This window comes from Lissotriton vulgaris, chromosome 11 (assembly GCF_964263255.1).
Source record: "Lissotriton vulgaris chromosome 11, aLisVul1.2, whole genome shotgun sequence".
Taxonomy (NCBI): domain Eukaryota; kingdom Metazoa; phylum Chordata; class Amphibia; order Caudata; family Salamandridae; genus Lissotriton; species Lissotriton vulgaris.
The window spans coordinates 717,258,348-717,402,526 of record NC_141699.1 but is presented as its reverse complement, the minus strand read 5'-3'; positions in this window follow the sequence as shown (position 1 = coordinate 717,402,526).

Genomic DNA, 144,179 nt, shown 5'->3' with positions numbered 1-144,179 from the left:
CTCGACCCCGTCTTCTCCTCAAGCCTGCACGTCTCCGTCAGCCACACCACTGAACTCCTCTGGACCGACCACCGATGCATGCACTTCACCTTCCAGAAACCCACCACACACCACCGCACCCAACAGATCCCCCACCACTGCTGGAGCAAAATCACCGAAGACCAACTACAACCAAACCTCGCTCTCAGCACACCCACCGAACCCTCCAACACCGATAACGCTGCCCACAGCCTCAGACGCTGGATTGAGGACTGCGCCAACACCCTCGCCCTGTTGAAGAAACCCCCCCACAGAGATACCAGCAAGAGAGCGACCTGGTTCACCCCAGAACTCCTAGCCTCCAAGCAAGCCTGCCGGAAACTAGAGAAGAAAAGGCACAGTGAACAAACTCCGGACAGCCACGCAGCACACAAGGACGCCATCCGCAACCACCACCACCTCATCAGGGCGGCCAAGAGGACCCCCTTCAAAGACCACTTCAACAACAACGCACATAATAGCAAGGAGCTCTTCAACATTGTGACGGAACTCTCCAACCCCAGCTCCAACACCAACTACATCCCACCGTCGCAAGTCCTGTGCGCCTCCCTCGCCACCTTCCTCCCACCGCAAGATAGCAGACATCCATGACAGCTTCAACACCCAGACAGCCCCAACAGACAGCAACACAACAGACCCTCCGTACACCATCGACCACAACCCCCTGCTAGCCTGGGCCAGCGTGAACATCGAAGACACCATCAAGACCATGCGCACAATCCACTGCGGTTCTCCGTCAGACTTATTCCCGCACCACGTCTTCAACAGAGCAAGCAGCTCCATCGCACCCCACCTGTGCAACATCATCAATCTCTCCCTCGAGACTGCAACCTTCCCAGAGATCTGGAAACATGCCGAGATCAACGCCCTACTCAAAAAACCTAAGGCAGACCCAAGAGACCTCAAGACCTTCCGGCCCATCTCTCTGCTCCCCTTCCCGGCCAAGGTCATCGAGAAAACCGTCAACAGACAGCTAACCTGATACCTCGAAGAAAACAGAATTCTAGACCCTTCCCAGTCAGGGTTCCACAGTAACCACAGCACCGAGACTGCCCTCATCGCCGCCACCGATGACATCTGGACCCTGCTGGACAACGGCGAGACCGCAACACTCATCCTCCTAGACCTCTCTGCTGCCTTCGACACCGTCTACCACCGCACACTACCTGCACGACTCCACGCGGCAGGGATCCGAGACAAGGCTCTGGATTGGACCACCTCCTTCCTCTCTGGCAGAACCTAGAGCGTCCGCCTCCCCCCATTCCGTTCCAAAGCCTCCAAGATCATCTGCGGCGTACCCCAGGGATCCTCCTTCAGCCCGACTCTGTTTAACATTTACATGGCCCCGCTCGCACACTCAACCCGACAGCACGACCTCAACATAATCTCCTACGCCGATGACATTCAGCTGATCCTCTCCCTCACCAAGGACCCCATTACCGCAAAAGCCAATCTCTACAAGGCCGTCGCTGACTGGATGAAGACCAGCTGTCTGCAGCTGAACTCGGACAAGACGGAGGTCCTCATCCCCGGCTCCAACCCTTCAGCCTGGGATGACTCCTGGTGGCCGACGGCACTGGGGACAGCCCGAAACCCACTGACCACGCACGCAACCTGGGAATCATCCTCGACTCAACGCTCTCCATGACCAAGCAAGTCAATGCTGTCTCCTCCTCCTGCTTCAACACCCTAAGCATGCTCTACAGATGGATCCCGACAGATACAAGAAAGACAGTCACCCAGGCCCTCATCAGCAGCAGACTCGACTACGGAAATGCCCTCTATGCGGGAGCCCCCACCAAGCTCATCAATCCCCTATAACGCAACCAAAACCCCTCGGCACGACTGATCCTCGACCTACCACGCCACGGTCACATCATCCCCCACCTGAGAAATCTGCACTGGCTCCCCGTCAACAAGAGGATATCCTTCAAGCTCCTCACCCACGCACACAAGGCACTCCACAAGGCCAGCCCAGCCTACCTCAACAGACGACTCTCCTTCTACATCCCCAACCACCTGCTACGCTCCGCTGACCTCTCACTCACCACCGTCCAGCGCATCCGAAGAACAACCCCTAGTGGGAGATCCTTCTCCCACCTCGCCGCCAAGACATGGAACACCCTCCCACTGAGCCTACAACAGACCCATGACCTGCTGACCTTCAGGAGGATACTCAAGACCTGGCTGTTCGATCACTAGCGCCCCCCCAGCGCTTTGAGACCCTCGCGGGTATGTAGTGCGCTTTACAAATGATTGATTGATGGACATGTCCTAGTAGTGAAAAATTGATGAGTTCGTTTTTCACTACTATGAGGCCTTCCCCTCCCATAGGATAGTCTTGGGGATTCCCTATTAAATTTAATAAGCTGCAATTCCTAATTAAGAAGAGAGAGATATGTTATGCTTAGTACCTATACAATTATAATGATAAACTCTCTTTAATGCCAAAAATAATATTTTACATTACAATTTTGAAAATGGCACTTTTAGAAAGCCAACATTTTCCTGCCCTTATCCCTTTTGTGCCCGTAGCCTGGCCTGGGTTATATGACTGGGTGTAACTGACAGACTTTGTGAATTCCTCCCAAACAGTCACACAATAGAGGGATTAGATGTGTCTACATGTGCCATCTACTGACATGATCGGGGCAGGAGCTGAGCACTATCTCACTTGCACCTCTATTGTCACTGCAGCTAGCTTGGAGTCAGGGCAGGGGATCCAGGAAATGATAAGCACCTCAAATAACCTTTCCAAAAGCTTCTCCTACCTTCAAGAAGAAGGCTCCAGGGTATAAAGATGGGACCTTCATACCCACTCGGCTGTTCAATATTGGTCCTGTGGAATGGACTCTCAGAGGACTGACTGCTGCTGTGATCTGCTCTGCCCTCTGCCAGACTGCTGATGTTCCTGGACTGACTGCTTAGCTTCCTTGTGCCTACCTTGAACTCCCAGAGACCAATCCTGCTGCTGAATCCTGCATCTACACCAGCAGCCTGGATTACCAGAAGTCACTCCAAGAGCTACTTTGCTGGTCCCCTATTCAGAGCCACAGGGACATAACAGGCTCCCACCATCATGAACCCAGAACATGACACAACCTGAGGGAGTCCTGAGCACCCCCAGGGGTGTACCATCAGTCCTGGATTCTTGATTGTGGTGCTAAAGGTGCCCAGATGGCCATTTTCCAAAGCTGAGGAGTAAGGAGACATTTTTGCAAAATGTTCTCTGAGAACCAGGAGGAGACCGGTACTAACATGCTTGTCTATCAGCTCAAGGTGCATCGCCGGTTGGGTTAACTTTTTGGCTTCTCCCACTACATTCTTCTCCACAGCAGCAAATCCGTTCAGTCATCCTTCTCCAAAGGGGTATCAGACTTCTTGGAATTGTCCTCGTCTACAAGAGCTTTTCTTTTTTTTTTTTTTAATAAATTATTTTTATTGCCAACATGAGGTCAAAAAAATAGCAAAATACATTCATGAGATCCAATAAGGAAGAAAAGGACAGAAAAAAGACAAAAAAAAGAATAAATACAAGATTTTTTTTTTACATACAGTTGATTGATTCAAGCATAATAAAGTTAAATTAATTCATTACAGAATACGTAAATCAGGAAACTAATCCTCTATATAGTCCTTAAGTACACCCCATGTCGATATACCAATCCTTTTTTTCCTTATACCTTTTAAAGCATATAAGTTCCATTCTAATTCATATATATTCAGTAATTTTCTTCTCCAAAATTCAAAAGCGGGTGCTTCAGGTTGTAGCCATTCAGTAGCTATACATAATCGAGCGATAATCATTGCTACAAATAAAAAGTGTTTAAATTTGGCCAGATCTGTATTTTCATTAGTAAATTGGGTCCCCCCCCAATTAACATAAGTGCTGGGGATATTTTTATAGGAAAATGGATGATTTCAGAAATGAAACTTTCAATATTTAAAATAAAAGAACTCAATTTAGAGCATTTATAGAAGATATGAAGTAGATCTGCCTCTTCTCCTCCACACCTAAAGCATTTTCCATCATATTGTGGGCCCCATGAAGACATTCGTTTAGGTGTATAATATAGTCTAAATAGAGTTTTATATACTTGTGCCTTCATGTTGGCTGATATGCATATTTCTTTAGCCATGAGGATGGTGTCTACAATGTTCAGGTCAGTTTCTTCCAACTGATTTTGCCAATATATATTATACTTATTCAAATCATCCTGTTTATACTCCAATAATAATCGATATATCAGTCCAATCTTTTTCTTTGTTTTTATTGCCTCTATTAGAGTATTAGATGTCGGTTTAGTTAATTTCTTTAGACAAAAATCCCTGATTTGTAGATAATTAAAAAAACTGGAGTGTAGTATATGATATTTATTAATCATTTTACAAGAGCTTTTCAACTACCATTTCAGCGACTAAGTTTGAATCACCATGGCTTCCGACGAAGACCCTCTTCCTCTGACACCTCCTGAAGCCTTTCCCCACTGAATTAGACATTTTCAGACAACTTTCTTCAGAAGTTTTTTAAGTCGAAGGTAAGTGCTGAATGAACCCAATCCACCTATTCAATCCAACCATCGCTCCATTGCGATCAGCCTTAACTTTCAACTTTGACCCGGGCTCTCGCGACTAGATATCCACGGTTGGCGCTTTGAACTTTTAGGTGCTATTTTGAACCTTAAACTTTACAAATTCACAACTCCAGTTCCACTGATTGGATTTTTGTCATTTCAGTGTCAACTATTTTATTAAATTGTACTCTATTTATTTTTTTTAATTATTTTTTTATTGTGTTGTGTTTCACTTTATTACTATCTTTGTGTGGCATAAAGACTTCACCCATTGCCTCTTTTACTTTTTGTGCCAAGCTACCCAGGGTTAAGCATATGTTAATTTAGTGACTTCTTGTGGTTCGCCCTGCAAGAGATTGTGGCTATTGCTTGACCAGGGTTCATACCCCAGTTAACCAGCAACCCAATTTCTCACAAAGGTAATAGAAGTAAGAATAATGGGATCTTTTGAGGACTGGTTAGTGGAGAATGTAAATACATTTTCAGTACCAAAATCGAAAACATAATGGAAGGAGACTTCCATGTGATACTGCATTTATCTTGGCTGGGAGTTTTGGTAAAGAATTCATATTAGAAGAATTAAGTGCAGTACACCATACAAGTGTGACACAGTTGCTTTAAAAGGATATCAGAATTGGGAACAAAGACATGGTTATAAAGACAGCTTTTAAATTGCAAACACTACATTCAGAAGCGTGTCAGAGGTTGTGAGTGCAGTTTGAGGACCTGATTATATTGACCAAGCAGTGCCAATGTGTTAAGACCATATCTTGTTTATTGTGAGAAAAGTTTAGTACTTTTTTGCAGTGGGTGCTCAGGTTTGTGAAGTCATATAGATGCACAACCATTTTGTTTAAAAGCAAATGGAAAGGAAGTTTATGGGGAGGAACTGATTTTGAGAAGCTGATGGGTGAGTTGCGGCACCAGCAGAACAGGAATAAACAGAAGGGCCTATGACAGTGGTAAAGATACTTGGGATAAAAATGGACACAGTAGCAATTGAAGTGATATTGCCACAGGACAAAACTGGCATAGTATTTTCTTCAATTCTGGAAATGTTAATAGCATGCACATTGGAGGCAAATTGAAATTTAAGTACCACTGGGACATAAAATTGTTGGCTGTACATTGGTGAGAATTGAATGTATATTTTGTAGAAGTTTGAAGTTGGCATTATGAGGCCAATTTTTGCCACATTACAGAGTTTTGTGCCCCTTTGAGTGTTTGGTGTGCATTTTTCTGGAATTTTAATGGTCTTTCTTAGTGAAACTTGAAGATGAAGTGGAATGGTGAATTCAATCTTTTCAGAAGCACCCGAAGCAGCGTAATTTGCATTGTTTTTGGCAGAAAAGTGGTTGATAGAAGAAAGAAGCATTAAGTTCCTGGAAACTTTCCAGTGGTAGGTGCACATGTTTTGTGCAGCAGATATTTGTTGAACAGACAAGTGACTTTTAAAGTGAAAAATCAATAAGGATTAGAGGTGGTGAACAGGAAATCTGCAATGGAGAAGAGAGTAGTGAAATTCCAGAGAATTTTTATTTCAGTTTCCTGGTGTATACCATACAGTTTATGAAATGCCATCTTCTGACATTGATATTGTACATACTCTGTCTTAGTCGCAGGAGAGGAGACAGTGTTGGCTGGCACCGGGAGCAGATTAAAGCACAACGGGATGCCAAAACAGTAGTGGGATCTAGGCATATAAGAGTGTGTCGAAGGCCTCTTGGGAAGCAGTGGGGGTTGGATGTTTCAGATATACAGATTCAGTGGTGGGTGACGTTGGAATACACTGGGATCAAATACTGCTTATATTGACACAGCATTTCAATGAAAGATGATGTCTACAGTTATTAGCGGTTCCGTTTTAAGAGAATTATCTTGTTCAGTTGCATAGGGTTGCATTGCTGGAACTGATGAAAAGAAACATGAAGGAGCTGAAAAGGTTATGGCCAGCACAATGGTGGTCCGGACCAAGTTAATTCTATAGAAAGTTTAGGAGAGGCTTTAAAGCTGTGGGCAATTGATGAAACCAAAAGCAAATTAAATAAAAAAATGAAGACTTCTTGATAAAACGGAAGGTTTTTTGAGATGTTGTGAAATGGGAATATTAAGTCTGAAGATTAACATTCATTCCGCGCAGGCAGATTACATTTGTCTTTAATGGTTTAGAATTGTATTTAATGGAGAATAGAATAGAGACACGTTGGTTCTGTTGTTGGGTGTGAAGGCTTGGTAGTAAAAGTAAGGAAGTTTGGGTGGCAGAAAAACTCCTCAGAGGAAGGCTTTTTGGAAATACTGAGTTCTGTTCGAAGATTGTGTCACTACTAGTCAGGCTAACTAGCTTGAGAGGGTATTGGGGTGGGGGGGGTCACACAATTGAGAATAACAGGTTTGTGTTAAAAATTGAGTTTCTGTTTGACAGAGGTATGCACCATGTCCAAGCAAGAACCACAATCCTAATCAGGGTAAGTCACAACACAGCTTAAATTAAATCTTTGCTCACCCTCTGGTAGCTTGGCACAGAGCAGTCAGGCTTAACTTAAGAGGCAATGTTTTAAGTATTTGTGCAACACTTCAAACAGTAACACAATGTAAACCCCACAAGAAGACTCCACTGCAGGATAGAAAAACAGAGCTTACATGTATTAATAAAACAGGACCAAAACAACAAAAATTCAATAAGTAACACCGGAGTTACAAATGTTTGAAGAATAAATTGCAAAATAGAGCTGAGAGGCAAAAAGCACCTATTTGAGATATCTGGTCCACCGGACCAGGACAAATCCAAAAGTTCAAGCCGATCCCGACGGAGTGTGGGACGGATACAGTTCCAGGTAAGTCCTGATGAAGTTTTACCTTCTCAAGAATTGTGCCAGGAGTCCTGTTTGGGAGGAAGCAGGTCACCAGGAGCAGGGAGAGCGTCACTGCCAGTGGTCCGGAGGGCACGAAGAGCCAACAGGCGTCGAGGACGGATGGGCTGGAGTCTTATGGTCATGAGCGGCGATGCTTGCTGTGCAAAGAGATGAGCTTGCGGTGAGTCGCAGTGATCCTTTGTACGAGCGGTGCGGTTCCTGAGCAATGGGCCCATTCATGTTCGCAAAGAGCCCAAAATCTTGATTTCAGGGGCTGAAAAATCATGTCCAAGGGCCCAGGACCTGAGAAGTGCCTCTTGGGGGTCAGGAGCTTGTTGAAGATGGGTCCAGGAGCTGTGGAGATTATGTCCCTAAAGCTCAGATCCAGAGGCCAGCAAAACCCTTCGAGTCACTCAGGGGGTTCTGGGTTCAAGAGGGGTTCCAGGTCTGGTGTTTTCTCCCCAAAGAATGAGTGCAGCAGGTCAACACTGCAAGGCAGCAGTTCATCCAGAGCAGCAGTCCAGCAGAGTGACAGTTGTTCAGCAGCACAGCAGTCCTACTGCTTTGCAGAGTATTCACAGGTCCAGAAGTGTACTGAATTGGTAGTGTCTGTTGTCCAGTTCTTATACCCAGGGGAACCTTTGAAGTGAGGTAGACTTCAAAAAGGGCTTTGGAGTGCACAGAGATCCACCCTTCCTTCCTTGTCTCCAGACTCACTACAGGGGGTATGCAACACTTTGCGGGTGAGCCAATTCAGATGTGTGAGGTTTTGCCCAGCTCCTCCCTTGTATCCTCCTCAGAAGACCCATAAAGTCACATCTATGTGCCCTTTGTGTGTGGCTGTCTAGAGAGAATGCACAGAGTGTGCAGCATACAAAGAAGGAGGAAAAAACTAGGAGAAATAAAGATCTCTCCTCATTACGCCTCACCTGGGTGGTGTATATTTTTGGCACATTCCCTGGATTACCAGGTTTGGTAAATTTGAGAATCCATAAAAAACCATGGGGTTTGTGTGGGAACACCCACTGCAATGCCCATGGAACTTGTGCTGCGTTGCCTTATTCCAGATTTAAGAAGCCATTCAAAGCCACACAATGTGGCTTTGTGTGGCTTCATGAATCTGACTTAGAGGCTTGCGTCCTGCATGTACCACTTTGCCTGGTACAAACGTGGCTCAAGCCTCACGTAAATATGCCCACTAATTACTGCATTGGACTGCAAAAACACAAGTCCTATCCTTACCGCTGATCACCAATGTTAGAAATTGGGTTTCTGGTTGGTAAAGGCATGTGTCCTGTCAAAGCAGGAAGCACAAGCCTAGTCAGGTAAGTTGCACACACCCGAAATTAACCTGTGCTCACCCTCCGATAGCTTCGCACACAGCAGTGAGGCTTAACTTAAGAGGCAATGTGTAAAGTATTTGTGCTTCAAACAGTAAGACAGTGAAAACACTACAAAACAACTCCACACCAGTTTAGAAAAAAAGAAAACAGGACCAAAATGACAAAAATCCAATAAAAAGAACCGGAGTAAGCATTTCTAAATAATAAACTGAAAAATAGTGCTTAGAAGCAATGAGAACCTATTTGGGATATCTGGTCATGCTGGGCTGGGATAAATCCAACAATTAAGCTGCCCTGATGGAGCACAGGTTGGGTGCAAATCCAGGTAAGTCCTGCTGAAATTTTACCTTCTCAAGACTTGTGTCATGAGTCCCGTAGTGGGGAAACAGGTTGCCAGTGAACCAGGACCTGAGAGGTGCCTCTTGGGGTTCAGAAGCTAATTGAAGATGGGTCCAGGAGCTGTGGGGAGCCTGGTATGTCCTTGAGGCTCAGGTCAGGAGGCCAGCAGATTAGTCTTTGGAGTAACTCAGGGATCCTGGGGTCAAGATGGGTTCCAGGTCTAGTTCTTCCTCTACAGGCAAGTGGGCAGCAGGCAGCAGGTCAGTACTGCAAGCAAGGGGTTCTTCCAGGGCAGCAGTCCAGAGTAGTGACAACCCTTCAGTAGCACATCAGTCCTTCTTTCTGGCAGAGTATCAACAGATCCAGAGGTGTACTGAGTTGGGCGGGTCTGAAGTCCTGTTCTTATACCCAGTTGTGCCTTTGATGTGGGGGACACTTCAAAGAAGGGCTGTGAGGTGCACAAAGGTCCTTCCTACCTGCCTGGGTCCAGACTCACTGCTGGGAGGTATGCAGTCCTTTGTGTGTGGATAGTACACAGCATATTTAGGTATAAGTGTGAGGCTGTGCCCAGCTCCTCCCTCCCAACCATGTAGGAAGACTCATCAAGTCACACTGAGGTTCCCTTTGTGTGTGGCTGTCTAAAGCAAAACACACAAAGGCCATCTGTCACCCACCCTAGACTGATCAGAGACAGGCTGCAGGCACACATGGCTAAGACCAGGAAAATTCCAACTTTCTAAAAGTGCCATTTTCAAAATTGTAATGATAAATTCGACTTTACCATTAAAGAGAATTTATCATTACAATTCTGTGGGTATTCAACATGACAGATCTACTCTCTCTCAATTAGGAACTATAGCTTATTAAATGTAATAACGTATCCCCGTTTGTAGTGTTGAGTGAGTTAGCAATGATGGAGTCCTTTTGACTCCTGATGGACTGCGTAGAACTGAGACTTAAGTGTTAAAGCGTAGTGAAGTGAATGTAGGTTTAGAATGATGAATTTGCGGTCAAATGCAGATAAATAAAGACGTGTAGTGCCAAGCTCTGTGTGTAGCATGGTCATTGTCGGGTACCCAGGCTGGGAAGGATGCTACAACTTGCGACGAGATTGGGGTTAAGTAACGCGAAGCTCAATAGTGCACTCCTAGAGAGTTTGCTGTGGTCCAGAGAAATGCGTGTGCATGACTTGTGTGACTTAGTTGAAGTGTGGAATCCTCATTTGGATATGTGGAGTTATTAAAGTGCAACTCCAGCCAGTGTGAAGTATTTGAAAATAATAAATACTTCAGTGAAAATATTACACCTCATTGGTCAAGAACCTACTGGTAAGGCTGTAAAGAGAGGTACTGTGCTACTAAGCAACCTAATGCTATGTATCATACAGAGTGATAACGTTAAAGGTGGATGTAACCAGGTGTTGAAAGAGCAGAAAAAAGCGACAGCAATTATCAAGCTAACGCTGTGAACAGAAGCGCTGCAGTCGACCAGGTGTCAGGCAATCTAAATAGACACCTAAAAGTAAAGTTCTCCAGATACAAGAAATGGACATCTGCTTACCAAAACAGATTAAAGAAAGTCATCATACCACAGCACTGGGTGAGTTGTGCTTAAGTAGCCATCCATACCTGAAGTGGCACACCACCAAAGGTGCCAGGGTGTTGGCTCAGAAAAACTCCAAAGGTATCCAGAAAAGTGAAGTGCTCCAATGGAGACCAAGAGGGAGGTCACGGTTCCACAGACTGTCCAAGATGACCCAGTGGCTATCACAGCACAGGGCCTTATAGATGGCGTGGGTGAAGAGGGTCCCACCAGACAATAGACTTCGTAGAGAACTCCACTCTCTGTGTAACCAATTCCGTAAATATTTACAATGCTGCTGCCTTCGATACCACCAAAAAGCAGAATATTGGTGACAGATGGACTGCTTGGATAGAGATTTGATGATTGAATTGATGTGATAGAAGGAACAGATAACAAGAAGATTATCAAGTACCTTAAGAATCTTGCTGGTGATGGTGTAAAAGAAGTCATAAAGAAAATGCAGTGAACTGACAAAGTTACATAACGTCAAGTTGGTGAAACTATCAACAAATATGTTGAGAGACTGGATACACTCTTAAACACTATCAGTTCAAGTGTATTTACTGGAACTGCAGTCCGTGCTGGACAGCGTGGTGAGTCAGGTGTGGGGAGAGGGCCTTGAAGACAACAGACGATGGAATAGGGACAATTAAATAAATAAGTCATATTTCATTGTCTGTCGACATCCCCCTTGCCCTGCACCCGGCCTGCCCCACTACGCTTACACTGCTGATTTAATGATGAGGAAGCTGCACGTCTCAGAGCTATTGAGGGATGCTTGTTAGATTCATTCAGATGACGAATGCTGTGAGAAATTCTTTGGGGCTGATTACAACTTCAACCCGTCCGCCATCGTTTCGTTTTACCCCTACAAGTCAGCAGTCCCATATACCATATTACGATGCGATTAGCAGCCCCCGTTGCAATACAAAAAATAGTGTGTTGACATATTCCTGCACTACATGGCAGGCACTGTGAGGTGCCTGCCACATGGTGCAAGGATATGTAGGTGGGGGCACCATAGGTGCCCCCCAGTGTGAAATCTGACGAAATTGATGTACATAGACAGCATTCATTTCCCTTCTTCTCCCACTCCTCTCCCTGTGGGCACCATGGATACTGTAAATTATTGACCGTATCACCCTGCCAGTAAGAACCCGTACCCCTATGCATATGTACAGCCATTCTAGGCACCATGGCCTTTTTACCCATTGGAATCCCCAGCTTCCCTCCTGCGCGTATCTTGCACCCCCTCTCTCATGTATAGACCGTGAAACCCTTTCCCTTTGCGCGATCCTGATGTGAAAGGTAACCCTCCTGCTTGACCCAGGCATTCCCCATTTCCCTCTCGAAGAAGCATCCTTCGCCTCAGCTGACATAGCCCCCCAGTTGTATCTGACTGCCCCTGTTCTCTCATGTACAGGTCATAAGATCTCTCTCTCTCTCTGCGCGACTCTGGCCCTGCACGCACCCTGACCCCCTCCTTCTCCTCATATGAGCAAGTCATAAACCCTCTTCTTCCTCAAAGCCCTGTCCTTGAGAGTCACGGCCGCGCCTGACCAGCACCTCCTTCCCTTCCATGAATGCCCCTCTATTGACAAGCCCTCCCTCCACGCTCGATTGTCCACGCAGGCATGAATACCACTCCTTTGATGACCCCTTCCCCCGAGTCCGGCTGACCACACATGTCCGAGGCCATCGCCTAAGCCAGGAGATACCATTTACTGCCCTTATTGTATGCCTAGCCACCCCACCCCCTGGGCCATGATCAGGCGTACACATCCTACGAAACACTCAGCTGCGTGATTGCCCTCCCCTCTTATCAGCAGGTCAAGGGTCCCCATTGTGAACGTATGTGGAGTAGGATCACCACGAGGATTATAGGGATGTCTTTCTTTTGCGTCATACTGTCCTGATTGTACCATCAAATGTTTTGCAAGGTATAAAAGCAAGAGTCTCAAGCTCACTTGTTAGAGCACCTCCCGAAAGACACTGTGTTTCGTGTCCGAAATGACTGGCTCTCCTCATGAGAAATAAACTCTGTTCTTGATTCCTGCCTCCAGCGCCCGTCTCTTTATTTGGTAATTATTCAGAATGGGAACTAAGAGGCGGTTTGCGCCAGCAGCCTGGGCATCGATAGAATTATGGGCTCACTTTCCACAATTGGCGTCCCAACGCGGGGTCCATCAGTGACATAGGGTTCGGTAAGAGAGATCCAGACGAAGAAGTGAACGTCTAAAATGATCGGAGTATACCTGCCTTGAGAGGGCCCTAGCCCGGCTGCCGATCGACAGAACTTCACCAATTCTAAAAGGACCTCTCTTGAGTGACCTATTGTCCTGACTGGAATCCCACAGGAATGCTGCATGGAGTAAGAGAACAATCAGGCGCTGGAGGAGGAAGACGAAGAACTGTCCGTATGGTCCGGTCCGGGTAAGATTAAGTAGGGTGTTTTTACGCCTGATTGGTAGGGTGGCTCTATCCACCCGATTGATTGATTGTTTGTATTGAAAGTCGGTATTTGTATACTGATATTGTTGGTATTGGTTCATTTAGCTTTAAAGGCTACTTGACATATTGGTTCTCTTTTGAGAACGAGACATTCTCTGTTTGCAAACAGCGGCGAATAGGAACGTCGTCCCTCTTTGCAGATAGAGAAGGGTAGGTAATGCAGACTTTTTGTCCCCCGTTGTAATTCGTCATGCCTACTTTTCTCCCCACTGAATTGTTTGAAGTCGATTAATAATCGATTGTTGTTCTTTGAGATCTTCCCTGTCCACAAACAGAGACGAATAGGAATATTCTGTTCCCTTTATGGATAGCGAAGGGCAGGTAATGCAGACATTTGTCCCCGTTGTAATCCGTCATGCCTGTTTTTCTCCCCATTGATTGGTTGGTTGCCTGGACATTGTTGTCCCAGGAATTGTTTCGTTTGAGGTATTTTCTATTTGCAAACAACGTGAAATAGAAATATTCTGTCTAGTCTTTGCAAGTAGAAAAGGGTAGGTTATGCCCCTTTGTGAATTCGTCAGTCCTACCCACTCCCCACTGGTTGGTTATTGTGGGGTAGCTCGCATGGTCCGCCCAGGAGACTACCCTTATGGAGGACATATGCTCTCTACTCATGGGCCATTTAGTAGAAATAGACCGACTGGTCCGTCCAGGAGGCTACCCTAGTAAGTGGAAGTACATCGCTCGGTCTGTCCAGGATGATACCCTAATGAAGGAATATATGTTCCCCTTTTGATCGATAATCTCGTTCCACCCCGGACCATTTATTGGAGGGGACTCGTCTGGTCCGTCCAGATGTACCCCCCTAGTGAAAAGGACACATAAAAATATGAAGTGATCACCGTTCCCTACTAACAGAAAGCTTTAGCTCGAAACACGCTAAGGAAGAGAAAGAAAAATAAAAAGAAATCAGGCTAAGTCAGTAACCCCCTGATGAGCTTTTGACTTCACCAAAAATAAGAAACATTAGAAATAGTTCGTAATAAGAAATGTAAAATGGCGAAAAGGTTTGATAGCAGAACATAGCCGCGAGGTAGCTAGGCTTCACTGCCTGTTCCTGCTCCCAACATGTCTGCCTCATTGCCCGCCCCGCCCAAATAACGGTCACATGAAATAGAAACAACTCAATAGGTACCTACCCCCATTCCGGAAGCTCCCGAAGTGCAACAGGTCCGCGGTTACGCCCATCCGGAAGGCGAGGCCTCGAGGCACGAGGGACTCGCCTGGCCACGGTCAGGAGGAGATGATGTTGGGCAGGCGGTCCAAAGGATGACAAGGACCTCTCCATCTTTTCTCTTCTGCCGCCCTGCAGGCCGCGGGGAGAGAGGGGGCTGTCTTGCCTCGGCCACCGACCACCCCTCTATCTCACCCGATCCGGCTTTTGTCGAAGGCCGAAGCCAAGGCGAGAACGGCGGCAAATCAAGTAGTCCCGCCACATGCCAAATTCGCCGCATGCCATCGCCTGCATAGGTACAGGCAGTCCCGCCACATTTCAAGCTCCCTGGAGAGTTGGAGGTAGTCCCGCCACATGTCAAAAAGGGAGGGGGGGGCTGTCTTGCCTCAGCCACCGACCACCCCCCCCCCCATCATCAATGGCTGGCACGGCCAATATCGAAACGACGGAGCCGAGGAACGGCGCGGGGTCGCTGGAAGGGGGAGGCGGCGCGAACGACCCTCCCCCACCTCCCTCCAGGTGGAGGCTTCCAGCGACACCCCAACACTCTTTGCTTAAAGAGGGTCAACATCAAAAAGCTGTCTTCTGCCCAGGACGGGCACTCGCTCCATATCGCCTCTCCTCGACCTTGAAGATTCTATAAGAGCCGGGGGGCCCCCGACCCCCTGCATGGGTGCCCCCGCCCCCTTCGCTGGGAACCACGACATCGGTGCTACTCCTGCCGGCACCAGACTCGGATCGGAAATGGCTAAAATGCCGCCACGGCACAGGCTTGTTCAGTTCCGGAGGAACACCAGAATGACCCGGTAGGAAAATTGTTGCCGCCCTTCCCATTCTTTGACTCGTGGTCCATATTGTTAGACTGTTAACCACATTGCACGAGACTTTCTGAACTGCCAATGGAAAGTTCTGGGCCAACCATGCGAGACTAGAGACACTCTGACTGTGCTGGAACTTGCCTGACCCCACCCAAAATGGCGCCGACACAAAATGAGACGTTTTTAATGAACTTTGTTGCACCCTGATTGCGCAAGCTTTTTACCCCGAGATATATATAACGTTTTGGATAATGAAAGTAGATATGAAGGATATTGAGTATGTGCTTGGACAATGAATTGGCTTAGGGTGGGTACCGATTATGAGTTGGAAAATGAATTGGTGTAATTTAGGTAATGAATGAACATTGGATAATGTATTTATGAATTTATTAAAGATGAATTACTGACATGCATCATGTTTGCTCTGTAGGGGAGTTTAATACGATTTTATTGCACTGCCGCACTTTATACAATGAACTGCCACCAGCTTTGTTCTTCCTATGTACAGTTCCAATCTGCTCCGTGGCTAGTCCACTGGGTTGTAGGCCTGTATTTATACGTCAACACTTTTTATTAAAAGTATTTTGAAAACAAAAGCATAGTTGTAGCGGTTGCATTAATGAGTTTTGAATGTATTACTACTGTGAGCAACGAGAAAGTATGATGAAGGTTAAAGGTTAAAAAGGACCCGATATTTAGCAGCCACACTATGTGTCACAGGCAGCCGGAAAAGTGCTTTAGAAGACCTAAAAACGACACCACAGAAATGCCACCTGACCGCCACCCTTGTACCCGATCAAAAGGGGTTACGACCAAGTAACTCATGTAGATACGCAGATCGTCAATGATTATCTGTCTGACCTTTCTGGTTTATCTGGGCTTAAACGCCGTGATGGTAGGGAAATGCACTACGTGGAGATAGGTCGAGTATGTGGTAGGTAAAACATTTCCGGATTACTGCATGTTGATGAGGTTTGAATATTGCCCCCCCCACCCCTTCTTTCTCCTCCCTTCTGCAGGTCACGTCGGAACCCTGGCTGATGTATGGATGGACGATGACCGAACCGCCAATGAGAAGGGGAAGAAAGGAATATGAGCATGGTCCTTATGACAAATAAAAGTTTTAAAAAGACGTAGACTTAAACATGACTGTTCCTCCTTAGAACATAGCAACGGGAGGATGGACTGACATAGAGACTGGACAAGTACTGAATGAAAAAAAAAAAAAAAAAAAAAATTTGACTAGAAACGACGCGTTAAACAATGTAACTGGACGTTTTGACTAGGTAGGGAAAGGACAAAGAAAATTATACGGGTAAGGGTTGCCACGGCACCACCCGCCTAGGAAGTTAGAAATGTTGCCGATGTTCAAAATGCACTGCCCTCTTTCTCACACTCTTACAGATATAGCCAAGCTGTCCGACTGTTTTCCCGATCAATGCTTGCCGTTGCCTCAGCCTGGAGAACTTCCCACCACAGGAGGGAACAGAAAAATGGTTTAAGATCCAACCATGGGTAACTAGCGCGACCAGGTTAATTTCTGATCAACCAACCGAGGTGTGAGTATTGGTAATTGGGAACGCTCGCAGGCGTGACAAGCAAGAAGGGAAAGGGGGGAAGAGCAGAAAGAGCTAAGCACGTAGATAAATAGGATAGTAAAGATACGTAGGATATATATAAAAACAGATCTTGTAGACTAACAATTGTTTCCTGTCTTGTTGTGAATGTCTTGTATATGTGTAATACATGTGCCGTCTTCCCTGTCTGAGTTTGTGTGTGTGTAACGTACGAATTTATGTCTCCCCTCTGTCTGTATCTGCATGTTACCTGACCTTTGCCATTCTGTGTTGTGAGCGCACTAAATGATCTATTTTCGTACACGACTCTCTCTCCCTCTCTCTCTCTCTCTCTCTCTCTCTCTCTCCACTCCTTTTTATCTCTCTCTCTCTCTCTCTCTCTCTCCTTACATGTCATACGTGTACCGAATGGCTCGTTTAGATTGCGGACGACTCTCACTCTCTATGAGAGTCTCCCTATTTTCCCTCCCTCTTTTTGGTAAAATTGTGCCCCACCGGCACCAGTCTGATTTGATACATATTGAACGCAAAGGTGTTCAGCGAAATTGACCGAAACTAAAATGACTGTATCTCGCCATGTTACTGCCTCTCCTTTCTGCAAAATGAATGAACTTGAATTGGCTGAGAAGGAAAGGACAGGTAAGACGACTAAAGTCCCCCAAATCTGGCCATTTATAGGGGAACTGTATGTCAATGGCATCCTATGTCTGTTCTTCAGAGACGAACGCCAACGTCTAGATTGACACCCAATACCCAGATTGCCCCACCCCTTTGCACCCAAGCGCAAGCGCCCGAAGCATCCCCGCCCCATTTTTGATAGAACCACTTCTGCTGTCCCGGGTATAAACATAATGACCATGAGTAGCTGTTGACCCTTGAGGAAATCTTGTTTTGCCCGACTCTCGACGATAGCACCCCCGCCCTGTCTGAAAATGTTAGCCAGTCCTGAAGGGAAATGCTCTGTAATATTGAATATGATGTAACGCACAGTTGATGGAAATGTCATTTATCCTCACGTGAGTTATAAATAAGACAATGAATAAACCTGCCATAAACTCAGTAGGAATGCTGACACATGCACTGCTTGGTAGTAGACCTCTGACTGTGACCGATGAGCATAAAATCTCAAATGCGTAAAATTGAGGGAGGAATTCATATGCGTAGATGTCTTCTTCTGCCATTTCTCTAAAACGTTGTCTTGTACCTATTCAAAGATTCACGATCACCGGAGGAGATGGGTCAGATGTGACGTTCAGCCTGACTGCAGATCTTGGGACACGTATGACATCGACCAGAGGTGGAGCTGCAGAGCAACAAGACACGGGACGAGACCGCAATTTCAACGTGGAAAATGAAAAATGACGGGCCGCCTTGAAGCCCTCCGACTGCTAACCCACGTGTGCCTGGAGTCTCCGTCTGCCTTCTTTGGGCCCGATTGATGGGCCTGCCTGCTTGTTATCCTTTGCTCCCTTGGTCCCTTTTGTGTGTCCCAGGAACTCTGACCCAACTCCGCTCACTCTCTCTCCTATCGACTATTTGAACAACATTCACCCACCTTCCCACGTGACTTTTTGCCAAAGGAAAGAGCTGCAATTATATGGGAAGAGGGTGTTGCCACAGAACTATAGGTGCCGAGCATAAGGCGCCGCCAAACGGACTGTTTAGGGAACAGGACTGTGGTCTAACAGCGGAGGACTGACCGCACCCTGCAACGCGCAAGGATAGAACCGAGCTGGACCTATAGCTCCACCGCCGGTGCTCAACAGCGCCAACGAAAGTACCCGGATTAGAGCCTACCAGTGATGGCTCGCTGATAAAAAGACACTGTGACGAAGAGATCTTATGTATTGAACTGAATTCCGCTCTCAACTACCTGGTCAAAACTGTTCATTGGTCATATTTTTTTTTTAAGTCAGAAAGATTTATGCTATGTAGTGCGTTTAATTGCCAGGAACACAACGAAAAAGTAATTTCCTATGTACTGCATTCTTCCCATCACCTTAACTGTCTATGATTGTACGCCACATGTTAGTATCGACAAAGTGCTAATTCGTCAACGATGCTTGTCTACCTGTCATCCCATCAGCTGCAAAAATGATTGCTGTTATGTAAAAAGGGGCGACTGTGAAATCTGACGAAATTGATGTACATAGACAGCATTCATTTCCCTTCTTCTCCCACTCCTCTCCCTGTGGGCACCATGGATACTGTAAATTATTGACCGTATCACCCTGCCAGTAAGAACCCGTACCCCTATGCATATGTACAGCCATTCTAGGCACCATGGCCTTTTTACCCATTGGAATCCCCAGCTTCCCTCCTGCGCGTATCTTGCACCCCCTCTCTCATGTATAGACCGTGAAACCCTTTCCCTTTGCGCGATCCTGATGTGAAAGGTAACCCTCCTGCTTGACCCAGGCATTCCCCATTTCCCTCTCGAAGAAGCATCCTTCGCCTCAGCTGACATAGCCCCCCAGTTGTATCTGACTGCCCCTGTTCTCTCATGTACAGGTCATAAGATCTCTCTCTCTCTCTGCGCGACTCTGGCCCTGCACGCACCCTGACCCCCTCCTTCTCCTCATATGAGCAAGTCATAAACCCTCTTCTTCCTCAAAGCCCTGTCCTTGAGAGTCACGGCTGCGCCTGACCAGCACCTCCTTCCCTTCCATGAATGCCCCTCTATTGACAAGCCCTCCCTCCACGCTCGATTGTCCACGCAGGCATGAATACCACTCCTTTGATGACCCCTTCCCCCGAGTCCGGCTGACCACACATGTCCGAGGCCATCGCCTAAGCCAGGAGATACCATTTACTGCCCTTATTGTATGCCTAGCCACCCCACCCCCTGGGCCATGATCAGGCGTACACATCCTACGAAACACTCAGCTGCGTGATTGCCCTCCCCTCTTATCAGCAGGTCAAGGGTCCCCATTGTGAACGTATGTGGAGTAGGATCACCACGAGGATTATAGGGATGTCTTTCTTTTGCGTCATACTGTCCTGATTGTACCATCAAATGTTTTGCAAGGTATAAAAGCAAGAGTCTCAAGCTCACTTGTTAGAGCACCTCCCGAAAGACACTGTGTTTCGTGTCCGAAATGACTGGCTCTCCTCATGAGAAATAAACTCTGTTCTTGATTCCTGCCTCCAGCGCCCGTCTCTTTATTTGGTAATTATTCAGAATGGGAACTAAGAGGCGGTTTGCGCCAGAAGCCTGGGCATCAATAGAATTATGGGCTCACTTTCCACACCAGGGCCCATGTCCCAGGCCCAGGGGGAAAGGGGACCTGCTTTGGGACCCCAATCTGTTTCCACCAGCCGTTCGCGATGGGTTGATCGCCACAGAACGACCGGAGGAAAAAGATATTGTAATCCCTATGGCACTGGCACCGCCATCATTTAGGGACTACAGGGAGATCCGATGGGCGGTCAGATCACATACGCACATCAGAACCATGGCGGTTGGTCTTTCCGACTGCCACACATCCACCCGCCATTGTAATCTGGTGGCTGTACATCCTTGTTATGATGGTGGAGGGACTGCCACGGACATCCTGTCAGTTGTGTTCCCTCCACCATGGTAATGAGGCCCTTAGTGTGGAGTAAGTTCTCATGGCTCCCACAGTGAAAGAGTATGCCGATAGACAAGCAGCTGACATGGAGGTCAGAGGTGCCCAGAGTGAGTCAGTCTGAACATCAAAAGCAAGTAAAAGTGAAAGGCAGGACACAGAGAGATGTCTTCAACAAAAAAGAAGCTGTGCTTCAAGTTTGGATTTTTGTTTCCACACATAGGTAAATGTCCAGCCATTGGACAGATTTTCATAGGCTGTTGGAAGGAGAACCATTTTGCCACAGTGTGAAAGGTGAAGTAAAAAGTAAGTGAGTCACGGCGCAAAGACAAAATGGCCATGTAGCATTCCAGAAGGGACGTTTGATGCACGTCCATAATGCAGCGTAAAAGCTGATATTGCTTTGCACAACACCTAAAAGAGGAATTTTTCAACAGGGCTTGTAAATCACTTAGGGAAGTACTGGTGTATTTGTTCCAATGGGGAAATTCACCCAAATCAGGAAACAATGGAGCATTTAATTTTTTAGAAGTAGCCAATCCAAAGCAGGTGGTTTGTGAAATAGTAGCATTCAGAAACAATATATGGTTTGGGATGAGGCATGCATGATGCAAAGCCTCAATACCTTGCACTTGCCAACTTTTAGAACCCCAAACTGATTTAAGATCAATGGTATCTTTCCACATTTCATAGCCCCCAACAGCCAACTGGTCAATAAAGGACTTTGAATGCAGTAATTTAGTGTGGGTAAGTCTAACCTTGGAAGAAGACCTCTCCGTCAACTTAAAATAAAATGCATCAGAGTTGGATTGACTAAAATCAGTAAAATAAAAACACTTTTTCAAAAGCGTTTTTGAGCTGCCTTCTATTTGCGTGGGACAATGTTCCCAATGTGTGTAGTCAACCACATTTCTGAATGAATTTGTTTTATGCAGAAAGTGATTGCCAAAATGCTGGTAACAGTACAAATCACCATAGTTTGAAGACTCTAAATATAAATCTTCAGCATCGAAAGCAGCATAATATTTCAAATTGGAAATTAAAGCCTCTACGGCCTGGACGTCCCAATCATCAGAGCAAATATTTTGTTTAACCACATCCCCCATAGAAACACGGAGTAAATTGGGAAAATTAATAACCTCTGTGGGACCATGAATTTGGAACTTTACAGCATCCCATACAATCCTATCTAAAATGGGCCAAGCAGTTATATTCACAAATGTCTGGTCCCTCTTCTTCTTGTGTGAAGAGGAGGGGGGGCAAAGTTCCATCAATCAGTTTAATTGTAGTTCTTTCTTGAACGAAGTGTCCATTAATAAAACGAAAAAAATACACCACTCCCTTCTAGGGAGATTATTTAGTGCACATTGAATGCTATTGAACTGGGTTAGCCAGTCTCTGCCAGCACCTAATACCTTTGTTGTCAAGGATTGCTTTAAGTCATGGTTCATTCGCTCCACAACACTATTACCCTCAGGCCGGTAGGAAGATGAAAATTTGACTTGGACCCCCGATGAAGCCATGGCATTCTTGTACGCCTTAGAGGCAAACGCTGGATCCTGGTCCGAGTGGAAGGTACAATACGCAAAAATTCCCACAAAGACATGCAAATCCCTTACGACAGTTCTAGTATCAGTGCTCCTTTGAGGCCACACCCAGACAAAGTGCGTGCAATAGTCAACTGCTACTAAGATGTACTTATACGCAGTATCTGAGGAGAAAGGACCGCAGTGATCTAAATAAACGCACACAAGTGGCTTATTAGAGATGTACAACTGAGTTTGGGGCGGGCGTGCAGCAGAAGAAGGTTGAATTTGTTGACAAATGCCACATTGAAGGACAAATTCACTTGTCTGTTTGTACAAACCCCGCCACCAATATCGTCACTGGAGAAGAAATATGGTAGCTGACACGCCGGCGTGCACCGAAGCCATCCCGGCGTGGGCTGCTGTAATCAAAGCCTGCCTGGGGTCCGTGTTGGGAGTCAACCTGTCACCAACGTCGTTATTTTTCACATAAGGAACTTTATCAGGACTTAAATGATAAGAGTACTTAGAAGGGAAACCCTTAGGGTAATCACCTCCCTTCTCTGTTGCAGCAATAGCTGCCAAGATGTCATCATCAATCTTACTTTTGGAACGTGTAACCGCTGCCACTGCATATGTTGCAACTGCTGTCTTCGCAGCCTCGTCCGCGAGACAGTTGCTAACAGAGTGAACTCCAACATGCTGATGACCCAAAGTATGAATTACAAAGATGAGTGGGAGTCGTTCTTTGAGCTCAGCCACTCGAACCCAGATCATTTTGTGTTTTATTATGCGACCCTTGGCGTCACGATAATCATTTTGAGTCCAACAGGGTAGATTGTCATTGTAGGATTGAACATAGTAGTAATAGTCACTTACAATTAGAGTGGTAACACCGGGGTCCGTGTACTCCAATGCAAGCATCAGAGCACGGAGCTCTGCTAATTGGGCGGTACAGTCCCCTAATGGATGAGTATGGACGACATCAGACTTGAATTCGCAATCCACCATAGTACCAACCACGATACTGTAGGCCGAAGAATACACGTGTTTTGAACCCGTAGCCACTTGCACACTGCCATCAGTGTAAATGATACAAAGGAAATTCTCAAGTGGGCGCATAATCAGAGGAGCAGGATGAACTAATTCATATTGCAAGTACTCTTGAGTCTGCAGTGAGGAATCAAAAATGAACGTGACATCCGGAGATGTCAAGGACGTTGCCCATTGTATCCACCGAGGATGCAAAGCTTTAGAATTCGGTACACTTGCTTTCGTCACTGCCTCCAAGGCAGGATACGGAGTAACAACCAAAATGCATTTTCCCTGCGACTGTGCACGTTCCTTAAGAAAGCCATTTGCACTGCTGTCAAAACTTATTCCACAGTGTAAAACCGCAACTCAGCCGAAGTGTACAAGTGTGACTTGTAAGCGATAGGGACTGTGTCATCCTCATTAAAAGTGAGGTACGTGAATCTCACCACCGCAGGTACGAATCTAATTACCAGGTTGGTGTGGTTATCACGGGTCAGCAAGAATTTAGATTTAAGCAGATCAGTCTGCAAGGATTGCAAGATGGCTGAATGCTCAGGCAGCCAGCACGATTTGGAAAACGTAGGTTGTATCAAGGCGTAAAGTGGCTTGATACGCTGGGCATATTCGGGAATGTAGGTAAGCCCGAAAATCAAAAAGCCCAGTAAGGATTGTAGTTTCTTCAGTGTTGTGGGAGCTCTCAAAAGTGTGCATTTCTCCAGGAAGTGAGGAGCTAAACCTCTTCCTTCATTGTTAAGCTCGTAACCCAGGAACAACACTGTGTACTCTGCAATATGAGATTTTACAAAGTTAAATTTGTAGCCAAAATCTGCAAAATTGCAATTTATGCGGTCCACTCGGCACAGATGCGGCAATAATTTGTCGTCTGTGAGATAAATGTCATCCACATACGAACATGCATCCGTATCGATCCCCTCAAAGAGAGAGACAATGTGTGCAGCAAATACGCCCGGACTGGTCTTATAGCCCATAGCCAAACGGCGAAAGTGGCGCTGTTTGCCACCACTTGTAAATGCTGTCCATTGATTACTAAGTGGGGACAGATTGTGGGCATAAAAACCATTGGATATGTCAAGTGTGGTTTTGAACCTTTTACGCACAAGACTATCCACAAGATCAGAACTGTGAGTATTCTGCACTGCGCACGTACAACAATGTGAGTTTAAGTGGCGGTAATCCAATACCAAATGGTACGAACCATCTTGCTTGGTCACAGTAAAAAGGGGTTTATTCAACAGGGACACAGAAGTTTCAATTACACCTTGATATTCCAATTGTTCAAAGATTTCTGCAACGGAAGCTTTAGGTTCTCGCCGCATGGGGTATTGAGGTTGAGGCTGTGGCACTGACCGCAAAGGAATCTCATGTCGAGGGGAAAATTTGTCCCACCAACAGTGAGTACGGTACAAAGCCGGCGCAAACGCCTTAGCCCAATCTTCTACAAAATGCAGCACCTTTTCTTTCTGCACTGTGTGCGCGAAACTAGGGAGGATTACTTCCTCCCCTTGGGGAGCAGCTAAGACAAAGGGTGGGGCCAGTCGACCTCCGCCAACAAAATATCATAGGTAGTAGTAAGATTTTCCCAAAAGACCCCTTTTATGGTACGTTCTATGTCACCTTCAATTACAAGGACAATTTCATAAAACCTGTCAGGGGGAGCCACTCTAGTGTCAGCTCTCTCAACTACAACAAAGGTGTAAGTCCCTGTCATCTTCAGTAGTGGACGCAACACCTCTCGAATGATGATAATCTCCGCTGCACTGTCCAGCAGCATCAGTGCCCACGTCAGATTCCAAAGCTGCGTTATCACTATCTATGGCATATCTCGCTGTTACTGCAACAACTTTCTTCTTCTGAAACTGGGGCCTTTGACGCGGTGTCTCATCCTGCTTGCCTTTTCCGTCAGCCTTGCGTGGCTGTTCACGGCTCTGTTGGGCACCTTGACCTCTGCCGCCGCCTCCTCCATTGGTGGCTGTTACCGATGTTTCCTGCAAAGAGCGAGGAGAACGTTGTTCAGGAACCTGAAACCTATCATGTGACTTAATAGTACTGCGGTGGCGCAACTCATATGTACTCTCAGCAGGGGCAGGTGTAGGTGAAGCAGGACGGGACCCCTGTTTCTGTTGCTATTTGCCATATTTTTTGCTCTTACTCCAACTTTGTTTCTGAACTTTTGGGCGGTCTTCTTTATCAGATGACGCTTGTTGAGTTTGCTGCTGTTTTTCTTTCTTAGTGAAAGGCTTAACAACCAAACTATTACAGCCAACGGTCTTATAAGCCTCTGTAATAATTTTCGGTAATTGACGGGGTTTGTCTGCGTCGGGGACATCGCGTAAAGCATTAGAGACCTGGAAACTTACCGCATCCCCCTTGACATTAGCAAGGACGAGATCGCGTACCATGTCAAACGCTTCCATGAGTCGCATCCCCAACTCCACAGCTGCCTCTGGTCTGTATTCATCCTGAACACGCTTGATCACACAGGGCAGGACAGCCATTGACGGGGTGCCAAAGCACTTAGTATAGACTGTAGCAAAAATCACTCCCCAAGTTGTACACTCATTTACGTCTGATACCAAGTCTTTCTGCAAACTAATTGTGAGGATACTGTGTTTCTACACAGGACTAGTATTCGGGAATACTGCTTCCAGTTGGTTGAATTTCTCGGCAAGCCAAAAAGGCACCCCATCCTTATCCTGGGGACGCTTGCCCATGACCGCATTAACCATGACAGGACTAAGCTTCAGCCCGCCCCCGCCAACTGGATGCGCTGCACCACCCAGGGCCCCACCCGAGAGGTTGCGGGTAATGTAATGAACCAGTCCCCTAATAACTGACACTGCAGAGGCATACAGGGGTCTTCGTTGTGGAGCTGTTAACACACCCGCCTGAGGATACGGGTGTAAGCAGCCAAAACAGGCCAAGTAGCGCCTGGGATCGACAACAGCCCTTGTCTGACCGTCGTTATAACATGTGGGAGGACACCATTAAACCAAACGGCATGCTGCCAAGCAGAAATTGGAATCACCACTGTCCGATATGGAGCGTACGCTGCAGGAGCATCAGAAGGGGTGTAAGATTGAAATACACCAGTACCAGCATCTACCGCAGGAAATGTAACCCATGAGTAGAACAACTCAAATGGGTACCTGTGTCAGCTGAGACTACAAAAACCACTGCCTGTCCCTTTAAAGAAATGAGGTACTCCTGCAAATGATTCCGCACAGCCACACAACTGTGTGCGGGGATATCTACTGCAGCCATACCAATACAGTAATAGAGAGGTACAATGCAATATAAAAAAGGCACAACTGGGTAGTAATTCAAATAGAAAACTGTTTTAAAATATCAAGCTTGAAAAACCTATGTAACTATAGGTAGTTTTTATCCGTCACTTCTGTCAACAGGAAACAATAGTGAGGGGGTCGTAGACTGATATAAGCACTACTCAAGTGTCTCATAATAAGACCACACTTGTTGGGGGCGCCATTTTGCAAGGATTTCTGCTCATAGACAGAAGACAACCAAGAACATGCGACTTAGGATCCTCTCAGCAATGGTGGGAAGTGAGAACACTCTTTTGTTACACTCTCATACCAGTCCACTACAGGAGTAAAATAAGAGACACAGTAAGGTTAAAATATTTATTTTAACTACGTGATCTCATGCGCAGTATTTTAGTCAACATAAGCAGACATATGATTAAGAATAATATGGTCAGAATGGTTACAATTCCATAAAATACAAAAGGAGTAATCATATTACAATGATAGTGCAAACAGGTTATATGCGCCTGGTTTTAACACCCTCCCTATGTAGGAACTATGTATTATAAACTAAAGAAGGTCTCAGGCTTATTTTGGGGGACCCCATTACCTTTACGCTCCCTGCATCTCTGCAATCTTCCAAGTGTGTGAAATCATGGCAAGTGTGCTATGATAATGGCTCCAGAATCTTACTTGGCTTGCAGCTGCCAAAATGTTGTGTCTAGAATGTGTTACACAGACATGCCGATAAACAGGCTCACATGTTATGATAACCTTTGAATGCTCAGCACTCACTGTACAGACTAGGGGCACGATGTATGTCTAGAGATGTCGAAAAACAAACCTTTTCTCATGTGTAGACCTTCGTGAAGACTAACGTACAAAAACAGCTGTGCAGTGTCGTGCGCAAAAGCAGCAAAAGGTAAAATGGCGTTTAAACTTCTAATAAGCCAAGCTAACATAACATGCATGCAAAAGTAGGCTCTAAACCATACTACACAAGTAAAAAAAAGAAAAAAAATGAAGTCATACTATTTCAAAATGTGCTGCATTATGCTGCGTAATTTGCATTTTCTCGCCACACAATTTACTCCGCCTGCCACATAATTTAACCCTCTACTGCTGCAAAATCCCAGTGGCCTTGATGTTAGGGTAATCCTTGAAAGTGACTTAGTTTGTGATTATTTTACCCATGCTTAACTTAATCTTGCATTCCGAAGATAGCGAGCTGTTTCCAGGATATGTGTTTGTGTATTTCATTTCACAGCATATTACTCTTGGATGATGCGCACTTTGTACCTAGTCACCTCCAAGTGTTTATAACAGGTTGCTGTTGAGCACTATGGAGATGAGGCTGCAGGCAGTACAACTTTCACATTGTGCCTGTCTGTGGGTCAAAAAGGTGTTCAGAATACATGATCATTCAATACATGGCCCCCCTGCAGAACACAAACAGCAATGGTCTCATATACCAGTTGTGATTCTGTGAAAATGTGTGTGATGTGTGAAGGAGCTACTCATTGGTCAAAACAGTGACAAGGTGAACGTAAAATAATGTATTTTTCTTACTCATTTAGCTTAAACAACTAACAACCATTGACAAAACCAATACTCCTGGCTGTTTTTAGGTGTATGTCAGTTGTTGTGTTATATTTCTTGATTCAATCACAGAAACCACAGAGATAAACCAAAGTACCAGTTAGATGGAACACTATGGGAGTCACAGAAATGTAGATGATGTGTTTATACTACGCCCATAATTTCATAGTCTACAACCCCTTCAGAGACACACCCATTATTTTCAGCCCACTGGCGGAAAGTGAGACTGGGGAAGAGAAGAGATAGATGTAATGGGCAGAATGGGCAGAATCAATGCAGTCAAGCTGGTAGAGAGATGAGGTGAAGGACATTGCATGCAAAAGACAAGGAGGTAAGAGGGGTTAACTCCATGCAAAAAGGTAAGAGACAGGGAGACTGGTGAACTTTAAAATGCAGAAGTCCTTAATACAACATACAATCATTTATGCAGTGCCGGGCAAGCCACACCCTTCCCAGTGGTTTTGGCGTTTCACCCTCCCCAAGAATACTTTGAAAAGTGGCAGAAGATAGTATTTGTTTGTCAGTTTACATAAAAAGTGGTCAAGAAGCCACACCTCTGATCCATTCTATCCGGTTTGCACCACTTTCCTGTGCCTCATTCTTATATAAGAACTGCACTCCTGTCTTTTCCCTTCTTCCTTCTGTAATCCCCACTTTCCCATGTGCTCCATTTTGCCCTTTCAATCAATACACTGTCCTGTCTGCAACATTCTCCCCCAGTAATGTAAATTGCGTACTGTTTTCTAATCTGCTCTCTAAGCTCCTGTTACACCATTATACCTCTATGTGTATTGTACCTGCATTGTCTCCTCTCATCCTAGAGGACAAAACAGGAGAAAATGCCATTTGCATGTGGGTCCTAATGTAAACATTACTGATAAATCGGGTGAAAATTCTTTGAACAACTATTTTTGCCACACCTGGGTCAAAATTACCCTGACCAAAGAGGATGCTAAAAGTTATCTCCATCTAAACTCAAAGTATATTGTCTACATTAGACAGGGGAACCATCCAGGAATTGCACAGTTCAACTTACTTCTGATTGCAGGTTTATTTAGGGGATGAAATATATTTAGGTCACAAATTTTAGTTGGCTATCAAAAAAACATATTTACCGAGCTTAGAACTGGTAAATGTGTGATATTAGGAGCTATGGTTATTGTTCCATTTACTTTTCTTTGCACTTTAAGTATTCCTACCTCTTGAAATATGTTCCTACTCAAGGGTAGACATTACCATTTTAAAATAGTTAAATCAAATTATTATATGTCTGATTTACACCCCGGGCTCTTACTGTTTTGCGCAAAATATACATTTATGTTCAAACTCGGAAAAAGTAAATACTACAGCACAAAAGGTAAATGGGAGAATAGTGCCAACACACCACACTGATCCATTGTCCCAGCTTTTAAAATAAACTCAATGTACAATCATGGTTGCTACTTAGAGAATTCATCTTTATTTACACGTGCAGTAAGGCTATGTTATTCGACACTAAAAAAACAAACATGCTGTTAAAGTCCTCTCAGGAATGTGACACCTATGATCATAGGTGAATTCAGGCTGTAAGATTTTTGACACAGTGTGATCGTAGGCTTAGGAAGCTGATACAATGTGTGACCACCTGCACAGCATGCCAAGGCGTTAGTGTGGAAACAAAAACCTGGCCAGTGGGGAGCAAAAGGGACAGGAGAAACCTCGAATTGTGGACAATCCAACTTACCAACTGGTATTGAGATAGGTTTCTAGGTACCAGCTCTTCCCTTCTGGTACACTCAGTCCTCGAGTCTGTGTCTCTCCACCTGAGTTTTCTGACAGCCCTATCTGAAGATAGTATTTGATCAGGGGCTGACCCTTCTACAGCCCAACTTTATGATGGCTTCTGATAGGGCTTGGGGTGACATGGCTACGAATGCATCACCACCCAAGCACGCTCCTATATTTCTCTTGCCTGCATTTCAGGAAGCATGCACTGTTTCTCTTTGGCTTGTGAATGTGTGAAGGGTGTAGAAGGAGCGTAGCACTGATGAAATTGAACATGCAAACAGACTGTTAGTTTGGGTGTTTACCCCTTTTGCCTTTCAAAGCTGTTGAAAGTAGCTTCTTTTTATGCCTGTTGATACTTTGCAGGTGTGCTCTACCGCCCTTAGGCACCAGCCACCACTGGTAAAAGGATTGGGGAGAGTGGCACTATGGGACAGTGGAAGGGTAGAGGTGGCCACATAGGAGAATAAGCTAAGCCTGGGGAGAAAAGTGACAAAGATCAGCACATGGAGAGGAGAGGTAAATGTTATAGGAGCAGAACCAGCAAGAGGAGGGTAGAGGCAGGAGAGAGATGAAACAAGGTGAGTAGAACATGGAGGGAATAGGTGGATATAAAACGGGCAGAATCAGCAAAAAAAAGAGTTGAGGCTGGAGGGAAAGGTAAAAAGTGCAAGACTGTTCACGTATGGGTACAGCAGATATAAAAGAAGCAGAATCATCAGAAGAACTTAAGTGGCAGGTAGCTGGAAGGGTCAGAGGTAGATGTAAGAGAGCAGGATCCCCAAGAGTAAGTAAGAAGCTAGGTAGGGATAGAGGGGAGATGTAGCAGTTACAGGGGCAGAACAAGTGAAAAAAGATTAGAGGCTGGGAGAGATGAGAGAGGAAGTGTGCAACAGGAGGAGAGAGAAGGATGACAGAGGAGTAGAATCAGTGAGAAAAATCCGAGTTGGGGACGGATGAGGTGAAGAGTAAAGCATGGAAGAGGGGAATGGATGGAAGAGATTGAGAAACAGCGAGACAAGGTAAGAGGCCGGAGGTGAAAGGGGAGAAGTGGATCTAAATGGGACAGGTGGATTTAAAGGGGACAGATGAGTAGAAAAAGTTACAAGACAATAGTGAGAGATGAGAGGTGAAGGGTAGCCCATGGATGGGAGCTGGTCAGAGAGGCAGAACCAGCAGAAAATGTAATCAAAGGTGCAGAGAGAGGGACTGATGAGAGGTGCATTTAAGAGGTCGAAGAATCAGTGGGTACTTCAAGAGTCAGGCAAAGAGATGAAGTGAGTGTAAAGCATTGTGGAGAGAGAATACTTTATTGTTTAAAGTTGACATAAAGCTATAATCAATAATTATGTTACATAAAAGACGTCACTAAATATTGATTAAAAAGCACAATTAAAAATCAATGCATTTAAAACCAGAAATAAACACTAAGTTAAGTATTTTTCTCCCAGAGCTAACCGCCTGCCTCACGTACTTTACAAGGTTACCCACCACTTTTACAGAACCACCTTTAAAGCACAATAATACAACCACAGGTATGGTTCTTGTGCCCTTAGCATAAAAATGGCTTTAAATAATGTTGCTGCATGTCTAGTAGGGCTGAGCACAGGCACATTATATTTTCAATAGGCTCTTCGGCTACCTTACATTTCCTACATGACCTGCCAGTGCAGCCTTCTGGTTTCCATGAACCATCATAAAAGGGAGATTAAAAAAAGGAATCTCAAAAACGGGGTCTTGTTCTGAGGCCACAAATTAAAATCAAGGTAAGGCTGCAATAAGCTAGAAAAAGGTGTCTGTAAAATGGATGTTACGCTTCTATCTGGATGCTGCATCAATGTCCCTACTCAAGGTTAGCCTTTCCTCTCCCTTTTTACTACTAATTTGTGTGCTGATCTATGTATGGATGCCAGTGTAGCTATTGAGGGGAGCTTATATTCTTCCAGTAGCTCTTCTCTGGATATAAGAGACAAAATCAGTTGGAAACAGGACACTCCTGGGGGCATAGGAGAGATGGGTATAAGAGTGACAGAATACACAAGGTAAGGTAAGAGTGTGAGAGAACAATAAGAAAAAGAGTGTAGCATTGAGGGTGAGGTGGATTTAAGAGGGCCAGATTCAACAAGGAAAGATATGATGCTCCAGGAGAATGGGAGGGGAGAGATCGATGTAAATGAAGCAGAGCAAGGGAAGAAGGTATGAGGCTGGGGGAGAGATGAGAGTTAAAGGGGAGCAAATGAATAAGATGTGTGGATATAACAGAGATAGCACCAGGAAGGGAATATAAGCAGAGTGGAGAAAGAAGTAATGGTGAGAGGAGGATAGAAGAAATCAGAAGAACCACCCAAAGATGGTAAGTGGTTGGGCGGAGAGACACAGGAAAGGAGAGGTGGAAGTTAGATAGGCAGCACCATTAAGAGAAACTTTGAAGCAAAAAAGTAAGAGTCTGAGGGGAGGTAAAAATGCTCTAAAATCTTCAGCTGGCTCAAACCGTATCTGTTCAGAAAAGTGTGCCTCCCAGACCATAAATTATAATTAATTTACAAAGATAGGAACCTATACCTTGTTCCTATTAGTGTCCATAATTGAGTTCTCTTTTAGAAAGCATTTTAAGTAAGATTTACTATACCGCACCTTATTTATTCTAAAGTAAATGTATTATCACATTTACGATCAATTGCATTTTTTTTTACTGTTTAGGATTATATAAATTTTTACACACACACGGACAAATTGACTTACAAATTACACCACAAAAACATGATTAATTTACAAGTTGTACCATATTGACATAAATTACTGTTTTTTACGCTGTGTTTGGCTTTGACATATGCGCAACAAATGAATTAAACAAATAATACATTGCAGGGAACACAAATACCTGACAATAGAATAAATCAATGGTTATCTACAGAACATATTTACAAACGCCTCACACCTCATTGTTTTTGAGGATAAATTCATAATATTGCAACTGTATGTTGCTGTGAGTGACCTGACTGGTGTCCTTGGGTTGATTCAACTTGGGATCTCTGGCTGGGTCCGCTTTGGAATTTGATTAGCCGTATTCATAGTCATAGTCAAAAAACTTTATTCGATCAAATACAAAATTATCATAAAAGTACAAGGTAAAATTACGTGATAAAATAAAGCCTATTTACAGTATCCATTTTCCTTTTTAGGCTATATTATAGTTAATTTCATCTATAATTAAAATTTCAAAAATTAAAACAATCAGGCTTTTCATATTATAAAACCCATTTTTGCACTGTCATACCCAAAAAAGCTTCAAGCAATTTTTCACTTTGCAAACCCATCGATTGTTAACATCTCCCTCTTCATTCTTTTTCTCATGCAGGCCCATAAAAACAAGGCTAATGAAAAACATGTCAAAGGTTCAAACAAGCGTTTTAAGAAATATAATGCCACCCGACATTGATTGAAATTTATTTTTGTTAGTAGCGGCTTTAGATAGTCATTCCTTTCCTTCTTATAAAGGCTGCAGAATACAACTAAGTGCAAATCAGTTTGTCTAGACAATTTGTCACAAGGGCACAAAATTAAATCTGCATGATTAAAAGTTTTTCAGGGTAACCTAACATGAGCGGGATCATGTTCAATCGAAACCTCAGCAATATAAACCTATGTTGTGGGTTGCTGACTTCTGCCAAATAAAATAATCTTCTCTCAGTCGCTGGAGGGTTTAAACCAAAGGTTATGACTGCCTGAATTTTTCTATGGTACTCCATTCCCTCATGCTCCATCATTTTCTGAAACTAGCTTTTTATCTTTTGTTTTGAAACTTTCTTGCAAGAAGATGAATCCTTAAACAGTTGGGAAAGGCCTGTTTTGTTCAAAAGTGTTTCAACATAAACCAGCCATCTCGACATCCTAGAGTTATCCATGTTTAAACAATTCTTTATTATAGTTTGTGTCAGCGGCACTGTATCCCTCCTCCACACTGAGTGCCACAAAAGAATGGGGGGTCAGTTGTAATGTTTCTGAAATGTGAGGGACGCCCAATTCTATGTGTAAAATATAGTTAGAAGTAGAAACAGGAAGGCCTACTAAAGATTTAAAAAACATATTTTCAATAGTTTGGAGTGGACTCGTGTTTACAGTACCCCACAACCCAGCCCCATATGTTACTGCTGCCTTAACTTTAGACTGATAAATGTTCTTTATCTGAAAAAGTGGTTTAGCCCTTAGTTTTTTAGCAAACGATTTTATAGCAGAAATGCTTCTTTCCATTACCCCCTTTCTTTGTTCCACTAACCTTGACCACGATAAGTCTTTATCAAAGAGTACCCCCAGATAGGGGAAGGAGTCAACCACCTCTATTCGTTCCTTCTCCACATGTAAATAGGGAGTTCTATCTCTTTTTCTTGCTCCCACTATTACTGCAAACAATTTAGTGTGATTTCTCTTAGGTCTATTGAGTCCATAAAGGATACATATGAAGATATCAGATGTTGTAGACCTCCTCTAGCAATTTTAAATAAGCGTGTGCAGTCCCAATTTTTGAATAACGGACCGAGGCCATCGCATTGGAGTACAATTGTCTAATAAAACTTAAAATGGCTGGTTCAACCCCCATTTCCCCCATTATAGCGAATAGCTTTTCATGGACCACACAGTTGAACGCTGCTGACAGGTCCATGAAAGCCATATATTTTCCCCTCCTTCATCCTAGTTTATTTTTCTATTATAAGTGCCAGATTTAAGCACTGGTCTATGGTGCCCCTTCCCTGCTGGAAACCATATTGGGCCTGGATTCAGATGTTTTTATTCCTTGGCCCAACCCTCTACCTTCGAGAAGAGGAGTCGGCCCATGAGTTTTGCTGTTGTGTTTTGGATCAGCCCTGTCTCCTTTTTTATATATTGGGACGATGACACCTACTGACCAGGACTGTGAGGACCTACTCGGGCTATACTATTCATAACATTAGTTAATAGGGGTGCCCATAGCTCTGGTACTCCTTGAAAGAAGTCTATTGGGATACCATTCGGTCCTGGGGATTTACCAACACTACATGACATTAAGCTTTGTTTTACTTCCATGAGTCAAAATGAAGGGGGGCTTGATTGCTTGTTTCCGTATTAACAGATGGTATTTGAGGATATGTGGTTACAGCGAAGATATTTTCAAAAATGGGCAACCCATGCTTCCTCACCTACGTTGTTATCAAATGTGGGGTCTTCACAATTTTTTAAGTTCGGTGCACTTACAATCCTCCAGAAATCACGGCTATTGCCCATTTTTGCTGCTTTGGTGAGATCCTCCACATTTCTTCTTTTATAGCCTTTTCTTTCTCTCTTTTTCCTACTAAGTTTATATGTAAACCGCAATTCCCTGATTTCGTCCAGGACCCTGGGTTTTCTTTCCATGGCGTTCAGCAAGGATCTCTTTGCTATTGTACAGGGGGAGTCAAACCAGCCCCGATCAGGTTTCTTATTCATTATTTTTGTTCATGTAAGAGCCCTTTTTACTTTCTCTAGGAGAATCTTCAGGAGATCACTAAAGTCCTTCACAGTTTCCACTGTTTTCCGCCTCTGAGTCTAGGCAAATTGCTCAGTGTGGTTGAGATCATTTCTGCAATTAGTTTCGGTTGGTTAACACAAGCCCAATTTAATTGTATGCCATTCCTCCTTGCCACTACTGGGGTATCAACATTTACAGTTTGTGCAGACTGCCCTATGGATACTTTTATCCGTAATGATAAAATAGCATAATCGCTAAAAATTGTAAATTGATTTGGTACTCTACTGGCTCTAGAGCTTATAGGGGTAGTAACCAGCATATAATCAATGATTGACTCTAGGCCATTTCTTTGGAAGATTCCTGCCTTATTACCTGATGCTAACTCTACATCACCCGACATTACCATATTTCGCGCTGCTAGCATCTTATTTAGGCAGTTACCATGTTCACTGTGTACAAAGTGATTTATGTTGTTACCCCCCAATCCTCTAAGCCACATATAGGGGCTCCATTGTGTTTACACGGATATACATTGAAGTCTCCCAACCAAACAACATTAAAATCATAATTCCTCTTATTACCTACAGAGTGATCTAAAGCCTTGTCAACTTCACCAACAATATCATGTCTATTTGGAACAAACTCGTTATTATAGGTGTTAATTAGAAGCCATCTGCCTTCTTCGTGTATTTCCAACGTAAGAATGTGGAAGTTTGCATTTGGAGATTCAAATTGTATTACCTTCCCTGGAAAGTTATTCGAAATCACGTTCAAGATGCCTCGCTTAGCCCTTCTTGAAGGTGAGGGTTTAGCTGGATTTTGGTAAGTGCAGTATCCATTTACAAAAATTGGGTCAATCCCTATTAGTTTGTGGCCCTACAGAGGTCAGAGTTCTACTAATCTTTTGGGGAAAAAATCCTAACTTGCTTTTCCCAATGTGCATTTTTACTGTGCCCTGTATATTGCAATAGATGGAAATTCTTGGCCTCAAAAAGACTTGCGACGATGCATTTCGACCTTCTGTGGTGGGCCTGTGCTGTTGGTTAGAAGAAGGTCTTTTTCAGGGCGGGCATATTCTTAGGACATGTTTTCCTGTTTCTTGGGTATACATCTTTCGGTTAGTGTTGAGCTGGCTATCTCATTGGGTCCTGTCTTATTGTATATTCCTCGCCGTGGTATTGGGGCTGTGGACATTTCTAGTGACACCAACTGAAGCTTTTCTGATGTATTTTGTCAGTCCACCTGGCTTGCTTGGTCCGCGCTATAGCCTCCCGTGGCTGTGGGACTGTGAGTCCTCTCAACATCTCTGTAGTCGCGTTTGTGGCCAATCAAAACTTATCAGCATATTCAGGCATACGTTGTTGCACCTTTCTGGAAAATCATAGGAAAAAATAAGTCAACTTCCAAATTTCTTTCATTAAAAAGTAATTTACTAATTGGCATTGTGCCAGTTGGCTTCTGACAACTCTAGGAGTTTGAAGTAGCATTTTGTGCCATGTCAGATGATTTGTGGCTGACTCTTGATGAAGGAGTTAGAGCAGCCTTAATAATAGTAAACCTTAGTGCCAAATTTGACACTGGTTCCCAGCCAATGCTTATAAATCAACGAGTTCAACCTGGAATTTAAGATATTCCCCAGGTGTGGCCTACCTATAGGCTATCTGGGAAACCTGAAAAAATCCACTCGCAACCTATTTCTGTTACGTAGTAAACCTCTGACTTATGGATTTTTTGGGGTCTCAGCTGTTTAATCTTTATCATCCACAGTTAGCCTCACTCATACAATCCTTTGGTTTCTTGCTGATATCTTGCCATGATCTCCCTCAGTGGCAATCAGGTCTCTGTTGAAGAATATATTTGTGCGTGCATGCTAGCTGTTGATTTCTGAATTAATCAAAAACTCAGAGGTAGTGTGGCACACTTGAATTAGTTCAATGATACTTAAGTAGATGGAATCCTTAACCAAAATTGTTCAATTTGGATGCATGTGGGTATCACCCTCTAACCTGGTGGGGACTCTGTGTAAGGTTTACACAGCGCTTTTCAGGACTGATTTCTGAATGAAGACACATTGATTCAAACCTTATAGTGACAAATCAAGGTTTCTCATTTTTTAAGGATCTCATACCATATGATGTTGTTTTTGGTGACTGGTGGAGCTGGGTCAATCGCCCACATTGGTAGAGTCAGCAAAAAATCTTGGATTCATTTTCCAGAATCTTCTCGTTTTCAGAATAGAATAGCCATGTTTCATCCTCTTGCCTTTACTACCCTATAAGCAACGGAAAAGCATTCCTTTGCTGCCCTCTCACTACAGTGAGGCTGTGTACAGTCAAGTATGTTCTCACTAGAATAAGCAAATGCTCTTTTTCTTGGGCTTCCAGCCTTTTTGTATTCAGTACCATTCAAATTGTTCAGAACCGTGCTAGGCTCCTCATCTGAGATGGCTGCAACACAATGCCATTTCTTCTCACATTTCTGCTGGGTTTTTGGTCTGATACCCTCTACCTGCAAGGCACTATCAATGTGTCATTGTACACCGCATAAAAAAGGTTCTCTCTTTCTACAGCACTCTTTACGTTCATTCCAGAACCCCATACTCTGTGCTAAACAAACACCTGTGCCATCCTAAACTTTAGACTGGCCTGATTGGAGGCAGATCCTTCTTCTTTCTAGTTATGAAGGACTTGAACTATCTCCCTCTTGAGCTATGGTGTAACTCCAGTCTTTTGGAAAAACACTCAAAACTGTCTTTTCTCCACATTAGTAAAGTCTGCACCTCTCTTTTGGGCATTTCTTAGTGCCAGAATGCCCAGTTAGCATATCAGTTTCATTCATCCCATTCAATAGAACAATCCCTGAGTTTAATTCATTTAATGTAGTTCTACTTAATAGAGATTTAATATCTATGTAAATATGTTGTTAGGATTACTAATGCTATTTTAACCATTTTACTGATATCCAAACTAGGTAAGTTGCTTCTTGCAAAGCAGCTTCATCAATGCAATATAAATAATGGCCAATGGATATTACTTCCTATGATGTCTAATCCTGTGAGGTTAAATCAAATGCAAATTATAGCGGCCTTGCACAATTCTATTCTGCCCTGGGCCCCACATATCCTTGGACCGGCCCCAGCAACAAAGCTGGCAAAATGGCAGGCAAGGAACCATTCGAATGCACACCTGTGCTGCGGTAAGCCCAGTGTGCTTAAGAATGCTGCTGGGAGTCTCTGGGCCCGCATCTGGCCTGTTTCAGTAACAATTCTGGTGAAATGGCGGGTAATGAACCACTATACTTCACACCCTCAATATATATTTTAGAAAAAATACTTTTAATATTCATGCATTCTTTGCAACCTCTAAATATACATGGATTTTGCATTTGTGGTCAGGGGACCAGATTTTTGGTGCCTGAAAAGGAAGGTCACATTCCTGCTAGACAGGGTGCATCACTCCACCTCTTTCACTACACAACAACCTACTTCTCTCCCTCTACATAAACGGATACTGAATGCTGCACGGCGCCCTCCTCTGCTTCCCCAGTCCTCCTCTTCTCCTCCGGTTGGTTGAACATCAACTGTAGCCGTGTAATTGAAGATAATTACGATTAAAAAAAAAAATCGCCGGAATTGTCAAACCCTTTAATTTTGAGAAACTTTGAGATAGTTCTATTTCAAGAAGCCACTGCTTTTCAGCTAATTATACCAAACTCGTGACAATTCACAGTGCTGCCACAAAACGAGGAACAGATCAAATGGTAATGTGTAAGCTGGGGTAAAGGCGGCGACCATTACTTTCCCGTCAGGATAGACAGGCAAGCAATTGTGAGAGACAGGGCAACACCAGACTTGAGCACAAATGCTTAAAGCTATAGGCTGGTTGTGAGGAGAAGAAAGAAAATGAGTGGAGCAGATTAAATTGAGTCATTGTTTTCGTTATCATTATGATTCTGGCAGGGCTTTAAGTGGGATGAAAAAACTGGGGGGTCTCTCAAAAGGCCATGGCCAATGTAATTATGGGTGTGGGTTAAAACACTTAAGCTAAAAATCTGTGCTTAGCATAATGTGCCATCCAACTTGTATTTTGCTGTTTTTGTCATTGCATCCAGATATAAAATACAACAAGTAACATCACACCTACAAGTCAGGACTATTGGCTTTGTCAATGGTTGTTAGTTGGATAGGATAAATAAGCAGCAACTATGGCTTGTATATAATGTTGAAAAATGTTCCACTTAAAGCCCTGGTGACACCACAGCAATGTTCCTGCTCCTGCGTTACAAAAAGAGAAGGGAAATCCAGAGAGAAAATTACTCTCTTTAAAGGATTTCCCTTCCCCCTACAACGCTCACCTGGCATGACGTCATGCTGTAACTTCTGCACTAGTGTTAGGTGAGCAGCGCACATCGATGTGCCTGCTGTTACTGCAGGACCGCCTGTGAACGTCGCAAAACAGAGCCAGATAGGGACCCGTTTTAAGACCCCTTTAAAAAACTGCAGGTGCTCTGCACCATTGAGACCTGGCCCACTTAAAGCCCAGGAAACTGGTATCCAGGGCTCTAAGTGGGATGAAAAAAACGTGGGGTTCTGTCAAAGGGGCGTGGCCAATGTAATTAAGGGCGTGGCTTAATAAAACCTAAGCCAAAAATCTGTGCTTAGCATAGTGTGCCGCCCGACTTGCATTTTGCTGTTTCTGTCATTGCATCCAGATATATGATGCAAGTAGCATCATATCTATAAGTGAGGACTACTTGCTTTGTCAATGGTTGTTAGTTGCATAAGATAAATAAGCTGCAACTATGGCTTGTATATCCACTTAAAGCCCTGGTGACACATTGACAATGTTGATGCTCCTGAGTTTCAAAAAAAGAAGGGAAATCCAGAGAGAAAATAACTATCTTTAAAGGATTTTGCTTCCCCTACAATGCTCACCTGGCACGACGTCATGCCGTAACTTCTCCACTAGTGAGAAGTGAGCAGTGTGAGTACTCGCACATTGAGGTACCTGCTGTCACTGTAGTCCGGGAAAAAACGGACCGCCTGTGCCAGTGCACAAAACAAAGCCAGATAGAGATCCGTTTCGAGGCCTCCTTTAAAAAACTGCTGTTGCTCAGCACCGGTGGGATCTGGCCCACTTAAAGCCCTGCTGGTATCTAATTCTAAGTTGCTGAGAGTCTTTTCACCATTACAGTCAAGGTACCTTAAATGCAGAGCTGGTGTTATTTTGTATCACCCACCCTTCTCTCAATTTCATGCCTTGGCACAGTCCTTTTAACACCCACTTCCCAAAGTGGCCCTCCCTGTCTACTAATTTCTGCCTGTCCTTATCCACCATGCTCCCTTTAAATTGTCTCCCTCATCCAATTTGGCCTCTATCAGACTGTTTTTTCTCCTTCCTTCCTTTCCCACTCCATGTCCTTCTTTATCTAAGATTCACTTCCTGGCACTGTGACAGTTGCTACTAGCTCTCCATTTCTGTGCCTTGTCTCTGGCCCTCTGCTGGTCCATGTCTCCCCCTTCACATTCTCTAGACTGTATCTCACCTGCTTCCCCCACCATCAACTGACCTTCTATGTGTCTTCCCCATCATTCCACAGCAAACTGACCATGCATCCCTACCTTATTTGCTCCGAACACTCACTTAAAGAGACATTCAAGCAGACTGATGCATTAATAGTGGAGCCTCAATAGTGCAAGTCAATAGTAGTGGTGCGTAAAAATCACGTATTTTGCATGAGTATAATTCCGCAAAATATTTGGAAAATGACGAGCAATTGTGCAAAATTGGCATTCTGCACTTTATTTTAGCGTAAAGGCATCCCTGCACTCATTATGGACGCAAGGATGCATTTTGTACTAAAACAATACAAAAAACTGGTTGCGGCTAGCAGCACTGGAGAGTGGTGAGGCAGGCAAATGTGGGGACAAGCTAATAAATTAAAACTAACCTCACTTACCTGCACGAGCATCCTCCATGCTCCAGTCCGGTTTCCGTCTTCTCATCCAGCGCCGGACCCTCAGCAATGCCCCTAATCAACACTGGCACTGCTCTTATGCTGCAAGAGAGCAGAACTAGGATAGGAAGGAGCGGCCTCTCTCTCTCATTCCAAGGACACTGGAGCCCTGTTCTTGCTCTAACGTAGCTGTTTAAAGACAGCTGGGCTAGAGCTTTCAAAGTGCGCATTTTTGGGCGGTCGTCGCAAGACAGCTGGCCAAAGGGACATGAACACTTTGAAAAGTTCACAGGCAGACAACCCACCCTCTTATCTGTTGCTACCATGCAACAAGTCCCGTCCTGACACTCAGTTTGGGGTGGGGAGGATGACAAATAAAATAGTACAAAATTAACTTTATTATCATTTTATGCTTGAGTAAATGATCAAAGTTAATGTGAATAAAGGACTTTGCCATGGCTTATCCACAAACTGTTTTGTTAAGTCAAGTCAAATGACTTTATTCGATTCAGAGGAATCATAAAAGTTTACAGAGAATTCATACATTCATTTAAAAAATAGAAAAACAAATTACAATTCAAAAGGTTTTTGAAAGCAATACACAAAAGTTGGTGCCAAATTGCATAAAGTAGTAAAAACTATTCATGATTCATATCGTTTCCTAATTAAAAGAGAAATTCTAATAAAACTAAGCATGGAACTACAAATAGTGGTGGTTGGTAATGAACTCAGATATTCAAAACCTTCTTTAAAAGTACAGGGATAAATATCCCTTAGAATAGGTTTAATAAAACGGGATCTTGGAACTTTATAGAGTGAACAAAAAAATATAAAGTGCATTGTGCTCTTCTGGGCTACATTGTTACATGGACAAGGGGGAAGTCTCTCACACCATCCCCCTTGTTTTGGAAAAGCCACAAGAAAGTGCAGTGCATTTAAACAGAATCTCGTCATTAAGAAACACCAATTGGTCTGAGTGGTAAAAGACAAGTAGAATTGTTGTTGTTTTAAAGCTACATATTCGGCTGTATTACTCTCTTATCTAGACAAGCATAAAACAGTTTAATATGCATTCTTAATAACTATCTTCATGTTGGGTTGAATAGAAACAGGGTTTTCATAAAAATTTCCAAGGCCTATCTTATAAAATGTTTCCTTGACATAGCGTAACCATGGACCCGCCATTGCATTGTCAAGGTTCATACAATCTCTTAAAATACCTCTTGAAAATAACAAGTCTTCTGAGGTCAAGATTTTCCCCCATAAGAGGAAAGGAGAAATATGGATTCTGTCACTCACATATTTTAAGACCACCTCAGAATGACAAAATACAGTTGGGGAACTACTGGGGATAGATAAGAGGCATTTTAAAAATGTACTCTCCAATACTTGAATCTGGGCACTTTTATGGTATCCCCATACCCCTGCCCCATAAGTGGCTACTGACACACATTTGGACTTATACAATGTTTTCAACTCAGCTATCAGCTTATGACCGAGTTTGCTAGCAAAGCGAAAGAGCCCTTCTATGGTTCGACTAGTTTGTTGTAACCGTGTAGTAATCAGGTGATCCCTGCTGAGTTTTTTGTTAAAAAGATTTCCCAAATAGGTAAAATTTGCCACTTTGTCAATAACAATGTCGTTAACAGTATATTTGCGAATTTTGATTTTGTTTGTACCGCAGACCATGATAAAAGATTTGCTAAAATTGACCTTAAGATCCAACCCTGACATAAAATCATTAAATGCATTCAAACATGTTTGTAAGCTGTTTGCTGTTGGGTCATCAGCACTGTATCATCCGCATAGGACAATAAAGGTACCTGTTTGCTATCAATTCTTGGAAAGTCCAATCTTTGTTGTATTAAAAAGTGTTCTAAACCATTTGTGTATATGAAGAATAGAAAAGGAACCAATATACAACCCTGGTGTACGCCCTCAGTTGAAGCAATTGGCTTGCTCCTTTCACCACCTGGGCCATACCGAATGGCTACAGAGATAGCTGCGTGGAGTCTGCTCAACAAGGTAACAAGCGGTTCCTCAAATCCAACAGTGTCCATCAGTGACCACAGTTTTCCCCGACACACTGTGTCGAAGGCGCTGGTCAAGTCCATGAAGGCCAGATGGATCGAAACACCCCTGGCCTTCATGTACTTGCCCATGATCAAAGACAGGTTGAAACACTGCTCAGTTGTACCCTTTCCCTCCCTGAAGCCATATTGGGTGTTCACAATGATGCCAGAAGCATTGGCCCATGACTCCAGACGTGCAAGGATTACTCTCCCCAGCAACCTACAAGAAGCATCTATTAGGGAGATGGCCTATAACATCTGGGATCATTTTTGTTTCCCTTTTTAAAGATTGGCACCACCACTGCTTTATTCCATGAAGATGGAATACGACCCAAATTACAGCTTTAAAAACATTAAGAAACAAAGGGGCCCAGATTTGTGGATTGTTTTTGAATAAATCCAAGGGCACACCTTTTGGCCTGGTGCTTTAAGGGGAATGCCTTTTCTCAATGCCTCCTCTACTCACTCTTGGAAAATGATGAACTGTTGCACAGTTTGCATATTAAAAATGAGGTCATCCCCACACTCACTTAATAAAATACCCTTTGGGTTGAATATCTCAAAAAAATGTGCCTCCCATTCCACCCCCGTTATATTGGTGTCCATGGTCCTTCTTTCATTGCTGAAAAGCGGGTGTTTTTACACCTCCCAAAAACTCCTGGAATCCTTCAAAGCACTTGCTCTTTAAGATCGTCCCAAGCCTGCTTTCTCAGTTTGTCTTTTCTCTGTTCGATAATCTTTTCATAAGTTTACCTGGCTATTTTTATCATGGCCTTATCACAGGGAACTACATGTAGCGCTTTCTTCAATCTGGTTTGAGCAGCTGAACACTCCGCATTAAACCACTATATTTCAGGATGACTACCGTTTCTCACTGGTTTAAACAGATTCTTGGCCACGTCCTCACAAATTGTTTCAAAACTCTGTATTATCACGTTTGGTTGCGATGTATTGGTTAAACAAGTCATCACTTGCGTTAAGTTAGTTTTAATATTAGACTACTCAAGAGCCTTGGGATTAATCTTTTCCCATTTTAACCTTATCCCTTGGTTATAGTTATATTTCGTTAGATAATTAGAGGTCTTGCCCTTTCGCGCCACAGTGCGTAGGGATGTATTAAGAGGGTTATGGTCACTAGCTGGGTTTGGTTCAACCACGAAATCATCAACAAGGTGTATGTACCTGCTATAGATCAACATAAAATCGATTATACTTACACAACCACCCCTGGTATGTCAGGAAATGCACCATTGGGGTACTCGCCGGGGTATCGATCATACGTAGGTCATTAGCTACAACAAAGGAGTTTAACGCGTCATCCTGTGTAGTATGCTTAAAATGTGCCCGCGATTGAACGTTAGTATCAGCTAGCCCACAAACCTTACACCCACTATACTTGCATAAGGTACAGTTAAAGTATCATACCCACATGATACACAAAGGGAAGACCTTCCCTGCCACCATAACAATCTCCATTTTAAGAGAATCAATAACATCGGATTTATGCATGCCAAAGATGTTATAGTACCAGTTGATTAATAATAGGGGTACATCAATCAAATTGAAGCATAAAGTCAGCTGGTACCATGGAGAGTCAATTACTTTAACTATTCTTAATGACTGATACGGTACTGAGAGTAGGGTCGCTAGGCCTCCCTTTGCCCTCCCAGCCAATGAAGGCTCAGCCTGGACAGTCAATGAATTATATACGTACAGAAAGAAATCATTTCGGCTCCACGTTTCTTGTATACAGATAATATCAAAAGTTTGGATATACTGGACCCATGCCTCATCCGATAACCTTTGTGAGATGCCTTCCACATTCCAAGAAATTAAACAGAGGCTGCACCTAGTGGGTTGGCAATTTTGCGTACATGAAAGGTTGCCATCCCCACTGTTCACTGGTTGTTCGGCTTGTGTGGTAGTCAGCTCCCTCCCAGTGACTTCTATTATTCCCAAGTCTCTGTTATGAGACTACTGTGGAACGCTATCATTAAGTGTAGGGTCCACAGAAGGTGTATACTCCTTATTACTCCTGCCTAAATAGGGAATGATCTCTAATACATGGGCATTATTCTCTAATGCACTTGTTTTTGACTTTAGTCAGTCTATTTCGACCAGACCACTTAATGGCTGAAATAGATTATCGTGATACCATAGTGAAAACTGTAGATGATGTTTTATCTTTATCTAGTTCTCATTTTCCACTAGGCGGGGTTTCAATCTGGGTGGTCGATAGAAAAAACCCAATGGTAGTATAGAAATCCTTGACTCATCTATAGGTTGGTCAGCCGTCCTGTCTAGTATGGATCTTACCAGGCCTGGAGGCCTGAAGGTCAATACAATGCAATCGCCTGCCAGAGTCTTATCAGTTGGCCCTACCCACCTAACACTATGTGCCATCTTAAGTTCTGAAAACAGGAGTTTATTGTTTATACCTGTCTTTACGCTTACAATGTGCAGGGACTTGTTACTCAAAGATGGAAAATCTTCCCTGTCACCAGGCAACAATGGGGGAACATTAGCAATGACATCAATGTAGGGTGTTGTTCGTGGAGGCAAATTTAGATGCAAGTTTTAGCCAATACAGTGTGGATAACGTGGATGGCAAACTACAGGGAAACCTGGACTTTTGAGTCTTTCGTCAGAATTATTACACAACCTGTTCACTTGTTTAGTGTTTAGGGAATTTATAGAATGTATACGCTGGCAGTCACCTTGGCAAGGGCCTCCTATCTGTGGTGGAGGAACAATGCTTTGTAAACCATTATTTACTGCATTCCTTTGGTGAGGCCCCTCTCGTGTCATATTTTTGCTAGCAGATCCCGAATTATTAATACCCACTGCTGTTTATCCCTCCCACGATCTTATTTGGCCTAGGTCTAAGCTCTACAGGCAACAAAGGAATGATGGGTGATTGATTCTCTAAATGTGATAACCTGTTCTCAATGGCAGACAATTTATGAAGAATAGGGTTTAGATGGGCATTAATTACCATTTCCAGTTTATCCTGAAAAACCCTCCTCCAGGTTATAACTCGAGGTCAACTTGGGGACCAGCTCTACAGGGACTGTATCTTGATTTACCTCAGGTGTGGGCTCCCTATCCACTTGGTTGCCCCTGCAGCCTAAAGTATTAGACATAAGGTGACTTTGTTTATGTATTTTATTTGCTACCTGACCTTTCCTTTTCTTTGGCAGCGGTGCAGAACAATATCCATTTTTTTATTTACATTTCTGCGCCCTCGTGACTACATTTGATTTAACTAAGATAACCAGAGAGTCGGTTGTTTCCTGAGCAATGGCAGGGTTAGCACACAGTAAGGGAGACCCATTTGTTCGTAGCGTTCCATCAACCAAGCTCATGTGTGGGCTTAAGTGACTAAAGGTATGGCGGCTCAGTAGTATTTGAGAATCTAATGACAGTATGCATTCAGTTAACTCAATTTCATGTATGAGCGCGGATTCTGCCCTTAATAAAAAAATCGTCCAATGTGCCTGCTACCCCTGGGCCAGACTTTGGTTTTGTCATGTTTAGTTTATTTAATATAGCCCCAAAGCACAAATTAATAACAAACAAAGGACAGTTTCTTTCAAAACCTTCAATAAACAGTATTATAACGTATGGTATCACACATAAATTCTAAACAATAAGGGACGTTTTAGGCAACAACACCTCTTTCAACCTCTGGTGTAAGCTGGTGACCTAAAGCCTTACAGGTTCAACTCAAGTTCACATCAGCGGATGTCCCTCGTCGGCAATCAGTCCTAAATGCAGATGTTGATGGCCTGGCCCAGCCCTGCCTTCTTTCGTCCCTGACGGGCACAGATGGGCCCGCCCTTGGCCCGGGATTTGCCCGGGTGCAACCTGCGCGCATCGCGCGGCGGGGTAGAGAAGCAGCGTTTTGAGCGCGATGCTAGCTCCTCCCCCTCATTAGCAGCGGTGGGAAAAGAAATCCGTTGCACCTTGGGAATTGTGGTCCCCAGGGTGTGCTGCAGACTAGTGGAGATGTGGGCAACGGCAGGCTGTACTCCCTGGGACTTCGGTCCAACCAGGTGTGTTTCTGTAAGTGCCCCCGGTCAGAGTCCCAGCAACCCAGGAAACCAACACAATATTTGCGTCCCACGGCGCAGGGAGAGAAGCAGCACTTTGAGTGCGATGGTAGCTCCTCCCCCTTGTTAGCGGCAGCGGGGAAAGGAATCCGTTGCACCCTGGGACTTGTGGTCCCCCAGGGTGTGATGCAGATTAGTGGAGATGAGGGCAACGGCAGGCGGCACTCCCTGGGACTTCGGTTCCACCATGGTGTTGCTGTAAGTGCCCCCGGTCAGAGTCCCAGCAACCCAGTCAACCAGCACAATATTCGCTTGAGTAAATTATAAAAGTTAATGTGAATAAAGGACTACGCCATGGCTGATCCACAAACTGTGTTGTCATTCCTTGAGACAAAATTGTGGAGAGGGTTGATTAGTGGGCGAATTGCACATTGTATTCATACTATGTGCACTCACACTATATTGTTCCACAAACGGAGCATAAGTTCTTGATGTGACGTAGTAGAGTAGTTTTGGGAATTTTGCATAGCAAGTGCAATTCTAAATTTTAAAAAAATACACAAGATTACACCTGTTTAAAATAATTGTCACCCAGGCCTGGTCAAAAATGGAGTTGTGAATGTGCCTGTCAAAATGACAGTTCAAATGTGCACTGGATTTGACATTTGTACATAAGTCTTGCTCTAGTAGGACTGGGAATAGAGTTGAAATTCAGTTCAGTTGAGCAGATCACCCTTCTTTGATGCTCTCTCTAGGTGGAGATTATCTCTGACAGAAATATATACCAGCAGTGGTGAAGCATAAACTGGTGGTTCACAGATAATTTATAAATGAAAGCTTGAAAGATAGTTGGTAAGTGTGCCTCATCAGCTTTGAGAAAAGTCTCTGACTGGGGATTAGGAACCAAGTGAGACTATGGACCATTTGATTGTCAGGCCTTCACCAGATAGAGAAACGTACAATTGTGAACTCTTAGGATGACTGTGGGACATTAATATCTCAGAAATGAGTAGGGTAGCGGATCAGAAGAGTCAACGTGTGCATATCCGTGACATTTCCTTGCTTTTATTCACACCACCCACAATTACTATTTACAAGACTGTAGAGAGGTACATTTCCTGCTTTGGTGAGAAGAGTGAAGAGAGTTTGCAGGGACTTTCAGTGGGAGAAAATGCACCATCTACATGGAGATATGGACGAATGGCACACGCATCCCAGTTCCACATCTCTACCGACTTCCACTCACAGATCACATAGGCCAATGGTACACATTCAGCTGGAGACACTCAAACAAACACGTGTTCTGAGTTATTCACCTGCGAAGACCTCACAGACTGCTATGATCCATAAATCTGTCTAAGGGCCTTATGAAGAGTATGATGGTCCACCACCCTGGCTGGTCCATTCGCCATATTATGAGTGTGGTGGTGAGACCACTGCAAGAACGCTGCCTCTGCCGAGATCAAGGATCCCGCAACGGCGGCAGTCTGCAAGCAGCCTGAATATGCTGGTGGTTCCGATGCCAGCACCACAAGCATATTACAACCTGCATATCCATCGCCCTTTTCATGGCGGGAACACTGCCATGAAAAGGTTGCGGACATGTAGGTGTAAAAGGGTCCCCGGCTGAATCTCGGCCTAGGGGTGCATCGGGGGCACATTTAACTCCCCATCGAATTGCACCCTCGTTCCTGCACGGTGTAGCATTCAAATGTGGTGCATGCCACCCCATGCAGGAACATGCTGAAAGCACTGAGAGCACCTATGAGCCTAACACAGCCACCACCATGAGACCACCACCCATTATAAACTTTATTTATCAGAGAAAACAACCATTAACGCACACATAAAATTTCAGTGATTTAGAACTACAGTCAAAGTTACAGTATAAAAATATGAACATCACATGAGTATGAATTAAAAATAAAATTCTCAAATACAATTGATTTCCGCAATCTAAAAACATTTTTTAAAAATTCCGAAATAGATGCAACTGTTAATATAGTGTCTAATTTCTGCATTGCTAAAAAAGCGGGGCGGCATCGATTCACTTCCATCTCCTTCAATATGGGGACAATCAGTCTCTTCCGTGGCCATGTATAAAACTTGCAAAAGATTAAATATGAATATCTGATTGTTCTGATAGATCATCACAAGGACATTTAATCAATTCTCGTGACCAAATATTCATATCAGAGAAACTGAAAACTCTAAAAATATTTAACCTAAAACGTGTTAGTAAGAACCTCTCACCCTCACTCATGGATAAGGTTAAATATGGTTGTAATTTGCCCAAGGTCATTATTAATTGATGTGCTAATACTGCCTTTTTCTTCATTTCATCACTGGCTCTTATCTCTTCCAGGTACTTCATACACTGATTTTTTAACTCCTTTTTGGGGATTCGACACATTGAGAGCGGATCATCATAGTAATTAGGACAGCCCAATTTCACAAGAAATTCTTTAACGTAAGAGAGCACATAAGAGAGCATACTGTTCAGAGCACACTCCTTGGTTGCCCAAACCCTATGCCACAAAAGTATTGGTTGGGCCTTGATGGTATCCTCAATATATGGTTGGCCGAGATCCGTGTGACAAATGTAAGTTGAGACACTCTCAGGTACAGCTAGGATGTATCTCAAAAACATGTTCTCTGCTAACTGGATGCATTTCACATTGGCATATCCCCATATACTTGCTCCATAGACAGCGATTGATATGCACGTAGCACTATACATTTTTAAAAGCTCCCTGATTGGCTTTTCCCCTGTTTTTTTAGAAAAGTTTTTTGAGGCCATTATTGATTTACAAAACATGAATCTTCTTGCTTTTATAGCACTCGACCACAGACCGAATTCATGGAACAGTATACCTAAATATGGGAAAGTGGGGGTGAAGTCCAGGGGACTTGCATTAATATACAAGATGTTTTCCATTTATTATCACCAGGGCCGCAATTCATGGAAAACATTTTGTGCTATTAATTTTCAAGTCTAAGTTTGACATAAAGGTATTAAAGGATGTTATCAATCTTTGTAGAGCCATAATGACCGGGATACAGGAGGGCAGGGACTGATCTTTTTGCTACCATAGGCATATCCCTGCACTCTTGGAGTAATGTTTTTTCTAGGTCATTTACATAAACTAAAAATAAAAAGGGAGCAAGAACGCACCCCTGGCGTACCCCACGCCCTATGCCAAATGATCTTGTGCACTCCCCGTTTCGTCCATAACGCACTGATGCGGTGGCACCTGAGTTACGCTCCCTTAGGAAATAAATTCGTTTTTCTTCTACCGCCAAATTTTCTAATATCAACCACAATTTGCTATGAGAAACACAGTCAAACGCTGATGTTAAGTCAACAAATGGAAAAAAGATGTGTTCCCTCCTAGCTCTAGCATATTTTAGTTGTAGGATGAATACATTTAGGCCCTGATCTACCGTTCCTACCCCTTTGTGGAACCCATACTGAAGGTCACTAATAATAGAATTTTCTTCCGCCCAGCTTTGTAATCTGCTTAAAATAACTCTACCAAGGATTTTTATGCATGAGTCCAGTAGCGAAATCGGTCGATAACACGTACAACTTTATCTATCTCCCTTTTTAAAAATGGGTACAATAACAGATGTAAACCATGAAGGGTTTAGACCCTTCTCGAAGGTAGCATTAAATAGTTGCGCTAAAATAGGCCCCCAGAGGTCCATGTTATTTTTAAACAGATCAGCTGGTACTCCATCTGGGCCCGCAGCTTTGCCCCCCCGGGTGGCTTTGAGACTTGAAGTCACTTCTTTCACTGTAACATCCAATTTCATACCCTTTACCCTTTCTACCGCTTTCGATAAAAGTTGTATTTGCTGCGCCCGTGCGGAATACTAAACAATTGGGCGTAATGATTTACCCATTCCTCTTCTGGGATCGCTATTTCAATATGTGCCTTGGTGTTATCACTAAAGAATGGGGCATTCACCACTTTCCAAAAAGCGGATGAGTCCCTTCTCTGTGAGGCCACGCATAATAACTCCCAGGCATCCCTTTTAATATCCGGTTTCCTTTTTTTCAGTGACTTTTTATAGAGTTTCCGCAACTCCCTAACAAGTATGGGGTCACGGGGGACATCATGTAGGGCATTCTTAAGTTTAGAGTGGGCCTTTGTACATTCTGAGTCAAACCAACTCACAGTTTCTTCTTTACGATTTTTTAATTCCACCCATAAATTATCCTTGATGTATGTTGCAATAATATGAAAATGTTTAATAATACTCTGACTGTCTGAATTTTCATCCAGACAAGTCAAAAAGCTAATTGAGTATTTTCGAAATCAATTTGTGGATAAAATCTTCTGGGACCAGCTTGCTCCATTTAAGGGAGTAACCATTTTGTCTACTCATATTACATCTGGAACAGTCTGCCTCCTAGTGTTATCTCTGCCAGAATCCCAGTGTGGGCTTAAAATCTCCATAGTTAAAGGATAATGGTCACTGAGTGTGATATTAAGGGTCTTACAGGTTTTGATCTGGCGTCCATATCTAACAGAAAATAAAACATAATCAATTGTTGTGGACGCATCCCTGCTATTAAATGTCGGTACAAAGGGAGACTCTATATGGCAGATTTCATTTGCATAACCCAGATCACAGGAGAATACAATTTCATTTATTAAATCCCCACATATAGTGTGTTCAAAGAGTGTTAAACTAGTATCCTGGTCCAACATGATGCCACAAGTTCCTTGCCGTCCCCTTTTACAAATTGTACAATTAAAATCCCCACCCATATATAACAGTTACTTCTTTAGTGGTTTTTTCCATCTAATTTTTTACATCAGTACCCAATTTTTTCAATATTTATTCGATAGCATCAGGGGTGATGTTGTTATAGAAGTTAACAATTATGGCACACGACACCTTATTAATACATATCTTCACCAACTGGTAATGTCTATTATTAGATAATAGGTGGACTCTCTCACATTTAAGCTGGTTTGAGACGTAAGTGCACAGACCCCCTTTGCCCTTCCGTGTATTGAATCTATTGCTGGTGTGAATAGAGTTTTGAAACCACATAGGTGGGAGGGCTCAGTTACCCAGGACTCCTGAAGGCATAAATATCGTAACTGTTTATGGTGTTAATCCATGTGGTGTTCGTTAATTTAGTTTTTAAACCCGCCACATCCCAGAACATTAACAACCATACTTCCCAGTTGACTGGTTGGACATTGGGGTTAACAAAGCCATTCCTCTCGGGGGGCTCCCTCTGTAAATCTCCCACTATGGGAACTCTCTCGGGTACATCAGGTTCGCCAGAATTGTATTCTACTGGTGCGGCAATGGAATTAGTGGGTCCATCCTTCTCTATGTAATCACTATATCCTTTTCTTCCATTGCAGCCTCTCTTTAAGATATCCTGTTCAACAAGATACAACTCAGCAGCCCCCCCCTGGGCATCTTCATTACAAGTGATACACCATCAAGTACTCTTTCAGGGGTTATTTGTCTCTCACAGTATTTAGGGGCCTCTCTGGTAAGTCAATCAACCGCTTCTAATCCTGAGAGCATGGCAAATCGATTGAAGGTTGGGATATTAAAACCATTAAAACTAGGGTCAGCTGTACTACCTGCATAAGGGTTTCCAGGTTGATATCTTGTCTGTGGCATAGATATTGATCGGGGATAGCTGACAAGGTATCGAACCGCTGCTGAGCACTTCGCGCTTTCATTGCTGAACTGCTGATTTTAAACACCTATTTCCTATTTGCTTTACTTTTGGTTATTTCTCCCTGATTTTAAACTAGGGATTCTTTGCCCCCATTACTTGCACTGTAATCGGAACGCACCACTGTTTGAGCGGGTCCGGTTCCCGGGGTGAGGTTATTTTTCAGCCGCCATCTTGGAGTGGAGTGGTTGTCTGATCAGGCGCCATCATCTGCGAGAGCTCTAGTGCGCAGGAGCTAGTGAGGGACACCTACTTAAGGCGAGCTGCCTCTGGGTTCGCCCTGACAAGGTATCGAACCACTGCTTAGCGCTTCGCGCTTTCATTGCTGAACTACTGATTTTAAACACCTATTTCCTATTTGCTTTACTTTTGGTTATTTCTGCCTGATTTGGAGTGGAGTGGTTGTCTGATCAGGCGCCATCATTTGCGAGGGCTCTAGTGCGCAGGAGCTAGTGAGGGACACCTACTTAATGCTCCCCGCCAAGCGCAGTGGTATCGCGCAGCGGGCGCGCTTCGCTTAGCCTGAGTCGTGCCAGAGTCCTGCCCGTCTGCGCCCGTCCGCGTTCGGACACGTTGAACAGGGCAGGACTCCGGTCTTTGGTTTTGTGGTGGATGCAATGTTCTGTTACTCAAAGGACGCTCTTGTGTCCATTAGACAGCGTCTCCCGAGATGTGATGTGGCTCGGGTGAGTCCGATGTGTGGCCCTCACCAGTGTGCCTGCGTTAGGTGGTCGCTTGGTGCCCCTGCCCTCCCTCGTTGTATCGGTGAGGATTCGGTAACTGGAAGTAAATGCTCCCTGCATGAGCTTAGTATTTGGAACTTGAACGTTAGGTCGCTGGTGAAACATTACCAAGATATCTATGATCTTATTGAGAATGAGTCACCTGATATCTTCTGTTTGACTGAGACCTGGCTACAGGAGACTGACACGGCTATTCTTAATTTGGCCTTCCCCTCTGAGTACTCGGTTTACATGCTTAATCGCTCCACTAGAGTTGGGGGAATAGTGCTTGCTGTCAGATCCTGCTACCCCTGTGATTGGAGAGGTCTAAAAATCGCAGGCTGCGAAAGTGCCTCGTTTCAGATCTCCTTCACCCCCCATTTCTCCTTTTCTGGCATATTGAATTATCGCCCCCAGGCAGCGACGTGGCATTCAGGGATGCACTCCCAGACACTATTAGCACGCTGGCTGTAGGGTGTGCCAATTTCTCTATTCTCGGGGATTTGAATCTCCATTTTTACAATCTGACCGCGCCTGCCGTGAGTAGCACTTTGGCCGATCTTGAGGCCTTTCAACTGTCTCAACTGATCACGTATCCCACACATGTAGGTGGACATACCATGGACCCCTTCTTCACGAATCTCGCAGAGGCAAGGGTCTCAACCCCTTCCCCCCTGGCCTGGACTGATCATTTCTTGGTGACAATCCAGTGCCCACTGTATGAGCACCCTCTTAAATCCATGGTCCGAGTTGTCCCCAGACGACATTGGAATAAACTAAAACTCGAGGATTTTCATCGCCTTTTGTCTGAGGACCCGCTGGGCCCGTTAGACACTGTGGAAACGGGCTATGACCGTTTCTGTAAATTAAGTAAACAAAGAAGGGGGTTCCCCGTGGGTATCTTTAGGATATGGGCAGGTAGTAGGGGGGAAAAAACAATATAAATAGAGAAGGAGAGTACCCTGCCTCAAGATATATAGGCCCTGGCTAGGGGGTCCTAACTGATGTGTATGGAGGGGTGATTAACCTAGGGGTTGACACTACATATAACAATCACATGGTCAAATCAAAAAGACTATACAGTTCAAGTTTAGAAAATATATATATATATTTTTTTTCTGATAACAGGGATATTAAAAAAGATTTTTTTTGGAAAAATATATTTTTTTTGTATATCGTAGGTACATATAAGTCATAAATAAGACGAACAGATATGGGGACAACAATATCAAGACAATTCGTCCTACCCAGTAACGGCCTAAATTTACACACACATTATCATTCACTTCAATCCCTACTCACACTTTCTCTCCTAATTTCATACACCATTCATTCTATCATTCATTCTACTGTTCCTTGCGAATATAGCACATAGGTGGTCAAATCGGGATGTTCATCCGGATAGATGGTTTTAGCTACGGGTCCTGATGTAGTGAGGACAATGACCGTATTCCAGGAGACATACGCCGACGCGCGTTTCGGTGACAGGCCAATAAGGCCGCACCTTCGTCAGGGCAAGGGGCAGTATACTGGGACGGGCACAAGGATAAAAACTCTGCAATATAGAGAGCAAAACAAAATTCATTTTACTTTTCTGTATAATCATGTACATATTCAAGATACAGTTCTCTATTGGCAACCAGCTTTCATCAACATAGATTATTACATTTTTCAAATGTTTAAAAAACATGTTTCCAATATTTCAGTAAGTTATTTTTTCAGTTTAATCTGCTTTGGAGCAATGCTCCTACATTTGACCGGTGATCGCCATGCTATGTCAACCCTCTAGAGACACTCCCTAGAATAGATTACCTAGTACGTGGAATCTAGAAGGCATCATGATAGCCTTGACTGTATGGACCATAGAGCACATTTAGCACAACAAAAAAATCTTCACTTGCATACAGGTATATCTTCCTTTTATAACACACATTCACTTAGATTATAGTTTCTCTCAGTGCTCCTCTTGGGTACACGCATGATTCTATATTACAGACCAAGAATAAAGTTTTGGGACGGCAATAAGTTCAACTAATCATGGTTTGTCAGAATGGATCCCAGTGGAGTCTAGCCAGTATTTTATAAACATATGCACAGTTGTTAGATTATTCCTCCTCCATGTTGAATCAATATTTTACCTGATTTTGTGTTAGGTTCTGCTATTCAAGTATCACAGGCTTCAGATGGCGTCATTGGGATGCATGAGCGCCGATGCTGTAATTGTATCACGGGACAGGCTACAAGCAATTCGAATCCTGTGAGGGGGGCAGATAAGTAACCTCTTATATCTCTAGACGAATCAGATTTTAATAGTTAACTTAAACCCATAATCTTTTCTGAGCTTATTGCCCTAAGGTATTTTCAGGTGTCCCTATCTACAATTCTCTTGTTTTTTAGCCAGATTGAAACTGTCATATAGAATCTAGCTGGTAGGCACTTATCTTTTGTCAATAGTGCACAGTATACTACTGCTGGTGTTCGAACCACCTACCAGTATTGGTTGGCTTCTCAGCGTTATGCTTTATAGCACCTTTGGGTTTTGGCGATCATCTGGATTCTAGACAATAGTTGGCACACACAGAGCCTATCGAATAAAACATTATTGGATCAATATAGCATGATGGCCACATTTAGTAGATTATTATCACTATAAGGAGATAGCATGTTTAGAGGGACATTTCTTAACACATTACATCGCTACCCCCCGGCGCAGTTGTTATAATCAAATACATACCAGGGTTGCAAGCTTATAGTGGTAATATATTTCGTTTCAATGTTCATGAGGCGCAGGGGTGCACAATTCTATAGGGCATCTACAATCCTAAGGATGGAAACAGCGGTTGAAGGAGCTAATAAACCCAACCCTTAAAGCTTCAGATATTGTGTTCATTATCTAATTTTGTTTACCTTTCAGGCTTCAAGTAGGTATTTCTAGTCGGGGGTTCCACTCGTGTTCTGATCTATCCGTTCTGTCAATGAGTGTATTCCGAGGGCGCAGAAGTCCAAAAGGGCACCTACGAGCCTAAGGATAGAGAAAACAGTTGAGGCAGCTAATAAACCCAACCCTTCTCGCTTAATTTTTCGCGTTTGTTTTCCTATTACATTTACCTTATTACAGGTGGAGTGGCCGTTCCTAGGCGGGGGTTTCAATTATAATCTGTTATATCGGTTTCTTTCACGGGTAGCGGGTGGAAGCGATGCCGTCTTACAATTCCGGCCACCTTCGTAAGGTACTGGCTGATACATCGCCTAAGGGGGGGATGGTAGAGAGTATTTTAAATGGGGTAACCCCGAGCGAAGTTTCCAATTTTCAAGGCACTTGATCAGAGTGCTTACCTTTGTCCCGGAGGCTGTTATCTTCAAGCTGGGGTTCCGCCGACTCGGTCTGTCGGCCAATTGATGGATGCTGGATTCTCTCTTGTTTCCGGCATCCTAATTAAATACCGTCATGTTCGCGCCTCCTGGGATTGCCTTATCAGCTGGCCCCGATTGAAACGGTTGAAACAAAGGACGGACTATTACTCCTTCTGTGTACTCAGTCGCCATCTTTTGTATCCCGAGGGCGCTATTTTTAAGATATTGTCTGAGGTAGTGTGGCGGCCATCTTAGTGCAACCGGTCGTCAGTTGTCACAATAGCCATTTCCTATTACTGTGGGTTATACTATCAACATCAGTGTAGTCATGTACTTAGTCGCCATCTTTTGTATATCGAGGGCGCTATTTTTTAAGATATTGTCTGAGGTAGTGTAGCGGCCATCTTAGTGCAACCGGTCGTCAGTTGTAAAAATAGCCTTTCCCATAACTGTGGGTCATGTTGTCAACATGCGTGTAGTCATGTGGGTGTTAGAGAGGAAGGTGACACTTAGATCGATTGTCTGAAAATTAAAGTATGACTTCTCTCTTTTTAAACTCTGAAACGCCATAGTGTTGTTATAGAAAGGCCTGATGCCAAGGGCATTCCTCATTCAGACCTTTTTTAACAGAATCCAGATAGAAAATCCAGAAGACCTCCCGTTTCTTTCGGAGGCATGTTGGATCAGTTCCAGGATTGGCTTTTATCTTTTCTAAGATAAACCAGCGAATTTCCACATCTTTATGGTCTTTCTCTAACCAGTGAGTCACAATAGGGGCTGCCATCTTTTTGTTTCTTATATTGGACTTATGCTCCCCTATTCGTACCCGGCATTCTCTGCCAGTTTCTCCAACATATGGGAGATTGCACGGGCACAGAATAAGGTAGATGATGTTGCTAGTGCGACAATTGGTTAACGTAGCATTCCTGCTAACAGAGATGGTGCGTGTATTGGTGATGACTGTATCACCCACCATAGCCTGTGGACAAATGTGGCATGTCCCACCGTTTCTGTGAATTGGTCACCCGGGCCCTTGATTCCCTTATTCCGGTGGCTTTGAGCAAATGCGGATTAAGGGACCCCAGTCCTTGGTATGATAGATCTTTGCGTGTGCTTAAAAGTGCATGTAGACGCGCTGAGAGAGAATGGCGGAAAACTAATGATACCAGTAAAAAAGCCCTGTATCTGGCCACCATCAAATCCTACCATCGCGCTGTCTGAAGAGCTCGTGCGGCATTCTATGCTCTTGAATTCCGCAACAGCACTAATCCATCTAAAACCATCTTTAAGGCTCTCAAAGATCTGGTGGCAAAAAAGGCCTCTGTGAATGAAACTTGTTCCACTTCACATTGCGAAACCTTGGCGGCCTTTTTTCTTGAAAAAGTCCAAGCCATCTATCGAGCCTTTCCCACGGCTATGCCCCATGGCGGAGGGCTTCTTAGCCCTCCAGTGCAGGATGTCTTACACTCTCTTCCCTGCCTACCACCTGAAAGCTTTAAGAAACTGGCTCAGCAAGTTAAGTCTGGGTCTCCGGCAGACCCTTTAAGGCCGGCTTTGTTTAGAGACCCAGCATCTCTCGACCTCTTGCCGGTCTGTTCCTTGATTAATTTCTCGCTTGCATCTGGTTTGGTTCCCGCCAAGTGGAAACAGGCAGTGGTCACGCCTATTTAGAAGAAGCCGTCTCTGGACTCTAGCAAACCGGAGAACTATCGTCCGATATCGCTTCTTCCGTGGGCAGCAAAAGTAGCGGAGGCGCATGTGAACATTGCTCTTTCAGACCATCTCACGTGGGCCAACATCTTGGAAGTCAAGCAAAACGGATTCCGAGCTGCGCACAGCACGGAGACAGCCCTCCTCTTCATGGTGGAACACCTGCTCACTGTGCTAGATTCGGGTCAAACGGCGGCGCTTGTTTTATTAGATCTTAGCGCCGCCTTTGACACCGTCTCGCACAGGATTCTTCTGCAGCGCCTGGAGGAAGCTGGCATCGTTGGCCCTGCTCTCCAGTGGTTCCACTCTTTTCTTGCTGACCAATCTTTTTGCGTGGCCGTCCCGCCCCATCAGTCTAAATCTTACCCTCTGGATCTTGGGGTCCCTCAGGGATCTTCGCTGAGCCCCACGTTGTTCAATCTTTACGTGAGGCCGCTGGCTGATGTCGTCAAGCAGTGGGGTATGACTATGGTGTCATACGCTGATGACACTCAGCTGGCGGTCACGCTCAGCGGGGATTCTTGTTTGGATGCCCCAAGATTCCAGAATGGACTTCGGACGGTGGCCAGCTGGATGAACTCCAACTGTCTCCAGTTGAACGCAAAGAAGACAGAAATCATGATCATCGGCAAGCAAGCGGAACTCTGGGGCGATATGTGGTGGCCTTCAGAGCTTGGTCCCACCCCGACTCCGGTCTCGGAGATAAAAAATCTCGGGTGTGGTTAGATCCGGCCCTTAGCTTTGTCTGCCACACAAAGAGAACTGCTGCTCGCTGTTTCGGTATCCTGCGTGGCTTAAGACCCGTGTTAAAAAATTTTGACGCCTCTACCAGGCAGCTTGTGGTGCAGGCGACGGTGATTTCTCGGCTCGATTATGCCAGCTCCCCCTTGGTAGGGATAAACCAGGCTGAAATCACTCGTCTACAACGTGTGCAAAACGCGGCCGCTAGAGCAGTCGTGGGCTTACCCAGGTTCTGCTCCGCTGCCAACACTTTGCGCTCTCTTCATTGGCTGCCGATTAAGCAGAGGATTCAATTTAAAGTGCTCTGTTTGTCCCACAAGATCCTCAAGGGCTCTCCTGCCCAGATTCTTCTGAATCTCTTGTCTCCCTATGTTCCGGCCCGCCCTCTACGTTCGTCGGACCTTGAACTTGCAGTAGTCCCCCGGTTCAAGCGTAGCCGTGTTGGCGGCCGCTCATTTCGAGTCCGTGCTGCGGCCCTGTGGAATTCCCTTCCTTTAAAGATTCGTGCCCTTGATGATCTTTTCTCATTTCGTAGGGCCGTTAAGACCTTTGTATTTCCTTAAATCGTTTTACCCTTAGTTTGCCACCTTTTAATCTGTGTTATGTTGTTACCTTGTCAGGCGCCAGGACGCTCCTTTGCTGGAGCAGCTGTGCGCGTAATAAATGCTCATAACATAACATAACATAACATAACTTAAGTCCCGCGTAAATATGCCTCCATCACCTCTCTGATGATATCCCTCTCTAATGTAAGTAGTTACTCGGCTATCCCTGAAATGAACAATAATGGAATCCCCCAGTGAATCTGTTTGCCTATGTCCTACCCATCCTACTCTCCGTACGTGTAGAATTTCACCATCTATACTTGGCCTGTTCTTACTTAACCAATATACTACCTTATTTTTTATTTCGTGATATCCTTCTGTTTTCCCGTTGGGTAGTTCAGGGACCCCAGATAGGACAACAACGTATGGAGCTGACTTTGGCGGCAAATCGATATGTGGTAGTTTTCTTTTTAGTTTTACATCAACAGGGCATTCCTTGTCTATATATCCCACTTTATTAGCCTGTCCTACAATACCTTGCTCTCTATTTAATGGGGGCCAGTTGCAATTTTCAGGGGGGCCAGTATTTTCGGCGGGGATGGTAGTGGGAAAACCACTCCACTTGATACATTACTTTTCTCCTTCCCAGTTATTTTGCTTGCTTTGTTCTGATTCTGGTTATGTGAGTGGATGGCCAATTTCTTTAAGACTGCAGTGTTTGATACTGTCACTTCCTCTATAAACCCCAGTTTCTCACCTATCCTCTTTACTTTTTCCACAAGTGGTATTATGAGGGATTTCACTAGTTGTTCAATTTTTTTCATTAGATCTTGAGTAGATTGTGGCAATGGGGATAAGGAATCTAGCAATTTTTCCTTTGCTACTCGTGGAATTCCCTTAGGGGGGATTATATGCATTTTTGCTGTTTTTGCTGTTCTTCCCCTATGTCTATCCCCCTGTGCTTTGTTTTTGTAGTGGGACCCTGACCTTGGGGAATGGTTTGTACACTAATTTTATTGGTCGACTTTGGAGAGGGACATGTAACACTCTCTTCAGTTATAATTTCTAAAATGGACTCGATACTTGGATCATCTCGGATAGAGTCCCTGCTTGATTCTCGTGGAATTGTCAGAGCCTGGTGTTGTGATAAAATACTAGGCCTGTCATTAAGGTCTTTATCTGTGCCATGTGTAGGGGTATTAGTAGCTAACTGGATTGATCCCAGGGAGGAGCATTTGTTATAGAGGGGTTCTAGCGACAAGCGTCGCTCAGTGATTGCTATTTCATGCTCTAAGACTGTCGCGGCCCTAGTTATAAATTGGTCTAAAGCCCCTGTGATGGTCCCTCCCACTACTGATTTCATGAATTTGCCCGTTCGTGAATTCATCTCCCTTGTCTATGTATGGCCAAAAAGTTGCCTGGTTATAAGGACATGTAACACACATCAAATAATCGTTTGCCTATAAAAAGTCAATACATTAACGTCACTACAGTAGGAGATATAATCTTACTCGTGTGTCCTTAGTGCCGAAATAAGGGGGGTGGCCCAGCCCAGCCTCTTCCGGGCTATGACGGGCGCGGACGGGCCTGCCCTTGACCCGGGCTTTGCCCGGGCACGCCCGTGCGCGTCCCGCGCCACTGGAGGCGCAGAGTTGTTTTAAGCGCCTCTGGGCGCTTCACGATGACAACGGTGGTGTGCGCCCGTCAGTGGACTCTGGGAGATGTAGTCCTGGGGCGGCACACAGGATACGCAGCCTCCTTTGTCCGTCGAGAATGGGAGTGGGAGCCGGGTCAACCAGCCATGCAGATTCCCCCAGCACAACAGCAACAAGTCCTGAGGCACCAGGTAGGGCGAAAGCACGTCCAGAGACCACCACCCACTCACCCTGGATTATGTTATGTTATGTTATGTTAATAACATTTATTAGGCGCAACAGCTGCCCCAGCAAAGGGGCGTCCTGGCGCCAGATCATGTACACAACACAACAGATCAAAGCTGAAAAGAGGGGAAATCAGATAACAGGGGAAAACAAGTGGGTTTTGATGGCACGTCTAAAAAGAGTCAGACTATTAAGGGCGCGAATGTGCACAGGAAGGGAATTCCACAAATCAGCCGCCAGAACACGGAAGGAACGTCCTCCCATCCTACTCAGTCTGAACCTAGGCTTACTCGCCAGATGGAGTGATTCAGATCTGAGGGACCGCGTGGGGACGTACGAAGAGATGAGGCCCACCAAGGCGGGGGGAGAAGATAGCTTCAGAATCTTAAATGTCAGACAGAGAGCCTTGAATTTGATTCTCTGTCTGACCGGAAGCCAATGAAGAGAGGTCAGAACAGTCGAAACCGAACAACGTCTCGGAAGGCCAACAATGGCCCGTGCAGCAGCGTTCTGCACCCTCTGAAGCCTAGTGGCCTCAGCCTGGTTGACTCCTAGCAGCAAGGCGCTCCCGTAGTCAATCCGGGAAAGGATAGAGGCCTGAACCACCATTTGCCGAGTGGGAGGGTCGAAGAATTTGAGGACTGGTCTCAGTCCTCGCAGAATACCATAACAGGTAGCTGCTGTCTTCTTCGTGTGGCTGGTAAAAGATAGATTAGAATCCAGCCAGACCCCCAGATTTTTAACTTCGGCCGCTGGAAGGGGGGACACCCCTAGTTCGGAAGGCCACCACTGATCTCCCCAGAGATCCGCCTGCTTCCCTACGATCAGGACCTCGGTTTTCTTGGCATTAAGCTGTAGGCAATTATTACGCATCCAGCTAGCCACAGCTATAAGTCCTGCCCGGAATCTGGGCGCAGTCACCTCAGGGTCCCCACTGAGTGTCACCGCCAGCTGCGTGTCGTCGGCATACGATGTCATGGTAAGGCCATATTGCCTGACGACAGCAGCCAGCGGCTTCACATACAAGTTAAATAGAGTGGGGCTAAGGGCAGAGCCCTGAGGGACTCCCAGTTCCAGAGGGTGAAGCAAGGACTGGCCAGGTGGAATGGCTACCTTGAAAAACCGGTCCGAGAGGAAGGAGCGGAACCACTGAAGAGCCTTCCCCGCAATACCCACTTCCTCCAGACGCCGCATCAGGATGTCATGAGACACCGTGTCAAACGCGGCGCTCAGGTCTAACAATAGGAGCGCCGCAGTCTGCCCCGCGTCCAGCACCGACCGCAAATGCTCGATCATAAAGAGCAGAGCAGTTTCAGTGCTGTGTTGAGCGCGAAACCCATTTTGGCTCTCGTCAAGGATGTTATTACGAGAGAGGTGTGCAGACAGGATGGAATTCACGTGCGCCTCAGTGACCTTGGCGGTCCAAGGTAAGAGGGAGATGGGCCGATAGTTCTCCGGGAGCAAGGGGTCAGAGTTGGTTTTCTTCAAAATAGGACTGACCACAGCTTGCTTCCAGGATGGCGGAACCATGCCCTCACTGAGGGAGAGATTGATCAAATCCAAAATGGGCTCACGACAGAGAGGCAGGAGACGGGCGAAGAGCTCCGGCTTCAGTGGGTCTAAGGGGGAGCCAGATTTAATTTTGAGGCTCAGAGTGTCAAATACCCCGTTAGACATGGCCGGCAAGGTGGACAAAGTTTCGGACACCGAGACCTTCACATCACTCGGAGTATCCCCGGGAGCAGATGGAATAAAACCACGGTAGATTTTCTGCACCTTCTCTACGAAAAAGGATGCCAGGCTTTCGCAGTGCGAGTCCGTGCAGATTACTTGCGAGGTGGCCCGTTTTCCCATCAGGTCTTTAAGTACCTTAAAGATTAACTTAGAGGGGTTAGGGCTGTTGGAAAACTCAGCTGCATAATATGCGGCCCGGGTTTGACATATGGCTCTGTGGTAGGTCTTTAGCTGAGCAAAGTACAGTGATTTTAACGTGGGATCAAAAGATTTTCTCCAAGCCCTCTCAGCTTGCCGGCAGGTTCTCTTAAGCTCGGCAAGAGTCTCATTATACCAAGGGCTACGATTTTTAGCATGACATTTTGCCCAACGCAAAGGTATAAGAGAGTCGAGGGCAGTAAGGACCCAGTTGCAGAACTGTCCATATCCCTGTTCTGCATTCTGCAGTTTGCCTAGTGGTTGCGCCTCCAAAATCCTGACAAACTCCTCTAGCTTAAGTTTGCGCCAATTGCGCTTTAGAATCTGTTTGTCAACAGGTTTAAGTTGAGGATTGTCAAGGGGACATATCACTTTAACCAGCAGATGGTCAGTCCAGCCCACCACCATCGGGTCAGCTGATCTAGCCTGAACTAAGGTGGTAAAAAAGGGGTCGAGTATATGTCCTCCTATATGGGTGGGAGAGGAGACCAGTTGGTTTAGCTGCATCGCTTCCAAGTCCGCCAGCAAGGAGCTGATGGAAGGGGAAGACGTCTGGTCAAGATGAATATTTAAGTCACCTACTATGTTGAAGTTAGCACATGAGGGAGCATGCGAGCTAACCACGTCCGCAAGGGCGGCTTTGAAAGCAATGTCATTCCCGGGTGGGCGATAGATAAGCACGCCGCTGAGGGTGAATTGATGACTAGCCTTTACCTTGAACAAGGCGCTTTCACACCTTGGCAGATCCAAAGCCTTCCACTCAGCCGGGAAACAAGATTTAATCGCCATGGCTATACCACCTCCCCTAGTCGAGCGGTTCAGAAGAAACACCGTATAGGTGGAGGGGAAGGCCAGATTTATAATGGCAGTATCGGTGTCCTGTAGCCAAGTTTCGGTCAGGAAGATGATATCAGGAAGGTCCGTATCAATCATGTCCCGTAGTGACTGATGGTGCTTGACCAAAGATCTAACATTCAAGCTCCATATGTTAAGTGCTTGCCCGGTACGACCCGTAGGAGTACTATGGGCAGTCCTATCAACTGGGCGCACCCCAATGGGTGAGGCCAGAGAGAAGGAGCCACAGGCACAGTCAAAGGGTCCCGAAAGAGGGGATAGAGGGACATGGTTACACACCTGAATACTGTCTTTTATAGACAGACGGGTTGCGCGATCATACCTGAGCGTCACCATATTAATGAGGAAGATGTTAAAGAAGGAGGCCAGAGTCCATGTCCCGCTGCCGCTACCTCGACGCGGACGAGCGCAGACGGGCAGGACTCTGGCACGACTCCGGCTAAGCGACGGCGTCCCACTGCGCGTTCCCGCTGCGCGGGAGAGGGCGGCTTTAAATAGGCGCCTCCCTGCACAACTCGAGCGTCGGGACGCTCCAAAATGGCGCCCGCGCTACAAACACTCACCCCAAACAAAGATGGCGCCCAAGATTCCAGCCCCAGGGACCCGGACCCGCCGAATGGCGGTGCGTTTTCCTGAATTAAGTGTGAGTATGGGGACAGCCCAGTCACAGGGATAAAGTTAAAATCAGGGGAGAATTGAAATCAGCAAAACCGAAATACAAAAAAGGTAGGTTTAAAATAGGCAATAATGTCAGCTCGCTAGCAGCGCGACCTGCATCAGCACCAGGAGACTCCGTTAGGAGTGACAGTTGCACTATACAAGCCGCACTTTTCATTTCACTTTTCATTTCATTTCATAATCCAGTGAGAAGGCTCACAATGGTTTTGGCGGTCTTCCTGGGACCGCTGCGGTTGCAGTCCCATTGGAAGCCCGCAAGAGTCATAATAATGCCATAAGACACTTCTGCATCTCTTCCCCTGCCAGCTGTGTCTATGAATGCCAGCACCTTGTTGCACTTATCACCTCACTATTCTTTGTACTGTCTTGGTTACTATGAACTGCCTATTAGATGCATTGGTTTGCAGGGTGTAGTAAGATCCTTACAACTCAAAACGGCAACTGTGTTGGGAAAGGACTACAGTCATGGCAGTTAGATGCCCATAGATTGTGCTGTAGGAATTCCAATGATACCTCATACTCCTAGGTTATAAAACCTGAGCTCCCCCTCTCGATCATTACTTTGCTCACTGAGTTGGTCCGGTTAGCTTAGGCTCCTGATCAAATTTGCTTCCATTATAGACCTGTCACATTCCGCCAATAGCAGGCTCTATTTCCTTCTGCCTCACCTGTCATGGCTATGCTATTGAATGTTGCTTTGCCTCTGAGGGTGTTCCTTCACGCATTCCTTGCACACTGCCAGTGCCTGTCATCAGCTAGAACATCTCCTTCCATTTCTGCACTCCACACCCTCAATTTAGAAGCCAATGTGTCAAGACATACAAGGTATGTGTTGTTTTATTTTAAAAACAGGGGTGGGGCGTGGTCCCCTTCTCAAACATATGCCCTTCGAATCAAATATGACTTCTCAAAGTTACCTACATCAAAACTGTTGTAAGAGGGCTGGGAATGTGTTCCATGTGTGGAGAGTGGGTGTTCCCATGATTCCGCCAAAGGTTTTTGGCACATTCCCAGATTTACTACCAGTAGTAAACCTGGGAATGCGTCATATTACCATATATGTTTATTTCTCCTGGTTTTTCCCTCTTTCTATGTGTGCTGCAGCAGACATGGAAAGAGGAAGAACTCTCAGCTGATTATTTTTGTGCAGGAAGGTGTCCCTTCCTGCACATAAACAATCCTGCCTGCAACGCACCATGATCTTGCCTGCAACGCACCATGGTGCAAGGGTGCTTGCATTGGTGCTTGACAGCCACTAGTGCGCCAGTGCAGATAGAGAGCAAGAAAGCGCCATATGTTAGCAGATAATAATAATAATAATAATAAAACCATTTATAAAGCGCATGGTTACACTATAACAGTGTGTCCCCCGCTGTGGTAGCAGTCCACCCAATGAGCAAGATCTTCTGCACTTAAAAAATGCGGGGCTTAGGCTCGAGGGAATAAATACGTTTTCAGTTTAAGTCGGAATCTTGCTTCCGACGGTTCCATACGGAGTTCGATAGGGAGCTCATTCCATCTTTTGCAAGCTAAGTATCTGAACGAGCGACCTCCCATTTGTGCTTTGAAAATGTGAGGAACCTGAAACAGCATGCTCCCTAATGATCTCAAATTGCGCCTAGGGCACTGGATCGTTAGAAGTTTTTGGAGATAGCTTGGCCCTTTCCCCTGGGCTACACGATGTGTAATACACAATGATTTAAATAGGATACGTTCCTGTATGGGCAGCCAGTGGAGGGTCTTAAGAGCCTGCTTCCCTGAAGCTCTTCTAGACAGATTCAGTACCAATCGAGCAGCTGAATTCTGTACGCGTTGCAACTGTTGTAACCCTTTCTTACTCAGTCCTATAAACAAGGAGTCTCCATAATCCAGATGAGGGGTGACTAGTGCATGTATTAAAGATTTCCTGGTGTCAATTGGCAAATATTAGAGTACTTTACCTATGGTTTTAAGGACTCCATAGCATTTACCCACCAGCCTACCAATATGCTGTCCATAGGATAGGCTGGGGTCCAAAAGGACACCTAGGTTCTTCACCGTCTCTGAGGGAGAGGGTGTGGGCCCCAGCTCCAATGGCCACCATGCTGATGACCATATTGTAGGAGCTCTCCCAATCACCAATAGCTCTGTTTTGTCGCCATTCAGGCGTAAACAGTTGTCATTCATCCACCCAGATACATCCTTGAGGCAGGAGGAAAAGTTTGCTGCTGTCTCATTCTGGCCTTGGGCTAGGGTAATCATTAATTGCGTGTCATCAGTGTACGTTACGATATCCACTCCATAAGGAGCCACAATTCTAGCCAGGGGTTCCATATATATGTTAAATAGCGTCGGGCTTAAACTTGAGCCCTGTGGTACACCATGCCTTATCCATCTAGGGGAGGATTTGAACGGAGGACAGTGAACTTGGAAACTTCTATCCTTTAAAAAGGACTGTATCCATTCATGGGCTGGTCCTTCCACTCCCATTTCTGTGAGGCGAGTCAGCAGCGTGGTATGTGATACGTGTCAAACGCCGCACTCAAGTCCAGTAGTACCAATGCTGCAGTCTGTCTCTCATCTACTATTTGTCTGAGCCTCTCTGTAGAGAAAAGAAGGGCTGTCTCAGTTGAATGTCTCGCCCTAAACCCAGACTGAGATGGGTGAAGGCGCTGACCCTCTTCCAGAAACTCCATAAGCTGAATGTTAGCAACTTTTTCCACTATTTTCATGCAGAACGGGAGCAGAGAGATAGGACGAAGATTCAAAAGCTGCGAGATATGGAGACTGAATTTCTTTTTCAGGGGTATCACCTGGACCCTCTTCCATTCATCCAACACATGGCATTCCTTAAATGAGAGAGAGGTCATTTTGCTGATGTAATCAATTACCACCTCAAGCTGGTTCCTAAAACTCTTAGGTGGGGCTGCATCACTGGGAGAGCCTGATTGAATACTATTCACTAGTCTCAACATATCCTGTCTGGGGGGTACTGAAAAGCACTTTAAATGCATGTCTTTGGCAGGGGATGTACTTTTATTCTGTCGATTGGTATATCGATCAGTCTCAGCCGGGAAGGAGGCATGTATATTCTCCACTTTATTCACGAAGTAGTCCGCAATTGATTCGCAGATTTCTTCGGAACAGGTGTCTTGGGCTATTATCCTAGTGGGAGACGTAAGCTCTTTGTATATAGTAAACAGTTCCTTGGATGAATTATCTGCAGATTCTATCCTCTCCATCAAGAATGCTCCTTTCGTTGCTTTTATGAGTCTATGGTATTTTTTCAGGCTATCTTTATATTGCTGTTTACACTCTAAATCGTAGTTTTTGTGCCAGCTACGTTCCAGACATTTACACACCGCTTAGGCTGCCACTAGCTCTTTATTAAACCACGACGCAGTTTTAGTCCTCCTGGCCAATGCTTTGGTTATCCAGGGCGCAACCGTGTCTAAGTCCTCCGCCATCCACTCTTCATGAGCACTCCAAGCCGGTGGCCGCTCCTTTCGGGTGTTAGCGGCGAAATGGTGGAATTCTCTTCCCCTTCACATTCGGGCTCTGAAAGATCTTCTGCAGTTTAGACGTTCCATTAAGACCATCTTATTCGTCTAGCCTCGATCGTCTGCATCCTCCTGTTCCCTTTCTCTGGTTTTAACTTAGTTGTGTTTTGTGTACCTTGTTAAGCGTCAGGACGCCCCTTTGCTGGGGCAGCTGTGCGCGGTATAAGTATGAATAACATAACATAACATAACATAACACTCAGCGGTGGCGGCTCCTTAAGCAATGCCAAACTGTAAGTTTCTTGACTAAAGTTTTTCCAATTCCTACGTTTAGGGTGCAGGGTTTTAGACTCCTCCCATACTACTGGGCCTAGGCTCAGCATAAACGGGATTAGACAGTGGTCAAACCAAAGTACCCTAATGGGGTGCAAGACCTCCACACCCTCCCAGTTCGAAAAAATGGGATCGAGCAGATGACCAAATTGGTACGTGGGTGTAACTGACTGAATTTCCAGCATTAGGGGTTTCATTGCCAACACGACCTCCTGCGCCTCCTTACAGTTTGCATCCTCAAGATGTAGATTTAGGTCTCCCAGGATTAGAAACTTACTGTAGCACAGTGCAGGCTGGGTGGCAATCTCAAAAATAGAAAAGGAGAGTACCCTGCCTCAAGATATATAGGCCCTAACTGACATAGATCAACTGGCCGACAGACTTAGTCGGCGGAACCCCAACTTGAGGACATTGGCGTCCACGATAAAGGCGAAGTAGCAGTCAGCTCCACACGAAAGTGGCCCGGAACTACGAGACGCGTTCACTTCTATCAAATAGCAGGGAAACAGAATAATAGTGAAACCGCTATCCATCCCGCCTGCAAAGAGGCTTATAGGTGCCTACCGGAATATTGCATCTCTATGCCCCCGGAACCCACTTAGAGACAGAACACATATACTTGAATACGAGTGGCATTCCAGAGTGTTAACACCGCTTCGAACCCTGAAAGGAATCGAACTGTAAATAGCCTGTCTCGTGAAATAATTACAGCGTAGACGCTCATGCACCCTATGATGTCATCTAAAGTCTACTACCCTTGAACAGCAGAACCCAATAAGGAAACAGAGTTTTTACCTTTGTGCCCGCCCCAGTATACTGCCCCTTGCCCTGACGAAGGTGCGGCCTCATTGGCCGGTCACCGAAACGCGCGTTGGCGTATGTCTCCTGGAACACAGTTATTGTCCTCATTACACCAGGACCCGTAGCTAAAACCAACTACCCGGATGAACATCCCGACTTGACCATCTATGTGCTATAATTGCAAGGAAAAGTAGAATGAATGATAGAGCGATTGGTGTATGAAATTAGGAGAGAGAGTGTGAGTAGGGATGAAGTGAATGATTATGTGCGTGTAAATATAGGCTGCTACTGGGTAGGACGAATTGTTGTGACATTATTGTTTCCATATCTGTCTGTCTTATTTATGACTTATATGTACCTATGATATATCCCAGAAAAAATATATTGTCCCCAAAGAAAAGTTTTTTAATTCCTAGTATCAGAAAATAAAAATTAAAATAAAAAATATATTTTCTTAAAATTGAACTGTTTAGTCCTCTTGATTCGACCATGTGATTGTTTTATGTCCTGTCAACCCCTAGGTTAACCACCCCTCCATACATATCAGTCAGGACCCCCCAGTTAGGGCCTATATATCTTGAGGCAGGGTACTCTCCTTTTCTATTTTCGGCTTCTTCCCCCCTACTACCTGCCCACATCCCTAAGATACCCACGGGGAACCCCCTTCTCTGTTCACTTGATTCCCAGCCTTGAGCTGTGGGGGTTTGTTTGGGTTCTTCTAACTGAATGGACCTAGAGAACGTATGAGTGAAATTTGAGTGATTGTGTGTAAATGTTGGGACACCTTGTTTGAGACTTCAAAGTGACACACGCATGATCTGTACTTAATACCATCTTAGGCCTAGTAAATTGAAAAAAATTAACATCATACTTAGACGATTGGTCTCTCTCTTACTGACCCCTACGAACCAGTTAAGCCCTTGTCGGCCTTATACCAATCTCTCCCCAGAAAAAACTAGAATGGACACCATAAAAACGTTCGGCTTCACGGATGACGACTTTGCTAAAATGCTAGGCCTCCCAGTGGATGGCAACCAAGATTTCACTGTACCCAAAGGACTAAATGGAGATTGGAACAAATTGTTAAATCTCCGGAAAAAATCTAAGAGAACAGAACTACATGCTAAGTTCATGTTAGACTATTTACGAGCTGGCACTATCCCCATTGGGCTTAGAGTCCGGAACATCCCTGGAATGTTCATCGAAATCAGACAGTTCCTGGAGCGATGGGCCCTTATTTCTAACCGTTGCTCCAGGGACTGGATGATGCTGATTGTGGAAACAGCACGAACTGTGATGGAGATTCTTGAAAAAGAAATTAGAGAGTTGGAAGATAAGCTAAAGGAGGGAGATTCAGTAGATGAGGGAAAAAGGAAACTTGAAGAAATCCAATTTGAACTGGAATCCTTCTCAGACTACCTTCTAAAAAGGAAAACAGAAAAATTAAGGAAGGATGTCCGAATGTTCTCACAAGAAAGGGCCTATCCCTACCTGGGGACTAACTTCTACACTAACCAAGAAGAAAATGCCCCTCGAGGACAGACATCAAGGTGGGGACAAGGAAGAAAGGTCACCACCTTTTCTGAAACAACCGACTCTGAGGGGGATACCCCAGAGGAATATGACCCGAGCTATGAACAAGGACATAACCCAAATCAGGGGCACAATTCCAACAGGGGGAATAGAAATGGAGGATATGACCGCAACTACCAACCAAACCGTTTTTTAGGGAATCGCCGGGGCAACACCCGTCCCCCACCGAGAACCCCCCAAACGAGGAGTTACCATCAGGGTCGCGGACAGCCGCAGATGTATGTGCAGACTCGCCATCATCAGTATTGGCGAACATAAGGGGGCTCCCTGTATTCAATCTATCCAATGAAACTGTAGATCCCGAGGCCATTCAACTTCTATCTAGGGGCCTCTCATTCGTGCCATCTTCCAACTTCAATAAATTCGAACTAAACACAGATTTACAACTATTCTTTAGGAAAATACGCCTCCAGAAGTTTTTCCTGGAAGCCCCTTCCACCGACAATGAAAACAATAGATCTGGTTGTAAACCCCCATCTTCATTTACACCTTCATTGGAGATGGTTGGACCTGAGGTCAATATATTTGAAAAAACTGTCATGCAGAAGATCAACAAGATGACCAAATATGTGCCCCTACCTAAAGCCAACCTATCTATCAAAGAAAAGAAAGCCCTAAAGGATTTGGAAACAAACAAAAATATCACAATCAAACCTTGTGATAAAGGTGGTGGGATAACAGTCCTAGATACAACTGACTACAAAAGGAGAATGAATGATCTACTATCATCCTCAGGCCACTACATACGTGTCACCAGGAACCCCGAAAATGCCCTCAAAAAACGGATATTGACTATGGTCCAAAAAGCGGTTAACCAAGACTACATATGTGAAGCTGAGGCAGAATATTTGACGCCATCTAACACCAAAATACCTATTATATATGGTTTACCAAAAACCCATAAAAATAGTGTATATCCTCCCATGCGACCAATAGTCTCTACCATTGGCTCTGCCACCGAGCCATTATCGAAGTATATCGATAAATTTTTAAACCCAATGGTGACAGAACTAAAATCATATGTACGGGATACTGGGCACTTTATCCAGCAAGTGGAAGGGATGCCATTTCACGAAAACTCTGAAATAATGGTCACGCTGGATGTGGAGTCATTGTACTCAAACATACCACAACAAGGAGCATACAATGCAATTGAGACTGTACTCTCCAGAAACACCGGCATAACCAATTCTGAATTCATCTTACAATGTTTGAAAGTGGTATTATTTGAAAACTACTTTGAATTCGATAACACCATATACAGACAGGCCTCCGGTGTCAGCATGGGAGCAAGCTGTGCCCCGAGCATTGCCTGTTTGTATATGGGGGAATTCGAAAGGATGAATATCTTTAACGAAATGGCCCCCTTTTTCGAGAACGTCATGAACTGGAAACGGTTCATTGACGACATCTTTTTTATCTGGAAAGGGGCAGAAGAACAACTGACTGAATTCATTGATTGGCTCAATGTGGCGGATATTAATCTGAAATTTACCAGCCACACCAGTAGGTCTAGAATTGAATTTCTAGACATCTGGATTGAACATCAAAACAATGTCATCAAAGTATCTCTGTATACCAAACCGACAGCGCGAAACACCTTGCTCCAATATGGTAGCTTCCATCCGCGCAGCCAGAGGGACAGTATCCCTTACAGTCAGTTCCTTCGGATCAGAAGGAACTGCACGGACCTACAAGTTTTTTTGACTCAAGCGGACATACTCCAGGAAAAACTACGATTCCGTGGATACCCCCCAAGATTGATCAGAGAGTCATTTAAAAGAGCCAGATACACAAACAGGGAAGCTATGTTCATGGAGAATAATTCGGAGAAACTGAATCAACTGGTGTGCGTTACTCGTCACTCCGAAATGAATCATAAGATCAGGCAGGCTGTAAATTCAAGCTGGCATATCCTAAACCTGGAGGATAACAAAGCACACCTTCGACGACCCATCTTTGCCTTCAAGAAAAATCAGAACTTAAGAAGCCATTTAGTTAAAGGAAAAATACAGGAACCTCCCACGAACAAACAAACCACCTTAACAGGAATGGATCCTATATACGGCAACCATAAATGTGGGACATGCCACATTTGTCCACAGGCTATAGTGGGTGATACAGTTATCACCAATACACGCACCATCTCAGTCAGCAGGAATGCCACGTTAACCAATTGTCGCACCAACAACATCATTTACCTTATTTTGTGTCCGTGCAATCTCCCGTATGTTGGAGAAACTGGTCGAGAATGCCGGGTACGCATAGGTGAGCATAAGTCCAATATAAGAAACAAAAAGACGGCAGCCCCTATTGTGACTCATTGGTTAGAGAAAAGCCATACAGATACTGAAATCCGCTGGTTTATCTTAGAAAAGATAAAGGGCAACCCTGGAATTGATCCTACATGCCTCCGAAAGAAACGGGAGGTCTTCTGGATCTTCTATCTGGACTCTGTCAAAAAAGGCCTGAATGAGGAATGCCCCTGGCATCAGGCATTTCTTTAACAACATGATGGTAGTTTAGTGGTTGTAGAGAGAGTAGTCCCACTAGTATGTCTAAACAACCGATTTAAGGATCACTCTCCTCTCTAATAATCACAGAACTACACGTAGTTTTGATTAAGTTTGTGTGAAACTTGACAACTGGTTTCACTAGTATGTCTAAACAACCGATTTAAGGATCACTCTCCTTTCTAATAATCACGGAACTACACGCAGTTTTGATTAAGTTTGTGTGAAACTTGACAACTGGTTTCACTACAATAACCGTTTCACTACAACACACAATATCTTTTCTAAAGAAATAGCGCCGTCGATATATAAAATATAGCGCGTTAGCAGTTGACGACACTGATGTTAATACTATAACCCTCATGAATTCAGTAATATAATAATAGCTATTGCGACAAGAGACGTTCGGTTACACTATGATGGCCGCCGCACTCCCTCAGATTATCTTCAATATGATCGCCGTCGGTTTACACAATATGGCGACCGAGGAAACAGAGGTAGCGAGAGTCCGCCCTTTGTTTCTACTATTCCAATCGGGGCCAGCTGAGAAGGAAAGCCTAGGAAGCGCGAACAATACGATCCTTAAATAGGACGCCAGAAACGTGAGAGAAGCCGACATCGATCAACTGGCCGACAGACTTAGTCGGCGGAACCCCAACTTGAGGACATTGGCGTCCGGGATAAAGGTAAGCGCTTTGACCGAGTCTCGCGAATTTCGGAACACTACTAGGGGTGTTCTCCGTTTTTTAATACTCTCTACTATCCCCCTTTAGGCGAAGTAGCAGTCAGCTCCACACGAAAGTGGCCCGGAACTACGAGACGCGTTCACTTCTATCAAATAGCAGGGAAACAGAATAATAGTGAAACCGCTATCCATCCCGCCTGCAAAGAGGTAAATACGATAGCATTAAAAACGAAAAAATGAAGAGGGATAGTTTAGGTTATTAGCCGCCTTAAATCGCTGTTTCTATTCGCAGGCTTATAGGTGCCTACCGGAATATTGCATCTCTATGCCCCCGGAACCCACTTAGAGACAGAACACATATACTTGAATACGAGTGGCATTCCAGAGTGTTAACACCGCTTCGAACCCTGAAAGGTAAACAAAACTAGATAAAGATCTAAATGTACTAAAATCTCGAGGGTTGGGTGTGTCAGTTTCTTGAAACACCCTTTCACCACTAATATAGAATGTATAGGCTCTATACAAGTGTATACCCCTGGGCATTAGACACCTCGAAAAGAAACGGATTAACACTAAAAGTTGGCATCCCAGTCATGTACCTGATTAGAACACCTGCCACGGGGAGTAGTGTGGGAATGTGTTAACAAATGTCCCCACAATCTCCTCATAGCGATAACTATCTACTAGGGGTGGCCAGTATTCTAAATCGATATAACTATGTTTTACTCGATAGGCCCTGTGTCTGCCAACTGCTATCTTGAACTGCTATCTAGAACCCAGATGAACGCTAAAATCGGAAGGTGCTATAAAATATAACGCCGAGAAGTCAAACTATTCTGGTGGGTGATTAGAACATCATAAATAACATTTTGGGCGCTATCAACAATAGATAGGTTCCCTTTAGTAGGAGTCTATACAAATAGTTTCTATCTAGCCAAATAAATGAGAGAAATGGTAGAGAGATACTCCTATAAATTCCGTATGATATGAAGCTTAGAAAAGATTAAGGTTCAAGTTAAGTACTTTAATTTTGACCTGTCTAGAAATAAAATAGGTTTTCCATCTGGTCCCCACAGGAATCGAACTGTAAATAGCCTGTCTCGTGAAATAATTACAGCGTAGACGCTCATGCACCCTATGATGTCATCTAAAGTCTACTACCCTTGAACAGCAGAACCCAATAAGGAAACAGGTAAAATATTGAAAGTTTTGACTTTTCATGGCGGAGAAAGTATCTAACAACTGTACACTTGGTCATAAAAACCTGGCCACTCTCCACTAGGACCTACTCTGACTAACCAGGATTAGTTGACTATAGTGCTGTCCCAAAATTCTTTTTGGACTGTAACAACAAGTCATGCGTGTACCCTAGAGGAGTACTGAAAGAAACCTAAATACAAGTGAATGTGTGTGATAAAAGGAAGATACAGCTGTATGTAAGTAAAGATGTCTCTTTTTGTGCTAAATGTGCTCTATGGTCCATACAGTCAAGGCCATTATGATGCCTTCCAGATTCCACTTATCAGGGAATCTGTACAAGGGAGTGTCTTAAGAGGATTGACATGGCACAGCGATCACTGGCCAAATGTAGGAGCTTTGCTCCAAAACTGTTTAGACTGAAAAAGTAATTGATTGAAATATTGGAAGCATGTTTTTCTAAACATTTGAAAAATGAAATAATCTATGTTGATGAAAACTGGTTGTTGTGTTTTAAAAAAAAAAAAAAAAAAAGATCAGTATTCTGAATATGTACATGACTAAACAGAATAGTAAAAATGTATTTTGTTCTGCTCCCTATTTTGCAGAGTTTTTACCTTTGTGCCCGCCCCAGTATACTGCCCCTTGCCCTGACGAAGGTGCGGCCTCATTGGCCGGTCACCGAAAAGCGCGTTGGCGTATGTCTCCTGGAACACAGTTATTGTCCTCATTACACCAGGACCCGTAGCTAAAACCAACTACCCGGATGAACATCCCGACTTGACCATCTATGTGCTATAATTGCAAGGAAAAGTAGAATGAATGATAGAGCGATTGGTGTATGAAATTAGGAGAGAGAGTGTGAGTAGGGATGAAGTGAATGATTATGTGCGTGTAAATATAGGCTGCTACTGGGTAGGACGAATTGTTGTGACATTATTGTTTCCATATCTGTCTGTCTTATTTATGACTTATATGTACCTATGATATATCCCAGAAAAAATATATTGTTCCCAAAGAAAAGTTTTTTAATTCCTAGTATCAGAAAATAAAAATAAAAATAAAAAATATATTTTCTTAAAATTGAACTGTTTAGTCCTCTTGATTCGGCCATGTGATTGTTTTATGTCCTGTCAACCCCTAGGTTAACCACCCCTCCATACATATCAGTCAGGACCCCCCAGTTAGGGCCTATATATCTTGAGGCAGGGTACGCTCCTTTTCTATTTTTGGCTTCTTCCCCCATACTACCTGCCCACATCCCTAAGATACCCACGGGGAACCCCCTTCTCTGTTTACTGGGTGGCAATCTCTGCAAGGCTATCAGCAAAGTGAAACGTTGAACCCGGGGGTCTATATATCAAAAAGCCATTTATCGTGCTTTTCTGGGAGATTTTTATGGCAAAGAATCCTGCCTTGCTGTTCATGATTTTTATAGAATCCAGAGTACATGTCAGCTCCTTTTTGTGTATCAATGCAATGCTGCCCCCCCGCTAAGTCCCTCTGTCGACTCTTAACAAGCAATAGTCTAAAGTGAGAGCCTCCAGAATTTCGGGGGTGGATGCCTCATCCAACCAAGTTTCGGTTAGAAAAAGCACATCCAACCAGCGGTCTACTAAAAGATCATGAATTTCTTATGTTCAAAATGATTTTATTGAAGCATTTTTTAAACAAAAGAAATAGACAAATACAATACAAAAGAAGAAATCTTATATGCATAAATGATGAAAATGTGAATATTAAATGCAATAAACCAAAAATGAAGAGAAAGGGAAAGGAGGGGAGGGGCGGGGAAGTTAACATATCATAGAATCAGTTAATAAAACAATATAGAGTCACAATTAAATTGAGTACAAAGGATGGTAAATAAGGGGAAATTAATCATCAAAATACAGAAAAGAACATTAATACATATCAATGCATAACATACGAATCATTGCAAAACATACAAATCAATAGGAGACCAAAAAGATTGAAATGACTGTGAATTGTGGACAACGCCTTTAAGGGACAACTGAGCTCCTCTTCTTGTAAAGATAATCCACGACCACCAAGCATGAACTGAAAGAGAAGAAGCATCTTTCCAACAAAAAGTAATGGATTTTAAAGCAGCTGCAATTAAAAAATTAAATAACTTTTCTTCTGACTCACTAAGAGGATGGGAAAGGGCAACTGATTTACATATTAACATAGCATAAGAAATATCTTTGTGTAAAGGCAAAATTTTCAAGATGACCTTCCAAACATCCAACCAAAATCTCATAATGACTAGGCATTCAAATAACATATGGCGAAGTGATCCAGAACTTGAAGTGCAATGCCAACAAACATCAGATGGTAACAATTTCACATGGCATAATCGAGATGGGGTCCATAAGGCATTAAATAAAATAAAAGCATTAGTTTGATAAAGAGACACCGGAAGCCAACCAGAGATACAGTTGAGCCATATGGATGACCATGTGTCATCTGATAGGGAAATGGACAGTTCAATATTCCCAAAAGATGATATTGCACCAACATTGGAGCCCTGGGAGGAAGTAAATTTTTTATAAAAAACTGAGACAGCTTTGGGGGAAGACGTAACAGCTGTAAGGTAAATTAATAGGTCATTAGTGGTGGATGAAGGAATACCATTGGGGAAAGAGTCCAAAATTGAATTGCATAAAGATTGGTATTTTGAGAAATCAGAAGCTGGGATACCAAACTTCAACTGTAGTTGCTCAAAAAGGATAAAGGCAGTTCCACAAAATACATCTTTGAGATAAAAAATTCCTTTAGAAATCCATGAGGACCAGAAATTGATATTTCTATTTAGTTTAAGCAAAGCACTATGCCATAAAGACAAGTGGACTGTGGAGAGTAAGGGCAAATCAAAATTAGAATCCAAATCATTAATTATTAATCTAGAGGATTTGATGATAGATGACTGATAAACAATCTTGGATGCAGAAGACATTGACATCAAAGAAGGCAGTGAAAAGGGACGTACAATTGAAGATTCTATATCAAGCCAAATTGGAGGTTTGACCACATGGGAGGATGTGAACCATAAGGAGCTTTGCTTTAAGATAAAAGCCTTATGGTAGAGGTAAAAGTCTGGGAGGGCATTTTATTCGTATGATTTCTGCTTTATATTTTGCCCCTACATTTGTTTATTAATGGACACATTTCCACTCAATTTTCCCTCTTTAGAGGTACTAGGCAGGGCTGTCCCCTTTCCCCACTGTTATTTTTAATTGGAATTGAGCCTTTTCTTAATCATATCCGATGCAGTAATAATATTCAGGGTATTGCGATAAATGATGTCATGGTTAAAACTTTGGCCTATGCGGATGATGTTTTATTGTTTATTAGTAATCCGCTTTCCTCTGTTCCATCATTATTAGACATTATTGACAAATATTCTGTGGTTTCAGGTTATAAGTTAAATGTAAGTAAAACAGATTTTTTTCCCTTGAATGCTTTTTGTACCCCGGATATGTTACCAAACACAGATATCTTTTGGCAGAACAGTAAGCTGAAATACTTAGGTATCCTATTTGCCTCCTCGTTGCCTGCTACATTAAAACTAAATAGTGATTTCATCCTTGACTATATCAAAAACAAAGCGTCCAAATGGTCTCCCCTTTTCCTCACTTGGTGGGGTAGAATGGAGGCTATAAAAGTGAATATTGCACCAAAAATCTTCTACTCAATAGCCATGATTCCCACTCAATTTCCTCTCAAATTTTTTAAAGATATAGACAAATTATTATCTAAATTCCTCTGGGCTAACAAGGTTCCCCGTATTGCTTACAAGATCATGAATTTCTAATTTGTGCTTCTTCAGTGAGCGGCAGTTCAGCAACGCCATGCTCACCCTTTTGGCCTCCTTCTCCACGCCCTTAGGTGTGTGTGGGTCAAAGGCACAACTAATGCACTGTAGTGGTGGATTGTCCACGTGCATCCTGTGCTTACATCCCTCTTCGATCCTGGGGCATAGTTCCAACAGTTGTGCTATTGTATAATGCAGCCTTTCTGACCCCATAATATCACATTGGGCAGGGGTTCTGGCCCCTGGCCACGACCGGCCGCGGACGGGCGCAGACGGGCTTGCCTTTGGCGCGCCTTCGGCGCACCTGCGGCACGCCCGTTGTCCTTTAAATAGGGTGAGTTAGGCGCATGAACAGGACAGCGCGACTAGAGCGCTAACCTGTTTCCTGCTGTGCCCGAAAGTGGTGGGCTGCCTCACCCTCCGCTTTACAAACGCCCATAAGGACGCGGCGGAACGGGGCGGGCCACAGATATTAGCAAAACAGTGAGTACTTTTTACAGTGATATTAAAAATAATTTTAAGTCCAAGACCAAAACTGGAAATTATTTTAAAAACAGATATGGTGCATTTCTGCCCCTCCATTTGATGCAGAGCAGCAAGTTGTCTTGCTGTTAGTAAATCTGCCCAGACTCTGTATGTTTACTTGAACAGTGGATCTGCCAACCATCAGTGGAGGGTGCAGGTAAGCAGGGCGGGGCAGGGGGGATGTGGACAGATGACGGAATAGGGTGAATTAAATAAATACACCACTCGCATTTAGTTGTCTGTGGACATCCCCCTGCCCCGCCCCCGCGCCTCCGCCACTTTACTGAGCTTACCTGCACCAGGCGCTGCTGCTGCCAAAGTGGACCTTTACAATATTGCACATGTATTTGGTGCTCACTGCACACTACACATTGGATTGACACTTGCCACTTTAATACCAATTCTTACTATGCGTCAAATCGCTGACACTTATTTTATCAAACTTAGAAAGAAGGAAGCTGGAGTACCCTTCCACCCCCCTATCCTCCCCACTCCCCGCCCCCATAAAATCTAACCCAAGTCTCCTCAAGAGCCACAAACCTCACAGAGCATTCTTTCGAGGCCAGCTCACTGGAACAGTCCCGGTCTCATTAATACCTAGAGGTCCGAAAAAATGCATTTATTCAGAAAACATGTTTATTCAGGAAGGAATGTCAAAGTCACTTGATCGGCGGTGCGTGGCTCCTAGGCCATCAGCATGCCAGTTTACAGTCACCGTAATGTGAATCAAATTTAAATTCTTCACTCTGGCGAAAAAGGCAAAGTCCTCACTGTTTAATATTAATAGCAGTGCTTTGGGCTCTGCATTTCCTTCTCGGGGTTTAAGTGCTAAACTGTCTCTCTGCATCTCCAACCAATTGACCACACCGGATTGTTTTGTGACATCACAGATGGAGTAGGCCAGGCAAGCAATGGATCAGGGAAATAAAAAGAGATTTTTCTCAGCAGGATACAGCTTTAGTAATCATCGGCGCGAAGCAAAGAAATATGGGGAAAGCTTGACTGATAAGTACACGCCTGCGAAGGTATTCAGCGGATGGTTTAGCGAGAAAATGCACTGCGTTTATTTGTTTATTTATGCATTTATTTATTATGTTTTGTATAAGCAACATACGCGTGCATAATGTGGTGCATATTGTACAGGTTCCAAAATTAGGGCACAAGGGCGACATTACGTGTTACTAATAAATTCGTTTTGAGCAGCTTCGCAAGTGAAACAATCACTTGTTGACAACATCTGTATCAGAAATCGTATAGCTGGGCTGACGACTAGGTGGAGAAATAGCAAGCAAGCCTCGCTTTTTACCCCCATATCACCCTGTGGTGTCTGACGACCAATGGCCATTCGGACTTTTTCCACTTCTACCACAGTATACTCAGCTAGTCCGTTTTCTATTTCGACCCAGAACTTGACTTGGCTGCACCAGACTCAGAAGCCAGATGCAAACCATCAATGACATCATGTGGCAAAACGTATGCACAACTTGAGAGGAGGGACTCAAGGATGATGATGATACAGAGAATGGGTGGAAGATGTCACTCTCATGTCTAAACAAGCAGTGGTAAAGCCAATACCACTGGCGTTGACAGCTGATCTTTTGATTTTGGCTATGGTTATTTTGTTTATGAATGGTTTCACTATGAAGACATGCACTGTATGAAAACAAGCATCGTTTAGAAGTCAAAATGTCTATTTGTTCCTGTACAAGCACACATTGCACCAGTAGAACCTGGCACTGAAAGGGACTACTTATTGTTCTGATGTGCACATTGGTCAAGAGCAGAATGTTTTCACTCACAGTCATGTAAGCCAGTGGCTGAACTGTGCTACCCCTCAGCCACATACTTTGTGCTGTGGTAGGCGGAATTAAAATGTGAGTGACACTATAGCAGACCAGTGGAGGAAGAGGCCTGACTGAAAGCTCCTGTTTACTAACTATGTATACTATATATGGTTTTATTCAAAACAAAGGACCTTGGCTAATTAACACTCCGCCTAAAGAAAGAAAAGATGGCAAATGTGTGGAATCGACATGATCCTTTATTATAGGATGCTTTCATCTCATTATGATTCCTCTTAATTGAATTTTGCAACATCATATTTCGTTGGAAGGATGGTCATTTAGATCATGACGTAATCTAAAGCTTGTTCCAATAATACCAAGTTCATTACATTCTTGAACTTGAGTCTACTCTAATTCACTCTGAATTAGTTGCTTGCTGTGCTTCAGGAGATGACCACTTTGGGGTGAAGGTCTTTTTATCCAACGTACATGGCAATATGACAGGGAGCGGTGCAAGCTTTCTCTGCCCTCCCCATCTGCCTCAGGGGTGGCTGCCACCAAATGGGGGTGGTGAGGCTGGGTGGGGGGGAGAGGTATGAAAAATATTATATAGCACTTATCTAGGTAAGGCCTCCGTCCTCTTCTCTTCTGACTCATGGCAGCACGGAAACAAACAGGTTCTCAGACTCCCCTAGCCTATCACGATGCTGATGTAACCAGCATGACAGGAGTGTCGTGAGTGGTCTGAGCAGCCTGGTTCGCTGCTCCGACTGGTAGTGGGAGCCTGTGCATATTCTCCACCCAGGCTGTGCAATAAAGTAGGGTGGAAGGCATGCTAAGTGTGTATAACTGTTTGGCCGGCCAAACAATCAAGCACTCTCAGAGAGTGCCCACCATTCCTTACTCTGTTCTGGACAGCCCAGCTGCACCCCACACCTAGAATGCAATCCAACTAAGACAGTGTGGGAAAAAAATATAATAACATTGCACTATTATCATTTTATTTTACTTTTTTGAATTGCTCAGAGAGCATTGGGGCGATGAGTTCGCTGCTCATCTTACCTTTACCTCCAATTACAACAGTCTGTCTAGAATAATTAGACACATAGACAGAAATGCCCATACATTCTAAAGTTGTGGTAAAACAGACTTATGTTCCTTGACTATTGATTCTGGGTGGAGAGAATTTTAGATTAATGTGCTTTAGATTGAAGTCATTTGCATGCAGTCATATTTGGCCCTAAAGTTGGAGTTTGAAGTCAGTAAAATAAGCAAAGTTAGTTAAAGATTTTAAAACTAAAATTAAGCATGTCATCTTCGTTAATAAAGAGGCCGCTTACCTAGCCATACCACTAGATGATGCCAAGTACCATTTTTTCTTTTGCCCACGAGTACAGTTTTTTAATACCTAAAAACAACTACCTCTGGCACCAGGCAAAAATAGAAGAAGTGCCCAAAGGGCCCTGCATTTTTTTCCGCACGTCTCGCAAAATGTTTCGATAAACCTGATTGCCTCATCTTTGTGCTGACCTTAAGGGTCATATTTCACTTCCGGTGCAGTCCCTTCCCCTGCAATTGTTGATGTTACCAGGTAATCATAATAGTCTCACCACAGGCCAGCAGATGTGTGTGAATACAATCTGACTCACCCCACAGACTCAATCACTCCCTCCACAGACTGTCAGGAAATACCCAACATCATCCTTGAAATTGTGTAAGCCTACTACCAACATTTACTCTATGTCCCGACAGCAATAAGCGAATATTCACAAAGCTAGCCTAACAGGTTCAGGAACAACCTCAGCTCCTTAATAAGATGGCAAACCCCTGCACCTGATGTTAGTGAAAGCACTTATGGGCAGATTTACAAGCCCCTTGCGCCACTTTTGCGTCACTTTTCCCATGTTAAAAAGGACGCAAAAGTGGCGCAAGGGGCTTGTAAATCTGCCCCTTAATCTATTTAATTTGTATATGTCCTAGCATCACTGTACTGAGATCTATATGCTAACTGTGTCTCAGAAGACTACTAAACACTAGTCTACGTAATGAATGCCCTACACATACACCCTTCAAACTGGGACTTAAGTCTTACAGCGAATGAAAAGATGACAAAAGCCTTCACTTCATGGCATAAAAAAGTTGCACATTTATCTTTTTAAAATTGTATCTACAAAACATTCAGATCTACTATACTTTTCCTTTGAGCCCAAAGGACATGCTTTCCTCTGTAAAGACATAAAGCACAATAAATCAAATACATTCCGGATACCTCCTCTGGGGCCCCATTAAGACTGTGCCAGAGGGAAAGGTCACACAAAGTAAGAAAGTGCCGTAATTTTTCTTAGGACTCCTGCAGAGTGAGAAAGTAATCTGAAACCACATGGAGTGCCAGCAGTCAACCTTCATAATGTCTTCATTGGGTATTCTGGCCACTGCTGTTTCAGGTGTTGTAGGTATACAGATGGAATGGGTTCAATGGCACCTGTGCCCCTGTGTGCTGCCTTCAATATTGTATAGATCTAGCATTTAGAGGCAAGTACTCATCTCCAACAATTTACACCCCTTGGGTTAAACCTGAAGGTGAGCCCTGATCGTCCACCGAGAGCACAATGCCATATTCAAGTCATACAAAACTTTATACTGCATTTATATAATCAAAGTTCATAAAATAAAATAGAATCCCTTAGGAATGACTGAATCAAGATTTAAAATCGAGATAAACGTGCATAAATCCATTAAAACATGCAATTTTCAGTTTCTGCAAACATCACCCAGGCATGTCTCCTGAACAATCTGTTTTAGAAAAGTGTATTTTGAGTCCTAGTTTGATGTAATTTATTAAGCAGGACTGCCCCTAAATAACTCTGCAGGTCTCCACATCCCCCAAGGTAAGCCACCCCTCTCCCTCATACTGTCACATGGACAGTCAGAGTATATGAACATTGAAAATGCAGCAACTGCAGCACTGATGTGAACAACCTAGGTAGGGACACATTAGTACAACCATGAAAGTTCACCCTCATGAATCCCCCCCACTCTGTTGCCATACTCGTAGGACCTGATGACGAGCATCCAAGTGACAAATTCAATAATTATGGCACTCGCCAAAATCTGAGACTAAGGCGGTCACAATTCATCGAGAGTGATAATTATTACCTACTCTGAGTTTTGCACTGAAAAATGGTGTACAACATGAGGATTGTGGTACTTACTACACCAAATTTCTCATGTACCGGAAATTGCCTTGCATTTTTTATTCAACATTTTTGCAGCTTTTGGTCTGCAGAAATTGAACGCGGCTTAGGAGCTTTAATACTTGGGCTCACTGCACATTCAGGTGTTTGAACAGGAGCCACACTTTCTTGGGACTCTCCTAACGAAGCCCTGGGCCAAGAAGTGAATTGTTCGTTCCCTTTGAGCTTTTGCTCAGAAGCTAAGGTCGTCTGCCAGAACTGTTGCTGCTGCTCATGGTCTGTTCTTGTCTTTCTGAGGTTTCCTCAACCGGGATCTCGCTGTAATGCCTTTTAACAATCATATTAGAAACTCATTGCAGACTTCTTCAACAACTGTCTTTTGGCCACGGTACCTACTGCATACATACTAAAGGTCTACACCATTGAGCAGTTGAGTGCCACATTTCTAGAGTCTGCTGCAACAAACAATAAAGTGGTGGGTGTAATGCTTGAAAAATGTCTTAGCTCGGTGTCACATTGAGGCCCTTTATTTTTTGCCTACTGTACGACCCTAGACAGAAACCTGCAATAGCAGTCTGCATTGGTCTTAATCCAATGGGAACAGTTCCGCTTGTGTTAACAGGCCAGGTTCCCCTTTGGCAGTAACACAAGCAACCCCATATGAACAATGATCATTGAACCCATGTCTATATCATCTTTTTCTTGGTTTCAGAGCAAAATTCCAGGTACCTAACATAAAGACTAGCCATATGCAAATTAGACTTAATACAGTTCCTGTAGGAACAGCCCACTCTTTAGTCTGGACTCCCAAAATAGCAAAGGCCTCACACAAATTCTGCTATCTCCTTTTCTGGGTTTCGGACCAGCTCCTTGAATACATCCATTCTCAAATGAGTCAAGCGATCTACTTCCACACTTTTTCAAGGAAAGTACATACAATGCTCTGAGCAATGTCTTTGTAGAAAGACTGGTCACTTTGTGACAATCTATCAGACGAGAACGTATTGTTCTTGCTCACTACTTTGCCACCCTGAATTGTTATTGCACCGAGTTGGACACTCTGGAATATGCAGAGCTTTTGGAGCCCTCTGATTTTAGGACATCAGTTTAATAATTTTTGTTTCAGTAATTGTAGGATTCTAGAAACTAGAGGTTCCAAGGCCTTTTAGGGTGACATTTGTTTGTGGTTTTGTGTTTAGATCATTTCTGTAAATTGTTGTAGCTGCCCACACATCTTCAGCCTGCAACAAAGCCCGAGCCCTTCATGTGGCTAAAACCATCAATACTGCGACAAACAAAGCGAAAATGCTATTCAACACGGTAAAAAACCTCGCAGGGGAAAAAACGGCAGCTTCAGCTCGACCCTTGGACAAAAAACAATGCCAAGATCTTGCCTCCTTCTTTAAAGAGAAAATCGAGAATATCATCTCTGGCATTAGGAGTAACCTCCCCACCCATGACCTTGGTGAATCAACTCCCTTCTGGCCAAACGACATTAACATAATTGAATCCTGGCCTCCTTTTACCATAGAGTCATTAGTCTCCACCCTCAAAACTGTTAAATCAGGTTCCCCTTGTGATCCGGTACCCACTTCTATTCTTAAAATTCTGGACGTCCCTGCTCTGTCCACTATTGCTGAAACTCTAAATTCTTCTCTTCAACTCGCAGTAGTGCCCTCAATGTGGAAACACGCTATGGTCAGTCCACTTTTAAAAAAACCCACTGCAAACCCGGAGCTCTCCTCAAACTACCGGCCGATCTCCCTCCTCCCTATTTTTTCAAAATTGTTGGAGAGACATATTCACTCTGCCCTCACCTTCTTCACCGAAGAAAACGGTCTTCTCCATCCCTCGCAATCTGGGTTTAGGGCCGGCTTCTCTACTGAAACCGCCCTACTAGGAGTTACCGAAAACATCAGGAGACTCCTGGACGAAGGCCAGACAGTCGCACTCATTTTACTAGACTTGAGTGCGGCTTTCGACACCATCTCCCACGCCAAACTGCTGGCCACCCTGGGGAGAAATGGCATCAGGGGCGATGCACTAAAATGGATTGAGTCCTTCTTGTCACAGAGAACCTTCCAAATCACATCCCCAATAGCCTGCTCGGATAAAATGAGCGCCCCCCATGGAGTACCACAGGGCTCCATCCTAAGCCCTCTGTTTTTTAATCTCTACCTCCGGCCTTTGGCTGATCTAGCGGATGAATCTGGCCTCACCCTCATGACATACGCTGATGATTCCCAAATCATCTTCTCCCTGTCAGAAGCAAACCCACTTCTTCCATCTCGCCTTAATCAAGGTCTCCAAAACATCTTCAGCTGGATGTCCGCACACCAACTGAAACTCAATGGAGATAAGACCGAGGTCCTCCTTTTGGGGAAAAACAAAGACCTCTGGAACGCTTCTCACTGGCCCTCTGAGCTCGGTTCCATCCCTACTCCCGCCACTCAAGTTAGAAATCTGGGAGTCATCATCGATAACACCTTGTCCATGAAACAGCAGGCAAACAGAGTGGTAGGCCTCTGCTTCACCATCCTAAAATGGCTAAGGAAGATCCTTTGGATGTTGCCCCTCGACACCCAAAAGTCCGTAGTCAATGCACTTATTACATCAAGGATTGACTACGGCAACATTCTCTACTTGGGCTCAAACAAAGCTGTCATTAACCGATTACAAGTGGTCCAGAATTCAGCGGCTAGGCTACTCTGTAATATCCCAAAAACCTCCAGTGTATCCAGCCACCTAAAAGACCTACATTGGCTCAGGGTGGAAAGCCGTATTAGGTTCAAAGCCCTGAGCTATATGTTTAGGATCAAATCTGGTACCGCCCCTAAATATCTCCAAACCCTCGCCACTCCCTACACTCCGGCGAGAGCACTACGCTCGCAAAATGCTGCAAACTTTTCCATCCCAAAGTTCAAATTTGCAAGAATGGGAGGTAGATCCTTTGCTGTCATAGGGCCCACACTTTGGAACAAACTCCCCCCCCATATCCGGAAAGAAGACAGGTATAACATCTTCAGAAAACAGCTAAAGACCTGGCTCTTCCAGAAATAATCCACCATCACTTACCTTCCTTCATAAACTTGCTTAATTTCTGTCATCGGCGCCGGGAAACCCTTGTTGGGTAGCTGCGCGCCATACAAATGCAAAAAATAAAAATAATAAATAATAATACCTCAAACGGGTTTCTTGAAGCACTTATCTAGATATTCCTATTCTTTGTCTGACATACTCATTCCTGCATATTGTTAGTCTCAAATGAAAAATATTTCCAATCTTTCCTATCTGGCTTGGTTCAAGAACTCCTCGTCCTTTTGTTTTGTTTTCAAGATGTACTAATTTGGGAGAGAGTTTGGATATCTGTCTCTGTGTACACAAGGTGGTTTTAAACTTGTGTTCTATTGGCTTGCGTCTCGCATTCCAGAGATTTGTGCTCCATTGATTTAACATCCACGATTTTACAAATGTGCTATGGTAACATCCTCCATCTGAGTTTTATCAAGAACTTCATTCTTCTTCAAATTCTACAAACAGTTAAGGCCAGAAGAACGTCATAGGCCCCTAGGGGGCCCCTTCCATTTGTGAATGGTTACTACCATCTTTGTGGTACTGGTAATAAATGAATGTTTTGCAACCGTAATTAGGTTGCAAAACATTTACACTTAGCCCTGAAATTTGGTATTTAGAAGGGACGCCCTAAATACACCCCTTCCAAATACCAAAAAATCAAACACAATTTGCAGTTCGGTAACATGTTACTAAATCGTAATTTGTGTTTTGTACTTATGAAAAGATATGTTTGCAGTTGGAAATGGCCCGATTCTGTGAACCAGGCCTTTTGTGACTGCAAAAATGCTTTTGTACATATGGCCCCAAGTGTTTATTGTGTTGTAAGTGATCCCATAATGTATGCCCCAACTTATGATATTCTTTTTTTCGGTCTGCTTGAGACAGCTTTTCCTGACTGTAAGGTCTCATATAGTCATGAAAAATATTAAACAGCAATGTAGCTGAAGAGACTTTAATGCGCTGCTTCATTGATCTCCTTCATTACTGCTATTTGATTTGCCAGTACATAAATGAACACATCTATGAAGTAGTTATAATACTTTAAAAGGTTACTCACCCTATGTCAAATAAATTAGGACCGAGCTTTGCATGATGTGATCCCAATGACAAATAAACCAGGAATAGAAAACCTTTTCAAAGTTTCTGAAAAATTCAAAAGAATGGGATTTTACATTGTGAATTCTCTCACTAACACAATGGGATGATTTACAATGTGTACCTTTGAAGCTGACAGGCTGAGACCAACAACTGCTTTAGGTTACCAATAGGAATACAATATAATTATGACATGAAACTCAAAAGAAGAACACTTCCCTGCAAATGTTTTCTATTTTGCTGTAACTAGGAGACACTAATCATAACATAGCAATGCCTTTTGTCACATCCGGTTTTCACACAACCTGAAAAAAGTGCTTTCACTAAATATTGAGGCCTAAATACTGAAAAACTAAATATTGTGACAGTATATATACGTAACAATAGATTTACTAAATGTATCTCCTTATGTATTTACCTTGACAATATATAGGAAAGTAGATGTGGAGCTAAGAACAGTGAATCTATACTTAGCTGAATTCCCTTGCCATCATAATATGTTGGTTCGTTATATTGGGAACTCGCTATTTTGTCAAACAATACTTTTGTCCTTGCTATTGGAAACTTATTTTGGCTGAATGCTTCATCCAAGAACCAAGCCAAATCAATTGCTGGGACTATTCTGGCTTAAACATCCTTTAGGAAGCCTTAATTAAATAAATTGTGAGTGCTATAATTTCTGAATGGTTCTACAGTTGGAAGGGAATTTACATTGTTTTCTGACAAATACTAAAGGAAGGGGTTTTGCACTGTGAACTTCATGACGAACACCATAGAAATGAACTTTAGATTGTTTAACACCCACAGGCCTTTTTCCAAAGATGTCTTGTTTTGGAGGAGCATTTTAAATCCGAATCTTTATGTATAGAGCTGGTCTTATGCTAAAAAGGGAGCATGAAGGAGCTATATCTCAAAACAAAACAGAATGTAAGATCAAATTGACAGACTGGAGAAGGAAGAAAAACACCATGTAAAAAGCTTACCAGTTAAAAAGTTATTGCATTACAAGGAGGTGCTACGGCAGCTGAAAATCCTCTTAGTGGGGCTGTTCCAAACTTGGGCGGGAAAATCATGAAATCAGTGGCAGATCTTAGAGAGCTTATGTAAAGAGAGATATGGTCACTAGCACACCTGTAAGATGAGTGCTTATCTTGATTTTACTCAAATAAAACAATTCTATTATTTCTATAGCGTGCTGCTGGGTGTCTGAGGGCTGCCTGTCCCTAAGTTATCTGCATCAAAGAATGTAGGTGCAAGATTCTTGTAAAGACCTGAACCAAGAGCACTGCTAGGATGAATCTGGGTCACTGACATAATATCGAGGGACATAATATCGACTATCAAAAATATCGTTGACAAAATATCAACAGACAGAATATCGAGTTTGTATCTACAAACAGGTAAGTACAAAAATATTGAGTAAAAAATATCGTTTACAAAAATATAGTTTATAAAAATATCAACTTTATTAAAAACAATGATAAATTAAATTAATATTAAAAATTAATTACTAAAATATACTTAAAAATACTTAAATTAACTTATAATAATTAAATAATTATTGAAAGTTATAAAAAAAGTAAATCATATTTGTTAAAACATATATATATATATATATATATATATAGTAACATAATATAATTAAATATTATCCAATATTATTGCCGTACAATAGCGGAAGTGTAAACATTACTATTCCCACTCCAGAGATTGCAACAGTAGGGAAAACGTTGGATAGCGTAGGGATAAAAATTACTATTCCCACTCCAGTGAGTACAACAGTAGGGAAAGTGTTGGATAGCGTAGGGGTAAAAATTAGTATTCCCACTCCAGTGTGTGCAACAGTAGGGAAAGCATTGGATAGCGTAGGGGTAAAAATTACTTTTCCCACTCCAAAGAATGCAACAGTAGGGAAAGCGTTGGATAGCGTAGGGGTTAAAATTACTATTCCCACTTCAGTGGGTGCAACAGTAGGGAAAGCGTTGGATAGCGTAGGGGTAAAAATTACTATTCCAACTCCAAAGAGTGCAACAGTAGGGAAAGCGTTGGATAGCGTAGGGGTAAAAATTACTATTCCCACTCCAGTGGGTGCAACAGTAGGGAAAGCGTTGGATAGCGTAGGGGTAAAAATTACTATTCCAACTCCAAAGAGTGCAACAGTAGGGAAAGCGTTGGATAGCGTAGGGGTAAAAATTACTATTCCCACTCCAAATAGTGCAACAGTAGGGAAAGCGTTGGATAGCGTAGGGGTTAAAATTACTATTCCCACTCCAAAGAGTGCAACAGTAGGGAAAGCGTTGGATAGCGTAGCGGTAAAAATTACTATTGCCACTCCAGTGGGTGCAACAGTAGGGAAAGCGTTGGATAGCGTAGGGGTAAAAATTACTATTCCAACTCCAGTGAGTGCAACAGTAGTGAAAGCGTTGGATAACGTAGAGGTAAAAATTACTTTTCCCACTCCAGTGGGTGCAACAGTAGGGAAAGCGTTGGATAGCGTAGGGGTAAAAATTACTATTCCCACTCCAGTGAGTGCAACAGTAGGGAAAGCGTTGGATAGCGTAGGGGTAAAAATTACTATTCCCACGCCAAAAAGTGCAACAGTAGGGAAAGCGTTGGATAGCGTAGGGGTCAAAATTACTATTCCCACTCCAAGGAGTGCAACAGTAGGGAAAGCATTGGATAGCGTAAGGGTTAAAATTACTATTCCCACTCCAGAGAGTGCAACATTAGGGAAAGTAAATACTTCATATATTATTTAAAAAAATATAAATTAATATCTATAAAAAATGTATTAAAAGTAATTACCAATTTAATATAATATAATAATTAATCTATTAAAATTACTAATTAACATTAATATTACAATTAGTTACCTATTAATACAAATTAATTACAAATTAACAATTATTATTTAACAATTAAAAATTAATTAACAATTAATTCAAATTAAATACAATTAAATAAATGTAATTATTTAATTAATTATACATAAATTACTTCCCACCCTATTCCCCCATAAACCCACAACGTGCTACAGAAAATAAATTATTAAAATTAACATATTTAGCAATTATTCAATTAAATTAAATTAATTGGCAATTAAAATTTAATTAATTACCTATAAAAACATAATTAACAAATAATTCTAAATAAATACCAATAAATAATTTTACATATTTAATTAATTATAATTAAATTACTTCCCACCCAATTCCCCTATAAACCCACAACCCGCTACAGAAAATAAATTAGTAAAATTAACATAATTAGCAATTAATCAATTAATTAAAATTAATTGCCAATTAAAATTTCATTAATTACCAAATATACATTAATTAACAATGAATTAAAAATGAATACCAATAAATTAATTTACATATTTAATTAATTATAATTAAATTACTTCCCACCCTATTCCCCTATAAACCCACAACCCACTACAGAATTAAATTACGCAAACATTAAAAAAACAAAATTCATTAATTAAAATTAATTAAAACATAAATACACACTTTTCACACATATAATAACATAAAAACACTATAAAAAATTCGATATTATAAAAACCAATAATTTTAATAACCTATATTATATACTTCGATATTTTAACTTTCTATATTTTTAACATTCGATATTACATTACTTACCTTAAAAACGATATTTTTGATGTCTATATTCTGTCCATTCGATATTTTGTCCATGCTATATTTTAAACTCGATAATATGTCCATTCGATATTTTGTACTCGATATTTTGACTGTTTACCGATGAATCTATATCAAACTTCTTGCATCAATGTTTGTACAAAAATTAAGCTTTTTCCTTGCAAAAAACAATTACACTGAAAAAATAATCTTTGATTAACACTGTTTCTATATTTTTCTTATTCATTAAAGATATTCATTTCATTGATATCTTTTTGTAGTTGCATAATTTCCAGTGAACAAGTCATTTCTTCATGACTACATGTATATAATATTGTTTTCATAAATCATACACATATTATGCTGATTCCATCAATACTCTTTATTTATTTATTTATGGATCTTGTAGAGCGCACAGCTACCTCCGTCGGAGGTGTCCCTGCGCTAAAAGACTGTCAGCGGAGATAAAGAAGAGCCTATCTAAGATGAGGAAAATAGCCAAGTTTTCAGGCGGCTGCGAAACAGTGCTTCAGATGAGGCAAATCTGAGGTCCAGAGGGAGGCCGTTCCAGTGTTTCGCAGCAAGGACAGCAAAAGCTCTGCCACCCATTCGAGCGCGGCGGAAGCGTGGCACAACCATAAGGCGTAGACTGTTGGAACGTAGGTCTCTCACTGAATGGGATAATGTGAGTCTCTTTCTCAGGTAATCTGGACCGGTACCGTTGAGAGCACGGAAGGCAAGAGTGAGTATTTTAAACTTAATCCGAGAGGCTATAGGAAGCCAATGGAGCTTTTTGCGAAACATGGAGATCGAATGTCGGAAAGGGATGTTGCCAATCAGTCTTGCTGCCGCGCTTTGAACTGCTTGCAGGCGTTCAATTTGATACAGAGGGGCCCCCGCATAAAGACTGTTGGCATAGTCCAAATGGGACGTTATTAGCGCCTGGGTGACTGTTCTGCGCGCATCTATTGGCAGGAATGGGAAGATTTTTTTCATCATTTTTAGCTTACCAAAGCAGGCAGCCGTGACTTTATTAATTTGCGGGCCGCAGGAGAGCGTGTCATCAAACTGGAATCCCAAATTACGGGCGGTGTGCACCGGATTAGGGGGGGATTAAGTACCGTAGGCCACCACAATGAGGGGGGTATTGTCATTTTTTGATTAAAGAACAGGACCTCCGTCTTATCCGCATTGAGACGAAGGTGGTTCGAGGCCATCCAAGCACAGATTTCTCCCAAACAGTGGCGGAAACTAGAGAGGCTGGAGTCAGAGTGATCTCTAAAAGAGAATATCAGCTGTGTATCATCAGCATATGAGATCACTCTGACTCCGCATGCCTCTACAACCTTGGCCAACAGGGCCAGGTAGACATTAAAAAACAGAGGACTCAGTGCCGAGCCCTGAGGAACTCCGCAGGCAAGAGGTTTGGACCCTGATTTAAAAGGTCTGAGGAGAACCCTCTGTGATCGGCCCTGGAGAAAAGATGTGATCCAAGATAGTGCAGAACCACCCAGTCCAATCTGCTCCAGTCGGTCCAGAAGTATTTGATGAGACACCGTATCGAAAGTGGCGGACAGGTCGAGGAGAACCAACATGGCCTCCTCGCCCTTATCCACACACTCTCGAACAGTCTCTGAGACTTCTAGTAATGCAGTTTCCGTGCTAAAACCCGCACGGAAACCGGACTGGGAGTCATGGAGTAGGGAATTAGTCTGGAGATATTCTGCCAATTGAAGTTGGACGGCCTTCTCCAAAACCTTCGCTGGTTTAGGGAGGAGGGAAATAGGCCGATAATTGCAGAATTGAGTGGGATCCGCATCTGATTTCTTCAAGATAGGCACAAGCAAGGCTTCTTTCCAAGCAGAGGGGAATTGGCCTAACTGTAAGGAGGCATTCCAAAGGGAAGTTAGTGGCTCTAATAATAGGGTAGCTAAGTCAGTCATGATCTTAGGGGGAACCGGGTCCAAAGGGGAGCCAGATTTGCATTGTATAAGAAGTTTAAGTGCAAAATCAGGAGAGAGATCCTTGAATGCCAATAAGGTAGGAGCGGTGTCGAGTCTAATTGATGTATGGAAATGAGGGTACTCAGACGCCACAACTGGGCGGAAGGTAGATGATATCTTCTCAATTTTTTCCTGGAAGAAATCAGATAGTCCATCGCAAAGGGATTGGCTGGCAACATTGTTAGGTGTAGTTGCGGGAGGATTGATAAAATCTTTTACAATTTTAAACAGAGTTTTTGCCGAGTTGTCAGCATCTTTAATTTGCGAGGTGAAAAACTCTTTCATGGCCGTTTTTTTGAGCTTAGAGAATTGCTTCAAGGCCGTTTTATATATAATTTTCGCCTCTGTGTCATATGTCAGTCTCCAGCTGCGTTCTAGTTTTTTGCAGCGGCTTTTTTCTTCCCGTAAGGCCTCAGAAAACCAAGGAGCGGAGGGACGAGATCTTGCAGATGAAACCGGTAGTGATGGGGCAATACCGTCAATCGCAGATAGTAGGGCGGCATTGAGCTTGAAAACACCAGCATCTAAATTATCTATGTGAGGCTCCAGAGGGCAGCTAAATACCGGCTCTAGGGCCGAGCACGTGATTTTATGCCATTTTCTCCTGAAGTCAGTGCCCAGTACCACTGAAATAGGGGACTGAGGAAGAGAGATATCGAACGAGAGAAGATAATGGTCAGTCCAGGTAAGGGGCAGGGGGGGATAGGTGACAGTCCCTGGTAGATTAGAAAAAATTAGGTCCAGTGTATGGCCCGCCTCATGTGTCGGACCTTGGATTAATTGCGTCAAGCTCAGATTTTGAAGAGATTCAAGGAACCGAGTGGCTGAAGTGCAGGTGGGATCCTCAGCATGTAAATTAAAATCGCCTAATACTATAAAGTGCGGATGCTTGAGAGACAGGTCAGTTAAGATGTGGACCAATTGCGTTAAAGAGGAAGGGGAAGCTTTAGGAGGGTTATATACTAGAACGCCAGTAAGGTAAACTGATGCAGAATTGGCAATCGAGAAATACAAGGCTTCAATCAGCCCAATGTTGGTAAGTTTTTTTATAGAAATATTGAAGTGGGATTTAAACATGATGGCAAGTCCTCCCCCAGTTTTACCTTCTCGGTTAATGCCCAGGAAGCGATAGTCCGGGGGGGTGGCCAAGTAAATATCAGGTTTAGAGGTGTCCTTAGTCCAAGACTCCGTTAGGAATAAAATGTCCCAATTATAAGTGGTCACGTTCGACCAAATTTCGTTGGCGTGACGAGGGAGAGATCTGCAGTTGATCAACGCTGCTTTTAAGGGATGAGCCGTCGGAGCTGGGGGTGGCAGCGATGTACGTTCGCACCATGGGGGGAGAACGAAATTGCACTGAGAACATTGGAAAGAGTGGCCATCTAAGTTTTCAGGGGGGCAGCGAACATCTGTATCACAAGAGCCCAGTCCAATATGTTGGAGTTGCTCTCTAGACCAGCTGACGCGGTTATTGGCTCTTGACATTCAACATAAAATAAATGGTGACCGCGATTGTTTGTAGTTGGCCCGATGCATTTCGGGACAAGTAGTCCCTTCCTCAGGGGCCACTATAAATGAAATGATATAAAAACACATAGACATTGCACATTGCTTCTTGATATATCATAATTTCATTACTTCAATTCTTTTGAATTAGTAATTTACGGCCAACTAAAATTGTTTTGAGTCACACCAAAAAGCGACTAGCACATTGAATAAACTCTGACAGTCATCATACATTGTCCTGTATTTGCACATAGATGCCATTACAGGGTCGATGAACTTAGTGGTAACGGGGTGCTCAAACCAAGTAGGTAGCAGTGAGACGTGTGAAAAACACAAGGTGCACGTTAGTAGACAGTTATATTTGCGTGTTTTAAATGCTCATAAAAGATACAACACTAAGCGTTTCCAGGTGAAGGTTAAAATAAAAATAACGTGCTCATGTTGAGTTTGCGAGCAATAAATGTATACAGTAGAACACACTCCAGAGTTGTGCGTGTCCCGATGAAAAGGAATGATTATTTTTTACAGATAAGTGGTAGCAACATGGGATTTGGGGGAGTCCTCACATATGCTAACATCTTTATGGCAGCATTTGAGGAAGAACACATTCTGTCCAATGATGAATCGATCCAAGAGCTAGTCATGTACCGATGATTAATCAACAACAACTTTTTTATATGGTCAGGAACTTTAGATTCACTTGAAAAGAACATCAAGCTTCTCAACAGCAGAAATATAAGGATTACATTTACACATCACATCAGTCACGAAGAACTACCTTTTCTTGATGTTATGATTATTAAACAGAACTCCTCTATTCAGACACAAACCTATGTTAAAGCCACTGATAGAAATATTACGCTACTTGATCAAAGTTTTCGTTCTTCACAACTTATCTGTAATCTTCCATTTTCTCAAATGCTTCGTATAAATATAATCTCCTCTACATTAGAAGCGTACCAAAATGACCTCGACCGTATCAAGACAAGATTCCATGAGAGAGGATACCCTCTAGAATGTATTAACAAAGCGAAATCTCGTGCAGAGCTAATGAACGGAATGATCTGTTAGTAACTAAACCCAAACAAACTACCAGTAATCAAAATGTTTTCGTTTCTAAATTTTCTACCAGATCATTGAATATAAAAAAAAAATCCTCAAAAAGATGGGAATTGCTTCAAAAAGAGGAAGATTTTAACAAAATTTTTAGAAAAAGACCTACATTTGCATATACAAGAAGTCTCAATTTGAAAGAACAATTGACCTGCGTCAAACCTTGTGACAATACACAGCATAGACATTTGCATATCGCCATTGTCTAACCCAGGGTGGTGTGGAGTGCAAAAAAACGATGGATTTGGGCCCAGATCTTTGGACTGGGGTGAATGTGTGACATTGATCCACATTCTGTCCATCACCTGTTTTGTTTGCAAATACACAGCATAGAGGCATGAGGAAATGCAACAACTGCACCCACTGTAATAACATGATGCAGCAAAATTTCATAACTCACCCTAGAACAGGAGAAAAAACAACACTATGTTTTATAGCAGACAGTAACTCCAGTTTTGTTATTTACAGTATTAAATGCCCCTGTGGCCTATTGTACTTAGGGAAAACAGAAAAGAAAATTAAAATAAGAATTGAAGAGCACAAGAGCATAATAAGGAACAAAAACACAAATTTCAACCTTGTAGTACACTGGCTTCATCACCAACACAACATTTCTCAAGTCAGATTCATGGTGATTGAAAAGATAGAAAGCCTATTTTAGCCAATACTTATCCCAAAGAGAGGTAACCTTAATAAAAAAATACCAAACTATGGAACCTCTAGGTCTGAATGGTAGAATTGATTTGAGCTGTTTCTTATAATAACAGCTATTTTTGCTTAATTACATATTTAGACATACGCTATTACCTTTCTCTATCTAGCATTTGAGTTCTACATATTCAATAAGGTATAGCAATCGCATAGAGTCAAGATTCTTAGTATCTTATGGTATGGCATATCAACACTCACTACAATAGGTCCATTTAGATCTCTGCTTTCTTGACAGGAAACTTCTGGTTATGTAGCACAAACCAATAGAGAGCGTCTATTTTACTTAATCGTAATGCAGCAATGTCACCTTTGATATTTAGTGACTGTTGTTTTAACACGTTGTATTTATTTGGTTGTATTGTTTCACCTCGTGAAATCTGTTTTCATTTGTAACATATTCAGCTAAGTAGACGTTTTCAAAAATTATTTGTTCCAAAACTTATGCAGGAACTTATGCAGCAATGTCACCTTTGATATTTAGTGACTATTGATTCATTTGGTTGTATTGTTTCAGCTCGTGAAATATGTTTTTATCTGTAATATGTTTAGCTAAGGAGACGTTTCGGAAAACTTGTTTGTTCCAAAACTTATTAGTTTTACACATCTGGTGTTTGTCACATAACTTTATTAATATTATCACAACTATCCCAAGATGGCCGCGGTGCACTTTGCTCTGCACGTCCGTCGTCTCTCTCTAAAAATTTTTTACGAGAACGGGATCTATTTGAAAGCTTGCGGTCTTTGTATCGCATTCAAACTAACACAGCAATTCAGCGTGTCGAACGGTAACCTGTACACTACCACCAGAACTTCCCACAAACGTGAGCGTCTTTTTAAATATTCTTTTATGCCTAACTGGTATGCCAGTACAACGCCGCACTTGTTAATCTCTCGGTTTCCACCTTTGTAGATTTGCGAACCTGCGTGCAGATTTACTTAGGTACGTCTCATTCTTTACAGCCTTTTGACAGATAGTTTCTATACGTGTGTTTTTCTACCACGTTTTTTGTTTTTAGAATATACGGCGTACTTTTTCGTGGCTTGTCCACGCGATGTGGTTTCATTAAGGTTAGCTTCCCTTCTTATTTTTGCACGTAGGTGTGCACATGCACGTCAATGTCACTTTTACTTCATTCCTTTTCATCAGGGCACGCACAACTCTGGAGTTTGTTCTCCCGTATACATTTATTTGCCGCAAACTCAACATGAGCACGTTATTTTTATTTTAACCTTCACCTGGAAACGCGTAGTGTCGTATGTTTTTACAAGCATTTAAAGAATGCAAATATAACTGTCTACTAACGTTCACCTTGTGTTTTTCACACATGTCTCACTGCTGCCTACTTGGTTTGAGCACCCCGTTACCACTAAGTTCATCAACCCTGTAATGGCATCTATGGGCAAATACAGGACACTGTTGGATGACTGTCAGAGTTTATTCAATGTGCTAGTCACTTTTTGGTGTGACTCATAACAATTTTAGTTGGCCGCAAATTACTAATTCAAAAGAATTGAAGTAATGAAATTATGATATATCAAGAAGCAATGTGCAATGACTATATTTTTTTATATCATTTCATTTACAGTGGCCCCTCAGGAAGGGACTACTTGTCCCGAAATGCATCGGGCCAGCTACCAACAATCGCCGTCATCATTAATTTTATGTTGAATGTCAACAGTATTGATGGAATCAGCATAATATATGTATGATTTATGAAAACATTATGTCCATGTAGTCATGACGAAATGACTTGTTCACTGGAAATTATGCAACTACAAAACGATATCAATGAAATGAATATCTTTAATAAATAAGAAAAATATAGAAACAGTGATTAATCAAAGATGATTTGTTAAGTGTAATTCTTTTTTACATGGAAAAAGTTTATTTTTGTACAACTATTGACGCAAGAAATTTGATATAGATTCACCCTAGCAGTTCGCTTGGTTCAAGTCGTGACAGGGTCTCGCACCTACATTGTTTGATTCAGATCTTAGAGAGCTGCCTGGATATGAATCTTAATCAAATCTATTGGGACTTGAACGGTAGATGGTGTATAAGCGTGGGTACCCACAAAGGACTTCGCCACACACAGAGCTTAGAAATACATATCTCTATTCTTCTGTGTGTAACCGCAAACTAAACATTGTAAACAGCCTTCACTGCATTCCGTTCTGGCACTTACGTCACAGAGCTACGGAGTCAATCTGGTTTCAAAAGGGTTCAGTCATTTTTAATTCATAAGACACTACATCGCCCCCTCTGTTAAATAAAACATCTACATTTTACTAAATATTTATATAGCTAGACATATACATTCAAATCTCTTCAATTAATTTTCTTAGTGGTTTAATTGTTCGACCTTATCTTCTTCTGAGAAACAAGGAGGTGTCATCACCCATGTCCAGGATCTGTGTCAACGGTGAAGAAGCAACAGCAGTTGCTGATGTTTCCGACCCAGTCTCCTTTTCAACTATTAGATCTGATGCATGATTGGTCAAGTGCCTGAAATGTGAAGTGTCTCGAGTAATAGACTTCCCAGGGCTCTGGGATGTTACCAAAGATGCGCTAATTGTGTTCATTGTCATAATGTAATAGTTGGGGCAACATTACATCATCCTCAGACTGGAAAAACCATTTCATTATACCATGATTCTGACTGTAATTTTAGTAATCTCATTTACTACATAAAATGCCCATGTGGGAAATTATATGTAGGGAATACTGAGCGAAAACTTAAAATTCGTATGTCAGAGCATAAGAGCACAATTAGAAATCAAAATATCAAAAGTAATTTGGCTAAGCATTGGATTGAGGTGAAACACAACATAGCCCAGATTCAGTTTTCAGTACTAGAGAAGATTAAATTAAATGAAGGCATGGATCTAACTAGGTCCCTGCTTCACAGGGAAATTTATTGGATCAAACGTCTAGAAACACAGGAACCTAGCAGTCTCAATGAGAAAAATGATTACATATGTTTTCTGTGATTTAATCTGTGAATTGGCCATGTGGTATTACGATTGGAATTGACAAGTGAAGTTTTTGAATTGTTTTCAATGAATAACCAGTATCAAAATTCGAATTTGTTTTTATGATTTTATTCTATTTTATTTTATTTTATCTTACTTTATTTTGATCACTTTCGTTGATCATTCAAAGATAAGGATTTAAGTAGATCCTTTGTATGAGGTAGAATCGGTTATTTCAGTGGCGTTATAGAGTGTATACTCCAGAAGTAGTTGTCCGTTCTAAGATGGCGCCCGCGTCGAAAGTCGCATTGTCCATTATTTATGTTAACGCATTGGTTGTAAGGAGGTTCCGGTTTCATGGTGTTTAAGGTTGGAGTACGGTTTTTAGGTGACAGAACGATTTAGGAGTCCTGGCAATTGTCAGCAGTTGAATTCACGGAGAAACACGGTTCTGCAGGTACGTGCGGGTTATAGTGTGGTTAATCCAGGAGGTAGTTTGGAGGTTTAAGCTTGGTGTGAGAGAAGCCGATTCTCATTATACATATATTTTTTTAAGGTTCTTGAGCGGCGAGTTTGGACAAAAGATCTTTAAGTAGTGAATAGTGATTGGGATTCTGAACATCGAGGTAAGCTCATAAGCTGATGCAGTGAGTTATGGATTTGTGTTTGCGAGCTGGTGTTATTAAGATTGTCTTCCATTTTTTTAGCTTTTCAGACAAAAGGAAATCCACGGCAACGGTATTTGAGTGAGTAATTAATGCCGAAGAGTAGGTTGTGTCACTGTGGGTTAGGAGTGGCGTAGTTCACTTTCACCATTATTATTATAATTTTTGTTTTTTCATTTTCACATTTTTTGCTTACATTTAAGTGTTAACTGGTGCAAATTTTGAATTAAACTGAGCAAACATTGTGACCCATGGCAGTTTTGATGCTTTATAGTTTGCTAAATTTGTTGAAGGAACGTCATTGTAAATAAAGTTTTATATCTGTTTAGTTTTCAGGCCCCTGGAGAAGGGCCCATTGGGCTCGAAATGCATTGGGCATTTGCTGGAATCAACAAAAGTTGTTGTCAATATTGTTTATTTACTTATCAAAAATGTATAATGTAGCAAATGTTGATTTGATTTTTGAAACTCAAGGATAAAGCTGGTATTGAAGCTCTTCTGATTAGGCGTACCCTATTTTGATGGTTTAAAAGTCATGAAGTGAAATATCTTCAGGCAGTTTGTTTAATCAAAATATTTTGTTTCAAAATGTGCGTGTCAAATAGTGTTTTTTTTTTATTTGTAAAGAGTGAAGTAGTATACACTAGCAACAGTGCACAGAGGTCGAGTACGATGAACTCGAGGTAGGAAATCACCATGTTTCCCTTAGTAGATGCCACTTAGAAAAGTTCTGCATCAAAAGAAGTATCAGATTTTCTTTTCTCCATTTGTTGTGCAAAATAGTTTGATGCATGTGCCCCAATGTTCTTTGCATGCTGTCTTCTGTTAGCATATACTTTCATCTTTTGTTTGTTAACCAAGTCCTTCTCATGTGTTGTCAGCTCATATTTCTTTCTCCGAATGGTCTATTGAGGCCACTTGGTATTCATTGCTCTCCAGAGCATCAAAGTTGCAGAACATTTACCTGTGGGCAAGTTGGGTGTTGAACGATAAGCTCTCAAGGTAGAATTCAGCATAGTTTTCAAATTGTGTTTCTCGAGAGTGGCACGCTGCACTGCTTTCTTTAGCATGCTCATAAATGTGGCCGTTGAGGTGCTCTTTTGATGCTTTATTTTCAAATGCTCAAAGAAATCTCAAAATTTTCGACTGTTGAAAGGCGGGCCATTGTGAGACTCCACTATGGCTGGAACACCCCATGTCGGGACGAGGCCATCTAGGTTTTCAATTACTCATTCTTGAGTTGTAAATGAAAGATCTTCAATTAGTGGAAATTATGAGTATACATCCATAATCACCAATAATTGATGCCCATAGTCAAGTGGACCGAAAAAGTACAGGGCTATTTTCTTCCATGCATGCTTCAGGAGTTCTGACATGTTCAAGGTGTGGTGAAAAGCTTTGGTAGAAATTCAATTGCATAAATGACAGCGCTTTAATTCCTTTTCAACCCTGTCATCAAAGTAAGGAAACCAAACTCAGTCTTGGAGAGCTCATTTTGTGACAACAATTCCAAGATGTCCTTCATGGGTTACCGCAATTATTTTCAGTCTCAGTCTCTACGGAATCAGGATTTGCGACCCTCGTAATATAACTCCTTCCTGAGTTATGGACAGTTCATCATTGACATTTTTGTACTCTTGATATTCACCATCACTGGTGAGCAGTTGAGCGTGTTGGTACCAGGACTGATGGGTAATTATATCCTTCAGCTTTAACATGTCACTATCATGGCTTGTGGTAGTGATAATCTGTGCTAATGAAATGGCAGCTGGTGTGTTGGATTTTACAATAAACTTGATATAGGCCTCGGCCGTCTTGGATGGAGTAATCTGGCCATGTACAGGAAGTCTGGAAAAGTAATCAGCAGGGTTCTGATCCTTCCTTGGGCAATGCACACTTATATAATCATACTCTTGTAACTGTAGTCCCCATTATTCAATGCAAGGAGGCATTTTGGCCTTTGAATTTCCAAATATAGCCAGTAAAGCTTGATGATCAGTTACCATCGTAAAAGGATTTCCATGCAGAAATACATGGAAATGTTCACAAGCCCATACCACAGCTAAGCTTTCTGTCTCAGGTTGTGAGTAAGCACCTTCTGTTTGGGACAAACGTCTGCTTGTATATGCCACAATATGCTTTTGAGCTTCTGGATGTTCACTGTGCTGTGCAAGGCTAGCGCAACACCCGACTGGGCTAGCGCCAACAACCACTTCTGTATGGAGCTTCAGACTGAAATATGCCATTTCAGTAGCATTCTCAAGGGCTTGCTCAATTTTCTTGAAACTTTTCTGACATTCATGTGACCAATGGAATGAAACCTTCTTTCCCGTCAAGTCTCTCAATTGAGCACTTACAGAGACAAAGTTGAGTACGCATCTGGAACAGTAACTGGACTTGCCAAGAAATAAACGCACCATGGAAATGTCTTGCGGGGTATCAGCATTTGACAGCGCTTGTATTTTAGTAGGATCAAGTGTCATACCTCCATCAAAAAAGATATGATCATAGAATTTTAGCTTTGTCTTATGGAACTCACACTTGTCTGCATTCAAAGTCAAACCTGCTTCTGCAAGTAAATCACATACTTGTGCAAGAGCTTGCGTTCTTTTTGTGCAGCTTTGGAAACCAATATGTCATCACTGTAATTAAACGCATTCATGACAGGATGTATGGTAGGTGAATGATGTCTTGAACCTATTCTACAGCAATGACACACAAAACTTAGGGCCTCATTTACAAGAAAGTGCCATAGCGCAGCACCGCACCGCAAGCCACTACAAGGATATGACGGATCCCTTTTCTCTCCCCTGCACTGGTGCACAATTAGCTGCCATGCACCGACGCACGCACACTTGCACCATGGTGCAAGGATGCCTGCATCACGTGGATGATTGTTTATGTGCAGGAAGATGTTCCTTCCTGCACATAAACAATCGGAAATTGAGTTTTTCAACTTCTATGTGTGCTGCATTAACACAAATGGAACTTTTAAACATCTTTGTTTTAAATGATTGTTTATGTGCAGGAAGGGACACCTTCTTGCACATAAACAATCACAAGAGATGATTTCCTCGTTCTATGTGTGCTTCAGAATGCAGCATGCATAGAAAGAGGAAACAAATTAGGAGAAATAAATACATTTCTCCTTGTTGAACCTCCCTACGAACATTCAAACATATTTTCACGTTTATGATTTCTTGTAAATCTGGAAATGTATAAGGTTCCATGGGTGTTGCTTGGGAACACCCAAAGCAACACCCATGGAGCGCCCCTTACACAAAAGTGCGGCGTGTAAAGGGGCCGTATTTACAAGGACAGGATAATCCACACAGGGTGGCTGTTTGTGTCCTTGTAAATATGGGGCAGTAAAATGCTCCGCTGGTGCCTCACTAATAGTGAAGCACCAATGGCGCAAGGGGCTTGTTAATAAGCCCCTTAGTTTTTTGTGTTCAAACAGACCAAAATGTGTAGAAAAGTTTGTAATGCACCTGCAATCTTCTTCAAGTTCCAACTGATGATAACCTTTATTTAAATCAAGACAAGAGAGGACCGTTGTAATATTCAAGTGCGTTTTCATGTTAGCAATGTGTGGACCTGGATGCCATACTCGTTCAATTGCCTTGTGAGCTTTATGCATGTCGCAGCATATGCATACAGTTTCTTCACTGTTGCTTTTGGGAACTACTACTATGAGAGAAACCTATGGCGTTGGACCAATGCAATGCTCAATAATTTCATGCTTGAGTAATGATTCAAGTTCTTTCTCAAAAGCTTCTTGTAAATTAAAAGCAATTAATCTATGTCTTTCAACAACAGGACGGGCGTCCTGATTAATGTGCAACTTCACTTTCATAATCTTAAGTTTTCCCAAACTATGAAAAAATGAAGCAAACTGACTTACTATTTCGTGGTGAGCATTCACGTTGTAATTCACAGAAATCAGTCCCATGTCAGCTTCTGGGCTGAAACAGAGTAGACAGGCACTCGAAGCTTGTATTTTGTTTTCTTGTGTGCCATTGCTGCTACAAATGAACCTTGACGTTTTAAGGGCATCAATACAGCCCATACATAAATTTGTTTTTTGATTGCGTAAGTTGATATAATTGAAATAATTCATTGTATTTCTCCTCAGGCATAATGTTTATTGACGCACCACTATCGATAATGAAAGGTATTGAGCAACCATTTACTTTCAGTGTAATTTTAGGACAATGTTTGAATGACTATGGTGCTATGGCATGGCGATCTTTATTTGACTGACATTTTTCTTCACAAGCAGCCAGCCCAACACACACACGCTTTTATGAGGTAAACATGGCACAATCATTCTCGCTTAATATTTATACAGAATAACTGTTTGACGATGATTTAGATCAGTGGTTCCCAAACTTTTGACTCCTGAGGACCCCCATTAAGATAGCTCTGGAAGCCGGGGACCCGCAAGCAATCTGTATGATTTAAATTTAAAACATTAAAACAGTAATTCGAAAAAAATAAACACAGGTGTGCACACAAAACAAATGGTCGACTTACTAAGGATTTTAGTATTTTATATTGAAAGAATCTGCAAAAAACTAAAATCTTTATTGGGAAGGCTGGTGCTGCATCTTCGTGACTAACTTTTTAAAGGTTGGTTTAATTTAGCAGTACAAGGCTCCTGCTCCTGCCAGGGCCAGACTGGAAACCCAAAGCAGCCTTGGCAAATGTTTTCAGACCAGTCCCCATACGGTGCACACCAAGTGCAGTGAGTGGTCTAACCACTACAAAGGGGGCTTTGGAAGGCTCTCCCCCCAAAAAATTTAGGAAACAATAGTGCATTCTACAACACCTTTATCATTATTTATTGAATTGTATTAGCTTTTAAAGAATAGTAAATGATGGCCTTACTATGCACCAGGATACGACAATCTTTGTTGGGGTTCTTCAATGATTCCCTAATTATCACCCTCCAACAGTGCCTCTCATCTTTCCATGGTCCCTCTGTCACATGTATTTCATTTGTTTTGTAGCATCTCTCATACCATTGTAGGATGTCAGAGCACTTTACAACACACACATATAGGACAAATTTACAAGCCCCTTGCGCAACCAGTGCGCCACAAAAAGTGACGCTCCGCCGGTGCATTTTAGTGCCCCATATTTAAAAGGACAGGAAAAGCCACCCTGCATGGCTTTTTCTGTTCTTGTAAATATGGCCCCTTCGCATGTAGCACTTGGTGTGAAAGGTGCGTTCCATGGGTTTTGCTGTGAGTGTTCCCATGCAACACCCCATGAAACCAGACACATTTCCAGATTTAAGAGAAATTGTAAATCTGGAAATGCGTCTGAATGCTATGCCTCCCCAAGGGAGGTGTAGGGAGGCGCAAAAGAAGAAATTTATTCATTTCTTCTCGTTTTCTAGAAAGATGAAATCTCCTCTAGTGATTGTTTATGCGCAGAAAGGGAATCCTACCTGCACATAAACAATCTCCCCACAACTTAGGCATCCTTGCACCATGGTGCAAAGGTGTCTGTGCGGGCGCATGGTAGTAGTTTGTGCGCCAGTGCAGGGAGAGGACTGAGATGCAAAATACTGTGGTAAATATGTTGCATCCCTGTGCTTTGAAAGTGACTAAGTGTGGCGCAGCCAAATGGCTTGCAGCACTCACTGAGTCACTTTCCTTGTAAATCTGCCCCATAGAGACAATGAATCATACATGTAAACCAGTGTATAGAAAATGTTACATAAGGCAAAGGCCACTACAAGTTGTAGGATTCACATTTCATTCATACTGGTAGGCATAACACAGTGGTTAGCACTGACTTTATCAATGAAACTTTATTTCCATTCAAATAAACCTTTTTAGCAGCATCAGGATAATGAAACACTGGGAAAGAACATAGGTTACTAACTTGTACCATGCAGTTTGCAAACATCTTTTTGATGCCAGTTTATATGTCACTGTGCTAGATCACGATTGTCACTTATAAACTGCACAGTAACTAAAGAATCTCTGGGACAAAAGCAGTAGCCCACTGACCTATGCAGATAAAACGTTTTTTTTTTTAAAATGCAGGTACACTTTCTTTGCAATAGGCATATTAACCCTCTGTGCTACATTCGATAAGTCAAGCTGCCACTAGACAAAACTCTCATCTCTCTCCAGCAGGAACATTAATCACTGGAGTTATCTTGACACTTTTATTGTTGCTGGAAAACTTCTAATTATACTTGTAACTTTGCAGTCCTTTTAAAACTGCTGCCTGCGGACCCCCTGGGAATGTCACGGACCCCTAGGGGTCCGTGGACCACAGTTTGGAAAACACTGATTTAGATGATTCATAACCGATGTCGCCGCTTGGACATGTGGGTGCACGTTGAATGTTGCTTCTGGAATATTTTGGCAGCCATTTTGTTTTCACACAGTGATGCATTTGCATTTCTCTGGGCTTTGAAAACTGTCACAAAATGGTTATCTTTCTGGCAGCCTTTACAAATCTGTCAGACAGCAGGACATTTACCTTTGTGTGGAAAGGAAACTCTACATCTAAAACACAACTTCTTTTTATGGGCAGACATCACCTTGTGTCCTTCAGTCATTGGCTTCAGCTTACTTTTTTCACTTATGACTGACTCATTCTGGGCACCTCCACATTGGCAGCTTGTCTATAAACACACTCATCAGCTCTCACCGCCATCGAATGAATGGCAATTTGTGTAAGCGCTACTTTGCCCAGATGCGTCAAGGCGCAAAAGATGGAGTGAAGCCAGGTACTGATATAGAGTATCAGGGAATGGAGGCCTAAGAGTAGGCTTCAGTAAAGAGCAGAGTTTTAAGGCCCTTTCGGAAGAGCAGCAGAGAATCCTGGCCCCTGAGTACCAAAGGGAGCTCATTCCAAAGTCTGGGGGCTAGAGCAGAGAAGGCCTTACCACCCCATCTCGCTTTGGCGACTCGGGGAATAGACAACAGATTCTGACCGGAGGAGCGTAGTGCTCTGCCTGGGATATAGGTCGACACTAAGGTCCTAAGGCCCTCGGCGCCAGCACTGTGAAGAGCCTTGTGGGTGATGGTCAGGATTTTAAATTTTGTTCTGGCATGCACCGGGAGCCAGTGAAGACTTCTCCTGATCCTGGTCCCTGAGGAGCGTCTGGGGGCATTGACAACGAATCTTGCTACCGCGTTCTGGACGACCTGCAGGCGATGGAGTAATTTGTTGCTCATGCCAAGGTATAGAGCATTGCAGTAGTCCAGTCGCGAAGGTAGATGGGCAACTGCAACCTGTTTCCGGGCCTCATGAGAAAGGTAGAGGGTAAGTTTTCTTAGTATCCTTAAGACCCCGCAGCAGGTTGAGACTGTTCTACTTACTTGCTTGTCAAAAGCAAGTGAGGTGTCAAAAATAACTCCCAGATTACAGGCGGTGAGGGAGGGCTGGGGACAAGATCCAAGTGTCTGGGGCCACCAATCATCTGACCAAATCTCCTTATTGCCCCCGAAGACCAAGATCTCCGTTTTCTCCCCATTCAATTTAAGGAAGTTCGAGGCCATCCAACCCGCCACCGCTTCCATACAATTTCGGAAGTTTAGGGCAGTGGTCTCGACAGAATGGGACAAGGAGACCATAATCTGGGTGTCATCGGCATACGAGAGCACTTCCAGTCCAAAAGTTCTAACAAGCCTAGCAAGTGGGGCCACATAAATGTTGAACAAAGTGGGACTCAAAGCGGAGCCCTGCGGTACCCCACATTGCAAAGGCATGGCATTGGAAAGGAAGTCACCCAGTTTGACCCTTTGCTCCCGTTGGTTGAGGAAAGAAGTGAGGAGGCTGAGGGCCCGACCCTTCACTCCCGTCTCACTGAGGCGGGAGGCCAGAATGGTAGGGGACAGGGTGTCAAATGCTGCCGTAAGGTCGAGTAGGATCAGAAGAGTAGTCTGACCACTATCGACCTTGGGGCGGATATTATTGACCACCACTGTAAGGGCTGACTCAGTACTATGCGCCTTTCGGAAGCCATGCTGAGATGGATCAAGCAGGCAGGTCTTATCTAAAAAAGCGCTAAGATGGAAATTCAAATGAGCCTCCAACATCTTAGCTGGAGCGGGAAGAAGGGAAATGGGGCGAAAGTTCTTCAGAATCCCAGGATCCAAGGAGGCCTTTTTTAGGAGAGGCTTAACGATGGCAGTCTTCCAAGGAGCTGGAAACTCACCACTGGAGATGGCTCTATTCATGACTTCCAACAAAGGGGGAAGTAAAGTGTCCCTGCAGTTTTTTAAAATTTAAAGGGGACAGGGATCAAGGGGGGAGCCTGACTTGGTCGAATCTAGTAATTTGTCCAGTGTCTCAGTCGTAAGAAGAGGAAAGTTGGCGAAGATATCTTTGGAAGCTGGGGGATGATCTAAGCAGGGAGAGAACGTGAGTGAGGTATGACTCTGAAGAGCTATGTAAATATCCAAGATTTTGGTGTGGAAGAAAGTGGCGATCTGATCACAGAGTTCTTGAGAAGGTATTATGGGGTCGGGATGTTGGACAAGAGATAAGGTATCTACCACCTTAAAGAGATCACCCGGGCAGGTGAGAGATGAGGTTAGCTTGGAAAAGTAGATTTGCTTTTCGGCTAACACCGCCATCAACACTCTCTCCAGACTTAAGGCATTATTACGAGTACAGTGGTCCTGGGTCCACCATACTCGTGGTGGCAGTTTGACCACCACCACTACAGGTCTCTCCAAAAATTCATCAATGTTTTCCCCAGCTTTCTGTTGCTGCTGGTTGAGGATATATCTTTTGTAACCAACATTTGGCATTGGATTACACTTGAGATTCAATGCTACTTTAACCTGATGATATGTAATTTCTTCATTGGTATGCATCATTCTCTTTATGACTTATTTTACACAATTAGCAACAAGATTATTGAGATGCTTGAAAATCTTTTTACTATCAGTCTCTTCAAGTGCATCAATGAAATCATCAAATGTCCCTATCCGAGTAGTCCATCTGTCACCAATATTTTGATTTTTGGTGGTTTCGAACAGTGGTGGTGGTTTCAGGAAAGCAGCAGCATTGTAGCCATTTCTGGGAGTGGCTGACATTGAGGGTGGAACTCTCTGGCTCCCTCGGCTGCTCTTCTTGATCCTATTTGTGTGAGCCATCTCTAAGGCCTTGAGAGGTGCTGGCCTCTAGATCATTCTTGATGCCTTTTGGAAGTGTAGCCTCAGCCTTTGCCTCCATTGGAAAACAACGTTTTACATTTCAAAGATTTCTGGAACTGGTCTGATTGTCGCCCAATGCAATATATTCCTATTCTGAGCCTTCACAGCCCGTCAGTTGGCTTGGCAAGACTCACCAGTGTCATAAGAACAACACCTGTGCTTGGCCTTGGTTGCGCAGCCTGATGCTGCAATGTTATAGGCTCACTTTACTCAGGTTCTGGTGTGTAAATACCTGTCTTATTCATATACATCTCTCTGCACACTCTTTGTCTTCACCGCTTTCTAATTTTAACATTATCTTGTACTTTGTGATTATCAATAGCTGCTCTTTGAAAATCTGGTTGTATCTGTCTTTAGCGTTCATACTCCATATTACATATAAATGTATGTTGCATAGTAGGGCAGTCCCTTTATGTATGATCTGACCAGCAGGTTCTTTTGTTTAAAATATTTTTATTACAAATATAGAGAGAAACAAATGACAGCGGAATTCAGTATAATTGATATCATATCATAAAGTGCATGAAATTGCAAGTGTCAGGACATTCAAGTTAAAGTTTGTGTCAACCATTGTGTCTTCCTATCTTCTGAGTTCAATGACATATGTGTTTCGTTACTTCATTAATCCTCTATTCTTGGAGGAGCTTATTTAACAGGCAAACAGAGCATACCTCTGTTCTCGTTCCAGCGTCCCCAAATCTTGGTCCATTTGTTCGGAAATCCTTTGCTTTTATACACTGTCCTCTCTGCTTGCATACGCCAATCCATATCAGTTTTCCATTCACTCAGAGTAGGTCCTGAAATTGCTCTCCACTTTTTTGCTATGTTACTTTTTGCCACAATAAGGCTGAGTGTAACCCATAGCTTTTACCCTACTGTAAGGTCAGTGGCTTCCCAAATATTCAAAAGGCACCATTTCGGAGAGACATTAATGTCTTTCCCAATTAATGATGTGTGGCAAGGACGAGACGGCCGGACATACACCTCATGTGATGTCCCAAGGACATATGAACAATGCTCTCTCACCACTTTTTCTGCAGCAACCCGAATATTGGAGAGTGGCGAACCCTGAGTAAACATCTACCGATCAAGAGGCTGGGGGAGAACACTGTTTTTTTAATTGGGCCGAGTTCGAACAAAGGCCCAGCAGAGACGAAATCCCACTAAAAACCGGAAGACCCGTGTGGCAGGGGTGTGTTACACCCGGAGGAGAAGAAGGAGACGGCGCGAGAGTAGAGAAGGAGTGAGCATAGGAAAAGGCGAATACGGAGAAGACCGCGGAGGAGTCGAAGCCGGAGGGAGGAAGGAGGAAGTCGGAGAAGAGGCTGAAGCAGAGGCGACCCGAGAACCGAAGAAGCCAGGAGGCCCACGACAAGGCGCTTCGCCCAGCCACGCTTACCAGGAAGCGTGTCTCCCACAGGTACGTGATCGTATGCTCAGATGGACGGGTAGACCGGGGCACAAACCTCCCTGAAAACACTATCGTACGTTCCTCCCCACCCCCTATCCCTCAAACTTGATCGGCACTATGGAGGATTGTTGCTTCGTTTCTTTTTGTTTTGAACACAAGTGTGATTCCTCACTCCCTTCCCTACTACGGCACAGATGTTAATGCCAGACTGACGCAAGTCTGTTTCTTTCCTTATCGGTTACCCTTTGACGGCAACGATGGCGGGTTCGGCGCCTACATATCCCAGAATCCCCCTGGAAAGGAGAAGAACCGGCCTCGAACAGTGGAAGGAGTGGCTCTCACCAAGGGAGAAAGACCCCGATTCCCCCCAGCCTTATTATCGGACCACAATACGCCACCGGCGTTTGTTAAAATCAATAAAACCTTCTCTACCTACTCTTCCTAGTCCTGTGAGTCCTTATGTCGCACCACATGATGTGATACAAGTTATGACCGCTTCCCAGTAGTCATGAATCATCAGACAATTCCACCACTTATGCAAGAAGGTGCCTTCTTGGCCACAGCCTCTGGGACATTGTGTTGAGTCTAGTCTGCCCATCTTGACCAATAGCACACTTGTATAGTATGATCTGTGTAATATTTTTAAATAGACTAATCTAAACGTGATCTTACTGCTACTTCTCTGGAAGATGCAAGCACCTCCACCCACTCATCATCATCTATTTGCCCCAGGTCTTCCACCCATTTATTGTGTAGTTTCACCAGTTCTTCCGGCAAATTATTTAGTATTTTACAGTACGTCGGGAATATGGCCTTTTTCTGTAGATAGTCATCTAGTAACCTATCTTCTAGCAGGGTCAAGTCTGGAAGTAATGTCCCCGTTGGAATAGCTTTCTGAAATGCACGACAATCTATTATGTCAGAGTCCATTCTGGTGTCTACTTACACCACCACTGCCTCTTGGTTATATGTCGCCATACCCAATACCCAATGAAGGAATCTCAAATTGAGCACGGTTTTTCTACCTGGCATAAATCCTGATTGGTCAGGATAAAGCAATTTATGCAACACTGGGGTCAATCGCGTTGCCAACATTTTTGCCAGGGTTTCAACCTCATTATTCAGCAGAGAGACCCATCTATAAGTTGCACGGCTCTCTGGCGGTTTACCCTTTTTACGTAGTACCACAATATTAGCAAGCCCATTTTTCTTTAGATAGGGTCACTTTTTCGAGACACTCCTTAAACATTCTCAAGAAATATGGGGCGGATCTGGAGGCAGTTTGTTTATATAGCTCAATTGAGAGGCCATTTGTGCTCATCGCTTTTCTGGCTTTTAATGCTCAAATTGCCTGGATGATTTCACTATTTGTGACGTCCATCTCCAAGTGGTCTCTATCAGTTGTTGTCAATGACGGCATGTTTATGGTGGCTAGCAATTCATGTGTTTTATCTACTATGGCTTGTGATGCTGGTGTATATACCTTCTTGTTGTGCTCTGCGAAGGTGTTGGCCACCCCTTGTCTGTCTCTAACTGGTGTGCCTTCTTCAGTGGTGATCTCGAATACCCATCTGGAAGCCTGTTCCCTTTTATCTAGTCATGCCAGACGTTTACCAGCTCTGTCCCCTACCTTGTATAACTGGTGCAGTGTTGTCTGGTATCTCCCTCTGGTCCTCTCTTGAGCAATTTCCCTCATTTTTCTTTGTTTGATCTGTAGTCTATGCTGTATCTCATCACTTTCTGACAGTAGTAACTCAGACTCTAATTTTCTGACTTCCTCCTCTAATCTTGTTAGTTGCTTCTTCATCTCTTTTTTATGTCCCACAATCAATGACCTATTATTACTACCTTAAAGACCTCCCACAGGATCTGGGCTGATTCTACCAAGCCCTTGTTTTCCTCAAAGTAGTGGGTGGAGGCTTTTTGTGGGCCAACTTTGTTTGAAGGGACTTTAAGGTACCATGGGATAAGTGGCATCCCATTTTCACCAGCCCTTTTTCGCCTGCCATAAATTTCACAGAGTGGGGAGTTATCCGAGATACCTCTTGGAAGATGAAATACCTCACTGAATGTCGGGAGTTGTTCTGCAAGACCAAACATGTAGTCAGTGCATAAAAGACTACTGTGTGCTCCAGAGTGAAAAGTGCATTGATGAGTTAGTGGATTGCTCATCCATCAGGCCCATTGCTGATAAAACTTCTACCAAAACTTTAATAGGATTCTCTACCTGTTGTGCCGGAAACGGTCTAGCTCTCCGCAAAGAGCCACATTACCATTACCACCTAAGAGTATCTCGCCTTGTGGCAAGGAGACTATAAGCAAGCCTAAGTCTTTAAGTGTTGCTGTATGCACCCTCAAGGGTATATACAATGAGAGTATATGAAACAGTCTCCATTCCCAGTGCCCTGACAGCAGCACATATCGCATGTGAGTGTCATGCACTATGCCTCGTATAGTGATTGGGAAAGAGTTCCGCAGGAGGATGCCAACCCCTCTTGAGCCCCTAGTATAACCTGCATGGACTACTAATTTTTAACCCCGTCTATTGAGTGCACAATATGTAGTGCCCTGCAGGTGTGTTTTCTGTAGTAGAGCTATATCAGGTGAATATTGTTTTAAGTGCTGTAACACTACCCCTCTTTTAATTTTGTCACCCAACCCATTTAAATGCCAACAAAGGATTTTGAAGCTATACGAGTCTTGCGTGTTACTTATTATGTTTTGCTTACATGCTGCCATATCAACTCTCTCTCTCAGTGTGTGTCTAAGACAAGTGACCCAATGCAGATCTGGTTTGGCGGAGTACAGCGGGGGGCACTGCTATCTATCACTAAGCTCTCCAGATAGGTACCTTCATGTTTGTTTTCTCACAATTCAACACACTTGTTATTAGCTAACATCGCTGTCACTGAAATATATAACCTATTGAACATTGCAATACAATTTAAATAAAAATCCCCCACCTCTCCCCTCCCTACCTCCCTGCAGCGTGGACTCAAAACTGCCCACCCCCCAACATTGCAGAGCGCTTGTGTACCCCTTCCCTCATGACTAACCACAGGAGGACTTGCCCCAATCAGTCTATTCGACCCCTCATCCCCAAGAAGATATGTAACCTTTTTACCATGTTATTGCTATCTAAACAGGTCACTACGAAGTCCCTGTCCTTTAGATATCAATGTACAAGAGCAACCACTCTGTGTTTGGAGCAAAAGAAGTACGTTTTCTATTAAGCCATGGAATCCTTCAATGGATCTGGTATATGGGGCCAGGTCCATTAGGCCTACACATGTTTCTATAATATTGAGCCTGAAGCATGCATGTTCTTTAGTCTCCCCGGATCACCCCAGGTCCAGGCGTTATGGTTCTATGATGGTATCTTTTCAGAAGTTATCTGCTCTGCCTCTCCTGCCTTTTGGTGGTGTTATAGTGCCTGCCGATGTTTCTCTTTGGCATTCTTCTGACGGTGCGCATTTGATCTTCTATTTCAAGGTTGTTGCCCTCCATTCAACCAATTCCAGACTTCCTACGTGATTCAAAAAACCACGTCTTTCCCTCCACCTCCACTCTTAGCTTGGCCAGAAATAACATTGCGTATTTAAATTCTATTTCTCCTAGTTTCTTCTTCAGCTCAAGGAAGGAACACCTTGGTTGTTGTACTTTTATCATAAAGTCTGGAAAGAATATAATTGTGGCATTTTAATATTTGAGCGTAGGGTCAGAGCGGGTAGTTTTAAGTATTATCTAGGACCGAGCGAACTCCCTGAATTGCCGCCATTAGATTGTAGTGTAGTTCTTATATTCCCAATAGGCTCTGCGCATTGGAATAATATACACTATAGATTTGACATAGGACTGAGGTTAGTATGTCTCTATCGAGTATATTAAACTTAATTGTGTGTGTGCCAGCTAACTCAGAGGTCACTAGAAAACTTTGTTGAATAAACAAGAAGGGATTAGTCTCTGACAACAGTATAAACATGACAACTTTGTTTCCCCTAGGATTGAAACAATATCTTCAGAGTTGTGGAAACAATAGATAACTATTTCACTCAGTCAATCGTGCATGCTTCGTTTCTACAGAGATGCATAGAAATAGAGAGACTGGCGTTTCAATAAAAGGGTTTATTGAACAGTCTTATTTCTCATGCAAGAGATATGAACTGCTACAATCATTAGACAGAATGCAAAGTATAATGCGTACAGCGTAAACAGTACTATAAAATAATACTGTAATAGCATTGTCTGTTGCTATGACATATATAAAGATACATACATAAATAACACAGGCTAAAATACTCAACTGGTGCTTCTAAAATATGCCTACCCCAGTGTACCAAACCTAGGTCTAGTACGAGGGAAGAAGTAGGTGCTGTTTAGCTTAAGTTTAGTTTTGCCAAGAATCTGCCAAAGGTTTCTCTAGGTTCTAATCAGCTTCATACCTTAGAATGAGAGGGGTTGGTATCTCTTTCTCAGGACTCGATTTCCCAACACCTTGCAGGGGGAGTCAGAAACACTGGAGCTGGACTTCTCGGCAGGAGGATGACAGCTTCTGGTCCGTGCCTCAGCTGGAGAGTTGGCTTCCTTCGGGACTTGCTGTGGCAAGCTGTGTTGTGCAAGTAGGTAGTCTAACTGCACCAAACCACACTGTGCTTTGCCATAGCAAGTGAAGGTATATTTATACCTTGAAGATGGTTAGGAATGCCAGCATTGACGTAATGTCGGGCAAATGAACGTCATGAATGAACCCCTAAAAGAATAGATGTTCATGCATAGTAAATGAGTTCTTGGAGAAATCAATATCCAAGCAAGGGGAAGTCCCTAACGGCTTAAGAATCTGGTTTTCCAAGAAATCGTTGTGACGTAGATGAAAGGATGGAAGTAGCCATGCATGTATTTGGGTAGTTTCGGACTATGCCTAAATAAGGACTGGATATCCTGTAGCGTAGTTCCTATTTTCCCTATAGGCCCTGCGCATTGGAATAACATAAACAGCAGTGTAGACGTAGGACTGAGGTCATCTAGGTCTCTACTGACTATGTTAGACTTAATTTAGGTTTGCGCCAGCTAGCTCAGAGGTCACTGGAAACTTTCTTGACTGAATAGGAAGGGATCAGCTTCCCTGGCTCAGACAAGAAGGGATTCAGCTTCCGACAACCGCATAAACATGACAACTTTGCTCCCTCAGAATAAGAGTCAATCTCTAGAGTCGTGTGAAACAATAGACAGTTATTTCACTCAGTCAGATGTGCATTCTTAGTTTCACCAGAGTGTAGAGAATAGAGAGACGGGCGTTTTCAATAAAAGGTATTATTTATTGAGCAGTCTTCCTTCTCATGCAAGAGAAATTAATTACCACAATTGCAATACTTAACCCATTCCATGTTCATGACAGAACGGTTCAGTCATGAGCGTCGGTTGGCCTGTGCTTATGACGGAACCGTTCTGTCATGGTTCCATTGGTTCTTTAGAACCTTCAGCACCGCAGCGGAATTCGTGCAGCGCTGAAGGGGTTAATGTAAAGTAAAGTACGTACAGTAAAAGGAGTATTATGAAATAATACTGTAAAAGCATTGATATGGTTTCTTAGCCATAAGACACTTTAAAATGGATAAAATATATATACATATATACATAGACTAACATGCTCAACTGGTGCTTCTAAAATACGCCTACCCGGTGTACCTGACCTAAGCCTAATACGTGGGAAGGAGTAAGTAAGTAGCAGTTTGAGTTAAGTAGGTTTTTTGCCAAGAATCTGACTCAAGAATTCTCTCCAAGGGTTTAGTCAGCACGGTACCTTGGGAATAGAATGTAGGAGGTCTGGTATCTCTCTCTCAGGACTCGATATCCCAGTCACCCGCAAGGGTAGGCTGGAAACACCGGAGCTGGATTTTCTCGGGAGGAGAAAAGACAGCGTCTTTCTCAGCGTGTCAAAGAGGAGGGGCAGTGTCCGTGGGCTCTCTGCGTCTGCTGGGCTCTCGGCAAATAGATTAGCTGCTCTGCTCCAGAACCACCACCGTGTGTTTGCTTAAAGCAACGTTGGTACATTTATACCTGAAAGGTGCAGAGTTTGACGTAAGATTTGGACATAAGACGTCAATAAAGATGTCACTAAGAACTGGCCGTTCTTACAGTGCTCGCAGGAGTTCTATTACAAATCAAAACAAAGCAAGCAGGGATTTCCCAGGTTGCTGGAGGTTTGGTGTGTTGAAAGAACTCGTTGTGCTTTCTAGGAATCTAAGGAAGTAGCTTTTGCCATGCCTTGGGCTGCAAGGGCGATTTACTGAAATATGGATCTGTTTCTTATGCCACTATAGGGGTTTTTATTGATTATAGCCGTGTAAGGGCATAAAATGGTAATATTGATTCAGGTTCCTAGATAAAAACACTACAATCCATGCCTATGTGAAATGCACCTATATAATGGCATGTATCGGGAAAATTCATAGAGAATCTAAATCCACATACAACGACATCTTTCAGAGTAAAGGTATCTTCCTCTGTATATGGCTGGGGCTGTTGCTCACCCCCGCCACCCCGTTGCTGCCGGAGTACCTGATTTAGCGTGTGTATATTTGTCGAGTTTCATCTGATACACCACACGGGACCCTTGTGAGTCGAACATTTGTTAAGCCAGGCCTATCTTGTTTGTTTGTCATGTCAGATTAATATAGTGCCACTTTGCTCTTCAAGATTTTTGAGGTCTTTAGTGATCCACACTGTTAGACCAGACATCTTTTAGCATGTTTCCCCTGTCTTTTTGCTTTCTGATCTCCTGGTTTTGACTCTTTTTATGCTGGTTTAGTGACTCGACGCACTTTCTCACTACTGTTCAGTGTTTAAAGTGCTAGTACTCCTATTGTAAATTATGTTATGGGTTGGTGTTTCCATTATTGCCATGTTTGATTTACTGGTAAGTCCCTAGTAAAGTGCACTGAGCGTACCAGGGCCTGTAAATCAAATGCTACTAGTGGGCCTGCAGCACATATTATGCCACCCACAAGAGTTTCCCAGTAAAAGTATTTCAGACCTGCCACTGCAGTGTCTGCATGCAGTTTGCACTGCCATGTAACTATGGGCGCAAAATCCGTTCGCTCACGGATTTTGCAGATTTTGCCCAATTTTGTGATCCATGAGTTGCGCAAAATTGCGGAAAAATCCGCCCGCGAGCAGAGTTTTTTTTTTCAGTAGAGGGTGTCATCTTCGTGGATAAATATGCAGGCAGGACTCATTCTGGCACGATGCTCCTGTCACAAACATTAAACCTCAACAGCAAGCACTTACAGATATACATAAAGCAAACAACTAGTGAGCATGGTCGAGACTAGGCAGGTGTGCTTCCTCCCCATATCTACCGCCTACAATTAGATGTAATCCTTGATGGAGGTTTTTGCATTCACGAGTTTCTCGAGCGCAATCTCCTTGTACTTCCTGTGACCAGGAGGCTGCTTCCTTTTCATCTGCTGCTCTGATCGGTCTCTGACCCTTTAAACAAGAGGCATGCGAACTCGCATGGAAGCCCCGCCCGTTTGGCCCCACACACACTAGGGTATACAACGTCTTTGCTCCCTTTTCTCACAATGATGGACAACTCACTCGAGGGACCTCTGCGCCTTTCGGCGCGGTGGCAAAATTACAGACACACGTGGTCACTGGAGACAACTCTTTTGGCCCTTTACGCAGCTGTAGTGTAGCAAAAGCACTATACATTTACCCAACGAGGTAGCACTTACTGATTAGACAGTAGAAAGTACTCCAGTTGAGTAGAGGTATGGCACAACACAGTGGCATCTTCGTGGATAAATATGCAGGCAGAACTCATTCTGGCACGATGCTCCTGTGCCCGAGTTGAAGCTCAAATTCAGTAACGCATAATAATCAGCCCAAACAACTAGTGAGCATGGTCGAGACTAGGCAGGTATGCTTCCTCCCCATATGTACCGCCTACAATTAGATGTAATCCTTGATCGAGGTCTTTGCATCCACGAGTTTCTCGAGCCCAATCCCCATGTACTTCCTGTGACCAGGAGGCTGCTTCCTTCTCATCTGCTGCTCTGATCTCGGTCTCTGACCCTTTATAAACAAGAGACATGTGAACTCGCATGGAAGCCCCACCCGTTTGGCCTCGCCACACACACTAGGGTACACAACATCACATTATGGCAAATGGCAAAAAAATCCGCGAGTTCGCGGGAAAAACTGAGAATTTGTGGATTATTTTGCCATTTCGCGCAAATTCGCGGACCGTGGATCCGCGAAATTCACCCATACTTACTGCCATGTCAACCTGGCAAGTGCACCCATTTGTCAGGCCCTTACCTTCCCTTTTATTAGAATAAAGTCAGCCCTAAGGTCGGCCCAAAGTATCCCTATTGGCAGGGTGCAGTCTATGTGAAAGGTATGTCATGCACTGATGTGTGTAACGTGTCCTGATAGTGAAATACAGTGTCATTCGTTTTTTGTTATTGAAAGGCTATCTGTCCCATAGGATAGAATGGGGAATACTTTGTAACATCTTACAAGTATAACTTCCCATGGGGACAAGATTGAAAGATGGAGTTTAGTATGCCTGAAATCAGAATATAAAAATGCACTCTTTTAGTAATGATGATTTTTATTTTGTGTGTTTGAAAATACCACTTTTAGAAAGTTGGTATTTTCTTGTTTAGCCTTCCTGTGTGCCTCTGCTGGGTTGTAGATTGACAGTCTGGCTTTGGAGTGATGGGTTTGGGATGTGCATTCTCTTCAGACAGCCACTGGGGGGGGTTTAGGTGTGTATTTTGCCTTTCCTGGATGAGTCAGGGCTGGGCTGAATAGGTCGGGCTGCATGTAGATTAGTGGAAGGAGATTTCCTTGCACCTGAATGGGCCTAGTCTGCCTTGAACAATGCTGTTTCGACCTCCTGCCGAGAAGCTGGGCCAGAGAGGACCAAATTGGTTTAGACTAAGCACAGACACTCTCTGCCCAAGAGAACAAAGAGAATTGGAGTGTAAATATTGGGGCCCAGGCCTCAGAACTTTCAACTCTGTTGGGATCAAGAAGGCTGCCAAGAAGAAGAGCTGGAAAACTTGCTGTGTGGTTTGCTGTGCTGGCCTACAATTGCTGCTTCTGTCTTGGGCGCAGTAAAAGGACTGGACTGAACTTTCTGCAACTTCTTTGTGTGGGTTTCTCCAAGGACTTGAGGTAGAGCTTTCCCCCTGCCAAGAAGTCTCAGGAACAGCAAAGAATCCATGTTCATCTGCTGCCAACACATGGAACTGTGTGTTTTGTGCTACAACAGAAAAAAAAGCCACCCAACCCGTCAACGATGCTACAGCTGACTCCGGGTCCTGAAGAAGCGCAGAGGGCACCGCTGCACTTTGCCCGCAACCCTGGGCTCACCCACGAAACCATCCAATGCTTCCACCAAGCTGCTGCTTGCACCGTGACCTGTGGGTACCACCTTCTACCCCATCTCACTTCAAGCCGCTGACCTGGTATCACCGACCTGATATCATCGACGCTGCTGCTTGCATTGTGGTTCGAGGGCATAGCTCGTAAGTTACACAACGTACCACCCTCATCCCGCACCTCAGCCTTGGCCTATCTATGCCAGTTCATCAGCCGATGACAGAGCTTCCACAATGATGAAGCTGCTGCTTGAATCGTCAGTATTAAGCAATGGAGATATCCAGTACAGTGCAGAACTTGGGGACAGTTTACATGAAATGAACAGTGGTTCTGCCACAGCACACTTTACAATGCAAAATAACTTCAACATTTTTTTTCCCTTTTCTCCATTGGGATATCAACAAATATTTCTAGAAAAACTGTCTAAACAAATGCTCTAAGTAAATAGCACAAATAAATTGTGTTATTCAGTAATTTATTTTAAGCAAAAAAGGAAATTCAAACAAAAGCAAGTCATACACACAATAATATCTGGGGAGAGATGTGAGACAAACTGAAATGACATGACATCATTACAACTGCATTAGATACATACATAAATGACAATAACATTCAGGTTACAGAGTAAAAAACAGATATTTATTCACACAGGGACCTAGAATTTTCTTTGATCAATTTGAAATGGTCACAGTGGAATGTGATGCTTCTAATTATGCTTCATCATTTCGACCCTTGTAAATCTGTGCAATATTCGAGCATCAAACTTGGGTCTAATTCAGGACAAGACAAGATAAGCTGTGTGTAGCCTCCTTGGTGTGGTTCCAACGGAATCCAAACTGTGGAAACTTCATGGAACTCTAGCATAGCTCATCAGTGGAAGGCAATCAAAATGGATGGGCTGGCCATGATTCTTTAATCATCTATGGTATATGGCGCATTGTGCCTTCAAGGAATATTATAAAAAAAATGGTTTGGAAATCCCATTGTAGCGAGTTGTCAGTTAGGTTATGAAAAATCATGTGGTCATTGAGGGATCTCCTATGGTTGAAGGTTCAGTTACTCTTACACAGGGGTTTCGCTTTCCAATGATCACACTAGAGTCCTGGAATTTTGGTCCCGTGGTCTCTCTTGCGGCTAGCAATCTGTTTTTTGCCATCGGGAATTTCAAATGACCCTTTGCCAAGAATCCAGACACATAAGAGTCACGATATTTTGTTCCCGTGGGCTCTAACCATGGCTCGATCTCCGCGTCGCCGCAAATGCGTCCTCTCCTGCTGGAACCGTAACCTGGCAGCAACACGATAAGTACCTCATCACTTCGCACCGCAGCTCTGGTCTCACCGACACCGCTCGATGACCGTCAACTAGCAACTATCTGCACCATGGCCTGAGGACACTGCATGCCGCACCACAGCCCGATGCCTGCCAAAGCTGGCGCTCCTGACTTCAACCGCGAGGAGTTTGATCTGCAACGCGTGTGACTTCAAGAGCCTGTTGACTCCTGCACCCATCTTTGGAACTGATGCCTGGAGACGCTGGCTCTCCTGGCCTCAACGAGAGGTCGATGACGCCCTGCATTTCTAAAGGTACGGTTTTGCGGGTTTTCCCGAGGCCGTAGCTAGGCCATGACACTGTGGTCATCCTGAACTTTCTGGATTTGTTGTTAATGTTGCAGTGATAGCCCTGGACGGCGCTATCAACTACAAGGAACTGTATTTCAAGGTATTGGTATTTCTGAGAACTGTATGGTGGATTTTTTAAAATCACTTTTGGGTCTTGTTTGCACAGATAAAATATTGGTTATTTATCTAAATTGGTGTGGTGTCCTTTTGTAATGTTTTCACTGTATTACTGTTGGTTAAGTGCAAATGCTTTACACACTGCCTCTGAGATAATCCTGACTGCTTGTGCCAAGTTACCAAGGGGGTGAGAAGGGGTTATTTCAGTAGTGTATCTCCCTTATCCTGATGAGAAGGAAGGGTCCCCTTTGGACAAAGGTGCGAACCATTTGATCTCTAATCTTTTATCTGCTGATTTATTATTTATTTATTTGAAAAGTTTTATAAATCAGGAACAATACCCAAACGGGTATCAGAGCGCTGTACAAATTGGCTAAAGTATGAGTACAACAACAAAATGGATCAAAAGAAATAATTTAGCGAGCAAAAGGTCAAGGGGGGGAAACACAAGGGCAAAGGGGGGCAGGGGGATACTGCCTATCTAGTGGGACCAGTAAGGTTTTGGCAGAGAAGCAACAACACAAACATTTGTTAAAAAGAGTATCCAGAACGGAGACAGAAATAGATAGCGTTAGTATCAGGGTTAATAGTGTTGCAAGTCATTCTGGAGTAGCCATTTGACATGTTTTTTGAAAGAAGCAGTAGATGGGTTGGTTCTGATCTCAGGGGGAATTGCGTTCCATATTCTTGGAGCAAGACCAGAGAAAGCACAATTGTAATTTCTTGTTGAATTTGGGTGGTTTCAATAATAGGATGTTAGAGGTTCTTAAGTTCTGACTCGATCCCGATAGCGCAAGTTTTTTTGCCAGGTAAGCGGGGTGTTGTGATGAATAGCTTTGTGCGTCAGACAAGCTATCTTGAACATGATCCTCACTTCAATGGTCAGCCAGATTAGTTGAATTCAGGGCCGGCTTTAGGGCAGTGCGACTGGTGTGACCGTTCTGGGCACTGAACTGTGGAGGTGGCGCTGACCTCAAGGGGAAACTGTGTTTAGCAATAACATATTATTGGAGAGGTGCACTTTTGCCCTCTGGTAGTGAGAGAATCTGAGAAGATGGTCATGGGGTGTGGGGGGCGCAAAAAATTATTATCGCACCGTGCGCCACCAGCTCTATAGCCGGCCATGGTTAAATTAGGTCTGGTGTGATGTGGTCATGTTTACTGGAACCAGTGATAAGTCTGGCCTAAGCATTCTGGGTGGCTCTAAGTGGAGCCAAGCTAGTTTTAGGAAGCCCAGCAAGGGTCACCCAACCATATTCCAGGCGTCTGATAACTAGGGATTGTACAGAAGACTTGATGTCCTCAGGTGAAAGAAAAGGCTTGATTTTCCTAAGGGTTTTGAATTGAAGATTGGCTCTCCTAATAGTTGCACTGATGTGATCTTGCATATTTAGGTATGTGTCCAAGGTTAGACCTAAAGATTTAGCCGAGCCAACAACATGCGGAGTGCAGTTAAGCGCAGTAAGATGTTTGAGCCAGTCCAGGGTAGGTGCAGAGTGGTTGCGGGGGGCAAACAGTAGGAATTCAGTTTTGAGGGGATTTAACAGTAGATGGTTAAGATTTAACCATTGTTGACTTTTTAGGAGTGCATCATTTAGAGATGTTACGTCATCTGGAAAAGCGATCTTCAAATACAGTTGTGTGTCATCAGCATACATATGGTACTGGATGTTAGAGCGGTTCAGAACATCGGAGAGCGGTTCCATAAAAAGGTTGAAAAGAGTGGGCGAAAGTGCAGAGCCTTGAGGTACTCCAATGGTGACCAGGGTACTGGTTGCAAGGGATTGGTTAACTTTGATCCTTTTGGTGCGGTCTGTAAGAAAGAGCAAACCAGTTTAAGACGGGCCAGAAAAACCCATCCTATATTGAAGAAGAACAATTAGGTTTTCATGTCTGATGGTGTCAAATGCTGAGGACAGGTCATGAAGAATCAGAAGACAAGGGGCGTTTTGATCAAGGGATCTCAAGGCATCGTCACCTATATGAGTTAGTGCTGTTTCAGTACTGTACCCCACTCTGAAACCCAACTGGTAGAGGTAAAGGAGCTGACATTTTTCAATATGGTTGCAGAGCTGTGTGTGGACGCATTTCTCAAGCAATTTAGCTAAAGTCATGATGCTGGTGATCGGACAGAAGTTATTGGGATCAGCTAAGTCAGCATTGGGCTTCTTTGGGATGGGAGTGACTTGACCTACCTTGAGGCAATCTGGAATCCTCCCCTATAAGAGGGATTCTTGGATGATCCGGTTCTATAGAAGGAGGATGGCTGGATTGAGGTCTTTAAAAAACTTGTCTGGTAGTGGATCGCTGAAGTGATGGGAAGGTTTTAAGGACTGCTTGATTGCGTATCAAGAGAGAGAGAGAGGACCAGAAAGCTAGTCCTTATCCCCGGGGTTTATATATGATTAATCAAAAGGAGACTAGCTCATGTATTACGAAATTAAAAAAAGTAAAGGACTCAAGTATGTTTTGTCAGGGGGTAGGAACACCTGGTAAGTGTGCTCATGAAGCCCTCACCCACCAACCTAGTCGGTGGCATGCTTCATCATCGGGCCCACCCAGTGACACCTAGCGTCTCCCGGGTGTGCTTCGACGCCTGATTACAGCGGAGCAGGTATGTCGCTGAGTGTGCAGAGAGACCTTGGAGAAACTCTCCCTCCACTACATACCGGTATGCGAAGGAGGCACTACAGGTCCAGAGCAGGCTCTGCCCAGAAAAGCTGGTCAACCCCTTGCCACTTCTCAACCTTGAAGCCAAAACTGCTAAAACTAGCGTGTTTTTGAGAAGGGAATCCCCCTCTCACACATAGATAAACACTTTAGGGCGTGTATACACATAGTCTGAATTACACACCCACTGGTTAAATCACATTCACATTTTTAAATATAGGTCCTGAAGAAAGCCAGCATATTCATAAGGCACTGGCTGAAACATGTTGACCCACCTCTGGATGTGGGAGGTCGTAACTCACCTCTAACATCCAACAGCCTTATTTTTAACCGCTGACGGAGGCCAAGGTATTAAAGTTTAATTTACCTTTGGGTACTGGGACCCCCGCCAAGCCGTTTTAAAATCACTTTCTTAACACTCTTCACTGCACATTCAGCGACATACCTGCTCCGCTGTAATCAGGCGTCGAAGCACACCTGGGACACGCTAGGTGTCACTGGGTGGGCCCGATGATGAAGCATGCCACCAACAAGGTTGGTGGGTGAGGGCTTCATAAGCACACTTACCAGGTGTTCCTACCCCCTGACGAAACATACTTGAGTCCTTTACTTTTGTTAATTTCGTAATACATGACCTAGTAACCTTTTGATTAATCATTCACAAGGTTTTAAGGACGCCATAGATTGGAGCAGCACCGAATCAACATGTAGAAGAAAAGTATTCCATGATGCATCATTTCTGGGAGCGTAACTTATGTGGAAGGAAGGTGCACTCGCTGCAGAAGGTTCCCTAGGTTCATATGATGATGCAGGGGAGTTCAAATGGCGCAGATTTGGAGTGGTGGGTTGCAGCTAATGTTCAATTTTCCAAGCCTTTTCAGCGAAGTGTGTTGAGAAGTCCTCCCCTCTAGAAAAGGAGGTTATGTGTGCCAAGCAAAGGTTGGTAGAGTGGTTGCCTTGTTGTTTGATAATTTTGAAGAGTTTTTTTAGCACTGTCAAGTTGAGTCCTGAAGTGATCGGTGTTAGCATTGCAAATACATTTGTTGTATGTGCTTCTCATCTTCCTTAACTGATTGAGGCTAGTAGTGGAGGGAGAGTTTCTCCAAGGTCTCTCTGAAAGCCTAAGTTTGCAACAATCATTATTTAGGGAGTTATTAAACCAAGGTTTTGATTGTTTGATAGGAATCCTTTTGAGCTGCTTTGGAGCAATAGAGTTGAAAATACTCGTCATAGAGTAAATGTAGTGATCACTAAGGTCACCCAGATTGGTCATTTTAGGTGGTGGTTTGAGACTCTTCTTGCAAATGAATGTTAGATCACTGATTTTGATACCTCTCAGGTTATGAGACAGTTGTTTGGTTTTACGTGGTTGGCCCTGTCTATGAATGAAATTTTCCAGAATGCAGAAGGATATTTGGCGATGATCCGACCAGTCACAGGGTGAAATGTTATCAAGTTGAATGATGTTGTCTTTAGCTATGATAAGGTCGAGGGTGGCACCTTTGTAGTGGGTAGGTTCCTTGCAGACCTGGGTGAAATAGAAGTCGGAGAGGAAGGCCTTAAAGGAGCATAATAAGGGGTCATCAGTGTCATTCCAATGACGGTGGAAGTCTCTGAGGAAGATATGACTGAGTTGATCTGAGCATGAGGTTATGGACTCCATCATGGGTTTAATGAAGAGAAGATTTTCCCCTGGTGGATGATAAATTGCATGGAGCACACAGACAATCTTGTTGTTGTTCCAGATTTCGCTGAATAGTTGCTCACAGGGGGACATCAAAGAATTATGAGCTTGTTTCAGCACGAGATTGGAGCGATGTATGCAAGTAATGCTTCCCCCCCCAGTTTTAACCGTTTGATTGAATCCAAAAATGTCATAATGAGGAGGGATTAAGATGTCGAGAACTGGAGAGGAGGAGTCATGAAGCCAAGTTTCAGTGAGGATCAAGAGGTCTCATTTTTGCGAGATGATAAATTCCGAAATGTCTGCTGCGTGTTTCACAGCAGATCTGCAGTTGAGAAGTAACAAGTTGATGTGGGAGCTGGTAGTGACTACTTCATTGTGAGATGTGAAGATCTGAAGAAGGTTATCCCTATTCACAGATCTTAGATTCATACTTGATTCTCTGCCAGAGTCAGGGGAGATAGTTGGGATGTTGAGAGTAGAGCCAGAGGTGCCATAACCAGAGCCATTGTATGTTATAAGAAGAGCAAGGGTGTCGTCATCCGACAACTGCAACAGAAACCTAAGGGGCCTATACTAGTACATTTGAAGAGGCTGGGTTTGCCAGAGAAAGCTAAGTGGTTAAATGTGAGAAGACAGTTCATCCCCGTGTTTTCCCTTAGGGGAGGACTAGGTTGGTCGGTCCCCAGGTAGGGGAGAAGTTTTCAAAGTTTCTCCATCTTCAGGGAGAACTGTAAAAGGGTCTGAAGGTTATCTTTGACAGTAAGGAGATCATGCCTGAGGTCTGCCATCTTCTCCTCAAGGTACGTACGGTTGTCATAGTCAGTGGTCGGCCTAGAGTACAATAAAGCGGAAGTCCCCTTTGGAAGATGGGTGTTGGATGGCAAAATAAATCCCTCACTATGGTTGTAGGGGGGATAGAATCCCTCCTGAGATTAGACTTAATATCCACTAGGGGATGTGGATTGACATAGAGGGTAAAAGTATTTGTTATAAGTGGATGCTGAAATAATCCTTGATTCGTATTGGTGGTGGGCAACGTGATTTTATCTAAAGAGATGGGGGACGCACTGGCGGGGAGAAAGTAGGGTGTGAATAAGTGGGAGAAGTACTGGGGGAGAAGCTGGGAGCAGGGCCCTAGAGTTGATAGTAATGGAACCAAGGTGAGGATGAACCTGGTTGTCAAGGTTAGGTATGTGGGTATAACACTCACCTTCCATGATGGAGGAATTGACTGATCTCTTCAGGTGGAATAAGGGGGAAGCGAAGCAGGGGGAGCGAGAGGCAGAGAGAACTGAAAGTTCTGCATTAGTGGGGAGTCTGATATGATGATGACTGGCAGGGTTTGAGGTATGAGTAACCCTGGGCACAGCACTACCCCACGCTTGCGTAGTTTGCAAAGTTTCCTCTACTTCGCACTACACAAATTGCATGTAGCACAGTGCAAACACACGTAGCATAGTGCCGCTATCATTTTTTGCTTGCTCGCAGTCCTCAACGTCAAGTTGGCGACCGCATTGAGAAAGTTGCTGCTCGAGTAAAAATCTACTTGAGTGGCAGAAAACAACAGCTCGCACTGTGCAAGATGCCGTTTTCAATGATTGCACAGTGCCGGATGCTTGTCCGCACTGTGCAATCATTGAAAAGGGCATCTTGCACAGTGCGAACAGGCTACTACGCAGTTCGCATAGTGCTATGCGTAGCTCGCATAGTGCGAAGTGCACTTTGCGCAGCTTCGCGTAGCGCTATTTCATGAACTACGCCCAGCCCTAGTTATGAGGTGTATTTTTAATCCCCATAAATATTCTGTCAAAGCTCTTGAAATTCCGGTCCGAGGCTTGAATGAGGACATTACCATTATTGTATAGGGGGATGGTCAAATCAGCATGAAGGACACGAGAAGGAAGTATAGTTATATGGAATCCGTGGGGGGGTTTTGCTCAGTGGTTAAGATAGTGTAAAGCGCACAGATGCCCCAGCAACGGGACGTCCTGGTCTTTATTCTTCTGAGTGTAACTGCAAACTTGAATTTAATTCTCTTTTATATTGGAAGCCAATGAAGGGTCTTCAGTTTTGTTGAAATAGAACAGTGTCTGGAAAGATGGTGTAATAATCTAGCTGCCGAGTTCTACACTTATTGAAATTTGTGTATGAGCTACTTGGGTAAACCAAGATAAAGGAACTAGGGGTAATCAAGCCTAGATGTTATAAGGGCATGGATCACAGATTACCTAGCCACAAAAAAAAAATGTTAATGCCTTTCAGAGATTTTTTTTATCAGACCAAAACACATAGAGATGACGCTAAAAACTTGAGGTTGGAAAGAGAGCTGTAAGTCAAATTTGACTTCTCGATTCCTGACTACTTCGGCCAGCGATGGGTAAGAGTTGAGCGCCAAAGACCATCGGGAATCTGTCCAGTGTTCTTTCCAAATATCAGCATAAGAGGTCTGCATTTCACTGTGTGATTTGGGAATTTTATGATTAGTGTTTGTGTTTAAAATAATACACCTTTTCATTTCAAAAGTAAAAGCACATGATGGGCATAAATGTATTGATTGTTATTGTCTGCTTTGCAGGGTTCAGAGTTTCAACAATATGCTACTTCCCTCAGTAAACCTTGGAAAGCTCTGTCTTGCAACCTTGAGAGTAAAGTGGTAATGGGGTGTACTTGATACTCACTTTGGGTAGAACAGTAAGTTGTACCAAGAACACCACAGGTAAATAACTCCAACTATCATAATTGGAACCTAGTTTCCCCTGATTACCTTTTAATCTTCTAAACATTCACACATGAATTGCAACTGAGGTGCATTTTAATTTGGCACCGGCACAGAAGACCCCTTAGTCCTGCTATTGTCCATCTCCCCAATGCTCCCTTCTGTGGCACTGAAAGCTCCAACAGTTGCAGTGCTAAACAGATGAAGCACTGGTGTGCAATCTCCCACTCCTCAGTAGTGAATCGGTAATGCATTGTTATAACCAATAAAGGGTTTCCCCAGGCTGCTAACTTACATCTCATTATGTGAAGATAGCAGTGAGTGGAGTAAGTGCTGTGCAATGCTGATTTATCTAGTGCATGAGTACTGCACTCTTCAGTGCATGTGCGAGTGCATGCTCCTGCTTTTCAGCACATGTGCAGCATAGTCATACTAATTGGAAGCAAAGTAGCTGCTATGGTTAAGATCAATGTACTGCATAAATACCCTATTTTTGAAATACCCTTTACTGCGCATGTGTGCCATAATGCAGGGAGCTGATATATCCTGGCATTTGTTTCATTGGAACCGGAGTAAGCCTGGCAGGGCAGGTTTTAGAGTCTCAAAATTGAGGGAGAGTGTCAGAGATCACTAAGGAGGCCAAGGGCAGTGGGTGGTGACTCTGTTCCCTTTTGTACCCGGTGCTTGGTGGCAGCAGTACACATCAGCATTGAGCATGGTGTGGAGGTCAGTGATCTTTGCAGAGAAGGGGTTGACTGGTGATGTAGACCTACCAGTAGTAGTTGGGCATACATTCTCAAAAGGAAATAAGTGGACAGTATGGGCCATTAATACCCCATCAATCTTTGGGCAGCCTCTTTGTGAAAATCAGACAGTAAACGCTCACAAATGGAGTAAGAGAGCTTCACTATGGAACGATTGATGCAGCCTTGTTTCTAGAGCAAGATTCATCTATCATTAAAATAGTCCACAGAATATAGTTAGGCATGGTCTCACCTAACTATTTGAACACTCATGATGGGAAAGCCTACAAACTGACAGCATGCTACAGCCCTCACAGCCAAACAGTCACCCACTGCAAGATTTACTCTCATATCCCTCACAGGTTACTAGTCACATTCAACGGAAGGCATTCTTATACCCCTAGTGTACTATTTAAACACTACCAGAACCTTTTTAACAATACTCGTGAGAGGATGTAAGAAACTAAGTTATTGGTTGAGGGGGTGGAAGTCCCACTTGGGCAAAAACCACAAACCTTGTCAGGGTGAACCACAAAAGTCACTAAATTAACCTGTTCTGAACCCTGTGATAGTTTGGCACAAACAGTAAGGGTTCAATAAGAGGCAATGAGTAAAGTACAAACAGTACAAAGAGTAATACATTGAAAATTAGCACAAGAAAAATCCCAAACCAATGTAGAAACAAAAGAGTGATTGTAATCAATAAAATGATACCAGAACAACAACAAATATATTCAGTAGAACCAGAGATAGCCGCTTTTAAAGTTTTAAGTAAATATAGCACCTAAAAGCACAAAGTGCCACTCACAATCATATGGTCATACCAGGCCAGGGGAAATACACAAGTTCAGGCCAACCACAATAGAGCACAGGTCGCACTGAAATCATTATCTTCTCAAAATACAGCAGGAAGAGTTCCATTCACAGTTGAGGAGGCACCGAAGAGCAGTGAGAGTGTTGTGGATGGTCGTTGTAGCTCAAAGCGCAGGCAGGGCAGTGCAGGCTGTCCTCTCTATAGTGCGAAGAGCAGTTCAGACATTGTGGATGGTTGTTGATGGTGTTTTGCATTGGCGGTCTACAAGGGCTCTCGTTGCAATAGTGTGAAGTGCAGGTCTCCACTGGGACTTCACGTCAGTAGTTGTCATGGGTGGCAGAGTATTAGCTCGAAGGGGCCCGTTTGAGGTCGTGACCAGCATAAACTTCAGAATTTCACCTTTTCGGCTTGAGAGGAGCTCAGACTAATTTCTGCCAATAGGCCAGGACCTGGGGGCACCTCTTGCAGATCTGGAACTCTCCCAGCAGAGTCCAGCTGGGCTCAAGCAGGTCCAGTTGCCGGTCCAGGCAGGTACATTTGTGGCAGGACCGCTGGGCAGTTGCCTGAAGCTCTCTTGAGCTTATTATTTCCCTGATGCTCAAACAGGAGGTCAGCCAATTGACCCTTGGAGAGACTCCAGGTTTACCTGCGATGAAGGTAAGCAGGTTTATTCTCCCTTCTCAGACATCAAGGCAGTACTCAAGCAGCAGGGAAGTCATCTGACAGCAGGGTTATCCTTCTTCTGTAATGTCCACAGGTCCAGGAGTGTTCTGAAGAGTAACCCTGGATGTCCAATTTATACATGGTGCCAGTCTTTGTGTGTGGGGGCAAACTCTGTTCTACCACCATATCTGGTAATGGAAAGTTCTTCCCATCCTCTGTCAAGGCTCCAAGAAGGCTAGGGTGGCAAAAGGCTATTGTCAAGTTCCTTTTTGTGTACTGGAGACAAGCCCTTTGAAGTGCAAGTGAGGCATTGCACAGCTCTATCCCCAGCCATCCTGGCAGGATGACTTATCCTGACCACATCTAGTGTCCTTTGTGTCAATACCAGGGAGGAACACACAAACCCCAACAGCAAAGCCATTCACAGCCATATGATCCAGGACACTGGCAGAAAGCACACGTTTATCCCAAGAAAATGCAAACTTTCTACAAATGACATTTTCAGAATTGTGATTTAAAATCCAACTTTAAAATGAAAGAGGATTTTCAATTACAAATAATTTTAGTAGTTGACTTGAAAGCCTTCCCCTTGAACTGCCGTGCTCATGCCTGCCACAAGCCAGGATGATTTCCAATTGCCAATTGATGCCGCATTATCAGAGGTCGAAGCCGAGCAAGAGGTGCTGAGGTGTGGTTGGGCTGCATCATTGCTATGTTCAGAAAAAGAAAAGCCTGGATGTGATTGTACAGACTGGATTACGGACTCCCCTGAACTTGCTGCCGTGCTGCTACTGCGCTATAGCAGCCATCACCATCACTGCACTCATCTCACCCTGGGTAGCCGGGGATCTGGTGCGGTCGCTGTCGGGTCAGGGATGACGTGTGGAGGTGTTCGGAGTGCTGGAGCTGAACACTGACCCCCTGTGGCCCCTGTCTCTCGTTCCTTTCAGGCCTCTCTGCAGGGGTGAACAGAAAGAGAGGAGTGATAGCAGGAGTTGTCTACAGGTCAAGTGAGGAGGCAGTTACCACACAGTTGTTGACCATCTCTGTGGGGCCTGTGGAGAGTGCAAGCTGAAGTAGGATTGTTTAGACCATCAGGACAACTAGAACGCCCTGCAAGATTTGATTTTGAGTTTTGAAAGTCATCAGATGGGAGGAGAGGTAGAGGAATCCTGCAACGAGCTGCATTTGAGGAGCCATAATATTTCCAGGTGCTGCTTTCTTAGACTATGTGCTCATCTTCAATTGCAGAGATTGCCCATGTGGTTCCCTATTTTGAAACTTGTGATACCTGTCACTATCAACATCATTGTAGGTCTTGTTTGTGGAAGGCAAAGGTGAAGGCGATGGGGGAAAAGGAGAGCAAATGTTAAGGCTCTGTTACCTGTGCAGTTGAACAACACTGGATGGCTTCCTGCAGGGGGCAATGGGGGAGATTAGTGGGGAGATGGGCCTGTCTGAAAAACGGCGGTTTCTCTCATCACCCGCTGATGTACAGTTCATGACAAAACCCCCTCAGCTGACTTTAAATCTGATCCACAAGATATACTGATACTGTCAGGGACTTTTTAAGAATCTGGAGACCCTGTTAGTGGGGACTCGGGGGCACAGACAACTACAAGTATGATATGGCTATGGTTAATGGAATTTGGACAAGAGAGCAGATGGGCATGAAGATGAGGGTGGTTCAAAACCTAAGAGGCCCTGGCCCAATGTCCCACTTGCTACCTCAAGTGAATGTGACAAGCACTGGGGAAGGTATACCAAGGTCAGGGGCTGGGACTGTAGGCATTGTGTCAGAGTCTTTGGTGTGAACATGTGTGCACCTGTATTGTATCAGGTATATCAGGCCTGCCCAACCCATTTTCTTCCCAGTTAGAAATGGTTGAGAAGGATATAATGAAACTGAACTGTACCCTAAAAGGGAATCATTCTGAGAAGGCAGTCCCCAGCTCTAACCCTCCACTGAAACGTATCTCACAGTCTAGCACCTTACCTATTGGCATGCATGGCTCAAGTGCTGTCTCCTGGCCTAGCAGAGAGCAGTGTGACCAAAGGGAAAAAAGAGTGGTAGCGGGGGCTAAAAATAGTAATGGGGTGATAAGGGGAGATGTTGGGGATCGTGTTTATTTTTTATCTTATGCCAATCTTAAGTTGTCACTTATTAAATGTTATAAGGTAAATCAGTGTTAGTCAATGGAGCGATAGGCCTTAAAACAGTGAAAAGAGACTACTTCCAGGACATGCAAAACATAAGTACATAGGCCCCACTTATTAAACACAATGCACCCTTCCCTTTAAGCCGTTAGGGTCTACCTTAGTAGTGACATAGGTATTAACAAGCATTGGCAAAGCCAATCAGTCTTGCATATGCGCGATCTACTGGCTTTGCCAGTGTCTTTTAGCCATGTTCATATGGCTGAAAGTAAAGAAAAAAAGTTTTGGGACAAAGCGAGCGTTGACTGTGTTATAGTGTTTTTATTTCTTATTTGGAACTATGCTGCATTGAAGCCAGCACTGATGTATAATATATAATGTAACGTCTCAGTAGATCTAAAGTCTGGGGGCACGCAAGCGCACTCGAGACCTTTGCATGAGGCTCCCCAGTTCAAAACAAGCAAGCATTTATTTACTAGTGAATCAACATGAAAGAAACAAGTAACTAGGTTGTCTCACATAGTTATTTTTTGGGCCACCTCCATTTTAAAGACATTCTGCAACAAACATGCAAAATATGAAAATGTCTCTTAAAAAATTCAAAAAAATATTTTATTCACATGCAGAACTGTTTCATCTTAGTAGTAGTAGAATATCTGACTAAATCAGTGCAGGTATTTGTTTTTAAGGCATCGTTTTCAAACATGAATTTTCATAAGTTCATGCTTCCACCCACCCTGACAATGGCAATGGTGAATTAAGAGGCAAGTCAGTTATAAGCACCCTTTGGATGGCTTGGGTTGCTAGTCTACATGGACAACATTTTAGTAAAATCAAATGGTGGAGAAGTTGTTGTACAGCACACATCTTGAAGATATGTATTTCAAGATTGTATTATATCTAATAAAGAGGAAGCATTGGCAAAGCCGATAGGTTTTGCCTATGCAAAATCTATTGTCAATGTCAATGTTTTTTGTACATGTTGCAGATGACTGTAATAAAGATGCAAAATAGCGGAAAGAGCTGACGACTTGGGGAACCAGGTTTGAGTCTCTGCATCAGCTCAGCATCCTGTGATCCTGGTCAAATCATGTAATCTCCCAAGTGCCATAAAAAAGTGCCTTTATGCAATATTACTGGTGCTCTTATAAAGTGCTGAAATACTTTATGGAACATTTAAGTGCTTTTTATAAAAGCTGCCCAGACTGTTAAAAAAGGTGATGCATACACTTTTGTGGTGTGCAAGTGTACTGGGTGAGGAGAAGAGGATGCCTGCGAGGAACGAAGCCTGTGAGAGTATAGAGGAAGGATCAGGAAGCGCAGTGGTGGCGGTGAAGGAGAAGGCACTCGCACTGTGCCACAGGGAGCACTAGGATGGCAATTGGTCAGAAAGGAGTGGGTGGATGTCAGCCAGAACTGATCTGAGTTAGGAGTAGTGATAAAATATAGCAATAATATGTGTTCAGTCTGTATCCTAGAGCTTTTAGCTGCTGTGCCACTGCACCTGCAGCACAATTCAACCCTAGTACCTGCAAGGACAAAATAGGAAATTGTTTAGATCCAGCAATATATGTATGCCGAAAACGGCACAGGTAAGACAAAATGTCTGGGGGCCAGATTCACAAAAGTAATTTAAAACAAAATCCTAATTTTACGACTTCCGGTATTCACAAAGGGCATTTAGGAATAGCAAAGTTAGGAATCCTAACTTTTTAGGTGTGTAAAGTTAGGATTCCTAATTTTACTACTTCTAAATGCCATTTGTGAATATCGAAAGTTGTAAAGTTAGGATTTTGTCTCAGTTAAACTTAAGCTTTGGTCTTAAATTTAACTTAAGACCAAAACTTAAGTTTAACTTAAGACTAAAACTTACGTTTAACTGAGACAAAATCCTAACTTTACGACTTTCGATATTCACAAAGGGTATTTAGGCTTAGTAAAGTTAGGAATACTAACTATACTTCTAAAAAGTTAGGATAAACTTTACTACTCCTAAATGCTCTTTGTGAGTACCAAAAGTCGTAAAGTTAGGATTTTGTCTCAGATTACTTTTGTGAATCGGGCTTTGATTGTCTGTAGTGTGGTATCTTGAGTATCTGGCATGTATATGGGCTCTCTATGTCCAAGCCTAGGTGAGTGCTCTGATTATATATTAGACCTTTTAAATGATTGAGAAGATTGCTGGTGTCCTTGAAATAGGTGGGTGTTTTTTGGACCATAGGTATTAGGAAAAAAGCCAGAAAGTTTGTGGACAACTATGTTGGAACCATTGTCGCAGTTTGTGGACTTCATTCTAAGGGCCATTGTCTAAAAAACACCCACCCTATCTCAAGGACACCAAAGATCTCCACAACCATCTTAAAATGGAATATTGATGCCTATCCCTGATGGAGAATGTTTTGAGTACGAAGGCACCTTCTACCTGCAGACACACAGAACATCAATGGGGAGAACCTTCACCCCCAGTCTGTTAGGACTCTATGTCAGTTTATTTGAGAACAAGCACATCCTCAATGTTTCCAATCCCTACAGAACAAAAATACTGTTTTGGAAAAGATATATCAACGATATATTGATAGTCTGGCAAGAATCATCAGACACGATACTGAAATTCCTAGATTGGTTTAACTCGCCCGATTAATTTTTCAAACTCACATGTACTACTACATAAGAAAACTTGGGATATTCTGGGCGTCACCATCTTTGCTGATGGCACAGATCTAAAAACTAAGACCTTTCATAAATCAACCACCAAGAACAGCCTCCTTTCCTTCAACAGTTTTCATCCACGCAAGCTGAGGGAGATTCTCCCCTACAGCCAGTTCTTGCAAATACAGCAGACCTGCAGCAATGTAGTGGATTACAGAAATCAAGCCCTTGATCAGCAGAAAAAAACTAAAAGAAAGAAATTATCCCAATCACATCATCAATAAGTGGCAAGAAAAAGCCAGGAATCAAAACCAGGGCAACCTCCTGGAGGAAACACTTACCACAAAAGAGAATTATATCCTTACTTGTGTGAACACCTACTGCACAGTGTCCAACTGTATCAACAATGCTATAAGCAAACACTGGAACATCACTTCTGGGTCCTTGAATTGGCCAAAACCAGATCCACCCATAAAAGGAGTAAAAATATCTGAGACATGTTGGTTCACACACAACCCCCAAAATAGAAAGAGAAAACAGACACAATGTTTTTAACTTAGGGCCTCCCTCCTGTAGCATAGCATTACCCCTCTGGGTCTTGCGCATATCCCATTTGACAAAAGTTATAAAGACACTCACATTGAGTCAGAATTTGGGATTGACTCTTAAACATCACACAAACTGCAAAACCACTCATGAAATATACATGATTACATGTCCATGTAAATTAAGATATATTGGAATAACCTGATGCAAAGTCAAAACGCAGATTAGAGAATACCACGGCAGCATCAGGTGCAAAAAGCTACCACAAGAAAGAGCTCACCTTTCAACACACAGCAAATTAAATTGAATGGGTGATTTTAGGAACACATGATGAGGTAGATAGTGATGCCGAATGTATCCTCGTTCAGAAAGAACAAAGATGTGTATACGTTCTCAAAACCTTTGAAACGGGACTTAATGACAACGTCCCATGGGTGCCATTCAGCCAGCTATAAGATCCTCAAGGCACAGACATCAGCAGAGTACAACTAGTAACATCACACTCCTTCCAATGATGGTCACAGACACAATTTACGTACCCATATTGCACCCATAAGGAGGCAAAACTTTTTCAAGGCCCAATATCAACATGTTATGCCCACAGACTTCACCCCATTCGGCCATCACCACCATTCATTAGTGGTTGTCTCCCTGTACTGAAGGCACCTCACTCTGACACCCTTGTTGCTCTTCGGCACACACTACATACCTCAATCTAAACCAGTTTATACAATGCGTTATATTTAGCAACCATTATTTTACCATGATGACATTACCCTAGCATTTCCAGTGCTCTCTTACTGTCAACATCCTTTGCTTTTTAATGAACATATGCGTTCTAACATACACATCTTGGAGATATTTGTAATCAATGAAAGCATTATATTTTCTTTTTCGAGTGGGACATTCATTGATGACATTGCCCACAGCATTTCCAATGCTTTTTTAAGATCCTCTGTTTTTTTTATTGAGCAAACACATACACTTTGGGCATGTGCATCAACCTTCAAATTAACACCAGTCTGTTAATTTAACTTGCGGTAACCATGGCAACTATGTTCTCACACTGACGACTTGGCTTTTTCTAGCCAAGGTCTAAATACACTTCTTTGGGATATTTCAGAACAGTGCTAACATTCCATTTTTTTCAATTGTTCATTTTTTTCTAAATGTGATGTCCATTTCTGTTTGTAGAACTCCTAGAGCAGCTTTCACTAAATGCTTCTCTTTTTTGGCTCTTCAAACCATCACTAGCGTTTGGTTGGGGAGAGGCACGCTATTCAAGCAAAATAAGTGCTTCTCTTAGGAAGCTTAGGACCTACTGCATTAGGGCAAAGTCTGCTTTTTGGAAAGCTAGTGTTATTGAACTAGTTTTATCTAATTAGCATTCTCTGCCATCACTTTCTATTTCCAGCCTTTACCTATTGTCCATAAATACACCTCCACAACCATGAACAATTAGAAGTGCCTGCTTGAGGTAAAATAACCTTTGATTTTTGCTGCTTATATTTGTCAATGTGTTGGGGTTGTTATCACTCACCCAGCAAGCATAACTTTCCTTTCCAAGTATACACAGTGATATATCTTATTTGTCGTTATAAGTGTCTAGTTAGAGTCTTTCTCACAAGGCATTGTCCTTCAATATCACTTGTCAATTAAAATTCCCCTTATTTAACACTAAAGTTCCCCTTATTTAACACTGCCTACCTTAGAGTACAGTGTTCTAGTAATTTGAAAAAGCACTACGCTTCACCCCATATTTCTCCATGCAAGGCAGTGTCCTTGATTTTTTGGTTTCACGTAGACATTTTCTTGGTTTCACTTACATGATTTTCATGATTTTTGTCTATGGTTTTTGGAATGTGTCATATTGGGATAAGTATCACCAGATAACTTTCTCTATTTCCCCCAGGTGTAGACTTGAAGACGGAGCCTATCACCACTGACCGTCTTGAGAAAAGTGTGCTGATGCACGAAGACAGGTGAGTGAACCAAGCCCTCCCTCTTTTTCCTTTTGCTAAGCCCTAAGAGACTAGGGCCCCAATATTGTTGGTCGTGACCAAGGCCATAGACCCATTAGGGCTGTTCTAGGCTGAAACATGTTGACCCGATCACCAGGCCTCATGGAAAAGTGACTTGTCCACTAAACACCACCCTTTTTATTAGTCTTATCCAAATCTTTCATCTTCTTTCCAATGAATAAAGATTTAACTACAAGATAGGAAATAATTATACCTCAATCACCACTGTCGATATACAGACAGTCTACCTCCTGGTGGAGGTTATGCAGTCACTTGGAGAACAGGATGTTCAATTGACAGAGCCACTGATGATGCTATCCACCAAACTGTACTAAGCGGAGGTTATATACAACGCAGACTGTGACCATGTGGTTGAGAATCTCAAAAGAAATATTTATCCTTGAGACTCTGGTATTCAGACGTTGTGGTTCATTCGCCCACCACCCCTTCATTCATTGATAACTAGCAATCAGACACTACCAGAAGCAATTTTACACCCTTAAAAGACTAGTATTCACACTTTTACAATAGCGTTCTTGCCTCCCTCCTAAGCAGTGAAACCCCAATAGGTCTGGTAGATAACTAAAAGTGCCTCTTCATTGACTGGTGAGTTTTTGTGTGTGTGGTATTGTGGGTCACAGAGTGGGTGAATGCAAAATTGAGTCAATAAAGCATAGATTTATGACTGCAAAGCTGAGTAACAGACTAAATAGATAATGAATGACTAGGTGCTTGGATGGGTGGATAAGTGACTGAATGGGTGTCAGGATCAAGGCACTTTCACTTGTAAGTGTGACCTTCTGGCATAGCTAGGTCAAACAATGTATGTTTAATGTGACTTTGAATGGTCCCTAGACACAGAATGATGTTTGGTGAGCAGTAACTCAAGTTTGAGATGTTCCTTCTGGCATACAAATATTCTCTGCAAAGTGCCATGCTTGGAGCTAGATTCATAGTGCTAGACTTGGCATCTTTGGCGTGGTTTCCCTCAACTCTTTGCCTCTACTCCTGTATTTTTGATGCTGTGCTGGGTTTTGTTTTCGCTGGCTTAGATGCTTTGGGCTTTTACCCACTGCTGATCAGTGTGAAAACACCAGTGTTCCCTGTGTAAATTGTTGTTACAATTGGTTCTCCATGATTGTCACATTTGATTTACTGGTAAGTCCCTAGTACAGTGCACTGAAGTGTGCCAGGGCCTGTAAATCAAATGCTACTAGTGGGCCTGCAGCACTGATTGTGTCACCCACATGAGTAGCCCTGAAAACGGTATCTCAGACCTGCCACTGCAGTGTCTGTGCGCAGTTGTTAACTGCTATGTCAACTTGGCAAATGCACCCACTTTTCTTACATGTAAGATACCCCTGTGGTAGGTCCAAGGTATATCCCCCCCCAGTCAGGGGACATGTCCTGATAGTGAAATACTGCCAATTTCGTTTTTCACTATCGAAAGGCTATCTTGCCCTATAGGATAGAATGGGAAATGCTTTGTAACATCTTTCAAGTATAACTTCCGATTGGGACAAGATTTAGAAATAAGCTTCAGGCTCTCTGAACTCAGAATTTAATAACACAACTCTTATAAAATATGGATTTTAAATTGTGTGTTTGAAAATGCCACTTTTAGAAAGTAGGTATTTTCTTGTTCAACCATTCTGTGTGCCTCTGCCTGTTTTTGTATTGACTGTCTAGTTTGGGAGTGACAAGGGATGGGGATGTGCATTCACTGTAGTCAGCCACTGTGTGGGTTGAGGTGTGTCTGACCCTTCCTGATGACTCAGAGCTAAGCTGAATGTGGCTTGGCTGCATTTAGAGTAGTGGTAGATTTCCTAGCATCTGAATAGGGCCGGTCTCTCTTGCACAAAGCTGTCTCTACCCCCTGTGATCATACTGCACCAGTGAGGACGGAATTGGTTTGGACTGGGCTCAGAGACCCTTGCACAAAGAGAACAAAGACATTTTGGGGTATAAATATTAGACCTAAAACCCCACCGATTTAGACTACTTCTGGAATGAAGAGGAACCTTTGCCAAGGTGAAGAGCTGGAGAAACTGGAGGAGGACTACTGCCTCTTTTCTGTTTGATGTCTGGGGTTGCCCTGCAGTAGCTGTTTCTGCCAAGGAAATGACAAGGACTTTGCTGTGTGTTTTGTCCCCCCCCTGCATGAGGAAGATCTCCAAGGGCTTGAGTGGAGCTTGCCTCCTGTTCTGAAGTCTCAGGGACACAAAGACGTCACCCCAGCTCCCCTCACCTTCCTTGCAGGGAGTTCTGACCTGCCAAGAGGTGCCTGTGTGGAGCCTCTGGAGGTTGTTCCTGCTTTTGGGAACTGGAAAAACAATGCAACTACAAGAAAACCGATGCATCACTCTTCTTGAGGCTGTTTTTCTAACGCAGCTCTGCTGTGCAAGAAGAATCTCCACGCATTGCTTCACCACTGCTGAAATGAACGCAGCACCTGTCGTTGCTGCAAGAGCCGATGCATCGAGCGATCAACGCTTAAGAAACCGACACCGTGCTGCCTGATGCCACTGTATCAATCGCTTAAGCATCCTGGATTTCCAAACGTACCTGTGCGGCAAGTTTTCCCGACGCATCACCCGTGGGCCAGAGCCATCTCAGAATGGACGTATCTCTTCCCCCTACAGACCGGATTCTACACATCACTTCTCCTACTTGCAGCAGAACTGTTGCATCGCCTTCCCATGGTCTCAAGAACGAAAGCATCTCTTTGTTTTTTGACGCTTCCCATCTCTGTGGGTGTTTGTCCTAGTGAATTGTGTCGCAACTACAGGTACTTTTAGAGAAATCACACCTCCATAGTTTTCTATGTGCCAAGTCGTTTTAAACCTTTTTAAAGTCATATTCTTATTACAAGTATGTTGGATTTTTGTTGTTTTGGGCTTGTTGAGTTTAGATAAAGTTACTTTATTTTTCTAAACTGGTGTGGTGTCCATTTGTGGTTTTATCATTAGATTACTGTGAGTTTTGAGAAATACTTTACACATTGCCTTCGGGATAAGTCTGTCTGCTTGTGCCAAGCTACCCAGGGGGTGAGCAGGGGTTATCTAAAGTGTGTATCCCCTTTACCCTGCCTAGAAGCAATGATCCCAATTTGGACAAAGGTACCTACCTCTGCCCACTAGAGACCCCCATTTCTAACGCATGGTATAGCAGATGTATTTATACACACAACACACACACAGATCAGTAGACGCTTGTGTTATGAGAGCATTAACACATTTAGCCATTTTACCAGCATTGGAATTTGTGACTGATACTCTGGAGGCGATAATCTACCATGAACACTCAATCCCATGAATTATTTTACTGGGTTGGAAACTGTAACTGCACACTGTTTCCATTGCATTTACTCATATGATTTTGGAAAGATTTTCTTAAGATCATTTTACACACCACACAGATACCTCAATGTTTGAATGGATTTTAAGGACTTGAAGTCTGTTGTTTACTTGAGAGATTATTGCCCACACTATTACTGGCACCCATAAAACTCTCCCAACTATTTTTCCTTCTTCTACTCTTCACGTGCTCCACCGCTACTCAATGCACCCTCGTCTTCAGTCAGCTACACCTTGGAAATCTGATGTTCTAACCCTCTTAGCTTCAAATTGTAAGAACCTAGATCAGCCCCTTTCCAGGCCCCCACTGCATCCTGCCTGACCATCCGCTCACAACACCAGCTAACAATGGTCCTTGACGCAAGCCACTTCTTCATTGCTGGCACTGCTGTGGCAACCCTTACATGTTCCCTATTGCAAGAGGCTGCAGAA